The following is a 144,179-nucleotide window of genomic DNA, read 5'->3' as shown; positions in this document are numbered from 1 at the left end:
AAGGTGATAAGTGCTTGTGATTGGACTGTAGTGTTGTAGTGGCTTTGGATGTGTGTGCAGTCTGTGAACCAAGTGTAATCGGCCCGCCTTAAGCCGATTGGGTGCAAGCATACTAGTATGCGACACTGGTTCAACCACAGCACCCCTTATATCCGCCAAAGTAGCAAGTGGCTCGGTGAACGATTCCCAAAGTTTTTACAACTCTGGTGGGAGGCGAACCCTCGTCCACCAGCATGCAAAACACACACACTACCACAGAGGCTCCATATATATATGTATATATATATATATATATATATATATATATATATATATATATATATATATATATATAAATGCAGGGCACAATATGTATCCCCCTGATTGAAAAGTGGGGGGACATTTCCCTCCTTCTCCCCTTTGGATGACTCCCATGTGTCCATTATAAGAAAATACAAATACATATACTGTAATCCTTTTGCTACAGCCTAAGGACAGTATTATGATGCGACAGGTGGAATACAATTTATGTAAGCTACTGTATTGCATGGGCGAAGCCAGTGACATTTCGTTTTCCTACTTCTATATTCAATCTCTCTTACATTAAGGAAATTAATGAAGGAAATAAATAAGGAAAATTCCAATATGGTTATGATACTGTGGTACCTTACCAGACATGACAGATAGATGACTTTATAGTAATAACGGCACAGCTGCGATGTGTTATTGCCAAACTCCGAACTTTTTTGGCGCCAAAACTCAGCTGCAGTCCCGGGAGGAGTCAGGTTGGTTCTTTTCAAACTGATTTTGATTCATTTAGCAAATTTTAGTGCTTCCTTTGTCATTCAGAAATGCATTCAAAGTAAAAGTAAATAATACGATAATATTTCGTGATAAGGCTCATTATTCTCTCAGTAAGAAGAATAATTATCTCAGCCAATCAGCAACGAGTAGAGCTGGAAGTGGGAGGGGCATCAGAAGGGGGTGGGGCACAAGAGAATCAGGGTAACGCGACCGGTATAGTGACATCATAATAGCTAGCCAATCAGGACATAGTAGGACTGCCACATACTGCTATAAAGAAAATTATTATTATTCATTGCTAATAAAAGCATGAGGAATAAAACAAAAATTCCCCTTCTATATTTTAACAAAGTGTTTAGTCTACTAATAAACCTTAAAAAGTCCCTAGGAAAAGTCTATCTATCTATCTATCTATTGCCAGACGCCTCAATCCCGTTTGGGGTGGCCACAAACAAATCGCCTCCAAGTCGCCCTGTCCCCCGCCATTTCACTCCCCTGCTCCCAACTCACACCCCCCTCTCTCATATACCTCTCCACCCCATCTCTCCACCTCATCCTCGGCCTCCCCCTCCCTCTTTCCCCCTCCACCTCACTCACATACACTCTCTTCGTCAGTCTTTGACCCTCCATCCTCTCCACATGGCCAAACCACCTCAGTGTGTTCCTCATAACGCTTCCTATCACATCCACATCAACACCACAACGCTCCTTTATATCCTCTTTCGTTAGCCTGTCTCTCCATGTGACTCCACAGGCTCCTCTTAAATAACTCATTTCCACTGCTCTCACTCTTGACTTGTGTCCTTCCAACAACATCCAAGCTTCACTTCCGTACGTTAGAGTTGGTATCACAATACTGTCATGTAGTAACTTTTTCACTTCCATGCTCACTTCCCTGTTTCTTATCACTGCTTTCAAAGAACCAGCAACCTTTCTTCCCTGCTGTACCCTTTCAAGCACTTCACCCTCCAAACCTCCATCCTTACTCATCACACTACCCAAGTACTTAAACGTACTCACATTTTCCAATTCCTCACCATCCAACCTCGCTGTACATTCACTGACTTCACCTCTCTCAAAGACCATCACTTTACTCTTCCTACATTCACCTTTAGATTCCGTTTCTTACACACTCTCTCAAACTCATCCACCAAGCCTTGCAGCTCCCCTTCGTCTTCACTCAACAACACGGTATCATCTGCAAACAACAGTACAGGGAGTTTCCAAACACTATCCTCTCTCACCAGGGCCACTCCAACATCCACTACCCTACCTTGTACCTCTTTTATTACCCCATCCATGTACAGATTGAACAACCATGGAGACATGACACATCCTTGTTTCAACCCAACTTTCAAAGAGAAAAATTCACTTAGTTCACCATCCACACGCACTGCAGCCTTCGCACCATCGTACATACTCTTCACAGCATTCAACAACTTCCCATCTATTCCATATATTCTTAACACTTTCCACAATCCTAGTCTATCCACCCTGTCATATGCTTTCTCCAAATCCATGAACGCCGCATACAACTTCTTTCCCTTCTCTAGAAGCTTTTCCACTAAAGATCTGAGAATGAATATCTGATCTACACAACCTCTTCCCTTCCTAAAGCCTCCCTGTTCTTCTCCTACTAATTTCTCTGTTCTTTCTCTAACTCTGTCAATAAGTATCCTACCATACACTTTTCCTATTATACTAAGAAGACAAATGCCCCTATGATTACCACACACTTCTTTTTCCCCTTTTCCTTTGTACAAGGGAATAATTATACCTGACTTCCAATCCTCCGGGACTCTACCTTCCTCCCAGGCCAATCTGCACATCTTCCACATCCATTTTCAAAATTCGTTACTACAGAGCTCAGTGGGAATGAAGACACCTCTCCTGATACACAACTTGTCTGTGGCTACTGAAACTTCTGGGTACTGCTTAAGCGCTGCTTCAGGATGTAGAGGATGGTGGACAGCACGTTTTCCATGGGCTGGGATTGTGAAAGCAGCAAGCCTGAAGACTTTTTTCTCGTTTTTTGTGGCGACCTTGGAGATGGCAGTAGGGACACTGCCAATCCATCCTGTGGAAAGATAATGCATGCTGGGAACAGTGCACAAATCTGAGACTGTCCCCACCCTGCCTTTCCTCTGTACCAAACTTGATAGAAATGACAGGACCAAGGACTCTTATTAGAGGGTCTCCCAGTCCCGCTCAGAAACAGAGGAAAGCAGGCCAGAAAGATTGGTGGAGTAGGACCATAATTTCATAGCATATCCCCCGCGAAATACAGAGGAGGTTAGAACCTGCCAGAGAAATACCATGCATAAAAATCCAATAATCCAATACTGATTGCATCGTCTCTGTTAGGGTGTCGGTGAGGCATGCCTTCCCCAAGGGCAACTGGTTGGAGCATATCCGTTGCAGGACTCTGGTGCTAAGAGCAGATTTCTCCCAGTCAAGATGAAACTTACTAACTACATTTAAGAGAACTTTGGATGCAGGAGAGGGAAACAGGTATCCGAGTGTCCACTTCAACCAGTCCTTCTCTGTCGCATCCAGGCCACCTGTCGTCATACAGTGCATCTTCAATAGGTAGAGCAGTAACTGCATCGTGTCTCTGATGACAAAAAGGTTCACCTGCATGTGGCCCCACCTGAGAACCAATGAGTTTAATATACCCCTCCAGAAAGTCCATTCAGCTGAGGTCAACTTAAACCTGGAGTGTGCATTGGCCCTCTGGTTCTTTTCCACAGAAAATCCTGAGCCGACAGGTACCAACAGCGGTGAGTGAGCCACTGGATTTGTTTCGTTCGTGTCAGGAAAGGCTCAGACCTTGTGTGCTATATTATTTGATGCAATGCACTGCCAGTTGGTTGTGTCTTTGGACTACCCTTAGCTCCCTGACATTTATGTGCGTGACACACTCTGTCTCTTCCCAGGCCCCCAGCTGTTGATGCTCCTCCCATGACAGCTTGCCTCAGCCCAAGTCTTAACCATGGTTACGATCATTAGCTAAGGGAGTCTGGCACCATCCATCATCAAGGCAGTCTCCTAAGGCTAGCAGGGACTGGATGAAGCATGTCTTGAGTGCAGCTTCCTTTCTGCTGGGATCACATTTACCTCCCCTGCTAGGGTACAGTGGCACAACATGCCAAAGGAAGGACATCTGCTGCTAAGTACTTTGCTTACAGCAGTGATTCACCATGTCTTCCTGACTTCAGGTGTGCATGAGCTGTCCTAAACAAAATTTCCTGAAGGTAACATTCATTGTCTGGAGAAAGGCACACTCGCACTCACCTGATGTCCTACTCTAGATCTAACCAGATTACTTGTTTCACAGGGGTCAAAGAAGATTTTATATATTGATACTGAAACCAAGTTCCTCATGTGAGTTGATTACTTAGCTCGTATTTTTGGAACACTCCTTCTTGATGGCTGCTGCGAGGAGCCAGTCACTGAGATATATTAATGCAGTGATCCCCTCTGACAGCAGATGACACCCCTGCAACTTTGTTAGTTTGATGAAGACACGGTGAGCTAGGCAAAGACTGATAGGTCAGCATGTTGACTGGTAAGTAATCCCTGTGGATCAGTGCTTGTTGTGTGACACTCCTTTGCTAGTGTTAAGTTTTAAGGAGTGGGGGCCATGGTGTCATTATGTCATGCTGGATGTGTTCAGTGACGAAAGGTTGGTTCCTTGTCGTCCAGCCTGGTACACTTGGAGGGCTTGTAGTGATGAGCAGAAGGCGACTTCTGCAGCTTGTGAGAGGTTAGAGCTGAGGGCGGGAGGTGTATGGTACGTGGGAGGTGGGTACATACATCCAGGACCTGGTTTGGAGAGAAGGGAGCCTCCCAGATTATGGCTTCCCTGGCCACTTGCTCCGTCGTTATGAACGTCATGTTTCTAGCATTAATGCACTTTTTCACCGTCTGCAGAGGAGACTAGTAAATCATTTGAAGTACTGTTGAAACTGAGCTGCCAGTACCGGCACAGAACCTGAGCAGTTAGCTTGATGATGGAAGCTAAGATCCTCTAAGATCCTGAGAGATGTGCAATGATAACAGTTTCTCTGATCTTCACTGACACTGGGAATTGGATAGGCATGACCCTGTGAGGAACTATATGAGAGTCAGGCCACTCCTCCAGACATGACAGGAAGCAGGCCGGCGACAATGTGAAGGCGAACTACTCTGAGAACACTGCCACTTTCCATATGTTGTGGTAGTCGAGTTTCCACTTGGCCCAGGAGAAGGAGGGTGTCACCATCGATCCTGAGGGTGTTGTCCTTTGAAGCCATTAGTCGTAAGATGCCGTCTTCTTCAGTGGAAGGTACGGCAGTCACTGTACCGCTGTAGGCGTCTCTGACGACTGTGGCATTGGTGGTAAAGGCCCTGCTCTCGCTTGCAACTTCATGAGCAAGATAGAGGGGAACTGGACTTCCGTAAGTTCCTGCACCATTAAGACCCAGCATAGTTTGATGACCTGTCATTCTGGTAACGATTTGTCCCAATGCTCTGTGGAGGTTTTGATGGATGAGACCTATGCAGGCAGCTTCCAACCGTCCAGGGCTAACTGCCAGTTAAAATGCAAGTGGTCCTCGCTGGGTTTGGCTATCTCATCCTCCTCGTTCCCTTCCCCCTGTGAATGTAAGGGTGAGCTGTTTTTTTTAAACAGGGTTTGGGACTGTAGCTCTGCTGGAGCGGATAATCCGGTTTGGACTCCCAGTCAAGTGACTGTCGAGAATCCGGTGATAAGTAGTGAGAGGACAGTGACGAAGAGGGATTAGGGAATACCAGCATCAAGTAAGTGGAGGAATGGAGATATGGGAGTAATATGAGGTGAATCTAATGGAGACGTGGGAGTAGACTGAGGTGGATCTAATGGAGACATGAGAGTAGAGTGAGGTGGATCAATGACCTGAGAGAGACTGAATGGGGATAGCAATCGATCTCCCTTGTTGCCCTCTGCTCCAGAGATGGTTGGTGGTGGTGAATGAGGTCTGCAATGGTTCGGGAGACTGTGTAGCAGGCGGATTCAGGGTGTCGTGACCTTTCTTCTTCTATCTCAGTGCTCTGGTTGGTACAGAGGCCATGTGATGAATTTCCTGGTCAATACCCCAGGTGCTCAGGCGTCGTCAGGGGTAGTGCTGTTATGCCCCATTCTATGGCTACTGTCTTGCACTCCAATTGTGTCTTGTTAGACCAGGCAGAGGTGTTATAGGAGAGAACTGTCACTGGACAGCCTTCACTGGCAGAAACCAAATTTCATAACCATCTCACTTTCCTCTCACACCAGACTGCATCCCTCGTGGTAAGCTGCTGACTTTTGATCCCTCTTCAGTTTGGCTGCCAGTTAGGTGTATCACAGGAAGCTGTCCAGGCTGGGAGCAGTAGACGGGCATTACACCACAGACAACAGGTGCCACAACGCTGGAAAATGAAGATGTAGCCCTCTGTACATCAAGTGTGAGACTTGCAATACATATGGCCATTCCTGCCTTGCCTCCCAGAGCATCCTCTGAAGAAGCAGGCCGACCTTGGATGGGGAATGTCAGCCTGGGAAGGAGGGATACCAGAGCTAGCCACCGCAGTCCAAAATTCAACTCCACAATCGCAATTCTGCAACCTCTGACCTTTACCTTCTGCTACCGCAATTCTGCAATAAACTTGGAATGTGCAATTATGCTACCTCAGTAACGCAACCGTAGTCCAGTTTCACAACTTTCAATACAAAGTGCACAAACAGGAGGTACATCGATTGGAAATGTAGTGAATTATTGTATTTATATTCTATTTATGACATTAATTTCCCACATTGATATTCAGTCACTGTGACCCTCACTACCCACAAGTGACTCCATTCATAACTTCACTCAGACCACTTCTCAGAATCCTCACTGACTCAGAAGTTCAAGTTCAGCAGTTCACACTTGTGACACTTGCCAATTCTTCGCAGTTCCGCAAATGAAATCATGTGGTCCACTTTTGCGGAAATTGTGCATCACGGAAATGATTGTGGAGGTACCCAGCTCTGAGGGTTACACAGAATAACAGGAGTCAGAAATAAATGGCTGCCACTTCCTCCCCCCTCCCCTGTCGCTCTCCACTTGAGACTAGGTGAGGTTCTGCACATGGGAACCTCCCTAGCCACCTGCCCCAAAAGGTGAAACAAAACCCCAGGGACAAATAGGATGTGGGAGAAGGGCAGGTAGAGAGGGGAAGAGCAATAAGCAGGATAATTCCCCACAGGGATGGTACGCAAGTGACACAGCTTCCCTCTCTTAGAGGAGCCGGGGGTGGGGATCGGGAACCACGTGGTCAAGAACAAAGAACAAAAGAACATTGAATTACCCATGGGAAAAAATCATGATAGGAACCCAGGGCCGGAAACCTGGGCGAACATGATCTATGGCAAACAATCTGGGCAGGATGTAGCCTGCCAGGCACATGCAGATTGCAAGCTGCACACCATGCGGAGCAGGCAATCACCAAACTAAACCTTAAAAAGTAAAATTATGGCCTAAGCCCTGGGCTAAGGTAGTGACAACAATTCACAGTAATTGCTCAGTGTAAACACTTCATGCTACATGGGGTAGAAAGGCCAAATGAACTTGGAACTAATGCTAAATTACTCGTCAGAAGAAAACAATGAATAGAGCCTAGGGAAACAAGGGAGAGCATCGCATGACGGAAATAGCCCGTCGTCCCCATGCAGACTGAACACTGTGTGCAGCAGTGCAAGCAACACAATACATACTATACTAGACCATTTATGGCCTGGGTAAGCATAGCATGACAGAAGAATTCTGCTCAGCTAGAACCGAGTGAAGAATTTGCGAACCACATGTTCAAACAACATACTAAAAACTAAACTATGTTGTCATTATAAAGAGTAAACATCTAAAACGTGGATGATGGGAAAAAGTTTAACATAATGGAAATAGCTTATCATGCTTGCACAGACAAACAACTCCGTGGCACTTGGGGCTAATGGCATGGAAGCCAAAGAGCTAGTAACTACAAAAAGTAACAAAAACAAAACAAAACGTGTCGCAGCTTCATGCGAGCAGAGTCTAGGATGAGCATTGTGCAACAGAGGAAGCCTGCTCTGCTTGATGAAATCTGTGCTCCATGAGGAGCCAGCAGCTACAACAAAAAACGTATTTTCAGACGTCCTAGAGTAGGATGGCGCGGCGGACTAATCCCCTACAGTCTAGCCTGGCGGAAGCAGACCACTGTAGTCATCCTATACACCTGGGCTGCTTCCCCCAAGGAAAGGGAGGTAGCCGAGACAGGACGACACACTCCCAATTTACTCATCCACACACACACATTTATTCGTATCTTAGCCCTAGTCATACAGAATGAAAAACTGCGAATCCAGTGGAGCTGCAAACCAGAAATTAACACACTAAAACTAGGAAAGACAAACAACACAAAATGAAACAAGGGCACAAGATGGAGGCTTACCATGCAACTAGGAAAGTAGCAGGATGGAGTCGAGAATATGCTAGAGCACAGCTCATAGAGGACGGATGCTGACCCCAGGTGTTGCTCAATGCTCATGCACCGAATGGAGAGAAAATGACTTGCCCAGCCGACACCAACATTGACCAAAGGAAGGAGAGAGAAGGGGTAATGAGGTAAGGATGTGGGAGGATTGTGCTTGCGTTTGCCGGCGCTGCCGATGTTTTGGCAAGATTTATTTCTACGAAATTGAGGGTATAGCTCCCTGATGCATCCTGCAGAAGTGAAAGGAGCTAACTCTACAGCTAACTAAACGCATACTCGCCCACCTTGCCATACTGTAAATATTATTTTAGCAAAAGAACATGGGGAGGGGCGCATTCATATATTGACAGTAAGGATCCACAGTCCGTTTATACAAGTATCTTGCAACTCGCCCCTTTCCTCAAGAAAGGAAGATGGTGGACTACAAGAGAAGGACCCCTTCAGTCTAGAGTTCATTGGACTTACGTAAGATAAGCATCAGAGAACAAAAACACCTTTAGGCCTCTCTCTGCTTGTGTTAAGCCAGATTTTGTTTACTGATACTTGCGACTAGCAGTGCTACCCACCTTTTGCCCTAGTCATCCATGTTACGGAAAATTGATGGCAGTATTTTAGAAATCCTTAATCCATTAGCTCCAAGTGTCATAAATATAGGACGGAACTGGGCATTTTCGAAATGTGATAAAGAAGGGAACACCGGGGTATAAACCTATGAGCTTCGCGACTATGAGCCGACAGGCGGAGGGCGGTACGCCTAGCACCCTTCCAGCAAAATCCCTCGCACAGGAAATCTGGGAGCCAGTGGGTTAAAGATAGACTAATTGGTGGTTTGACGAAACACCAATCACACTTCATTGCCAAATAACACACCCACTAATTCTTCCAATGATCTTTGAGAACTTTTTTTTTTTTGGGGGGGGGGGTGAGGGATCTGGAATTTAGAATGGAAGTCAGTACCTACTTCTAATGGTCCCCATGAAGTATTTTAGTCTGTATTAATACACACAAGAGATTTCATTCCATCTATTCATCAAGTCCTTTGTTGTTCACCAGAACTGTTCAAGCCTGGGGTTGGGATACTCAGTCCAGACACTTAAGGCTAGATTCCATTCCTATTCCTTGAAAACTATTAGTCTTCTGGGGAGGGTCAAGGATGAAGCTTGTGCTTCCTCCCCAAGCCTAAAATACACTTCTTATGGTGTATAGTTCCTCATTGAGCCTGTAAGCAGATCCATCCAAAATTCCATACCTTTATCTTAAAAACAGTGCACTTTTCTAACAGGATAATTAATGTCGGAAGCTGTGCCTCTTCACTTAAATATCCAAGTGTTGTTCCATTGGTTCAAGGTAAATTCTTTTGGATTTTTTGTGGGTACACGTTTCGCTTTATATTTAAAACCATGAATAAATTTTTAGTGGGCAACTGAATCTTAGTAAACACCCCCTTTACCAAGCCTCGCACGATGTGGTGCATGTGGCCTTCTTCAGGGCCTTATCTATAACCAAACAAATATACACACAATTACGCAAACGACACCACTCAAACACCACACCTCACCACACCGCGCTTCACGGCACGGCACCGCACCACACCATACCATACCATAATGTACCACACCACACTACACGAAATCACGGCAAACCACACCACACCATGCAATACCATACGACACCACACAACACCATACCACACCACATCACACCACACCACACCATACCATACCATACCATACCATACAACACCACGCCACACCATACCACCAAATACCATACCATACCATTTTTTTTTTTTTTTTTAAATAAATAACAGAACGGAGGAAGGAAAACCAAATGAGTAAAAAATAATAATCCATACACCAGATTACTGGTGTCCTCTGTTCATAAAACTCTGTAACAGTTAGACTTGAACAGTTGTGGGTTGAAATGTGGAGAAAAACAACTTTGGGGAAGCGTGTTCCAGAGAGATGCAGTTCGGGGAATGAAAGAATTGTGGTAGGCAGAAGTTCTGCAATATGGTTGAGTGACATTCCAGTTATGAGCGCTACCAGATGCCCGTGTAGCACGAGGGAAGGCATGGAGAGGTGGCACCATGGACGCAACTTATGGGCATTTGCCACAAAAAATATCTGTAAAATAATGCAAGGGAGGCAACATTCCTTCTTACTTGCAGGGGAAGTAGTTTATATGTAATGGCAGGTTGTTAATGATTCTAACAGCTTTATTCTGAATTTTGTCTAGTTGTCTTAATGCAACCTCTCCACAACCATTCCGCAAAAGTGAGCAATATTCAAACTGAGAGCGCACATGACTCTTATAAATTACAGCTAACTGCTCATCGGCGACGAAGTTCCGGACGCTGTACAATAATCCAAGTTTCTTTGAGGCGGTTTTAGCAAGTGATCTGACGAGAGGTCCAGCTGAGGGCACTGTTAAGTGAGACACCAAGAATTTCAATACGTTTAGAGATGGGAATATTAGTAGCACTGAAGGTAATATACGAATCTGGCAATATCTGTCTATTAGTAAACTGTATATATTTAGTTTTACTAGCATTAAAAGAGACAAGGTTGTTTTGTCCCCATTCACTGATTGTAAATAGATCTTGATTTATGGAGATGGTTGTACTGAGTTGAGAGGTGGAGATATTAGACTTTGTAAATGGATGTCTGAGTGTGAATGAACTATGTAGTGTTGAGTCATCTGCAAATGAGTGAATGGGATTGTGGGTGACAGATAAGAGATCATTAATATGAACCAGAAATAGGGTTGACCGTACCATGTCATACCATACCATACAACACCACACCACACCGTGCCATACCATACAACACCACACCAAACCACGGCACACCACACCACAGCACACCACAAAACACTATCACGCACCTCACCATACCAAATCAATCCATACAACGCACAACAGGGCTCATCACACCATATCATACCATACCACACCACACCACACCACACCACACCACACCATACAGCACAAATCATACTACACAACCACACAAACGACACCACACAGCACAAATCATACTACACAACCACACAAACGACACCACACAAACAGTAAAACACAAACAACACAACACCACACCATACCATACTACACCAAACCACACCACACCACACCACACCACACCACACCACGCCACATCACGCCACACACCACACCACACCACACTGCACCACACCACACAGCACCACACCACACCGCACAACACCACATCACAACAACCACATCATACTATATCACGCCACACCAGACCATACCTCACCACCATACCACACTACACCACACCACAGCACACCACACCACACCACACACCACAACCTCACAAACGACACCAAACAATAAAACACAAACACCACACCACACCACACCGTACGGCACCACACCACATCACACCACACCACACCACACAATACCATACCACACCACACCACACCACACCACACCATACCACACCACACCATACCACACCACACCATACCACACCACACCACGCCACACACCACACCACACCACACACCACACCACACCACACACCACACAGCCACACAAAAGACACCACAGAAACAATAAAACACAAACACTACACCACACCACAACACATCGCACCACACCACACCACACCGCACCGCACCGCACCACGACACACCACACCAAATCACAGCACAACACACCACAGCACATCACACAAACCACGGCACACAGCACCACACCACACAACCACAAACGACACTACACAAACAATAAAACATAAACACCAACCCACATCACACCGCACCGCACGGTACGGCACCACACCATACCGCACGATACGGCACCATACTACTCGTACACCATACCATTCCATACCTCATCAAACCGCATCACACCACACCACACCACTTCACACCACACCACACCACATCGCAACACACCACACCATACCACATCACACCACAACACACCACACCATACAACTCCATACCACACCACAGCAAACCACACCACAAAACATTATCACGCACCTCACCATACCAAACCATTTCATACAACGCACCACAGGGCTCACTAGACAACACCACACCACACCATTACACTACACAGCCCACATCACACAAACCACATCACACAAACAGCACCACACCACACCACACACACCACACTACACAAACCATACCACACCACACCACACAGCCCACATCACACAAACCACATCACACAAACAGCACCACACCACACCACACACACCACACTACACAAACCATACCACACCACACCACACCACACCACACCACACCAACACTAACCACACTACCTCACACCGCACAAACCACACCATGCAACACCACACAAAGCACTCCACACCGCACAACACCACACCGTACCACCCCACACCGCACCAAGCCACACCGCACCACATCACATCACACAATCACGCAGCTTACCATACCAAAACGAACAGTACAACACCACACGTCTCACCACACCACACCACACCACACAGAAAACACGACAGCACACAACACAAACCACACCACACCACACTACACAAACCACACCACATCGCACCACACACCACACAAACCACATCACATCACTCACAATCACATCAAACAAAAACTATACAGAACAAAACAGAGCACATCGAAAACCACACAACACACTCCATTCCACACTAAACAAAACACGCTGTATCACACGCCTCACTTCTTCCACCCACAGCAACCCTTCACACCACACCAAACCACAGAGAAACTACACATCACAAGGCAAATACTACACATGACACACCATACACCACAGCATACACCAAGACACACACACACACACACACACACACACACACACACACACACACACACACACACACACACACACACACACACACACACACACACCAAGTCACACCACACCACAGCACGTACAACAAAAAACATCATACCAAAAATACCACACTGCTCCATACACACGACAACATAGAAATACAAGACGCCACAGTACTCCAAACGTCCTCCTCTGCCTCTCCAGGGCTCGACGCTATATTATGCCACACACACACACACACACACACACACACACACACACACACACACACACACACACACACACACACACACACACACACACACACACACCCACCCCCCCACAGACACACATACACACACAGAGTCGGACTTATATCACTGAGCTCTGCTCTGGGGATACTTAAGTTATGGGTCATGCTCGTTTAGGTTAATTTAAGTGATGATTCAACATAGTAAAACATGCAATAGCTAAAATGTGTAACCTAAAGTAAGTAAACATTGATTCATCAGTGTCAAGAAATGTGCTGAGTTTCTTTACGTTAGCTAGACAACAAGGAGAGCAGACGGCAGTGATACAACTATCTTTTCTGATGGCTTCATATTTTGGAAAAATGTCTTTAGGTGCTGAATGAAGAGACAATGATAAAAAAACAGGATGATAACTCCTGCCCAGAACTGGCTGAAAAGGGAACCTACAATAAGTTAGTTGAAAAAGTTAATAGACTAGAGAGAACTTTTCAAATAGAAATTGACGAAATCAAGAATGAGCATGAAAAAAAGAAGAAAAAATGAAGAATTAATCAAGGAAATAAACAGAAAAGCCACAACAATAGATGAACTATCAGCTGAGGTAAATTCACTGAAAACGAAGGCTAATGAAATGGGATGTACAGTTGTCAACCACAAGAGAACTATGGATGATTTCGGTAATGATATGGAGACATTCAGGCAAGAAAGCAGTCTGATAGACCAAAGTAGTATGATTGAAGAGAAAATAACACAGGTAAATAAAATGGTGAGAAATTACAAAGATGAGGTACAAACAATGTATGCTGAAATGGTGAAAGTAAAGAATTATTTAGATACAAAGGTAGAAGAAAAAAGTGTAATAAAGGAAGTGAAAGAAATAATTAAAAAACATCTCAAAACTAGTCAGAGAAGCTGTAGAGATTAACAAATCTATAGTAATCAGTGGCATAGGTGAAGAAGAAATTAAAAAAAAAACAGAATCTCAAAGGACAAAATGGAAATGGAGAATATAACGAACATATGGAAACAAGTATCGGAGGATATCTGTGATATAGATAAAGAAGAACATAAAAGGCTCGGGAAATATGAGAGAAGTAAGTGAAGGTCCTGAAAGTAACCTTCCAGAGTGAAGACACTGTAGAGGAATTGTTAAAAAATGAGAAAAAAAAAAATCATAGAAAAAGAAGAACTTAAAAAGCATGGATAAAAAGATACCTAACTCAAGAGGAATTGGGAACACTAAAAGAGAATAGGGAGAAAGCAAAAACAAAGAACGAGGAAAGATCAGAGGAAGAGAAGAATAAATTTTTTTACAGTGTAATTGGATTGCAGATACGAAAGTGGTACATAACCAGCAGAGAATAAAAAGAAGGAAGATAGTAGACTCAAACTATGGCAAGTATGTAAACAAGATGATTAAGAAGGAAGATAGTAGACTCAAGCTATGGCAAGTATGTAAACAAGATGATTTAGTTGATGTACTCAAATGTAGATGGAATGGTATCTAAATAATTAGAGATGAAGGACTATACCAAAGAAATGGAGCCACATATTATTTGCCTAACTGAAACAAAATTAACCCCAAGGTTATCAACGATACCCTAAACTTAGAGGAATACAGGATATGGAGAAGAGGCAGGAATTCAAGAAAAGGAAGGGGAGTTATAATATTAGCAAAGAAAAATAAAAGAACTAGAACTAGATATACCCTCACAAGTAGAACTAATTGCAGTAGAAATTAACACATCTGAATGGAAAGGAATTGCGGCAAATTTATACATGCCACCCAAAACAAACACTTGGGAAAGAGGTGAATATAAAAAGCTGACAGAGAGTACAATTCAGGGTTTAAGAACATTACTACATAGAATGGAAGAGAAATCTGAAAGAATTATATTAACTGGAAATTTCAATACATAAATATTTTGGAATGCTCTAGATGTAGACTCTATGAAAGCTGTTGGGACCAAATCTCCTAGATCCTCTGCAGGAGTTTTCCCTAACACAACATGTAAAGAAAACACCATAAAAAGAGGACCTGATGATCCATCAGCATTAGTTCGTATATTTACTAGCAAGAAAATGATACTGACACTAACGTATTACCCTCCATTCGGCAAAAGCGACCATGCAGTATCTCAAAAAGGGGGGTCGCAATACATACTGAGGTTTCCCTATCGGCACGAGAGATAATGGTCAGCACAGACTTTGAGGAAATGCTGTGGATTAAATTGAAAATGCAAAATGATGAGAAAAGTATTTTAGGCTGTGTGTATAGAAGTCCAAACAGTACCCTTGACAACAATAAGAACCTGAAGAAGCTACTGACCGAAACAGGGGAAAATAGGATTGCCTCTATTATGATAGCTAGGGATTTTAATTATCCTGGCGTTAATTGGACAAACTGGACAGTCAAAAGTAGCACAGATTCAGAGGAATTTAAGTTTGTGGAGGCACTACGTAATGCATACTTATACAGCATGTGGAACAAGAAACTCGCGGTAGGGGATCAGATGTACACTCGACAAGAGTTCCACCTGGACCACTTAGTTGCGGGATATGGTTAACGTGGCAAGAGCGCGTGTGTGTGTGTTCGTGTGTACATGCCCAGGAATATTTCGAATCGCCAAGCTTTATCCTCTGTGCCTCATGATATTATGTGGTCATAGTATTATGCTGTGATGTTGGCTAATAAATATTGTGTGATTGTTTGGGATAATGAGCTGTGCTGTATGTCATTTATAAAGTCTGAGTTATATAAAATGATTCCTCTCTTGTAGCATGAACCACGATACAGGTTGAGTTGTGGTTCATAAACAGTGAGCACGTTCACCTATATGAGGCGCGATGTAGGGGGAAGGGAAAGTATGGGAGTAAGCGGAAGCTTGGCAGGTGACGGGAAGGGGGATGAAGTGGGGTCACGTCGTTTACTCCAACAGTTATACATTCTTTGCCATTACAGTATATTTATTAAGGTGTCAATGATACCCTGTATCCTAAAAAATAATAAACCTATTTTTTTAATTATTCATTATTATTGACAACTGATTACACACTGTAAATTACACCCTGTCTCTCGTTAACGAACAACTTGCAGCCTGCTCCACCACCTTGACTCTCTCTCTCTCTCTCTCTCTCTCTCTCTCTCTCAACTCGTCAGCTGCCTATCAGTAGACACACACATTATCTGAGCAATGACATTGCATATAATACGTTTACCTACAATATAATACTGTCAGAATACAAGCGCAATACATTACCAGCTCACCTTACGGATTACGTTAGCCAATAAACAATACTTATGTGCATAGCCTACGTTTCATTAATAGTCATGGGGTAGCCATACACACAGTGATGTTTTTGTAAATGTTTTAGGTAATCATGTTTTCAGTGGCGGATACCAGTCAGAGGGGAGGTGGCCACTGAAACCCCAATCCCGATAGCTACTCTGGTGCATTATAGTGTCACTGTAGAGGTTCCGGGTCCTCCAGTTATGTCATTTGTTAAAATAATGAAACGTACTGATGGACAGCCATTTCTTCTGAAAAATATAAACAACCTATTATGAACTCTCAAAATATATTATGGAGCATATTGTGGGAAAAGTGTATGGTAGGATACTTATTGACAGAGTTAGAGAAAGAACAGAGAAATTAGTTGGAGAAGAACAGGGAGGCTTTAGGAAGGGAAGAGGTTGTGTAGATCAGATATTCATTCTTAGATCTTTAGTGGAAAAGTTTCTAGAGAAGGGAAAGAAGTTGTATGCGGCTTTCATGGATTTGGAGAAAACATATGACAGGGTGGATAGACAAGGATTGTGGAAAGTGTTAAGAATATATGGAGTAGATGGGAAGTTGTTGAATGCTGTGAAGAGTATGTACGATGGTGCTAAGGCTGCAGTGCGTGTGGATGGTGAACTAAGTGAATTTTTCTCTTTGAAAGTTGGGTTGAAACAGGGATGTGTCATGTCTCCATGGTTGTTCAATCTGTACATGGATGGGGTAATAAAAGAGGTACAAGGTAGGGTAGTGGATGTTGGAGTGGCCCTGGTGAGAGAGGATAGTGTTTGGAAACTCCCTGTACTGTTGTTTGCAGATGATACTGTGTTGTTGAGTGAAGACGAAGGGGAGCTGCAAGGCTTGGTGGATGAGTTTGGGAGAGTGTGTAAGAAACGGAATCTATAGATGAATGTAGGGAAGAGTAAAGTGATGGTCTTTGAGAGAGGTGAAGTCAGTGAATGTACAGTGAGGTTGGATGGTGAGGAATTGGAAAATGTGAGTACGTTTAAGTACTTGGGTAGTGTGATGAGTAAGGATGGAGGTTTGGAGGGTGAAGTGCTTGAAAGGGTACAGCAGGGAAGAAAGGTTGCTGGTTCTTTGAAAGCAGTGATAAGAAACAGGGAAGTGAGCATGGAAGTGAAAAAGTTACTACATGACAGTATTGTGATACCAACTCTAACGTACGGAAGTGAAGCTTGGACGTTGTTGGAAGGACACAAGTCAAGAGTGAGAGCAGTGGAAATGAGTTATTTAAGAGGAGCCTGTGGAGTCACATGGAGAGACAGGCTGACGAATGAGGATATAAAGGAGCGTTGTGGTGTTGATGTGGATGTGATAGGAAGCGTTATGAGGAACACACTGAGGTGGTTTGGCCATGTGGAGAGGATGGAGGGTGAAAGACTGACGAAGAGAGTGTATGTGAGTGAGGTGGAGGGGGGAAGAGGGAGGGGGAGGCCGAGGATGTGATGGAGGGATGGGATGGAGAGGTATATGAGAGAGGGGGGGGTGAGTTGGGAGCAGGGGAGTGAAATGGCGGGGGACAGGGCGACTTGGAGGCGATTTGTTTGTGGCCACCCCAAACGGGATTGAGGCGTCTGGCAATAGATAGATAGATAGATATTGTGGGAGCGTTGCAACTCTCACTCACCAGTCCTAGTTCTGGTCCGTTTGTTTCAGTATTACCAACCTGACAGTGTGGCGTTAATGAACATGATATTAATGTTACAACTCTTTATGCTGATTTTCATATGCAACAACAAATTTCATGAAAGGATTTCATTCAGTACATAGCATGTCAAATACAGTGTGTGTGTGTGTTGTGTGTGTGTGGGGGGGGGGGACAATACGCGTCGTGGGGGTGGGGGGGAGTGTAGTAAGTATGTGATGTGGTTGTGTCATAATGGTAATGTGGCTGTGTGCATACGTGGCTAAGGACGTCCACGATTGATATACGTCATTATGTCACTTTCACACTTGATGACACACACCCCAGTAGTAATTAGGTTCTATTTATAAGTTTGTAGCATACTGAATAATTATATAATATAAGTGGTAGGTGGGGGTCCCATCATCCACTCACTCAATGTAGCGTGATGCCATATGAGCTCTACACTGAGTGACAAGACAAATGGTTTCCTCTGCCCAGGAAACCATTTACTATGCTGGGTGGTAACTATATATCCGGGGTTTTTGGCAGGGTTAAGTGACCCCTAGATTCCCCTATCCAAAATCACTAAATCATGGCAGTCGTTTCAGAGAGCCTCGGAGGACCCAATACCTGCCCAGGGCGCCAACCAAATGGGGAGACTCGTGTGGCCATTTTTTTTTTTATGTGACCGACTCTGGGCATAGGCTTCACAGCCTGCTTTCATGGCCCAATAGTCCTCCTACGTACCGTACATCTCTACATGTCACCACTTCGGCGCTAACACCCACCGTCCATATTGAATACATGCTAGGGCTGTCTCATACAGGACTGGTGTATTGGTATTAGCGTGGGTATTTTTACATGTCGGCGGTTCTGGTAGATCAGTAAAGTCTGATATTTATGAAATTCAAATCCTTAAACTAATCCCTGCCCCAGCGGGATTTGAACTTGGGTCCGTTAGGACTGTAGGCCAACACTCTACTGATTGAGCCACCGCCTCCCCCAACAAATTAATCACTGGTCAGACCGAGATTCGATCTCAGGCCCTCACGCTTCATGCGCGTGCAGAGGTGTGAATGAGGAGAGCAAGAGGGTGGAAGTGGTGAATGTGTTCAAGAGCACGAGATATGCTGTGATGGCAATGTGTGAAACGAAGATGAAAGGGTGCGAAGTGGAGGAGTGGGAGGGTGTGAAATGTGTAAGATCGGAAATGAATGGGAGAGGAAGATGCAAGGAAGGAGTTGCTTTTTTGATGAATGAGGTGTAGCAGAGTGGATAGAAAGACTACAAATGTGTCAGCTCGAGGTGTATGCATGTCAAGTTCAAGTTTGAGAATGTGAAAGTGGCAATGATTGTAGCATATACACTGTGTGAGGACAGGAGTGAGAGAGAGAGAAAGACAGGTTTTGGGATGAGCTGGGTGAAGTAGTGGGAGAGACGCCCAGGGGCTATAAAGTGACTGTAATGGGGGATATGAACGGAAGAGTAGGCACTGGTCCTGAGGATGACATAATGGGTTGTTGTGGAGAACCAGGAGAAAATTATAATGGGAATCGACTAAAGGATATGTATCAGGAGAGGAGGTTGTGCATTTGTAACTCGTATTTCAAACACAAAGATGCACATAAATATACATGGTATAGAGGAAACGAGGATCGTGTTGAAAGAAGCCTGATTGAATATGTGCTCGTAGGGAGGTCGATGATGGAAATGGTTGCTGATATGAGGGCTGTGAGAGGACGATGTGGAGGTCTGTCAGATCATATATGATCGTGGTATGCAAGATCAAGCTGAGAGGAGTGAGGTGGATCAAGAGAGAGAGGAGCAGTCAGGGAGAAAGACTGAAAGTTGAGAAGCTGAAGATCAAGGAAATGGCAGATGATTACAGGACCAAAGTAGAGGACGAGTTAGAATCAGTGAACTGGAATGAATTGCATCTGGACAGCCTGTGTAATGCATATAGGGATTGCTTAGTTAGGAATGCTAAAGTGGTGTGTGGTGTGGCAGGAGTATCAACAAAAAAGAAGGGTACGGCATGGTGGGATGAGGAGGTTAAGAGAGCGGTGGAGGAAAAGAGGAGGAAGTGGCTAAAGTGGTTACAGGATAGGGGTTCAGTTGAAATAAGAACTGAGTATATCGAGAGCAAGAAGCACGTAAAGAGACTAGTGAAGAGGAAAAAGAAGGAGGTAAATGATAATCTGGGAAGGAAAATGAATGCGAACTACTCTGAAAATAGGAAGGTATTCTGGAAAGAGGTGCGGAAATGTAGATGTGAAAGTGGAAAGAAATGTGATGGTGTGAAGGATGCAGGTGGTAGGTTAATAACCCATGGACCAGATGGAAAGAATATTTTGAAAGCCTGATGAATGGGAATAGAGAAAGCAGAGTGGCTGTAAACATGATTGGTTTTGGGGGTGTGCAGAGAAGGAATGCAGTGCCAGGAGACGTGACACTAGCACAGATGAGGAGTGCTGTGAAACGGCTGAAAAATGGGAAAGCAGCTGGGGTTGATGAGGTGTATGCAGAAATGCTTAATTGTAGTGAAGAGAGTGGAATGAAGTGCTTGTTGGAGATACGTAAGAAGGCATGGATGAGTGAAACTGTGCCTGCAGAGTGGAAGAAGGCTGTGATTGTACCCCTGAACAAAGATAAAGGTGAGCGAAGTGAGTGCAAGAATTATCGTGGCATAAGTTTATTGCGTGTGGTAGGGAAGGTATATGGAAGAATTATTATAGAGAAACTAAGTGAGATATCAGATGTCCTAGTGAGTGATGAACAGCGTGGCTTTAGGAGTGGCAGAGGATGTGTGGATCAAGTATTTGCAGTGAGACAGATAGCAATGAAGGCTTGTGAGAAGGACCATAAGGTGTTTATGGCATTCATGGATCTGGAAAAAGCATACAACAAAGCAAACAGAGAGGAATCATGGAAAGTTTTCCGCATGTATGGTGTAGATGGAAAGCTGCTAGGTGCTGTCAAGAGTTTTTATGATGGTAGCAAAGCATGTGTAAGGGTTAACAGGCATCTAAGTGAATGGTTCACGATCGGTGTGGGCGTTTGACAAGGTTGTGTGATGTCCCCATGGTTGTTCAATGTATATTTGGATAGGGTGATGAGAGAAGTAAAAACGTGAGTGATGGAGAGAAGGATGGCGTTTGTAATGAATGGTGATAGATGGAATATCTCAAATTTATTGTATGCTGATGATGCAGTACTGCTTGCAAGTACCGGACAAGAACTTGGTAGGCTAGTGCAGAGTTTTGCTGATGTCTGTGAGTGTCGTGCCTTGAGAGTAAATGTAGAGAGGAGTAAAGTGATGGTTATTGAGAGAGAAGGTGACTCCCAGTGCTATGTCACAGTGAATGGAGAGAGACTGGAATTGGCGAGAGAGTTCAAATACTTAGGCACAGTGATAGAAAAGAGAGGGAAATATGCAAGAGAAGTTGAAAGTAGAGTGACACAAGGAAGAAAAGTAGCTGGTGCAATGAATGCCTTGATAAGAAACAGAGGCTTGAGTGTTACAGCTGCACGAGGCTTACATGAGGGAGTGTTGATGCCAGCTATAACATATGGGTGAGACTATGGAATGGCATGAAAATTAAAAGTCAAGAGTAAGAGCTGTGGAGATGGGACTGCAGAGGAATGTATGTGGAGTACAGAGGGTGGATAGGATACGAAATAATGTGATTCGTGAAAGGTGTGGAGTGAGGAAGTCAGTGGACACCAGAATCGAAGAGAGTGTCCTGAGATGGTATGGTCATATGGAAAGAATGGATAACAATAGAGTGATGAAAAAGGTATACCTGAGCGAATTTGAAGGTGGAAGGAGGCGAGGTAGGCCAAGGAGAAGGTGGAGAGATATGGTGGATGAGTGTTTGAGGAAGTGAGGTTTGGAAGTCGGTGAGGCTGGGGAACTGACAAGAGATCGAGCTGGCTGGAAGAATGTTGTGAGGAGAAGTGCATGGTCAGGGATTTTGGCACCCCTTTTTAACGTGGCAGCGTCCGGATTGACTCAATCGGATAAGTTTGTGTGAAGCTGCAGAATGTGGTGAATGTTTTTGACGTATCCGGTAGAGCCAGGATTCCGGGGGCTTGAATGATGAGTGAATGGAAGTGTGGCTTATTTGATTTGGGCAAGTTTGTGCTGTCTGGACGTTGCTACTCCTCACCCAGCCCTTGGGTGGGAAGGGAGGTCCGAATGATGATGATGATCATTATGATATATGACTATGTTTTCGAGGCAGAATCTGCAACATCGTATAAAGACAAACACTGAAATATTAGAAAAATGCATAATCAATGGCATAATACATGAATAACAATATTTCAGGAGGAAATATTACCGTATTATAGCATCCATTTAACAAATAACGTTGTACTGTAGGTGCAGCGTTTCTTAAGCTTAGCTTATCAGAGCTCCTTTGATCAGTATATTACGTTATACTATAGCTTTGAGTTCAGTAATACTGTGGTAGGTCTCCATATTATAATTGCAAATCATAATAGATAGATAGATAAATAGATAGATAGAGAGACAGATAGAAGCAGGAAGTCAAATGATGAGAAGGTGTTGTGTCTGCGAGAATCGAGCAGCGCTAAACATGCTTATACGGAGGAAAGCTGACGACAGCGGCCAGTAAGGAGATGATGCAGTTAGCTGTCAGCAGTCCTCTCGTGAACAAAGATCCACGAGGAACACACGTGACACACCCCTGCTACACCAGATTTTAGGAAAGAGAGCTCAGACGGAGATTAGCCACCGAACAGGCTAGAGAGAAGGAGACAAGCGACCCTAGAGAGAGGTCGAGACGGAGATTAGCCTTAGAACAGAAAGAGAGAGAGATAGCGAGACAGGGAGGTAGCTACCCGGGACTTATACTCTTATACCTGTTTAATATTTCCAAGACAAATAAAAATAGTCCCATACTATTCTTTACCTCTCCCGTCACTACATGACATCTGGTGGGGAAACTACTACAAGATATAAAAGCCGCTCGACCACAAGTCTAAAATATACGCCTCTACAAGCAAATACAAAGTCGCTGCTTTATGATACAAAGTCTTTATGACATTTGGTAGCAGCGAACGTATACGAACCTCGTCTACGAATCAACATTAAATTCCTACAAAATATCAAGATTGAAAACAACCAACAATATCAGCTCCTGACAGTATTCTCTCCATCCTGCCCCCTCCGTCTCCCAGATCATTACGCTGATGCAGAGGTCATGAGATCACTCGACGCCTTGCACGTAGCTTAACGACAAACCAGCAAATCTGCGGACATCGTCTCCGAATTAAAAGCAAATTTCTACAAAAGCAACCGAGACTACAAGATTAGCTTCAGTTCTACAAAGTCTACAGCCATCTACAATCAACTACAGCCATCTACAATCAACTACAATTAACAACTCTACGTCGTCTGTATAATCTTCTACACGCACCTACAAGTAGCGGCAGTCTTCATCCCACAACGAGTAAATCACTAGAGAAAAGGACCGAGAAAACTTCCACATATATATAAAGGGAACAAACAAACGAAGAGTGAGACACGACTCACAACTCATCTTCACTCAAGTTACTCATCGCTACTCATTCACTCACCACAGCTACCAGTGTGGGAAGCCGACGTCACCATGTGCTGAGACGACAACACGCCAATCAACCCGCGAAGGACAACGCTATCACAAATGCAACACCACTAGAATTATCAAGAGATCTTCAATCAAACCTGTATTTTCTTCCGAGATCGACTTTTGTATCGACACACCTCTACGATCTGTATCAAGTGGGTAAAATTATACTTGCTCATTTCTTCTCAGTGCTAAAATTAGCTATATTCAACTTATTTACTCATCATGCGTGCTTGCTGAACAGACGCCACGTCAGTCAACACACCACCTGCACCACCACTCACACCACGGTAAAAATTAGTGAGTTACATAGTTACTTCATTCATACAATACACAGTGATAGACAATAAGCTTCTGCACAAACATATAAAACGTGTTGTATAGTTACAACTTAAATTCATATACCTACTTCAATTATCTTCATAATTCAATCATTAAATACTTGCACCAACAATAAATATTCTACACTGTATATATTCATTCATTTATTATAACATTTATTTACTGTCAACGAGTGTTACCATTTATACCTACATAAAATACGTGTTTCATACATACAACTATACATTATTATATCTACAAAGTAATAAAAAAAAAATATACCATCACAGTTACTCAGTGAGCGATTAAAAGAACTGTATTTAACATTTATTAATTAAAGCTACCTAGTGGAAACAGACAAATTAAGTTACAAGGTAAACTAGAGAAGAAAAAAAAAATGGCCAACACAAATGCCGTTAGCAAGAGTGAACATCTTCAACACAATCGTGAAGACAATGATTTCCACACAGTGCTGACACACATATTACCCACGATAGGTACAGGTGAACAACAAGTCAGTGTGTATAGTTAATACTGTATATAGTGTATATATTTTTTATATAAAACAACAAAATATGGGACTATATAATATCATTTTATACTCTCTGTGCAATATACACTAAACTTTAAAAAAGTATCCCAAGGAAATTAACCAGTAATTATGCAACCATGAAAAAAATGGAAAAAGTGTACACAAGCAAAGAGAAACAAATACCACATAAACTACAAACGAAAAAGCAAATTGTGTCTCCACAAACAAGTGGCATGACACATCATCACTATCATCGACCGCAGCATATGTTAGGACTGCAGTTATTACAATTATGTTACTCCATATTATAATTATGTAACTTTAACTACAATTATGTAACTACAAACGATAGGTAACAATTATGTAACGACAAACGATTGCATTATGTTACACTAACTACAATTATGTACCTACAAACGATATGTAACAATTATGTAACGACAAACGATTGCATTATGTTACACTTTGCCAATTATGTAACAGTTACATTAACAAGATGTAACTTTTATGTAACTTTAAGTACAATTATGTAACTACGAACAATACTACAAACAATATGTACCATCTATGTAACAGTTACATTAACAAGATGTAACTTTTATGTAACTTTAAGTACAATTATGTAACTACAAACAATATGTACCATTATGTAAGAGTTGCATTAACAAATGTAACTACAATTATAAGGCCAACACAATTATGCATTAACACAATATTTAGTAACAATTCATAAAATGTTACAATTATGTAGTACCACAATGTTAGTACAATATTATGTCATACAATTATAGCACAATTCTATATTACCAGTATCATCATACAAGTTAGATGAAATATTAGACATTACTAAAGTGATAACTCAAATATGTAATGTATAACTTAGCAGTATTACCATTGCACAATTATATTGCATTTATTCAAATATGTATACAACTTATTTAAAATGTAATATTACTGAATAATCACTATTTACTATGAATAATATATGTATACAATATTCATACAATTATGTTACTTTACAATATTATGTATTTCACTTAATTAGCTTATAAGTTCATTATAATGTGTATGTAGTATGTATTAATATGTTATAACTATTAAATGTCGATGGTACGCCATTTTTGCGCGGCCGAGCAATGTGGTAGGTCTCCATATTATAATTGCAAATCATAATAGATAGATAGATAAATAGATAGATAGAGAGACAGATAGAAGCAGGAAGTCAAATGATGAGAAGGTGTTGTGTCTGCGAGAATCGAGCAGCGCTAAACATGCTTACACGGAGGAAAGCTGACGACAGCGGCCAGTAAGGAGATGATGCAGTTAGCTGTCAGCAGTCCTCTCGTGAACAAAGATCCACGAGGAACACACGTGACACACCCCTGCTACACCAGATTTTAGGAAAGAGAGCTCAGACGGAGATTAGCCACCAAACAGGCTAGAGAGAAGGAGACAAGCGACCCTAGAGAGAGGTCGAGACGGAGATTAGCCTTAGAACAGAAAGAGAGAGAGATAGCGAGACAGGGAGGTAGCTACCCGGGACTTATACTCTTATACCTGTTTAATATTTCCAAGACAAATAAAAATAGTCCCATACTATTCTTTACCTCTCCCGTCACTACATGACATCTGGTGGGGAAACTACTACAAGATATAAAGCCGCTCGACCACAAGTCTAAAATATACTTCTCTACAAGTAACTACAATGTCTTTATGACAATACATATGTTATATATTGTATAATAAGTGATGTCACGGTGGCTCACCCAGTGGATGTTCAGTTAAAGCTGCATCGAACAGACAGCAAGTGCAGTTGTTAGTAGTTTACCAGTAGGCCTATTTGTTATTGATCACACACTGACCAACTTATTCCTCAGCAGTTTTATTAAATCATTATCACGATTAGGAGACAGCACCTTAGGCATGTCAGCAGATGGCAAGATGTCTAGTGAGTTGCCGAGATGTCTAGAGTTATCATTGTGAAGAATCATGTTTTAATGAAAGAAAACGTGCCATTGTAACTGGAAAGTTGCGTTACAAAATCCTCATGAACGTGCCTTATTCCTGTATAAATGCCCCCAGATACAAATCATGTCAGTGAGCAAGATATATGATATATGGTTGTATCAGTTATATTCTCAGGTAAGTTATCTAAATCTATTAAGTTCATTGCTAGGTTGTTATACTGGATGAAGTAATATCCATTATAATCAGAGGATAATCAAAACACACATGAGGTTTGTATGGAACCTATTTATTAGTAGGAAGTCCACCCATCTTCCTTCTCGATCACCTCCCGCAATCTGTTTGGCATATAGGCGACATGGGTTCCGTCTGAGCTGCTGCTGGTTTGTGATGTGAGCATGGATGTGGGCCAGTAGTTCATCTGGTCTTCGTCCACTCTCAGGCTCCCAACAGTTAACTATATTTTCCCCCACATTTTCGATGGGGTTCATGTCTGCTTCCTTACTGGACGAGTCGAGCAGCTGCAGGTCCTGTCGACCTCTAAACCATTCCGAGTCTCTTCTTGCCGTGTGGATGGGGCAGCAGTCCTGAATGAAAAATTATAGGGCCGAGAGGAGACAGATAGTTCCTCTCCTGAACTAAGGTGAGGAGAAATGAATGAATTTTTCAGTAGTGAACCTCCCCTTTATCGTGGTGACGTTACCTGTGCCGTGAATGGACACCCACCCCCAGATGTTGACGGTGACGTGTCCACTTCTATCCTCCTCGTAGATGTTCCTACGGTCATATCTCTCTTTGGGAGAGAGAGAGAGAGAGAGAGAGAGAGAGAGAGAGAGAGAGAACTGACTGGAGAGTGTGGATGGACAGTAGCTAGATAAAGGCCAGAGAATAGAGCTGCGTTGATAGTATGCATGACACTTCTCTTTATGACTGTTACCAGGTATTTTGTATTCATTAAATTTAATGAAGGAGAAAAGGTTTCTGGACGCCACAATACTCAAATGCATATGTAAAAATTTACTGATGATATACTATGTATAACATAAACACACTTTTATACTCTATCACTAAACAATTGAAATATGAAACTTTTGCAGATCAGTTGATATTCATAGTAACAACATCTAGATGAACGCATACTACCAACGCTTACACCACTGTTAATTAAACCTTACAATGCCCATAAAATATACCATAGAAATAGTGCATAATCAACCAGAACATGAAAAACGGCGCCTTTTCCCGAAACGTCAAATATACTAGAAACGAAACTATCTAGGCGATGTGTTAATATTCTATTCACGTGCAGATATGACCGTAGGAACATCTACGAGGAGGATAGAAGTGGACACGTCACCGTCAGTGTCTGGGGGTGGGTGTGCATCCACGGCATGGGTGACGTCACCAGGACAGAGGAGAGGTTCACTGCTGAAAAATACATTGAAATTTTGCGGGATTTTTTCCTCACCTCAGTTCAGGAGAGGAACTATCTGTCTCCTCTCGGCCCTATAATTTTTCATTCAGGACTGCTGCCCCATTCACACAGCAAGAAGAGGCTCGGAATGGTTTAGAGGTCGACAGGACCTGCAGCTGTTCGACTCGTCCAGTAAGGAAGCAGACATGAACCCCATCGAAAATGTGGGGGAAAATATAGTTAACTGTTGGGAGCCTGAGAGTGGACGAAGACCAGATGAACTACTGGCCCACATCCATGCTCACATCACAAACCAGCAGCAGCTCAGACGGAACCCATGTCGCCTCTATGCCAAACAGATTGCGGGAGGTGATCGAGAAGGAAGATGGGTGGACTTCCTACTAATAAATACTAATAAATAAGTATTTGGGTAGTGTGATGAGTAAGGATGGAGGTTTGGAGGGTGAAGTGCTTGAAAGGGTATAGCAGGGAAACAAGGTTGCTGGTTCCTTGAAAGCAGTGATAAGAAACAGGGAAGTGAGCATGGAAGTGAAAAAGTTACTACATGACAGTATTGTGATACCAACTCTAACGTACGGAAGTGAAGCTTGGACATTGTTGGAAAGACACAAGTCAAGAGTGAGAGCAGTGGAAATGAGTTATTTAAGAGGAGCCTGTGGAGTCACGTGGAGAGACAGGCTGACGAATGAGGATATAAAGGAGCGTTGTGGTGTGGATGTTGATGTGATAGGAAGCGTTATGAGGAACACACTGAGGTGGTTTGGCCATGTGGAGAGGATGGAGGGCGAAAGACTGACGAAGAGAGTGTATGTGAGTGAGGTGGAGGGGGGAAGAGGGAGGGGGAGGCCGAGGATGAGATGGAGGGATGGGGTGGAGAGGTATATGAGAGAGGGGGGTGTGAGTTGGGAGCAGGGCAATGAAATGGCGGGGGACAGGGCGACTTGGAGGCGATTTGTTTGTGGCCACCCCAAACGGGATTGAGGCGTCTGGCAATAGATAGATAGATAGACAAACCTCATGTGTGTTTTGATTATCCTCTGATTATAATGGATATTACTTCATCCGGTATAACAACCTAGCAATGAATTTAATAGATTTAGATAACTTACCTGAGAATATAACTGATACAACCATATATCATATATCTTGCTCACTGACATGATTTGTATTTGGAGGCATTTATACAGGAATAAGGCACGTTCATGAGGATTTTGTAACGCAACTTTCCAGTTACAATGGCACGTTTTCTTTCATTAAAACATGATTCTTCACAATGATAACTCTAGACATCTCGGCAACTCACTAGACATCTTGCCATCTGCTGACATGCCTAAGGCGCTGTCTCCTAATCGTGATAAAGATTTAATAAAACTGCTGAGGAATAAGTTGGTCAGTGTGTGATCAATAACAAATAGGCCTACTGGTAAACTACTAACAACTGCACTTGCTGTCTGTTCGATGCAGCTCTAAGTGAACATCCACTGGGTGAGCCACCGTGACATCACTTATTATACAATATATAACATATGTATTACTGAACTCAAAGCTATAGTATAACGTAATATACTGATCAAAGGAGCTCTGATAAGCTAAGCTTAAGAAACGCTGCACCTACAGTACATCGTTATTTGTTAAATGGATGCTACAATACGGTAATATTTCCTCCTGAAATATTGTTATTCATGTATTATGCCATTGATTATGCATTTTTCTAATATTTCAGTGTTTGTCTTTATACGATGTACCAGGTTCCGCCTCGAAAACAATCGTATATAATATAATTATTCAGTATGCTACAAACTTATAAATAGAACCTAATTACTACTGAGGTGTGTGTCATCAAGTGTGAAAGTCACATATGACGTATATCAGTCGTGGACGTCCTTAGCCACGTATGCACACAGCCACATTACCATTATGACACAACCACATCACATACTTACTACACTCCCCCCACCCCCACAACACGTATTTCCACCCCCCCTCCCACACACTGTCAGGCTGGTAATACTGAAACAAAAGGACCAGGACTAGTACTGGTGAGTGTGAGCTGCAACACTCCCACAATATGCTCCGTAATACATTTTGAGAGTTCATAATAGGCTGTTTGTATTTTTCAGAAGAAATGGCTGTCCATCAGTATGTTAATATTAATATATGACATAACTGGAGGACTCGGAACCTCTACAGTGACACTATAATGCACCAGAGTAGCTATCGGGATTGGGGTTTCAGTGGCCACCTCCTCTCTGACTGGTATCCGCCACTGAAAACATGATTACCTAAAACATTTACAAAAACATCACTGTGTGTATGGCTACCCCATGACCATTAATGAAACGTAGGCTAGGCTATGCACATAAGTATTGTTTATTGGCTAACGTAATCCGTAAGGTGGAGCTGGTAATGTATTGCACTTGTTTTCTGACAGTACTGAATTGTAGGTAAACATATTATATGCATCGTCATTGCTCATTAGCACAAACTGATAATATGTGTGTCTGTTGTTAGTCAGCTGACGACAGAGAGAGAGAGAGAGAGAGAGAGAGAGAGAGAGAGAGAGAGAGAGAGTCGAGGTGGAGGAACAGGCTGCATGTAGTTCGTTAACGAGACTGGGTATCCTATGTTTGGTGTAAATTAAAGTGTGTAATCAGTTGTCAATAATAATATATAATAAGAAACAAATAGGTTTACTATCACTTAGGATACAGGATATCATTGACGCCTTAATGAATGTACTGTAATGGCAAGGAATGTATAACTGTTGGAGTAAACGACGTGACCCCACTTCATCCCCCTTCCCTTCACCTGCCAAGCTTCCATTCACTCCCATACTTTCCCCTTCCCCCTACATCGCGCCTCATATAGGTGAACGTGCTCACTGTTTATGAACCACAACTCAACCTGTATTGTAGGTCACGCTGCAAGAGAAGATTTATTTTATATAAATCAGATTTTATAAGTTGCACAGTGCACAGCTCATTATCCCAAACAATCACACAATATTTATTAGCCAACATCACAGCATAATACAATGACCACATAATATAATACGGCACAGAGGATAAAGCTTGGCGATTTGAAATATTCTTGGGCATGTACACACACACACACACACACACACACACACACACACACACACACACACACACACACACACACACACACACACACACACACACGCACGCACGCGTGAGCGAGCGCTAAAGCCAGGTTAACCATATCCTGCATCTAGGTGGTCCAGGTGGAACTTTTGTTGACTGTACCACACCTACTAGACTTGATAATCACTAGTGAACAGCACATGGTTTCTGATGTCGAACATGTCGCTCCGCTGGGTAACATTGATCACTGTTTGCTAATATTTAACCTACATTGCAGGGCCGAGAAAAAAAAAATAGGAGATATCTTTACGCCATAGGAAATTATGGGGAAATTCGGCCCTTATTAGACAGGGATTGGAACAAAGAATTGGCAAATCTCGATGCAGAAGCACAGTGAGAGAAAACTGAGAATCTACTGAAGGATGCACGAGAACAGTATGTGCCTAGTCGACAGGGAAATGATGGACGGTACAAGGAGAAACTGGATGAAGAAACGTATCTCAAAGTTAAGAAAAAGCATAGAGCATGGCAAAAGTATTTCGAAACTAGGGAGCAGGGAAAGCACAAGGAATATACCGAACTTAGAAATCAGGTAAGAAGTAAAACATGGGCCCAACAGAAGGGGCGTGAGAAAGAGATAGCAAGACATGTTAGGGATCGACCAAAACATCTTGGAGGTCATCAGCGAACGAATGAAGGTAACAACAGGAGTAGCAGATCTGAAAAGAACATGTCAGGATGGAGATATAACAAATTCGGATAAGGAAAAAGCTCAGGTTTTGGCTGACTATTTTGGTAGTGTCTACACAACCGAACCTGAGGGGACTATACCAGAGTTTGGAGGCAAGATGTGTTATAAATCACTTGAGTACATTAAAATCACACCAGAGGTAGTCAGGAGAAAACTGGAGAACATGCAGACGGATAAATTGCAGGGACCAGACGATGTATACCCAAGGTTGTTGAATGAATTAAGCAGAGCTAAGTGTGTCCTTGGCTATATTATTTAACAATTCACACACCAGTAGTAAGATACCGAACATTTGGCGACAGGCTAATGTAACAGGAATAAACAAAAAAGGCAGTCGACAAGACCTGGGTAATTATAGGCCTGTAATTTTAACGTCTGTCGTGTGTAAAATACCTGAATCAGTTATTAGAGATAAAGCTGTACAGCATATGGTGGAAAATGAGCTCTTTAGTATGAACCAATAGGTATTTATGAAGGGTAGGATAACCACACTGCAGCTGCTTAGAGTGATGGACATGTGGACGAAAGCCTTGGATGAGGATAAAGAGGTAGATGTGACTTACTTCGATATCAGAAAAGCATTCAATATAGTGCCACACCGCCGTTTATTGGAAAAAGTAAGAGGGTATGGAATCAGGGGGAAGATACTGAGATGGACTGAGATATTTTTAAAAGGCAGGACACAACGGGTAGTAGTAGGAGGAGAGTACTCGGACTGGGTGGAGGTAACTAGTGGGATGCCACAGGAGAGTGTACTTGTTCTGACCCTGTTTCTGATTTACATAAATGATCTCCCTGACGAAATCAGTTCTCCAAAGTTCATGTTCGCGGATGACACAAAGTGCTTTTGGGAGATAGACAGTAATCAGAAAATGCTAAAAGGGAATATAAATAAATTGTTAACGTGGTTAGACAAGTGGCATTTAAAACTTCATCCAGATAAATATTGTACAATGACAGTCTCGAGACGGGAAACTAAGGATCCAAGGATTTATACTATGCAAAGTGTGGATGCCTGTGGAAATTATTATGTAGTGAATCTGAGAAGGGTTGACTCAGAGAAAGACTTAGGGATTATATCTGATAAAAATTTAAGATTTGAAGAGCATATTCAGCAGAAGGTCAACAAAGCCAACCAAATGATGGGCTTAATTAGAAGGGCCTTTGTAAATTTGGATCATATGACCTTCAAGTACTTGTACCCTGCTCTAGTCAGAAGCCACCTAGAATATGGCAATTCAATTTGGTCACCATACAGAAAGAAAGATATTTCAGTGGAAAACGTTCAGAGGAGGGCAACCAAAATGCTACCTGGATCTTAGTTTGTCACACAAGGAATGCCTGCAAAAACTCGAGCTCCCTACCCTAGTATACAGGAGACTTGGGGAGATATGGCTGAAGTATTCAAAATCGTCAAAGGTAATTATGACCACACAGCATCACCGAAATTACATATTAGAGCGGATGGAATTGCAAGAGGACATTCATACAAGATGGAGAAAATAAGGAGTAATACCAAAATTAGACGAAATTATTTTATTGCGTGTGTGGTGACTGTATGGAATAGTCTGCCAGAACAGGTCGTAGGTGCTTCAACTCTGGGCGCATTCAAGGCTAGGCTTGATAAATACTGGGCAAGGCAGGAGGTAGTTTTTGATTTCGAGGCAGACTTGAGGTTATGCAGGCCAGACACCGAATAATGTTAGTACAGTACATTACCTGATTATTTATGGAGATCTGGACATAAAGGCCTCTGGCCTGCGTCCAGGATCTATCTGATATCTGATACCTGATGCATTATAATATTGCAACTTCAGGATTGCATAGCCATAGTTAACAGTAGTGAGAGTTACAAAAAGGGCCTAGACTACAAAAACGGCAATTACCATGACCTAAAGAAGTACTTCTCAGAAACTGATTAGGAAAAGGAGCTTAGATGAAAGATTTAAATGTTATAGATAGAAAATACTGTGAATTTTATGAAATAAGACTCCAGAATTACATCCCACAGCACAAAGAAACAGAAATGAAAATAAAGAAATGGTTAAATATAGAATCTAAGAGAGAAAATAGGAGACTTACTGTGGAATAAGTACAGAAGACACAAGAGTGGGAGGGCATATAACAACTATAAACAGGCAAGAAACGATTATAAAAGAGGGGAGAAGCTCAAAGACAGTTTCAGGAAAACATTATAAATAAAAGTAGTGATCAACCTAAGCTGATTTACAGCTATATCCAAAGCAAAACCAAAGTTAAAGATAAAAGGCAGCCCAATTCGGATGAGCGGATCGTCTATACACAAGAAAATTTTTTTTGTAAAGTAATGAATAGAAATTTCCAATAAGAGTTTACAGAAGAAAATAATTTTGAAAGAGATGATATGGAACATGCATGCCCACACATTACCAGATATACAAATGTCAGAAAAAATGTACAGGAGGAGTTAAGTAAATTAAACAAAGGAAAAGCAAATGGTCCTGACGGAATTTCAGGTTGGGTGTTACATGAATGTGCAAAAGTGTTAAGTAGACCAATATATTTCATATTCAAGGAATCCTTAAGTCAAGGTAACCTACTTGCTATTTCCAAGAAAGCAAACACTGTTCCCCTATTCAAGAAAGGGACTAGACAAAATCCACTCAACTACCGACCAGTATCACTGACCAGTAAGACCCTAGAAAAGGTGATAAAACTTTGGGTAAACCATCAAGAACACAATATGATAACAGAAAGGAAGTTTGTTTTAGAAAGGGAAAGTCATGTGTTGCTAATCTATTCAGCTACTATGATAGAGCTGCAGAAACATTACAGAAAAGAGATGGATGGGTGGACAGTATCTACCTAGATTTCAAGAAAGCATTTGAAAGAGTACTGCTACTGCACCAAAGACTTTTATGGAAACTGTATCATCAGGAGGAATCCAAGGCAACCTGTACTGTTGGATGCAAGATTTTCTCAGATAAAGGGAAATGAGGACAATACTAAGGGGTAATTACTCATCGTGGAGGGAAGTGACTAGCTGAGTTATACAGGGCTCAGTGCTAGCACCAGTTATGTTTTTAGTGTATATAAATGACATAGGTAGTAACTTTGGAAACGAAAGCTGTCTAAATATAGTATGTTTGCTGATGATACAAAAATAAAAAGGATAATTACTAACACAGACTCTTGAAGAGAGCTACAAGAAGAATTAAACTTTATGAATGGAGCAATAAATGGCAAGTGGAATTCAGTGTGGAGTGGTGTCATGTAATTAAGTTTGGTAAAAGTGGAAAAAGACCAGACTGGGATTATAAGTTAGGAAGTTCAACCCTACACATATGAGAAAGAGAGAAGGACCTAGGAGTGATTATTAGTAACAGACTATCTCCGGCTGACCACATCAGTAAGAAGGTAAGGAACAGGTTTACACCACTTGCTAATATGAGAATAGCATTCACATACATAAATGACAACATGCCGAGAAAGATAAAACATCATTCATCAGACCAACCCTGGAGTATGCATCAGTAGTTTGGAATCCTCATTTCAAAAAACACATAGATAAGATTGAATAAGGCCGCTACAAGATGGGTACCAAGCTTAAGGGATCTAAGATACGAGGAAAGACTAGAAAAACTGAATCTACCAACACCACAAGAGAGAAGGGAAAGAGGAGACATGATGATGCTACAAAAATGCATCTCAGTGAATGAGAAAATAGACATAAATGAGTGTCACGGGGTTTTTAAAATATCACTGGGTTTAAAAAAAAAAATACTTAAATATTATTTAAATTGATATTAATATTCAATAATATTGAAGACCAGAGACAATGATTGTCTTGCTACATCAAGCAACGATTACTTTACACTGGCTTGTGCGCGATTCTCTGAGAACGAGAATTTATAAACTTTCTCAACAGTACACAGCAGAGACTAATTACTCACAATTGCTGAATTAGTACTGTTAGCCTCTGGAGAAAGTTACTTCACCCCTGACAATAAATAACTAATACTAACATCAGGTTCTTGCCGATGCTTAACTCCTGGCACAACGGATTTTAAGTTAATACAACAAGACTGATCTAAGTACCAGTTATGAATAGTAAAACGTCTATGCAAGCTAGGAGCTATGTGGGAAATAAGCTTAATTTGGAGAAATGAAACAAGATTTTACTTTACATTAAGCTCAAGAAAAAGAACTGTTAAATTTATTGATTACAAAAAAATAAATTTAACGTTACATTTCAAATCAAATCAATGAGATGCACTCACTCACTCACACAAAAGCTAAATACTTACGCCTAGGAAAAAACACCTTAACTAAACTCTTAAGACTACAAAATACAAAAGGAAATACTATAGTCGATGAATGCTTTGTATCACCCGAAGCTGAACTAAGGATGGAGTACTGGATAACTGCACTCAGTGGAGTCTGGGTGCTAGAGACCTCTTCTCTCGCACTTCTGGAGCACAGGACCTCTCTCCGTCAAAGCCACAACTAGACTGAATTCAAATGATGTATAGGCAGGACGCACAAGCCACCGGAAGAAGGCGTGGCTAACGGTTGAGGCAAGCAGGGGCGAACAATAAAGAAACAATTGTATCGCTCAGTAGAGCACTTAGTGACGTGCATTAAATCGGTCACTTTTGAAAGTGACAAATGTTTTGAAAAGTATACTCCGAAATGGAGAGGGAAACGGTTAACTGAGCGATACACAGTGAGTTTTCCACTAATAGTTCGTGGCTTCTCACAAAAGGGAAATGTCGCGAATTGATCCGTGACAATGAGTATATAAGCTATGGGGAGGCATTAGCATGAGGACACTGAAAAAAAAAACTACGTACAAAGAGAGGTGGTAAAGATGTAAGGACATTTTTTTCCCCAAAAAAGCAGTTGATTAGTGGAATGCACTGCCGAATGAAATAGTGCCAAAACAATTCATATATTTAAGGATATGTATGATAAAAGTGATTTAATACACGGGACAGTACGATCTTGAACTCATTACTGTACATACAGAGTTAGGTAAGATTAATCAGGTAAGAAAACCAGAGTGAGAGTGAGTGAGTGAGTGAGGAAGGGATGGGGTGAGAGGGTGTGAGTGTGTGTGTGTAAGAGAGAGAGAGAGAGAGAGAGAGAGAGAGAGAGAGTGTGTGTGTGTGTGTGTGTGTGTATGTGTGTGTGTGTGTGTGTGTGTGTGTGTGTGTGTGTGTGTGTGTGTGTGTGTGTGTGTGTGTGTGTGTGTGTGTGTGTGTGACAGACAGACAGACAGACAGACAGACAGAGAGGGCGTGAGTGTGTGTGGTGAGGTAGGGCATGAGAATGAGTGACAGACAGGGCGTGAGGGTGAGTGAGAGAGGGTGTGAGGGTAAGTGAAGGTGTGTGAAGGTGTGAATGGGTGTTTGTGAGTGAGTGAGACACAGATCGACAGACAGACAAACAGAAATATAGATCGACAAACAGACAGACAGGGACACAGATCGACAGACAGAGACACAGATAGACAGACAGACACACAGATCGACAGACTAATTGGCTGACTGACAGAAAGGGAGACTGACTGACAGACCAACTGAAAGACAGAGGAAGGCTGACCGACAGAGACTGACAGACAGACTGACATACAGAGGCAAACTGACAGACAGACAGGCAAAGACAGAGAGAAAGACCGTTTTGTCAGATTGAGTTTCTTTATTTTCTAAATCTTTTCTCGGCCTCCATTTCATTCTCTGCAAGTAAAACATTCGTCAATTACCATCAACATCTCCCATGGGAGTCCGTTTCTGAAGTCAAGTGGGAGAGCGTTGTGCACCATGGTAAACAATAAGAGACTCAAGACTGACCCCTGATGCACGCCAAAGTTCACGGAAAAATCGTCACTCTAATCTTCATTCACTGTCACCATTGTGCGAGCACTCAGTTACATTGCCATAACCACTTTATCTAGCCACTCCTCGAGCCCAAGCTCTCTCATTGGCCACTTCACCACCTCCCTAGGGACTCTGTCAAAGGCTTTTCTGGGATCAACAAAAACGAAGGCTTCCTGTTCTTTCTTGTACATTATTCCTAAAGATTTTGGACAGCGAATATTGTTTAGTCGGTCCTTTTGCATGACATACAGTAAATCGAAACTCTATTTTATCGATATTCGTTCTATCCCTCTCCCTCTATTACCTTCATCATCTGATCAAAAAGTTTTGTGCATTTTAAAAATTGCTTTTTCCAGGGCATCACTCTTCCGCTGATATAGTTACAGTCACGCTCCTCTGCCGGTGATCTTAAATATAACAGTTATATATAACTGTTTTATCATCATTAAATAAACCAACTCCAACATCTACAGAGGTATCCAACATTTAGGTAGTCAGCCTAAACTCACCCGCCGCCCTCCATGCAGCATCATGCCAGTATGCCCTGCTCACACTAACAACATCAGTTACAGGCCAATGGGCAAGCATTGGAGCCATTAATTCAAAATCTTCCACATTCCAATCAAACCGCATTAATCAACCAGTTGTAACGTCTCCAGGCCTCCTTAATATCTTCACTATCTGCTAATACCTTTTCTTCATTGCTCGCACACTGCTCATCTATGATATCCATATTTTTTCTATTCATCCTTTTTCCCATCTTAAAAAGCACCACCTTCTCTTCAGCACTCTTATGGCCATACTGTATGTACTCCTCTGTGTGTGGGTGTGAATATATATGTAAATATTTATCTACGTACGTACGCTGCTTCCCCCAAAGAAAGGGCGGTAGCCAAGACAGGACGACACCCTCCCAATTTACTCATCCAAACACACACATTTATTAGTATCTTAGCCCCAAGGGGAGAAGGGACAGGTCCTCACTGCATCACACCACACGAGAGTCAGCTGCACAGTATCCACAGAAGGGCCCGACAGCAGAAAGAGTTAAGTTTACCCCTGCCACATCATAATGAACCCATCTCCTTACCCGCACCTGACCTGATCAGACCAAATGCGGAAGAATATCCCTTCGGGGTTGTGTCACCATTTATTCATTCAGAATTTCTCCAGTCATTCCCATCACACACAGCCACTCTTCCTTACCCAATAGACATCCGTCTCTCATTTAACTGTCTCTTCACACTGTCCATCAATCCTATTCATGGTCTTCCTCTCAGCCTTATACCTCTCACATCCGAGCCAGTGGCCTTTTTCACCAGTCGCTCTTCATCCGTTCTCTCCATACGCCCAAACCATCACAACACTCTCTGTTCAAGTCGATCAGCCATTTCCCGCATAACTCCAGTTCTCATTCCCACTTAATCATTTCTCACTTGATCCATACGTGTCACTCCACACATACTCCTCAGACACTTCATCTCCATTATATTCAAACTTTTCCTCTCTACTACACCCATATTCCATGTTTCAGCCCCATATAATGCAGTTGGTAGCACGACACCCTCATACAGCTTCGTCTTTACATCCATTATAGGCGAACGACATCTAAACACTTTTTTCATTCCTCCCAGCACCTTTCCTACATCATTCATTCTAAGCTTTACTTCTACATCTGTTCATCCATCCACAGCAACATGTGACCCTAAATACTTAAAACACACTATCTCATCAAGCAACTTACCATTCAAAACAATATTAATCCTCATAACATCTACGAACCTGGTACACTTAATCACTCGACTCTTGTTCTAATTTGCTCTCAATTTCCTTCTTTCACACACCCTTCCAAACTCCTCTACCAACTGTCTCAATCACTCCTCCCAATCAGCCACCAGTGCAGTATCATCCGCAAACAGCAGCTAATTCAGATTCCACTCTCTACCATCAGCATTTATCAGACTGAGTTCTCCACCTACCACTCTCGGATTCACCTCCCTTACAACAACACCCATATAAATATGAAACAACCAAGGCAACATCACACATCCCTGCCGCACCCCAACTTTCATGGGAAACCAATCATTCACAGTATTTCCCACTCTTACACACTCTCTACTATTTACATAAAAACCTTTCTCTCGTTTTAACAACCTACTATGTAGTCCATACAATCTCAAAACAGTCCACAAAGCCTCCCTTTCAATTCTGTCATACTCTTTCTCTAAATCCATGAACGCCCAGAATAGATCCTTACCTTTCGCTAAATACTTTTCGTACACCTGTCCCACAGCATACACCTGATCCACACAACCCCTCCATCTCCTATTACCACACTGCTCATTGCCAATCACTCCTTTTATACCCTCTCTAACTCTCTAAACACTCTACGAAACACCTTACCTACAACACTCAACAGACTTTTACCTCTAAAACTAGTACATTCATACATATCACCCTTACCTTTATACACTGGAACCACACAAGCACTTGCCCAGCTCACAAAACACACATTCAGCAATCTTACTAACCACTCAACAATAGTCACTTCACAATCTTTCAGGCATTCCACAGCACACCCATCCATACCTGCAGCTTTCCCTGCTTTCATCTCCCTTACTGCCTCCTGCACTTCCTACATCGTCATCAGAGAATCATTCAACTCTCCCAACACATTGATTCCTTGCACCCTTCCATCTGCCACAATATCAGCCTCTTTTTCCCCTCTGCATATAACAATCTTTCAAAATACTCCACCCATCTCTTCCTTAATGCATCCATCTCAGTTAACATCCTTCCATCCTCTGTTTTTACTCGCTCTTCCTTCCTAGATTCTTAGTTTTGCACCCTGTTCACCTCCTTCCAAAACATTTTTGTATTCTGTTGAAATTTCTCAGTCAACTGCCTACACCACCTCTCATCTAGTGCCACTTTAGCATCAAGAACAGACCTTCTTGCCTTATTCTTCTTTTCCTTATACCTCTCATATAACACCTCATCCTTCCTATGCAGCCAAACTTCATATGCATTTATCGTCTCAGCCAAAACCATACTTAATTCCTCGCACCATCATTCACTTCCCTTTTTTACACCACCAGCCAATCGTCTCACACCACACACATCTTTCGCATGCCCCATCACAGTGCTCGTAAACAACTGCCATTCCTCCTGCACACTGCCATTTTCCTGATCTTTCATTGCATTCCATTCACTGCATACACTGCATATATAGAATTACATGTCAATGCATAAATATGGATATATTTATAAATATCCATACATACTGTTACATGTGTAAGAATGTTTGTTAATTTTCTTGAGTATATATCGTGTGCTGTATTTTTTACGTGTGTGTATTTGCGTGCCTGTCACCAGGCGAGGTGTGTGTGGGAGGATGCTATGTACTCTAGCATCCATGCACACACACACTGGGTATCATGTTGTTGCTTGTCTGAATGCACACATTTATAAAATCTTAGTTAATTCTGTTTCCTCTCTCAATGCGAGTGTGACTAAAATTGTTTGTAGTATCAGTGACTTCCGGTGGAGCATAAACTGGCAACATAAAGTTTGTATTCAACAGCGATATTTATAACGTTTGGAGTATGGGGGAAGAGATTAATTTGCTTAACTCTATTTTGTATATGTCTTGTCTGGCCTTCAACTGCATGTTGATGTGGGCACACGGCCAGAGGATATTTAAGGAGGGGGGGATTTTGGACAGAGATAGAAATATTTTTTGTGTGGGATTGGCATCGAGAGAGGGAGTGTTTGAACTGGAGATAAGAGAGGGAGGAGAAGCAGAATTTTGTGTCTTGTATACATTTCTGAGCATCTTTTCACTTCGTACCAGCATCCAATCGCAAGTATTATTGTTATTGTATTATTATTATTATTATTATTATTATTATTATTATTATTAATTTTGGTGATTATAGTGTTCAGTTTAGTTATCTTCTCTTGTATGATTTATTACTTTTGTCAGGCAAGTTTGTTCCCAGACTTTGTGATTTTTCAGGGTATTATCAAGTGGCTTGTTTTTCTCATTCTTTTGTGTTTTATCTCATTGTAAATTATGTAAGTATTATTAGCTTGTAGTATATTAGGTATTTTTCATTGTGTTTATTTTGCCTTTACAAACATCAGCTAATTTTATTTACTTTCGGACCTGTGTTGCGAGATTGGAGTTAGTGTTTTTCTTTGTTTAATGGTTTTCATTAAATAGTCATTTGATCACTTCCCTTTTCACCTTGATTGTTTAACTTAGTTTTCTTACACAGTCAGATTCTTGTGTTGCCTACTCCCATCTCGTAACACATAAATTGACTTTACCTTGCCAGGATAATACTCTGATATTTTGATTATTATTGTGTCATTGTGGTTGTCATCATGGAGGGTAGAACTAGTGATGTTACTGTGGCGCCCCTACACATCGAGAGTCAGCAGGATATATATATATATATATATATATATATATATATATATATATATATATATATATATATATATATATATATATATATATATATATATATACAGTGAAGAGGAAAAAGAAGGAGGTAAATGAGGATCTAGGAAGGAAAATGAATGCAAACTACTCTGAAAATAGAAAGTTATTCTGGAAAGAGATGCGGAAATGTAGAAGTGAAAGCGGTAAGAAATGGGATGGTGTGAAGGATGAAGGTGGTAGATTATTAACCCATGGAGATGAAGTAAGGACCAGATGGAAAGAATATTTTGAAAGCCTGATGAATGGGGATAGGGAAAGCAGAGCAGCTGTAAACATCATTGGTTTTGGGGGTGTGCAGAGAAGGAATGCAGTGACAGGAGACGTGACACTCGCACAGGTGAAGAGTGCTGTGAAGCGGCTGAAAAATGGGAAAGCAGCTGGGGTTGATGAGGTGTATCCAGAGATGCTTAAATGTAGTGGAGAGAATGGAATGAAGTGCTTGTTGGAGATATGTAAGAAGGCATGGATGAATGAAACTGTGCCTACAGAGTGGAAAAAGGCTGTGATTGTACCCCTGTACGAAAATAAAGGTGAACGAAGTGAGTGTAAGAATTATCGTGGCATAAGTTTATTGAGTGTGGTAGGGAAGGTATATGAAAGAATTATTATAGAGAAAGTAAGAGATATATCAGAAGTCCTAGTGAGTGATGAACAGGATGGCTTTAGGAGTGGCAGAGGATGTGTGGACCAAATATTTGCAGTGAGACAAATAGTAGAGAGGGCTTATGAGAAGGACCATAAGGTGTTTATGGCATTCATGGACCTGGAAAAAGCATATGGCAAAGTGGACAGAGAAGGATTGTGGAAAGTTTTGCGCATGTACAGTGTAGAGGATAAGTTGTTAGGTATCGTCAAGAGTTTTTATGATGGTAATGAAGCATGTGTCAGGGTTAATAGGCATCTAAGTGAATGGTTCACAGTCAGTGTGGGCGTGCGGCATTTGTAATGAATGGTGATGGATGGAATATCTCAAATTTGTTGTATGCTGATGATGCAGTACTGCTTGCAAGTACCGGACAAGAACTTGGTAGGCTAGTGCAGAGTTTTGCTGATGTCTGTAAGCGTCATGCCTTGAGAGTAAATATAGAAAAGAGTAAAGTGATGGTTATTGAGAGAGAAGGTGACTCCCAGTGCAGTGTAACAGTGAATGGAGAGAAACTGGAAATGGTGAGAGAGTTCAAATACCTGGGTACAATGACAGAAAAGAGAGGAAAATGTGCAAAAGAAGTTGAAAGTAGAGTGACACAAGGAAGAAAAGTAGCTGGTGCAATGAAGGCCTTGATAAGAAACAGAGGCTAGAGTGTTGCAGCTACACGAGGCTTACGTGAAGGAGTGTAAGTGCCAACTTTAACGTATGGATGTGAGACTATGATGTGGCATGAAAATGAAAAGTCAAGAGTAAGAGCAGTGGAGATGGGACTGCTGAGGAATGTATGTGGAGTACAGAGGGTGGATAGGATACGAAATAATGTTATTCGTGAAAGATGCAGAATGGGGAAGTCGGTGGACACCAGAATTGAAGAGAATGTACTGAGATGGTATGGTCATGTGGAGAGAATGGATAACAATAGAGTGGTGAAGAAGGTATATCTGAGAGAATTTGAAGGAGGAAGGAGGCAAGGTAGGCCAAGAAGAAGGTGGAGAGATATGGTGGATGAATGTGTGAGGAAGAGAGATTTGGAAGTCGGTGAGGCTAGGGAACTGACAAGAGACCGAGCTGGCTGGATGAATTTTGTGAGGAGATATGCATGATCAGGGATTTTTGGCACCCCTTTTTAACGTGGCAGCGTCTGGATTGACTCTGTCGGATACGATATGTGAAGCTACAGAACGTGGTGAATGTTTTTGGCGTATCCGATAGAGCCAGGATTCCGGGGGCTTGAATGATGAGTGAATGGAAGCGTGGCCCATTGGGTTGGGCAATTTTGGGCTCTGGACATTGCTACTCCTCATCCTGCCCTTGGGTGGGAAAGGAGGTCCGGATGATGATGATGATGATGATGATGATTATATATATATATATATATATATATATATATATATATATATATATATATATATATATATATATATATATATATATATATATATATATATATATATATTGCCAGACGCCATAATCCCGTAAGGGATGGCCATTGACTTTGAGTTATTTGTTTTACGGGGAGGGGCATTAACCCTCCACTAACAAACGTTGACACGTAGGGAGGATGTATGGTTTGGTTATATGGTTACCACCCAGCGTTGTAAATGGTTTCTTGGCTTATAGGAAAAAAACATTTGGCTTGTCACTCAATGCAAAGCCACCTGTAAAGGAAAGAAAAGTTATAAGAAGTGACAGGAAAGATGGGAGAAATAGGAAGAGAGGAGGGCAGGCAGCCCCCCCAAAAAATCATAAAGGGTAAGGAAGAAGTAGGTAGCACTACATCAAGTGAGTGGATGATGGTCGCCACCACCTACCACTATATATATATATATATATATATATATTTATATATATATATATATATATATATATATATATATATATATATATATATATATATATATATATATATATATATATTGCCAGACATCTCCATCCCGTATGGGGTGGCCACAAACAAATCGCCTCCATGTCGCCTTGTCCCCCGCCATTTCACTGCCCTGCTCTCAGCTCGCACCCCCTCTCTCATATGCCTCTCCACTCCATCCCTCCGTCTCATCCTTGGCCTCCCCCCCCTCACCCCCAGTCCAGCCCTCTCATGTACACTCTCCTAGTCAGTTTCTCACTCTCCATCCTCTTCACATGGCCAAACCACCTCAATTTCTCCTAACGCTTCCTATCACATCCACATCCACACCACAATGCTCCTTCATTTCCTCATTTGTCAGTCTGCCTCTCCATGTGACTCCACATGCTCCTCTCAAATAACCCATCTCCACTGCTCTGACTCTTGACTTCTGTCCCTCCAACAAGATCGAAGATTCACTTCCATACATTAAAGATGGTATCACAATACTGTCATGTAACTTTTTCACTTCTTGTTTCATATCACTGCTTTCAAGGAACCAGGATCCTTTCTTCCTTGTTGTACCCTGTCAAGCACTTCACCCTCTAAACTTCCATCCTTACTCATCACACTACCCAAGTACTTAAACGCACTCACATTTTCCATTTTCTCCTCATCCAACCTCACTGTACATTCACTGACTTCACTTCTCTCGAAGACCATAACTTTACTCTTCCCAACAGTCACCTTTAGATTCCGTTTCTTGCACACTCTCCCAAAATCATCCACCAAGCCTTGCAGCTCCCATTTGTCTTCATATAACAACACAGTTTCATCTGCAGTCAAAAAAAAAAAAGTACAGGGAGTTTTTAAACACTGCCCTCGTTCATTAAGGCCGCTCCAACATCCACTGCCCTACTTTGTATTTCTTTTATAACCCCATCCATATACAGATTGAACAACCATGGAGACATGACACATCCCTGTCTCACTCCAACCTTCAAATAGAAAAATTCACTCAGTTCACTCTGCACACGCAGAGCAGCCTTAACACCCTCATGCATACTCTTCACGGCATTCAACAACTTCCCATCTACCCCATATATTATTAATACTTTCCACAATCCTTATGTATCCATGAAGGCCACATACAACTTTTTCACCTTCTCTAGAAACTTTTCCATTAAAGATCTAAGAATGAATATCTGATCTGCACAGCCTCTTCCCTTCCTAAAACGTCCTTGTTCTTCTCCAATTAATTCCTCTGTTATTTCCCTAACTCTGTCAGTAAGTATCCTATCATATACTTTTCGTATTACACAAAAAACACAAATGCCCCTATGATTACCAAATACTTTTTTGTCCTCTGTTCCTATGTACAGGGGAATAATTATACCTGACTTCCAATCCTCCGGGACTCTGCCTTCTTCCCAGGCCAATCTGCACATCTTCACATCCATTCTACTACTATCTATCCCCCATGCTTCAGCATTTTACCACACACTCCATCAATGCCTGGGGCTTTCCCCATCTTAACTTTCTTCATTGCTTCCATAACTTCCATCCTACTGATTTCTTCCTCTCTTCTCACATCCCTCCGTCTCTCAGCCATTCCTCAGCCACTTACATTCGCATTACTTTCATTCTCTGTGTTCAACAATTTTTTAAAGTGTTCTCTCCATGTGCTCACTTCTCCCTTCTGCACTAGTACTTCATCATCTATATCTTTCACTGCCCAACTAACTTCTTTGGCACCCTGTCTAACGCTCTTTACCTCTCTCTAGAACATTTTCTTACATTCCCTCCACTTTCCACCCAAATTCCTTCCAAATTCCTCATCCACTCTCTTCATACTCTCTCTTACTAATCTTTTCACCTCTCTCTTCCTCTTTATGTATAACTCTCTCTTCCGTTTTTCAAGTTCTTCCACGCCTTTATTTCTCATCCACTCACTATATGCTTTCTTCTTTTGTGCCACAGTTTGTCTCACCTCTTCATTCCACCGTGCTGCTCACTGTACCCCCTTTCGTCTTCTCTTCACCCAACACACCACCTCACATGCTGCACATATTTCCTCTGTGAATATCTTGCACACACCTTCCACGTCCCACATCTGCTCCAATCTATATATACCCTACCCCTCCTCCACTTCCCTATTATATTCAGCCTTTTTTCCATCCTCTTCTAACCTTTCCACCCTCCTTGTATGAATTACTTCCCGTCCTTCCCTTTGATATATATATATATATATATATATATATATATATATATATATATATATATATATATATATATATATATATATATATATATATATATATATATATATATATGTATATATATATATATATATATATATACTATGTGTCCTACTGCGGGCATAGGCTTCACATCCTCTTCCCAATTCCCAGTAGTCCTCCTACATACCATACACCTCTACACGTCACCACTTCGGTGCTAACACCCACCGTCCATACTGAATACATGGTAGGGGTCTCATACAGGGCTGTTGTATTGGTATTAGCTTGGGTGCTTTTACGACATGTCGGTGGGTCTTGTGGTAAATCAGTAAAGTCTGATTTAGTGAAATTCAAATCCTTAATCTGTCCCCTGCCCCAGCGGGGATTTGAACCTGGGTCCGGTAGGACTGCAGGCCACCTCTCTACCGGTTGAGCCACCGCCTCCCCCATATATATTATACTCATCAGCAGCAGCTGCAGCTATTGCTTGTTCACTTTTGAGAAAAGGCCTCCCCCATCCTTTTCCTGGAATTCCTTGACTGAACCAATTTCTGTCATTTTTTATCTGCAACCTTCTGTATCACATATCATATCTTTACCTCATGTCTGGCCCTTTTCTGGTAAGTTTACAATCTCTTGGTGTCCAGTCAGTCAGCCTCATGCTCTATTGCTTATCCCTTATTCTTGCTACATGACCTGCCCACCCCACTTTCCGTTGTTTTATAACTTCTGTAATGTTTTCGACTTCATTCTGCACTCTCATCCAAGCTGATCATTTCCTATCTCTTGAAGATATTTCGAACTCTGACCGTTCCACTGCGCTTTGAGAACAGAATAGTTCATTTTCCATCGCTACATATATATAGATAAATAAATAAATAAATAAATATATATATTATATATATATATATATATATATATATATATATATATATATATATATATATATATATATATATATATATATATATATATATATATATATATATATATATATATATATATATATATATATATATATATATATATATATATATATATATATATATATATATATATATATGTATGTGTGTGTTTGTGTGTGTGTGTGTGTGTGTGTGTTTACATGTATATACAGCGATATATACGTATATACTGTATACTGTACATACAAATTATACAAATTGTATTTCAAAAGTATTGGAAAAAAATAGGATTATGGTAAAGTCAGCAAAAGGTGTGGTAAAAGTTACTGTCTTATGTAAAGGTTAGGAGAGTTGGAGATATATGAACAAGGTGCTGAAATCAAGAGGTCAGGCAACTGAGAGGAAAGGATAAGTTAAGGAAAAGAAACCCATGAAGCGATTTTGAGGCAAAATTTTTGACGCTCAAAAGGGTGAGATATGAGTGTGAAACGAAAAAAAAAAAAAAAAGAAGTGAAGTGGATGCTGAAGGAATGACTCGTTTCAATGATGATTAGCACACAACACGAAAAGTGAATGTGTAGGCCATCAAACAGCAGGGCGTGGTTTAGACTTTTTTTTTTTTTACGATTACAGAAGACAGTAGGAGACTATCCCATTGTGGGTTGCCACTTCGTTGGAGTGGTTAACAACAAACATGTATGAAATATATATTGAATATACCAGTGCACATTAAAACAGGAAAAAAAGTTCTTAACATTCCTGGTCTTTCAGGTACCGTATGGAACGGCAACGTCTAAGTCAACGTGTCCATAGACCAATGGTGAAGGCGAACAGGCCGGCCATCATCGCCGAACATGGCATGCTCACTGGGATGAGAGATTCAGGAATATCTCCGTCAGACAATGCTGGCCTGAAGGGACTGTCTGTAAGGACGGTGAGGTGGCTTTTACGACGTAAGGACGAAGAGGGCACTATTGAAACGCGGTCAAGACGTCGACGATCCCGTATTACTACAAATGATAGTGATCAGAGAATCGTGATGGCAATTACAGATAGTCCAAAAGTGACCGCAGTTCAGTTAACAAAAGAGCTGAACCTTACATGCAATCCTGAGACTGTAAGACGCCGCCTGAATAAAAACGGGATTGGATGTCGCATTCGGGCGAAAAAGGAAAATCTGTCAGACGAAAACTAAGAAGCCAGATTTGCTTTTGCCAACATTACAGTCAGCTAAAATTTAATGATGAATGCTGGAGAACAGTTTTAGTTACGGATGAAAAATCGTTCTCCACGACGGATGCAAACATTCACACTGTATGGCGACGAAAAAAAACACGGTTTGTCCAGGCAAACATTCAAGAATTGAGAAGGAGTGGTCGAACGACTATATCATTCCATGGATGGATGTGGGCTGGAGGTTTTGGGGACTTAACAAAAATTGACGGATATCTCAGTGGTGATAAATAATCAATTTTTTAGAACTCGTGTTGCCGTGCATCTGCAGCAGTGCAAATCGTATTCGATTTGCTGACGACCGCTTTCCCATTCAACCAGCCGAGTGGTCAGACAGTGGCTTGAACAGCTTCCTGAAACAGAGGTGATTAACCGGCCAAGTAAAGGATGGGATACCTATCCATCTGAAAATGTATAGGCCATGATGGTTACGACCTGAAATGTTGGAGACGACAGGACCCCTGCAGCCACTGAAAAATCATCCAAGAGAAGAATGAAATATATGGAAAAGAAATCCCAACTATTGTCAGGGACTTGTGGGATCAATGCCTGATAGGTTAACTGCAGTTATCGCAGCAAACTGGGGCAGGGGTAGATACTAATCGTTTAGTATCTACACAGACACTCATTGGATGTATTCAGCATTGACATCACGATCTTTCGTAGCAGGTGTTTATGCATTTACCTGTCTATCAGTGCTCTAGTATGATTTCCAGTAGCTAGAGTCTTATCATTTTCCATTTATAGTCTCTAATGACATATGGTCTCTCTCTCTCTCTCTCTCTCTCTCTCTCTCTCTCTCTCTCTCTCTCTTTATCAGTCTATCTATCATCTATATCTATCTATCTACCTATCTATCTATCTATCTATTCATCTATCTATCTATATATATAAAACTGAGTGTGTGTGTGTGTGTGTGTGTGTGTGCAAATATATATATATATATATATAAAACAGCCGTGGCTCAGTTGATTAGAGCGCTCCGCTCTGACTGAAGGGTCGGAGGATCAAATCCACCAAAGGGTCATTGGTATACATGAGGAAGAGGATCCGGTCATAAAATGGTGCACGCTCCAGTCCAAAAGTCCTCTACCCAGGGTCAACGCCTTAGCCCTTAGGGGATACCTAGCGTAATATATATATATATATATATATATATATATATATATATATATATATATATATATCATCTCATCAGCCGTTTGTGTGTCCACTGCAGGACCGGCTTATCCCGACCGAAGTGGGGACGATACAGCCAGTGTATCTCTACCAAGTGGTTTAGGCTGACTGGTAGAGATTGTATGTAGGGTAAGATGTGCTTGTAAGTGTAATTGTAGTGGCTTTGGATGTGTGTGTAGTCTGTGAACCAAGTGTAATCAGCCAGCGCAAGCCAACTGAGTGCAAGCATACTTTATAGTATGCGACACCGGTTCAACCATAGCACCCCTTGTGTCCGCCAATGCAGTACGTGGCCTGAAGAACGCCTCCAAAGACTATTACCCTGGCGGGGCGCGAACCCTCGTTCTTGAGTGTACGAAAACGCACACTTTACCACTGTACCACAGAGGCTCCCTATATATATATATATATATATATATATTGTTACATAGCCTATGATTTCATCATCCTTTGTATAACTCTAACGTACAGTATGCTGCATGTTTGATCATGATTCGCCTCATGGTTTCCATAGTGCGTGTTCTACCTCACTCCCCCCCTCCTCTCTTATAGTAGAGTAAGTCGTTCTTTCTGTTGTTCAGAGCAGGATTGTCAACTCTTTGTCCCCTATGGCTTCATTTGCGCGTCCTTCTTACAAGTTGTATCAAGCTCTGCCGGCCCCTATATAATGAGCTCAGTCTCTGCATTAATTGCCACTTAGATCTATTCCTCATTTTGTTCACATCTCTGTCCTCCCCTGTACAGTTGTTATTATTTTTGTGAGTGCTCAGGAAGTCTCCAGCCATCTAGCTGCTGTGTAATTTGAGTATAGGTGTTATTACATTTTTTCTTATACTGTATAGCATAAGGTGTTAATTCGTAGGCCTGGTAAGGTTTTTGTGATTAGTGTAGAGTTTTTGCTGTCAGCCAGTAGTAATAATATTTTGTATCTGTAATAATATATCTTGCATTAACTGAGCATTAGCTGGTTTTCTCATTTTATCAGGGCTGACTTAGATAAATTTAATCTTGCTAATTTTGTGTTCATCATTCATTCATTGCCAGACGCCATGTATCCCAAAAGGGGGGGCCAAGGGCTTAGAGTTAATTGTTTTACAGGGAGGGGCACTAATACTCCACAAACCCCACTTGACACGTAGGGATGCCAACAGCACCTGGTGTTCCCAGGCGGTCACCCATCCAAGTACTAACCAGACCCAACGTTGCTTAACTTCGCTGATCGGACGGGAAGCGGTGTACTCAACATGGTATGGCATTTCGTGTTAATAGAGGCTATTGTAGTTAACCATATATTTAACCTGTTTTTGCCATTACATTATCCTTATGAGTTCTGAATGTTTAGTTGTTAGTTTGAGCATTAAACTTTAACTTGTAATTTTACCTAACTCTTTTGTTTTGAACCTTGAACTTTGCAGGACAGTTTTCTCTGTTCCGTAACATAAATTTGGTGACCACTTATCAGGATATTCAGGATATTATCATAAGGATATTGTTTGATATTTTGTGACTGTGATTTATTCATGATGTCTACTATTACTACTCTTGATGAAGCCAAAGATTTTTTGTCAAATGTGCAAACAGCGTGTGATGTAGAAAAGCGAACAAAGAATGAACTTAAGCTTGTTGCTCAACAATTGGGAATTGTTGTTCGCTCTCATCATTCTAAAGATCAAATTGTTGACATGATTAATAAAAGCTTGTTTAATGTAACTCCTCCAAATGAGCAAACGCAGATTGAATTAGCTAACTTACAGCTAGACCTGCAGGAGGCTCGTGCTAAGGAGGCTGAGGCACAAGTTGAACTTGCTAGGATTCAGGCAGACCATGAGTATCACATGAAACAATGTGGAACTGGATCATCTAGCTCTGATGATTTTGATTTGGCTAAAAATGTTAAACTTGTCCCTCCTTTTAATGAATCTGATCTAACAAAGTATTTTCAGTTGTTTGAGAGGGTAGCTACAGGTTTTAATTGGCCCAAAAAGTATTGGCCAGTACTCCTTCAAATTGTTCTCACCGGTAAAGCTCAAGTAACTTATGCATCTTTGCCTCAGGATCAATCTGATAATTATGATGCAGTTAAGAGCTTGATTCTTAAGGCCTATGAGCTTGTTCCAGAAGCCTATAGAGTAAAATTTAGGACAACTTATGAGCAAGATAAGCAATCCCATGTTGAGTATGCAAAAATCAAAGAAGATCTGTTAGAGAAGTGGTTAAATTCTAAGAATGTAAATTCTAATTTTGGTAAATTTAAGTAGATGATTTTGCTGGAGGACTTCAAAAGGTGTATTAATAATGATGTAAGCTTATATCTTGATGAGAAAAGAATAGATAATTTGTTTGATGCTGCAGTTTTAGCTGATGAATATGTTCTCATTCACAAGAGATATTCTAGAGAAAAAAGGAAAGCTGAGAGTAAGTACGTTGCCTCTACTCAGAGTACAGGTAACAGGAAAGAGAATAAAGATGATGTTTCTCAGGAAGTAAATACCAACTTCACCTCTAGATTTCAGAAAAGTAAATGTACTTATTGTAGTAAGCTTGGTCATACTACGGAGAAATGTTTCAGGAGACAGCGTGATGTGAACAAATAGGAGTCTTTAAATATTCAGTCAATTGGTCTAGTGTCCACCCTTGAGAGTTCCCAGAATTCTTTAACTGAGTTAACTGAACCTGCTTTGAGGGATAAATTAAATTCTCATGATGAAGCTCCTCTTTTGAGCAGTAACGTGGGTGACACTCTCAAGAGTTCATGTGCTAATTTCCTGTCTGATGGTTTTGTCAGTCCTCTGGACAGTAATGACAGGAAATCAGTTAAAATATATCGTGATACAGGTGCTTGCCAATCCCTTATGCTGACCAGTGTTCTAGGCTCTAATGTTAATTCCTCTGATGAAACTGTAATCTTACAAGGTGTAGGGAATAATTACTTCTCTGTCCCTCTGTGCAGAGTGAATTTAGAGTCTGGTTTTGTTAATGGTTCCGTTATGGTTGGGTTGGTTGAGACACTCCCAATGTCTTACTGGGAAATGATATTGGTGGAAGTAAAGTGTGTCCAGCTCCTCAGTTGTCTAGTGAGCCAGTGGCTGCGACCTAGGATTGTAATGTCCCTGATGTGTTCTCTGCATGTGCTGTCACTAGGGCTAAGTCTAAAGTTACTGGTGACTTAGAGGAAAATGATGATGATGCTGTTATCCTAGCGGACACTTTTCTTGCTAATTTGGACCACTCACCAGATGAGGCAGTACCCTGTAGTGTTGATAATTTGTCTCGTCAAGAGTTGGTTGAAATGCAGGTTGCTGACCCTGAGCTGAAAGGTCTAGCTAACTCTGCTTGCAGTGAGGAAGAGTCAGCTGGTGCTTCTACTTGTTATTATATAATGTCAGGAGTACTTATGAGGAAGTGGAGACCCCCAACAGCATCAGCCGACTGTGAATGGGAGGTTGTACATCAAGTTGTCATCCCTCGTGTTTGTAGGCAGGATATCATTAGAGTAGCTCATGATTGCAGTTTGGCAGGACACCTTGGAGTGAGGAAGACTGTGGCACGCATTTTGAAACACTTCTACTGGCCAGGTATCTTCAGAGATGTTTCCTGGTATTGTAAGTCTTGTCACACCTGTCAAGTTGTGGGGAAGTGTAATGAGACCGAAAAGGTTGCACCTCTACTTCCCATTCCTCCTTTTGAGGCGCCTTTCACCCGTGTGTTGGTGGATATTGTGGGCCCTCTTCCTAAGACTTCTTCAGGATTTTCTTATGTGTTGACCATGATTGATATGGCTACTCGTTATCCTGAAGCCATTCCACTTAGAAATATCTCAGCAAATAACGTGGTTAAGGAAATGCTAGGGTTCTTCACCAAGGTTGGTCTACCCAAGGATGTACAGTCAGACCGGGGAAGTAATTTCATGTGAAATGTTTTCAAGCAGTCTCTGAAAGAGTTGGGCATCACCCAGATCACGTCTTCAGCTTACCATCCCCAGACCCAAGGAGCGTTGGAGAGATATCATCAAACACTCGAATCGATGCTCAAGAAATACTGTTTGGAACATCAGAAAGACTGGGATAAAGGTCTTCCATTAGTTGTATTTACCGCAAGAGAATCTCCAAGTGAATCACTGGGCTTCTCACCCTTTGAACTACTGTTTGGCTATGAAGTAAGAGGACCCCTTAAGCTACTCAAGGAATGCTGGCTGTCGGAAGGAAGATGACGTCAACCTGCTGGAGTATGTGATGAAGTTCAAAGAACGGCTATCCACTGCTTTACAGCTGGCGAGAGAGAATTTAGGAGCTGCTCAGGAGAAGATGGAGACTTGGTATGATAAGAAGTCCAGGTTACGCCACTTTCAGCCAGGAGATCAGGTTTTGATTCTGCTACCGGTGCATGGGCAACCTCTTCAAGCCAAGTTTAGTGGTCCTTATTTCGTGGAGAAGAAACTCAGTGATGTCAACTATGTCATCGCCACACCAGATCGTAGAAAGAACAAGCAACTTTGTCACATCAACATGCTAAAGTTATATCACAGGCGGGACGAAAATAACCCAGTCTGCACTGTAGCTGTTCCACCCGAGTCTGCAAGTGAAGTTCTCCCATGCAGCATGAGCCTGAATGATAGTTTGGGGAAGAATCCTGATATCATGAATGATCTCCAGACTAAGCTTTCTCATCTAGCTCCCGAGGAAAGGCAGGAGTTTTCGGCAGTACTGCAGGAGTACCCACAAGTGTTCCGTGCCACTCCAGGAAAAACCACTGTGTTGATGCATGATGTCGATGTTGGAGACGCAAAGCCAATAAAACTGCCTCCTTACTGTGTGAACCCAGTGAAAGTTCCTCTCATCCAGAAGGAGCTTGGATACCTGTTGGACCACAAGATGATTGAATCCTGTCAGAGCAAGTGGAGTTCTCCTGTCACTCTAGTCCCTAATCCAGGTGGGTCACAGCGGCTTTGCATCGACTACAGATGTGTTAATCAGATAACCAAAACAGACACTTACCCTCTCCCTCGCGTGGAAGATTGCATAGACAAGATCGGAAAGGCTAGGTACATAAGTAAGTTTGATTTGTTAAAGGGATACTGGCAAGTACCTATGATTGAACGTGGTAGGGAGATCTCATGTTTTGTAACACTAGGAAAGACTTTTACATGTTCTGTAATGCCATATGGTATGAAGAATGCACCAGCCACATTTCAGAAGCTCATGAATGTTGTAACAGAGGGTTTGGCAGGGTGTGTTGTTTATATTGATGATGTATTAATCTTCAGTGACAACTGGAAAGATCACCTATGCCATGTCAGTAAATTTCTTGAGCGTTTGGTTCAGGCTAATCTCGTAGCTAATTTATCAAAGCGTGAGTTTGGTCAAGCTAAAGTTCAGTACCTTGGGTACGTAATTGGTGATGGACATGTTGCACCACCAGAAGCTAAGGTTCAGGTTATAAATGATCTTCCCAGACCTAAAAGTAGGAAGGAGCTACAAAGATTTTTGGGAATGGTAGGTTATTACAGGAGATTTGTTCTTAACTTTTCAATTCTTGTATCACCACTTACAGACCTACTGAAAAAGGGAGTTAAATTTGTCTGGACCGATGACTGTGAATCCTCTTTCAGGAAACTTAAAGCTATCCTATTAAGTCAGCCAGTGCTCGCTACTCCAAATTTTGCTAAACCTTTTAAGATGGCTGTTGACGCAAGTGATACAGGAGCTGGGGCTGTTTTGTTGCAAGAGGATGATCAGGGTATTGAACACCCTGTATCTTATTACAGTAAGAAGTTCACTCCACCTCAAAAGAACTACTCAACTATTGAGAAAGAGCTTTTGGCCTTGATTTTGGGTTTACAGCATTTTTCATTTTATTTGCGTTCTGGTTTTGACCCCATAGTCAGTTATACAGATCATAACCCACTGAAATTCTTTAGTAAGTTTAAAGATAAAAATCAGAGATTGACAAGATGGAGTCTACTTCTTCAGGAGTATTCATTAGACATACAACATATCAAGAGGAAAGAAAATGTTATTGCAGATTGCTTATCTAGACTTTAGACAGATTGTTTTAGAGTAATAAGAAATTTCCTTTGTAAATTTCTTTTTCTTTGTGGGGAGATGTTACATAGCCTATGATTTCATCATCCTTTGTATAATTCTAACGTACAGTATGCTGCATGTTTGATCACGATTCGCCTCGTGGCTTCCATAGTGCGTGTTCTACCTCACTCCCCCCCTCCTCCCTTATAGTAGAGTAAGTCGTTCTTTCTGTTGTTCAGAGCAGGATTGTCAACTCTTTGTCCCCTATGGCTTCATTTGCGCCTCCTTCTTACAAGTTGTATCAAGCTCTGCCGGCCCCTATATAATGAGCTCAATCTCTGCATTAATTGTCACTTAGATCTGCTCCTCATTTGGCTCACATCTCTGTCCTCCCCTGTACAGTTGTTATTATTGTGAGTGCTCAGGAAGTCTCCAACCATCTAGCTGCTGTGTAATTTGAGTATAAGTGTTATTACATTTTTTCTTGTACTGTATAGCATAAGGTGTTAATTCGTAGGCCTGGTAAGGTTTTTGTGATTAGTGTAGAGTTTTTGCTGTCAGACAGTAGTAATAATATTTTGTATCCGTAATAATATATCTTGCATTAACTGAGCATTAGCTGATTTTCTCATTTTATCAGGGCTGACTTACATAAATTTACTCTTGCTAATTTCGTGTTAATAAAGGCTATTGCAGTTAACCATATATTTAACCTGTTTTTTGCCATTACATTATCCTTATGAGTCCTGAATGTTTAGTTGTTAGTTTGAGCATTAAACTTTAACTTGTAATTTTACCTAACTCTTTTGTTTTGAACCTGGAACTTTGCGGGACAGTTTTCTCTGTTCCGTAGCAATATATATATATATATATATATATATATATATATATATATATATATATATATATATATATATATATATATATATATTACATTCACCAAAGTCAGAGATTCTTCTCATCATAATGGATGGTACCACAATATAACAATAAAGTCCAACAAAATAGCCTTCTATCATCACTTAGTCGGAATATTTTGAAAAAAAAAAAAAAAAAAAACGAGCAGTTATTATTCGTTGGATGCAAGTCTATTCAATTGGTAGATGAGAAGTTATGGGCACCACTTATGACGACCAGAAGTGTCAGTGCCTGTGGTTTTTAATACAATAATAACTATACAGAGAACAGGTCAAGGGCTCAGTACTTAAAGATAACCACATACAAGACAGTGGTTGCCCTAATCGTCATCCAACATCATACTTTTGGTATAAACGTGCCATAAGTTGTGTCCCATTCATCATAATTACGTGATAATACTTGTCTGACTGCCACCAGCCAATCTATATAAATTACAAATGACCTCAAGAGAGCAGGGGTTTATTCAGTTCTATTATCGAACACCCCAATAATAAGTCTGCCAAGGGAAATCGTGCCAATAATAAGCAAACAAAATAATTAGACGTCATCGTACTTGAGGGTGTGAAATCTTAATACATGTGAAAGGAACAAATGGGTCCAACATCCACCAATCAGAGAATGGGATTTTAGATGCAGAAAGCAACGAAAACTGAGCAGCAGTGATGAGCATCATATTACCGCCAAGAAACATATGCGTGGATATTGTGTGTGTGTGTGTGTGTGTGTGTGTGTGTGTGTGTGTGTGTGTGTGTGTGTGTGAGGGGGGAATGGGAGGCCTATGTCTGGGTGTCGGAGGTGGGGGGGATTGGATGTAGAAGGGAGTTGGTCAGAGCTGGATGCAGCACTCTGGAAGACGATGGGATGATTCGTTGGGGATTTACAAGTGTGAACTCATGATAACTGGTTTTCAAACCCTCCAATATTTATCACCAAATCCCTCTTTTCATCGAAATAATTTCATGAATACATTTGTGTAGGATAATTAACATATATTTTGCTGTCATAGTTCATTTATTATGAATATTCATTGGTCTGCCGAGAATACTGAGAATACAACCCACACGCCTCACCCTACCCAGAATCCGTGCCGTGTGTGTGTGTGTGTGTGTGTGTGTGTGTGTGTGTGTGTGTGTGTGTGTGTGTGTGTTCTTACCTAATTGTTCTTACCTAATTGTATCTTTACAGGAATGAGTCAAGCTCGTACTGTCCCGTGTCTTAAACCATATTTATCGTACATATCCTTAAATTTGTGAATTGTTTTGGCACACACTATTTCATTCGGTAGTGCATTCCATTGATCAATTGCTCTGTTTGGGAAACTGAATTTCCTTACGTCTTTATCACCTCTCTTCTTATGCAGTTTTTTGCAGTGTCCTCTTGCTGATGCTTCTCCATATGTTAAGTAATCATTTATGTCTATTTTCTCCTTCCCTGATATGCACTTATATAGCATTATCATGTCACCTCTTTTCCTTTTCTCCTGTAGTGTTGGTAGATTCAGTTTATTTAGTCTTTCTTCGTAGCTTAGGTCCCTTAAGCTTGGTATCCATCTTGTAGCGGCCCTTTGAACTTTTCAGTCTTGTCTATGTGTTTTTTGAGATGAGGACTCTAGACTACTGATGCATATTCCAGGGTTGGTCTAATTAATGATGTTATTATCCTTCTTAGTATGTCTTCATTTATGTATGTGAATGCTATTCTCATATTTGCAAGCAGTGTATACATGTTCCGTATTTTCTCGCTGATGTGGTCAGCTGGAGATAGTCTGTTATTGATAATCACACCTAGGTCCTTCTCTCTTTCTGATGTGTATGGGGTTTTATTTCCTAACTTATAATCCCAATCAGGTCTTTTTCCACTTTTACCAAACTTGATTACATGACACTTGTCCACATTGAATTCCATTTGCCATGTATTACTCCATTCATGTAGTTTATTTAATTCTTCTTGCAGCTTTTTACAAGAGTCTGTGTTAGTAGTTCTCCTTTGTATTTTTGCATCATCTGCAAACATATTCAGATAGCTCTCATTTCCAGTGTTACTGTTTATATCATTTATATACACTAAAAACATGATTGGTGCCAGCACTGAACCCTGTGGTACTCCACTAGTCACTTCTTTCCATGATGAGTAGTTTCCTCTTAGTACTGTTCTCATTTCTCTTTTTATGAGAAAATCTTGCATCCAACAAAACAGTTTGCCTCGAATTCCTCCTTGATGGTACAGTTTCCATAAAAATCTTTGGTTTGGTACTGTGTCATATGCTTTCTTGAAATCAAAATAGATACTGTTCACCCATCCTTCTCTTTCCTGTATTGTGTTTGTTACTCTGTCATAGTAGCTCAACAGATTAGTAACACATGATTTTCCTTTTCTGAAACCAAACTGTCTTTCTGTTATCATATTGTGTTCTTCTAGATGATTTACCCAAGCTTTTCTTATAAGCTTTTCCAATACCTTGCTTGCAACACTGGTCAGTGATACTGGTCGGTAGTTGAGTGGATTTTGTCTATTTCCTTTCTTGAATAAGGGGACGATATTTGCTTTCTTCCAAATATCAGGTAGTTTACCTTGACTCAAGGATTTCTTGAAAATTAAAAATAATGGTTTACTTAACTCCTTTGCACATTCTCGTAGTACCCAACATGAAATTTCATCATGACCACTTGCTTTTCCTCTGTCTAATCTACTTAACTCCTCCTGTATTACTTTTTCTGCTATTTGTATATCTGGTAGTATGTGTGGACATGCATGTTCCACATAGTCCCTCTCAAAATTTTTTTTTTCTTTAAAAACTAATTGGAAATTCTTATTTAGTGCTTCACAGATATCTTTCTCTTGTGTATAAGTGATTCCCTCGTCCGTAATGGATTGTATTATATCTTTTACTTTGGTTTTGCTTCTGATGTAGCTGTAAAACAGCTTTGGATGATCACTACTTTTATTTATTATATCCTCCTCAAACTGTTTTTGGGCTTCCCTCCTTATTCTTGTATAATCGTTTCTTGCCTGTTTGTAATTATTATACGCCCTTTCACCATTGTGTCTTCTGTATCTATTCCACAACAAATCTCTTCTTTCTTTTGCATTTTTACATTCTGTATTGAACCATTTCTGTATTTTCTTATCTGCTTCTTTGTTCTGTGGGATGTACTTCTGGACTCCTATTTCATAAAATTCACAGAATTTTTTATATGCAGCATTTAAATCTTATCCTCTAAGCTCATTTTCCCAATCAACTTCAAAGAAATACTTCTTTAGGTCTTGATAATTTCCCTTTTTATAGTTTAGGCTCTTTTTGTAACTTTCATTGCTGTTAACTATGTCATATGCTATCCTGAAGTTGTAATTTAGTACTGCATGATCGCTTTTGCCGAGTGGAGGGTGATATATTAAACTGTCAGTATCATTTTCTTGCCTAGTAAATATTAGATCTAGCAGTGAAGGTACATCGAGTCCTCTTTTTCTGGTGGTTTCCCTCACATGTTGCATTAGGAAAAACTCTTGCACGAGATCCAGGAGTTTTTTTGTCCCAACAGCTTTCTTGGCTAATTATATCTAGAGTATTCCAATTTATATTTGTATTAAAATCTCCAGTTAGTATAATTCTTTCCGATTTCTCTTCCGTTTTATGTAGTAATGATCTTAAACTCTGAATTGTACTTTCTGCCAGGTCCTCATATTCGTCTTTCCCATGTGTTTGATCTAGGTGGCATGTACTAATTGGCTACAATTACTTTCCCTTCAGATGTGTTGATCTCTACTGCAATCAGTTCTACTTGTGATGGTATATCTAGTTTTATTTCATTGACTTTTAGATTTTTCTTAGCTAATATTATAATTCCTCCTCCTTTTTTTAAATGTCTGTCTCTTCTCCATATATTGTATTCCTCTAAGATTAGTATGTCATTGGATATCCTTGGTGTTAATTTTGTTTCAGTTAGGCATATTATTTGTGGTTCATTTTCTCTGACATAATCATTCATCTCTAGTAATTTAGATTCCATTCCATCCACATTTGAGTACATCAACTTTATCATCTTGTTTATATACTTGTCATGGGATGGTTCTACTACCTTCCTCCTTTTTATTCCCTCCTGTTTGTGTACCACTTTCGTACCTGCAATCCTATTACTTTGTAATGTGTTCTTCTCCTCTTCTGATCTTCCCTCATTTTTTGTTTTTGCTTCCTCCCTCTTCTCTTTCAGTAATTCCAGTTCCTCTTGTGTTAGGCATCTTTTTATCCATATATTTTTGAACTCCTCTTTTTCCATAAGATTATTTGCAATTTTTAGTATCTCCACCACAGTGTTTACACTCTGGAAAGTCACCTTTAGAGGTCTTGTCTTGTTATTCTCGTATTTCCCTAACCTTTTGTGTTCTTCTATGTCTTTACTACAGATTTCCTTTGATACTTCTTTCAGTAAGCTCATTACATTTGCCATCTCCTTTTTGTCTCTTGTGATCTTGTTTTTTACTTCTTCCTCTTCTGTAACAGTGATTACTGTAGATTTGTTGATATCTACTGAATCTCTGACTAACTTTGGATTGTTTTGGGTTATTCTTTTCACTTCCTTTTTAATGCTTTTTTCCTCCACACTTGTTTTTAAGTCTTTCTTGACTTTCACATTTCACCATACGTGGTTTCCACATCATTTTTGTAGCTTTGCACAGCTTCATTCACCTGTGTTATCTTCTCCTCAATATCACTGCTCTGGTCTATCAGACTGCATACTTGCCAAATTGTCTCTGTATCATTTTTTAACTCTTCCATAACACTCTCATGATTGACTACTGTACTTGCCATTTCACTCATTTTCTTCCTAAGTGTACTCAATTCCACTGTTAGTTCACTGATGGTTGTGTCTTTCTTGTTGGCCTCCCTTCCTAGTTTTTCTATTTCTTCCTTTTGCAAGTGCATCTGTTTCTTTATTACATCAATTTCATTTTTGAAAGCCATTTCCAGTTTGTGTACACGTTCAGCCAGTCTATTGTGAGTCTCCACTTCAACCAGTTCTTGGTAGAAATCATCATCTTGCTTTCTACCTTTATCCCTTTTCTTTTCCAAATTTGCTTTACTAAAGTGTGTGTCCATTTTGCAATACTAAAAGCACAGAGTACATGTACTTACATTCCCCGTGCAGCTGTAGTCTAAACAAACCTCAGCTGACTGAGTGCATTCTTTTGCCTCTTGGTTCTCTTTTCTGTTTGAACAAGTCTTGTTTAAACTTCTTATTTTTTTTCTTTTAATAATGAAAAATCATTTAGTCTAACCTGGTACAGAGCTTGACTCATATAAAGATACTAATTTAGGTAATGCCACTGGCCGTGCTGACTCGGTACGGAGCGCCGACGTCGCACGTCTGCTCTCTCTGACTCCCTGTGTGTGTGTGTGTGTGTGTGTGTGTGCTTGCGTGCGTGCATGAGTGCGTGCATGTGCGCATGTATGTGTGCATGTGTTCATGCACGCGTGCATTGACGTGCAGTCACTGGCAACCTACTGGGCCTATTGCCACCACAAGTAAGACATGGGGCAAACTGAACCAGCACATAATGCCCTCCGTCCTTTTAAGCTTAAGCCTTTTGAAATTCGTATGTGCACTACTACGGTAACCGATGAACTTGTATATGACAGAGATTTGACCAGGTAAAGGAGTAATCAGGCAGGACATGCACAATCTGTGAAATTCTGGGATTGAGATGATAAAGGGAGTATTTTCATTATCATGCAACTCGGACAGTGATATGAAACCTAGCTACTGTAAAAATTCTTCTTGTACTGCATGATCATTATGGAGCCAACAGTGAAATGCTAAAAATTCGTTCAAGATATTCAGAGGATGCATTATCTAAGACTTATGGCACAAAAACGTAAAATTGATGTATTTACACATTTCAGTGTCATATTATTTTTCCGAAGAAACATGAAATACCTAACGATAAACGTAGGAAAAAATCAATAAACGAACCATCATGTAGACATTCATATTGTGTGAAATGTAACGAGGCAAGTAACACAGTATTTCTACAGAAGTGATCTGGAACTCAGCCTAATAGGAGTATATCTTTCATCTTTATTTTAGCAATAAACTGCTTTTTAAGTAATGCCAGCATCATTTCCACGGTAATATATTTTATCCAGTAATACGTCATAATTTCGGATGTACGTTAGCATATGCATCAAGGAAAATTTTTCTTCTGACTACGTTATCAAGATCACCTTTATTTTACAAACTTTGTCTAAACAATGAAACTATAATAATGTCAAAGAGGTGTCCCTATTTAACCATGGTGTTGTAGTCTACCTCGAAATTAAACATAATGAAGACATGCTACCTTCAAAAATAAACAGGCTCATGTAAAAGTTTTTTTTTTTTTTTTTTTTTTTAGCCTCGAGATGTTTATAAAGTGCGGGTCAGTACAAGATTAATTATTGGTCTTTCCGGGACGTGTACCGACATAGCAACTCTCAGTCGGTAATCTATACATATAAAAGAGCCGCTTCGTTTGTTTGTCCTTCAAGCACACCCAGACGAAGGGCCAGAGACCCCATGAATCATACGAGTATATATTTTGAATCAGGGTGACCCAAGGATGGTTTTAGGGGGGTCAAAATTCAGATGTGAGTCATTTAAGGTCATCAGTAGAGTGTTCGCCTTTTTGGCCAGGGCATCGCCGGGTACCCCTGCAGCCCAATTTTTGACATGGAGACTCACATGACCTTCGGTTCGGACATAGGCTATATGAGGTTGACCTCCGAGGTCATTTGAGGTCACCAGTCAGAGGTCACTTGAGGTCCTTGGTAGTAGTGTGCACAAATACTGTCCGTTAGTCTACGAAAGCTGAAATAGAAAGTTCCTGGACTTCTTATAATCTCTCTTCAGAACCATAAGAGGTACATGATCTTTCTGGAGCAGAAAGAAGGACTGAACTAGAACAAATAGGATTAAAGTGTTCGCCTTTTTGGCCTGGCAATGCTGGGTACCTTGCCTAGTGTGACAAAATTTTTGTATGTAACATTACAGGTTAGGCTACGAGGTGAAAGTTATAATAATCGTTTCAATGGAATGCTTTTAACTGTGTTGATAATAGTTGGAAATTATTGGCAGACACGACATCGTAAATGTTTTTGTTCATCTACACATCTTGTTGTTATGTGAATGATAGATGCTACATTAGATTACCTACTGAGGTCACACGATTTACCACTTGCACTGTGAAATCATTATTAAATATACAAAACAATATTATAAAGAGCATTTCTGCACAAGGCATAGCTACATTCATCCAACAGGAAGTGAAACCAAATTTGAATCTGGGTTCACACAGGCATAGTATCTCAAAGCCCACCTCGAATCACCTGAAGTTGTAAAGGTTACAGTGTTACCACACGAAAGGCGGAGAGGTTGGCTAGCGAGGTACCACTTCGTTTATGAGTGACTGTACAACCGAAAACACTAATTTCGCCTCCCCTCCACCCCCATCCCCCGCCTGCAGCCGGAGTCACGGCCAATGACGACTTGGCAATCGAACACCCCACACCCACCGCCCCTACCCAAACCCCAGTGTAAACGTTGTTGGATAGATTTGGAACGGACAAAACTGGTGACGTTTCAGTATGTCAGTATTGTTTATATAGACAATTAGAACCATTAGGGGTAAGTATATAAAGGAATTTTAATGTGTAAGACTGTGCTGTTATCCATAACATGGCATGAAAATGAAAGAAGACCTACAGGCAAAGACATAAGTATCTTCCCAAAGATTGATGAATACATAGCGGAAACATCAAACCATCTGAAACACACACTAGTCGGAATAGAGTTTTCATTATATTACACCAGTTGTTAATTTTCTTCAGACGGAACTGGGAAAATAGTTTTATTTGACTATACAGTGTATTATGTGTAATTGTCTATATACTTACGTTTCATATTATAATGTTAGAAATAAGTACAGTATGGTGAACAACATTTGTTGAAAGATATGATGTCTTTTCTCATCCATTCTCCTTTCCATCTCCACCACTCTTCTCTCTGGGTTCCTGTCTAAACCAAACGCCTCTCTTACCCTCTCCTCCCCCACTCCCACCCTTTGTTAATCAACATAAACTAAGATAATACTGGAACGATCCGTCAGGAACTGATCATATTTATATCATACACCTCTGTTTTAAGCACCCACAAATCAACAACATACACTACCTCGGTATACCTGCCAATTATTTCATCCTGTTGTAGCTGTTACATGACATACACATTGCAAGTTGGACCTTGTGTTACAAGGATATACGGTTGTTTATCGTTAACACAGGTTAAGTGTGATTTTGGACGTCCATTAATTCATATTCACGTGGTAGTTTAAGCCTTATTTCATAAATATGTAAGGTTTATGTTCCTGTCATTATTACATTACCCAAACGAATCGGAGATCGACTCTAACGAACCACAAACTCTCTGGTTTAACGAAAATATTCCGACCTCTTGTCACAACAGTGACACAATGTCATTATGTATAGGACTGAATGTAGATTAATCGTATACATAATGACATTGTGTCACTGTCTCAGCAAATACTTCAACAAACAAGGAATGAGAGTATGGCACACCTAATGTCTGACTTGGCTCATATCTCTGACTGGGCTAAAAGTAATCCCAGTTCTTACATCTATCAACCCGACAAAGTTTTCCACAAGAGTACCTTCTAATTTTTAACAATATCCGACTCAAGCCTGCATCATCTTCAAACATACTTGGGGTTTCATTCTCCTCGGATTTATCTTGGAAAGAACGTATTACCTCTCTTGCAAAATCTGCTTCGAAGAGATTGGGTGTGCTAAGTCTACTCTGTGCCTTCTTAACCCCTGCACAGATGTTTTATTCGCCCCTGTGTAGAGTACAACTCTAATGTGTGGGGAGACATCACACATACAGCTCTTTTCAACAAGGGGGTCATACTTTTTGGGGTGATGATCGTCAGACCTTCCTCCTCTTGCACAGATCACTTATTCTTCCTATACTTGAATATGGGTGTGAGGTCTACCCCTCTGCGACAGATGCCCGTCTGCGGACGTTAGAGTCTGTGCATCATGCTGGTGTACGACTGGCAACTGATGCATTCAGGTCATCTTCGATTTCGAGTTTGTTGGTGGATGCTGATGCCCTTCCTATGGCTTTGCATCGCAAGTCATTGATGAGGTAATGGTATCGTCTTCATTGCCTTCTGGACTCAGTTTCTTGTGCCATGGTCTCCCTTTGGTTACAGAGTCTGGTGTTACGTTAGCCTTCTCTGTTTCAGGACTGGTACTCTGTCCACATCGGATCCCGAGGGTGGATTTTTGGCTACTCCTTCGTGTGACAACCTGTAGGCCCGTTGTTGGAAAAAAAAAAAAAAGGCTTACTTCTCTCTCAGGTGTCCCCCTCTCTTTCTCTTTAGAACATGCCTTCACTCATGAGCGTTCTGTCCCTGTCTATACTGATGAATCTAAAACTGATACTGGAGTAGGCTTTGGTGTTGTCTTTCCTTCCTTCAGTATGGGGAGGGGGTGTAGCCTTCCTGGTGTAGCTTTGGTGTATACGGAGGAACTAACTGCAATTTTATATGCTTTCCAAATCATTTTTACTCTCTCTCAATCTGCTTTTGTGATTTATAGTGACTCTCCTGTAGTGGTCTCTCAGCACTGGAGTCTATAAATGCATCCTATTGACTGGTTTTATCAATTTTAGAGTGGGTTTTTCTTCTTGGCCGTCGTTGACATCGTGTGGAATTCTGTTGGGTTCCTGTGCATGTTGGTGTGGTGGACAATAAGAGGGCAGATGCTTTAACTAAAGCTGCGCTTTATCGACGGATCCCAACCGACTACCCGCTTCCTGCTTCTAATGTAACACCTTAAGTGCGGTCCGCGATTCGTAGGTGTTGACTGAGACACTGGGATGGTGTTACTCAAAATAAGCTAAATGAAATCTTTCAGTGAGTGGTGGTGCCACGGGTTCTCCCCTCCATGCCTGGGAGACTGGAGGTAGCTCTTGCTAGGTATTGCATTAGGCAATCTCGGCTGACACATGGGTCCCTAAAGAGTGGTGGGACGCAGACGTACTGTGATGATTGCCTTGTCCTTACTGTCCGTCACTTGCTGGTCGAGTGTCCAAGTCTGGGGGACCTACGTCAGTGATTCCTTCATAGGCATAAGGAGGCAGATGGTGCCTAAGGTCTGTCCTAGATGCTTGGTGGAGCCTCCAACGATTTCACTGATGTTTTTAGTTTTCTTCAGGAAGCAGGCCTCCTTCCATTTTTATAAGCAATTGATATTTTATATATTATGATTTTGTTATTTTCAATATTTTATTTCTACCAACGGGTATTAACTTTATTTTGAATATGCACTTTTATTTGCGGCGTCTTTTACATTGTTCTCCGGCAACATATGACGCTGAGAGTTGCGCCGCCAGATTTTAATTATATTCAATCAATCTATGAATTAATTCTCAACAAGGTGGAGTCAAAGGCCTTTTTTATCATTAGCTCTCCTTCTCTTAATGACTCCATTTAACCTCTGTTCCTTTGCCGCACTGTTGCATCTTTATCTCTTTTCTCTCTCCACTTCAGTGATCACTGCTCCTCTGAACTGTCTGCTTGCATCCAACCTCCACTACGGTGGGAGTACCTGTCTAGCAACAAACTCTAATCTCTTGTCTGTCCAACACTCTCATGCAAGAGTTTCCCTTACTTCATTTATGCAAGAGGTCAACCCTGGAGCTGTCTTCTATGATCTCCAGTATTTTACACGCAATGTGTCCCCGCGTCTTGAAATGGTTGGATTTTGAACTTGGCTCTCTGTTATCTTATTTTAATTACTTCCTGGAGGGAACAATTTGCAGGCTCCAGGCCTTTGGTTCCTTCTTCCTTGCATAAATGAAAATGAAAAAATGCAAGTATCCAGAGAGACACTCGGAATAATTATATAGATGAAGGAGAAATACATTGTGATACAGATGGACTCCTTTATGCAGTGTCACACATAGAACCACACGGCTCCACCGCCTGGTTATACAAACGTCCCTCAGCAACTTCCCTATCCCCCAGAACTGAAGAGGGAAGGTAATTTACGTCTACAGTCTACAGGGTTCACATTTCAGATGAACTGGGAGCTGCAGTTACTAGTACTATTATTAATACTACTTTGATCAGTGATTACACACACACACACACACACACACACACACACACACACACACACACACACACACACACACACACACACAGCTGTAACATGTGCCCGCCCCATACCCATCACACGTTATTCCAATGTGCTCGTAAGATAGTGCACTGAAACTAAATATGAGTGTAGAGTGTAGGTGTATTAATGAATGTAACTGTACAGTCGTGGCCATAAATAATCACCTATTTTCCTGTACCCCGTGCCTCAAACTGGCTCCTTTATGCGCGGCAAGTCACACTGGAGTAAGAGGGGCTGAGAGGGAGGGGCCAGAGGGAGAAGGGAAGGTGGGTGAGGGGGACGAGTGATGGTGCTGGGGTGGAGTGAGGGTGGAGAGGGAGGGTGGGTAGCGGATGTACAACGAAATGCGAGGTTGTGACCACATAATCTGTCTATTTTCTTTCATTCAGGGCATCATATAAAGGAGTTACTATTCGGTAAATAAAGCTGCATTACACCTTGTATAGCGGCGTCAGATAACAAGCTTTAAATAGGCGGTGATATCAAGGACTGGTGAGAGAAATATACTGACGTGGCAGATCAAACAATAGTGCGGAGCCAGATATTTTGTGTTTATCCGTGTAGTTTGACTTCAGAAGCAGAATGAAATCTGGATGGCTTTGACTTCTGTAATATTTGTGTAAGAAACGTCCTCTACCCTTACATGAAATTAATTTTTGGAACTAAATATTATACACAACCCTTGACATGGCTGTGTCCACAGTAAATATGATCACCCTTGCGGTATATATTCCGTCTATACAGTCACCATCATATCAGTTCAATAATTATTAATGATATCTCTATATGAAATGGGTATTTAAAGTTATTGTGCAGAAAAGGTAAATAAATTTGATGTTTGTGCTCATGGGTGGATATGCTAACGGTATCTCTCATAATCTGTTAGAGGGAAAATGAAACAAAACCACTACCCAAACTCTCAGAATATATCTATGTCAATGTTTACCGACACTGGTCAAGCCAAAGCAACCAGGAACGCCTTAGTAAGTAGTCCAGTGGCCTCATGCCTTCAAAACCTCAAGCAGGCTTCGCGGCACTGAGAAAACAATTTTGTTGATGGTTTGCTGGTTTCGTCTGAACAGCTCCCACTCGTCCTTGGTGTGCTGAAGGAGACCGGCCCGTGTCCCCGTTCTCTGGTTTCAACGCGTTGACAATCTGGGCACACACAATCTCGATGGCTCTGCATTAATATTTGATCTGTCACGCCTGTATATTTCGCTTACGAGCCAGTCCTTGATATCACCACCTATCCAAAGCTTGTTATCTGACGCCGCTATACAAGGTGTAATGCAGCTTTATCTACCAAAGAGTAACTACTTTATATGATGCCCTGAATGAAAGAAAACAGACAAATTATGTGGTCACAACTTAGCATTTCTTTCTCCCTCCATTACCTACCCTCCTTCCCCTCCCTCACTCCACCCCAACACCATTACTCGTCCCCCCACCCACTTTCCCTTCTCTTTCTGGCCCCTCCCTCTCAGCTCCTCTTACTCCCGTGTGACTTGTCGCGCATAAAGGAGCCAGCCTAAGGCACGGGATACAGGAGGATAGGTGATTATTTATGACCACGACTGTACATCTTAAGGACCTGGTAGAGACGGGTTGGTGAAGGAGAATGTATAATCATCACCAGCAGCCGTGTTGTTGATCATGACCTGCTTCATCACTCTCAGCTACTTAGACCCGCATTATCTTTGGTTGAGGAAGCATTCTAATACATTTTCCTTTTGAGATGAATTTAATTTTTTACACCTTACTGTCTTCCTCTGTCTCACATAAATCCTACCAGATTCGCCTTACTTTGCACGAATAACGTAGCCAATAATTGTAACCACCCATATCCAAAAAGATGTCCCTAGGGAAGTGGTGGTATGGAGCTTCGTCAACCAATGAGAATCCGAAACTTTGTCATCTGACCTTCAGGTACTCATTGCCGTAAAGCTGTATTGATAATTTTGTCTCATATTAACTGACCTCATTATTCTCTTCACTTATTCTTGTTCTTAGCGAGTTAAAGAACAATGGTCAGGATCCGCCTTTCCCATATAAAAAAAATGCAAATTGGGAGAACATGAAAAACATGAAGATAACGAGTATTAATTACTGCATATTTTGAAACTGACGTACATGTACTATTGCTTCAATTTTTCTTTCCTCCCCCTGCCCATCTTCAACTCAAGCATTTTATTTGTTATAATACTTATAACTAGCAACTGGGTAAGACTAAATTGTGTAAGTAACCGAAAAGATTATAGTGACGGTATGCAACCTTACTCAGACTAATATAAGATGAGTTACTGAGCGGCAGAAGGAGGAGCGGGACTTCAGAGACCGTAGTGTACTTAAGTTGGTGCCAAAATAATATTACTCTTCACTGAGTTCATCTTTTTCTTCTGACAATTTGCCATTTATGGGGAGAGGGTAGATATCCTGATCATTTCTTATCATAACTAAGAGAATATATTGCAGACATTATGCTGCTCTGTCAAGCGCTTTACATCGCTGACATATTTTATGAGTACGCCAACTCTTGATTTCTCATGACAGTTTTGTTCTGTGACGGACCGGCCCAGGGGCCAGTCTAACAGAGTCAGTGTCAATGAGAGACCGGTCAGAAATTAGTCTGCCTAGAGCCTCCTGGATGGTTACAGGTACCTTCCTAGGATCCCCCGAAATGATTCACATGGATTATTGTTATATTCACAAACATTCGTTTCAATACCTTAAAAGGCACAAAAGAAGAAAGCATACAATGAATGGATGCGAAATAGGGGCGTGGAAGAAGTTGAGAGGCGGAAGAGAGAGTTATATGTAGAAAGAGAGAGAGAGATGAAAAGATTAGTAAGAGAGTAAGAAGAGACTGGATGAGGAATTTGGAAGGAAATTGAGTGTAAAGTGGAGAGACTGTAAGAAAATGTTATGGAAAGAGGTAAAGAGAGTAAGACATGGTGGAAGTGAAGTTAGCAGGGGAGTGAAAGATAAAAATGGTAGATTACTAGTGGAGAAGGGAGAAAAAGTGAGCAGATGGAGAGAACACTTTAAGAAATTGTTGAACATAGAGGATGGAAGTAATGCGAGTATAAGTGGCTGGGGAATGGCTGGGAGAAGGAGGGAGGTGAGAAGACAGGAAGAAATCAGTAGGATGGAAGTTGTGGAAGCAATGGAGAAAGTTAAATCGGGGAAAGCCCCAGGAATTGATCGAGTGTGTGGTGAAATGCTGAAGCATGGGGGAGAGATAGTAGTAGAATGGATGTGGAAGATGTGCAGATTGGCCTGGGAGGAAGGTAGAGTCCCGCAGGATTGGAAGTCAGGTATAATTATTCCCTTGTACAAAGGAAAAGGGGAAAAAGAAGTGTGTGGTAATCATAGGGGCATTTGTCTTCTTAGTATAAGAGGAAAATTGTATGGTAGGATACTTATTGACAGAGTTAGAGAAAGAACAGAGGAATTAGTTGGAGAAGAACAGGGAGGCTTTAGGAAGGGAAGAGGTTGTGTAGATCAGATATTCATTCTTAAATCTTTAGTGGAAAAGTTTCTAGAGAAGGGAAAGAAGTTGTATGCGGCTTTCATGGATTTGGAGAAAGCATATGACAGGGTGGATAGACAAGGATTGTGGAAAGTGTTAAGAATATATGGAGTAGATGGGAAGTTGTTGAATGCTGTGAAGAGTATGTACGATGGTGCGAAGGCTGCAGTGCGTGTGGATGGTGAACTAAGTGAATTTTTCTCTTTGAAAGTTGGGTTGAAACAAGGATGTGTCATGTATCCATTGTTGTTCAATCTGTACATGGATGGGGTAATAAAAGAGGTACAAGGTAGGGTAGTGGATGTTGGAGTGGCCCTGGTGAGAAAGGATAGTGTTTGGAAACTCCCTGTACTGTTGTTTGCAGATGATACTGTGTTGTTGAGTGAAGACGAAGGGGAGCTGCAAGGCTTGGTGGATGAGTTTGAGAGAGTGTGTAAGAAACGGAATCTAAAGGTGAATATAGGGAAGAGTAAAGTGATGGTCTTTGAGACAGGTGAAGTCAGTGAATGTACAGCGAGGTTGGATGGTGAGGAATTGGAAAATGTGAGTACGTTTAAGTACTTGGGTTGTGTGATGAGTAAGGATGGAGGTTTGGAGGGTGAAGTACTTGAAAGGGTACAGCAGGGAAGAAAGGTTGCTGGTTCTTTGAAAGCAGTGATAAGAAACAGGGAAGTGAGCATGGAAGTGAAAAAGTTACTACATGACAGTATTGTGATACCAACTCTAACGTATGGAAGTGAAGCTTGGACGTTGTTGGAAGGACACAAGTTAAGAGTGAGAGCAGTGGTAATGAGTTATTTAAAAGGAGCCTGTGGAGTCACATAGGGAGACAGGCTGACGAATGAGGATATAAAGGAGCGTTGTGGTGTGGATGTGGATGTGATAGGAAGCGTTATGAGGAACACACTGAGGTGGTTTGGCCATGTGGAGAGGATGGAGGGTGAAAGACTGACGAAGAGAGTGTATGTGAGTGAGGTGGAGGGGGGAAGAAGGAGGGGGAGGCCGAGGATGAGATGGAAGGATGGGGTGGAGAGGTATATGACAGAGGGGGTGTGAGTTGGGAGCAGGGCAGTGAAATGGCGGGGGACAGGGGGACTTGGAGGCGATTTGTTTGTGGCCACCCCAAACGGGATTGAGGCGTCTGGCAATTGATAGATAGATAGACCTTAATATCCTTTATGGATATGAAAATTTGTTCTTAAAATCACTCAACAAGGACCTTTTTAAACCCCTTTGGCCTTTTTTACGCCAAGAGCCCAGAGTGTCTGGCAATAAACAGCTTGGCTGTTTTCGTCATACACCAGAGGAACGTGATGCCAAATTCTGTACTATCTGAGTACTCTGTAGCAATGAATGAAATTACATGGAAAACATGTTATGATACTGAATGAGATAGGTATGCACAGTGCTTTTAATCAATTAGACAATATATTACACAGAAAATCAGAGACCAGTTTAAGCAGTTACTAGTACAGGGTACTAATGAGTCACTTGAGATTAATTTTCATCTACTGATATACGAGTTCACATTCTGAAGATGTTGAGCAAATTATATGTTGAAAGTAAACTCTCTCACAATGCTTTCAAAGTGGAGGGGTTCAATATAACGTCATTAACCCCTTGACTATGAAATGTGTCCCCAGTTGAATGAAATAGGTTGTGGGTTGCCAGAGTAGCAAATACATCACGGTGAGTGGTCTAAGAGATATACAGTGGGATCCTGCTGCCAAACAAGGAAAGTAATCCTGCACTAATGTACACTGTACAAAACTTCTAAATAATTACATTGTGATATACTGCAGATTTTTTTTTTTTTTTTTACTTACTGACAAGAATTCCTCCTGCCGGGAAAGAGTCAGAAACATCCTCAGTTAAACTCCTTCAGTAAAATATGTAATCAGTAACAATAATCGTCAGGCGAGAGCAAAACAAATATGAAGAACATAGAGGGATTTACACTCAGGATTGTATACATAGACAGGATTTAATGTTATGTAAGGAAACTTTTGCTTTATTTTTTATTACACAGAGGCGGCGATTTCTAGATATTCCTTAAGAGTTTTTAGTGTCTTGCGCTTCAAATGTCGCCGCCAATTTACGAGTAGTCCTGTCACATCTGTAACCACAAATAAAGACTGGCTGGCAACTGATCGAGGCATGAGACTTCAAGAGATGTCCCGCCATTTTCTTATTATTTTTTGAGCTCCAGAATGATTATTTGGCAATTCCAAGAGTACTGACTTCTCAAGCATAAAAAGGAAGAGAATATGCGTCCCAAGAGACGATGTTTCAATTAGCAGATTACGCTGTGGGCAAAGAAATGAAATAACGTTGCTGGGATAGTGTTTCGTCTCTTGTCGTTATACTCGTCCTCCAGGATGTGGTTCCGAGATGACGTATTCTCTGACAAGCTTTGGCATCCACGTTTCTCTCCTGCTGCCAGCGGTGAATCCATCTGTAAACCGAGGAGACACTTGCACCAGTCTCCAGGGTAATGTCTCTCACCGATACGCCTTCCAACCACATCCTCACTATATGCAAACGATCTGCCGTCACAGTTGGGTATAGCATTAGGCTCATAAGAATTTACTTTACAATGTCATACAAAATACTCATGCAACGTTATATATGTGCTAAGGTATGATGCGAAAGTTTTGGCACAATAAATCAATAATTTCTTGTAAGATCTTGTGAAGCTGGAGTGACGGCGATGTATACTTACTCTCACACACACACACACACACACACACACACACACACACACACACACACACACACACACACACACACACACACTTAAAGCTGTCCTTCTGCCATAGAAGACAACGCCTGCCATACTCACTAGGATGGTGAGTTTCTCGTTGTCTTTGGTGGCAACGTGTGTGACTGTGCAGACTAATGCTGGATCCGCAAACTTTTCCCCACAGTCGGCAGATCAAACCCTGGTTTGATGGGAAAACTCTGTTTTGGTTGTGCCACCCATCTCTACGCTTTTCCCTGGCCAGTTTCCGAGCGTCTACAAGATGAATTGTTCCTTCGTTGCAGAGGGCTTGCCAGTGTTCTCCGCCGTTTTTTAAACATCATAGTTTCTATGCTGGTTGACTTTGCTCACTGGAGGACTTGTAACTGAGGGACTTTATCCTCCCTTGTGAATCCTAGGATGCGTTGTACGTACTGCATTTGAAATAACTCATGCTGTTTGATGTTTTTTTTTTTTTATTACGTGTCCGATTCTGGTCAAAGCTTCAGGGCCTATTCCCAAGTCCCAGTAGTCCTCCACATGTCACCACTTCGGCGCTAACACCCACCATCCATATTGACTACATGCTAGGGTTGTCTCATAGAGGACTGGTGTACTGGTATTAGCAGGGGTAGGCTACTTTTATGACATGTCGGCGGGTCATCTGGTAGATCAGAAAAATCTGCTTTTTATAAAATTCAGATCCTTAAATTGTTCCTTGCTCCAGCTGGGATTCGAACCTGGGTCCATTAGGACAGCAGACCGCCTCTCTACTGTTCCCTGCCCCAGCTGGGGTTCGAACCTGGGTCCATTGGGACAGCAAACCGCCTCTCTACCGATTCTGCCACCGCCTCCCCTAGTCCAGGATTCAGCTCCATATAAGAGGATCGAGAGGAATACAAATGTGTGAACTGTAACTTTTGTCTCAATACCCAGGATGATTTATTCAATTACACTGGGTCTGTGACGTCCTGAAAAAACTGAGACGTGGTTGATTCGTGCAAGGACTTCTGGATCAAAGTTATTTTTATCTGTGAACACACATCGAAGGTAGGTAAAATTCTCCATTCGTTTTACATTTTAGGCATTCATCTGAAGTGCATGAGGCTCTGCTAGGTTGTTCCATTGAGACATTTTTCTGTTTTACTGACATTATTCTGTGTCCCAATGCATGGTATATATTAGAAACGGTGGCAATACTCTGACGTAGGGCTTCTGCGGTATGCGTAAGGATAACACAGTTATCAGGTCTAGGAAAGAAGTTAATTCAGTCTTTGACTGTGGTTAAAGACGTCTGAGATTAAATAAGTTACCGTCTAGACGGAACTGGGTTTTTATTAAATCATCAGGGTTCATTTGTTGGTGACTTGAAAGGGTGACTGCTGTGAGATAGATATTGCAAATGACAGAACCAGGACCATCCTTGCTTTACCCCTATGTCCATTTTGAAGGGTTCGGATTTGCTCCCACCTACGGATACTGTGATACACGAACATTCATGTTGTCAACGCAGACTCCTCAGGATGGTAAAAAATTTGTTTTTAACCCCAAATTTTTAAAGAGCATTCCATAAAAGTTCTCTTTTGTCAGTGTCAAATACTTGTGCAAGATCAGTACTCATAAATGCAATATACAATTCACAGTCCTGCTCGTGACATTTCTCTTGTATCTGTCTGGCAACAAAGATCATAAGAGCATTTCATAGGAAATTCTTTCCTTACAAAATCCATTTTGTGTTTCAGGAAGTGTTGACCCAGTCAGATGTTTTGACAGGCTGGATAACATTATCTTGGCTAGTTCTTTGCAAGCGTTAACCAAGAGGAAGATACCTCTACTCTTGTCACATAAACAGTCCCATTTCTTCTTGTAGATAGTTACAATATCAGAAGTATGCCATTTAGATGGAATTCGTTCTTGATTCCAGATAGTCAGTATGAGATTATCGAGGCACTGGTGGAGTAACTGGCTACCCTTTTTGATTAATTCAGATGGTATGCTATCAGGGCATGGGCTTTTGTTGTTTTTAGAGATCGGATGATCTGAACTGTTTCTGCAAATGTAGGTGGGACATTGAGATCTGCGCTTCAGGAGCATTTGCGATGTTACCAAGGATATTGTGCTCCTCTGGCTTTCCTCGATTCAGTAAGATATTGAAGCGTAGTGCCCATCCTTCTAGGATTGCTTGCTTGACTTTCAGGAGCTCTCCTTCAGGTGATCGTCTAGTGGCTATGCAGTGTTTGGTTCGCACTTAGATAATTTTTATCGACTTGTAGAATCCATGTTGGTAATAATTATCAATTAGTCTCTGCAGCTCTTTTGCTTGCTCAGTCCACCATTTGTTATAATTATATGTCACGGTGTTTTCTTTGCGTTTCACTTATGAGATTCTGGAAATCAGTTTTTAGGGTTAGAAAGCTAGGATGAGCCAACCAGTCATGTGCTCTATTCTTCACTGAAAGAAGGTAATGTATGCTCTCAGCATGATCATCAAACCAGTCTTTATGGCAGTGAATGAAGAAATCTAAGTTTTCTTCTGCAGTGCGTTAAAGAACTGTCTTAATGTTTGGCCACTCCGTGTCTAGGATTGTTGCATTGTTCTTTGGGTCAATTGATGGGCATTGAGAGAGCTTGTCTGCAATAGTACTGCAGAAGGTGTTACACGTTGCTGCACTCTTTAAAATACTATTGTTTAGCTTCTTGGAGGATGGTCTACGACGCATTTGTGGGCATATGACTAGTTGTAGTACGGCGAGTATAAGGTTATGTTCCGTTGAGCACTCAGCACCACTCATGAATTAAGTTATAAGAACTTCTCTTTGATCTTGCTGCCTCATTCTGACATAATCAGTTAGGCGCCAATGTCTAGATCATGAATACATTCATGTGTCTCCTCCTCTAAACCTCACCTTCTCTTCCTGACAGACTCAGCTGTCTGAGGCGACTGTCAGCAAACCCTTTTCTCTTTCATCCTACTTTCTCTGTACTCATTTCAAAGCCAAAGATGGCTGTTGTGCATATGTATGCAACGACTTGTCTTGTTGTTATGTTCCTGAAGTTGATTCTTCTGAATTCTCTGCTCGCTGGCTTCGGCTTTCCTGTCATTCTCTGACAAAATATATCTGCACTGTTTACTTATCTCCTAATTCTACTGACTATGAAATATTCATTGACTATCTTACTTCTACAATGGGACACATTCTATCCATTTCTCCTTTCTCTGAAATCTCCATTCTAGGAGATTTCAATGTTCACCACCATCTTTGGCTCTCCTCTCCTTTCACTGATCCACTTGGTGAACAAGCCTACATCTTTTCTATCCTTAATGACCTAGAGCAGCTTGTACAGCACCTTACCTGTATCCCCGACCCCTTGGAGAGAGCTCCAACATACTTGATCTCTTCCTTACAACTAATCCTTGTGCTTATGCTGTTAATCTTTCCTCTCCATTGGGCTCCTTCGATCACAACTTTATTACCTTGACCTGTGCTATTGCTCTGGTATGGCCTGTGGACCCCCAAAGAAACGTCAACTGTGGCCCTTTGGAGCTGCAGATTGGGAGGCCCTCAGGCAGTACTTATTTGATTTTCCCTGGAATGATTATTGCTTCCATGGCAGGGAGCCATCTGAGTGTGCTTTGCGCATTATGGAGGTTATTCTCTCGGGCATGGAAGCATACATTCCTTTCTCATATCCTTTGACTAATGCAAGAAAGCCTTGGTTTAATCATGCCTGTTCTAATGCTGTCTGCAACAAGGAGAGGGCCTTTAAAAGGTACCAGAGCCAACCCATCCCTGAATCACATATTGTTCATGTTTCTGCCTGGAATCGTGTTAAGGTTGTTCTTCGCTCAGCTAAAAATAATTTCATCCATACTAAATGCTCTCAACTCTCCAACTCAAATTCTTTCCGCTCCTTCTGGCACCTTGCCAAAAACCTTTCTAACAACTTTGCCTCATCATCCTTCCCTCCTCTTTTCTACTCTGATGGTTCTGTAGCTATTCCTTCTACCGATAAAGCATATCTCTTTGCTCAGACTTTCTCCTCTAATTCCATCTTAGACGATTCCGGTGCTGTTCCTCCATCACTTCCCCCCTCTGAGTTCCTCATGGTTGACATTAAAATTTCTTCAGCTGATGCATTTTCTGCAATCACTGGCTTTATTACTAACAAGGCATACTGGCCTGATGGAGTCCCTCCTGTTGTCCTCAAGGACTGTGCTTCTATGCTTACACTCTTCCTAGGTAAACTCTTTCGCCTTTGTCTTTCAACTTGGACATTTCCTTCTTGCTGGAAGCTTGCTCTCATTCAACCAGTCTCAAAGAAGGGTGACCATTCCCAACCCTCTAATATTCGTCCAATTGCTTTAACATCCTGTGTCTCAAAAGTCTTCGAGTCAATTCTTAACAGAAAAATTTTGAAGCATCTTTCCTAGCACAACATTCTTTCTGATTGTCAGTATGGTTTACGTCAAGGATGCTCAACTAGCGATCTTTTCACCTACCTTTCAGACTCCTGGTCATCCTTCTGTCGGAACTTTGGCGACAGCTTTGTCGTTGTACTTGACATCTCAAAGGCTTTCGATCGAGTCTGGCATAAATCTTTAATTTCCAAACTGCTCTCTTATGCTTTCTATTCTCTCTGTGCCTTCATGTATCCTATCTGTGCCTTCATGTATATCTTCCTTTCTGGTCGTTCTGTAGCCGTTGTTGTAGACGGCCATCGTTTTTCTAGACCTATCAACAGTGGTGTTCCTCAGGGCTCTGTCCTATCACTAACTTTCTTCCTTTTATTCATCAATGACCTTCTAAGCTGTACATCTAACCCTGTCCACTTGTACGCTGATGATTCCACCCTTCACCTTTCCACTTGGGTCTCGCAATGTCCATCTCAGCAGTTACTACAACAAACAAGTGAGGAGGCTATGGCACGCCTAATGTCTGACTTGGCTTGTATCTCTGACTGGGGTAAAAATAATCTTGTTGTTTATAATGCATCAAAAACTCAATTTTTAAACGTCTTGTTAGGAAGAATACTGCCACCGTATTCCCTGCGTGTCGTAAAAGGCGACTAAAAGGGGCGGGGTGAGGGGACTAGGACACCCTCCTCTGTTTTTTAGTTCCTAAAAGAGACAGGCCAGAGAAAGGGATGGGGGATTGAGTTATCCCCGTACCCCGAAAATTGGGTCTATGAATGTGCGTGGATGTAGTACGATTGAGGCTAAATGGGAGGAGATTGGGAGAATGTTTGTGAAAAGAAAGTTGGATGTGTTAGCTTTGAGTGAAACGAAGATGAAAGGGAAGGGTGAGTCTATGTTTGGAAGTGTGAAAGGAAGATTGTCAGGTGTTGATAGAGGAAGTGCATGAGAAAGTGTGGCCTTGTTAGTGAGTCCGGAAGTACAGCAGTGTGTGATTGAATGGAAGGAGGTGTCATCGAGACTGATGTGGGTGAAAGCGAAATTTGAACGTGAGTTGTGGGTGTTTGTGAGTGCATATGGGCCTGGTAATGAAAAGGATGAAGAAGAGAGGGAGTCTTTCTGGAATGATGTTGATGAGTGTCTCCAGAGTTTTGGAGCGAATGTGAATGTGGTGATGATGGGAGATCTGAATGCTAGAGTGGGAAATGTAGCAGTTGAAGATGTAGTTGGTATGCATGGTGTACCTGGAAGAAATGAAAATGGGGAACGAATGATAGGGATGTGTGTTGAGCGAGAGATGGTGATTGGAAATACACTGTTCAAGAAGTAAGATATTTATAAGTATACATGGGTGAGACAGGAGGGTGGAATGGTTGTGGATAAAGCATTGATGGACTATGTGGTTGTGTCTAGGAATGTAATAGGAAGATTGTTGGATGTGAGAGTTCTGAGAGGGGAGGGTGGAGGTATGTCTAACCACTACCTGGTGGAGGGAAAGTTAAGAGTAGGTAAGAGATGGGTGAGAGCTAGGAGGGTTAGGTGTGGCAGGGAGGTTTTGAAAGTGAGTGAGTTGGATAAAAGAGAGAAAATGATAGAGTATCAAGAGAAACTGAAAGATGGGTGGAACGCAGTGAAAGATTAGGAAAATGGCAGTTTGGAGGAGGAATGGCAGTTGTTTAAGAGTGCTGTGGTAGGGCATGCAGAAGAGGTGTGTGGTGTGAGATGTGTGGGTGGTGGTGTAAGAAAAGGAAGTGAATGGAGGTGTGAGGAAGTAAGTATGGCTGTGGCTGAGAAGAGACGTGCATTTGAAGAGTGGCTGCAGAGGACGGATGAGGTGTCATATGAGAGGTATAAGGAAAAGAGGAAAAGGGCGGAAGGGCTGTGCATGATGCTAAAGTGGCAGCAGATGAGAGGTGGGTTAGGCGGCTGACTAAGAATTTTCAACAGAATAAGAAAATGTTCTGGAAGGAGGTTAAAAGGGTCTGGGAAGGAAGAGTGAGTAAAAAAAGAGGATGGAAGGATGTTAAATGAGATGGATGCAGTAAGGAAGAGATGGGCAGTGTATTTTGAAAGACTGTTAAATGCAGAGGAGGAAAGGGTGTCTGAGATTGCGGCGGATGGAAGGGTGCAATGAATAAATGTGTTGGGAGAGTTGAATAATTCATTGATCACGAAGGAGGAAGTGGAGAAGGCAGTAAAGGAGATGAAAACAGGGATAGTTACAGGTATGGATGGGTGTGCTGTGGAATGCCTGAAGGGTGGAGGAGTGACTATTGTTGACTGGTTAGTAAGATTGTTGAATGTGTGCTTTGTGAAAGGTATGGTGCCAACTGACTGGGCAAGTGCTTGTGTGGTCCCGTTGTATAAAGGCAAGGGTGATAAGTATGAAAGTACTAGCTTTAGGGGCATAAGTCTGTTGAGTGTTGTAGGTATGGTGTATGGTAGAGTGTTAATTATGAGAGTTAGAGAGGGTACAGAGGGAGTGATTGGTGATGAGCAGTGTGGCTGTAGGAGCGGGAGGGGATGCGTGGATCAGATGTTCGCTGTGAGACAAGTGTGTGAAAAGTAATCAGCGAAAGGCAAGGATGTGTTTTGGGCATTCATGGATGCGTATGATGGAATTGATAGGGGGGCTTTGTGGACTGTTTTAAGATTGTATGGACTTGATGGTACATTACTAAAAGGTGTGAAAAGTTTTTATGTAAATAGTATAGCGTGTGTAAGAGTGGGAAATGCTGTGAGTGATTGGTTTCCCGTGAGAGTGGGGCTGCGACAGGGATGTGTGATGTCACCTTAGTTGTTTAATATTTAAATGGATGGTGTTGTAAGGGAGGTGAATGCAAGAGTTTTAGGTGGCGGTCTGAGTCTGGTGAATGTTGATGGTGGAGAGTGGAAGCTGAAGCAGCTGCTGTTTGCAGATGATACTGCACTGGTGGCAGATTCAGAGGAGAGATTGAAACAGTTGGTAGAGGAGTTTGGAAGAGTGTGTGAAAGGAGGAAATTGAAAGTAAATGAGAATAAGAGTAAAATGATGAAGTGTACGAGGTTGGTAGATGGTAGGGGGATAAATATAGTTTTGAATTGTATGTTGCTTGAGGAGGTAAAGTGTTTTAAATAGTTAGGGTCACATGTTGCTGTGGATGGAGGAATAGATGCAGAAGTGAAGTTTAGAATAAATGAAGTAAGTTAGGTGTTGGGAAGAATGAAAAAAGTGTTTAGATGTCATTCGCTTAGAAATAATGTAAAGAGAAGGCTGTATGAGGGTGTTGTAGTACTGACTGCATTATATGGGGCTGAAACATGGAATATGGGTGTATCAGAGAGGAAGAGTTTGAATGTAATGGAGATGAGGTGTCTGAGGAGTATGTGTGGAGTGACGCGTATGGATCGAGTGTGAAATGATGACGTGCCAAGGAGAACTGGAGTTGTTTGGGAGATGGCTGGTAGAGTTGAGCAGAGGGTGTTGCAATGGTTTGGGCATATGGAGAGAATGGATAATGAGCGATTGGTGAAACAGATAACTAGATCTGATGTGAGAGGTGTAAGGCTAAAAGGGAGACCACGAATATGTGAAGAGAGCGCTTGATGCGAGAGGGATGTCTGTTGAGCAAGGAAGAGTGGCTGTGCATGACAGAAATAAATGGAGAGCAACTGTGAATGAATAAATGATGACGCAGCCCTGAGGGGATATTGTCCCGCATTTGGTCTGATCAGCTGGTCAGGTCAGGTGTGGGTAAGGGGATGGGTCTATTATGATGTAGCAGGGTTAAACCAGCTCTGCTGTCGGGCCCTGCTGCAGATGTCACTGATTCCACTGAACACTTGACCCTTGTGTGGTGTGATGCGATAAGGATCTGTCCCTTCTCCCCTTTGGGGCTTAGATGTAAATAAATGTGTTTGAATGGATGAGTAAATGGGAAGTGTGTCGTCCTGTCTCGGCTACCTCCCTTTCCTTGGGGGAAGCATCCTATATATATAGATGGATAGATCTACCCGACACAATCTTCCACAGGAGGACCCACTAATGTTTAATGATATTTAGCTTTAAACTGCATCATCCTTGAATATGCCTGGGGTTTCATTCACTCGGGACTAATCTTGGAAAGATCATATTACATCTCTTGTAAACTCTGTTTCCAAGAGATTGGGCGTGCTAAGCCGACTCCATACTTTCTTTACCCCAGCACAGTTGTTGACTTTATACACGGGTTTTATTCACCCCTGTGTAGAGTACAACTTACATGTGTGGGGAAGCTCCTCACATACAGGTCTTCTCAATAGGGTGGAGTCAAAGGCTTTTCGTCTCATAACTCTTCTCCTCTTACTAGACCCCTTCAACCTCTCTCTTCGCCACAAGGTTGCATCTTTATCTCTTTTCTGTCGCTACTTCAATGGTCACTGCTCTTCTGAACTGTCTGCTTGCATCCCTCCACCTCTGCAACAGGTGCATTGCACCCATCCAGCAGCAAACCCTCATCCCTTTTCTGTCCAACTCTCTAATGCAAGAGTTAGCCGTTACTCCCAGTCCTTCATTTATGCATCAGGTCAACTCTGGAACTGTCTTCCTCTGTCTGTATTTCCTACTTCCTATGATTTCCAGTCTTTCAAACGCAGTATGTCCATGCATCTCATAATGAATTGATCTTGAATTTGGCTCTCTTTTGGATTGTTTTATTTTTTGTTGGATTGAACGGTTTGTGGGCTCCTGGCCTTTGGTTCCTTCTTTCTTGCATTAAAAAAAAGTTGAAAAATGACGTTGGTGATGACCAGACCGTGTTCTGGGCATAATGAAAGTAGTCTAAGGCCATTGTTGTTCATGTTACCACCACAATGGCAGCCTCTTATGCCTTATCAGAGGTAATTACCTTTTCCTACTCTGGCATTAAAATTCTGAAGCAGGATGAGTTTGTCATTATGTGGTATTGGGGAAATGATAGCGTCCAGAGAGTCGTTAAAGGATTTTTTGCCAGTGTCCTCAGAGACAAGCCTTGGAGCATAGGCACTGATAAGTGTTGCATATTGACCTCTTTAGAAGGGTATGTGCTAGGACATTAGCATCTCTGATATACCCACAGGTGACTCATGGATCTCCTATAGTACGTTGTCTGGGTATCCTCTCCAGAAATACTTATACCCTTCTCCTTGTACTGGATTGCCCTCTCCTGCGAGGTGAGTCTCAGATAAGGCAGCAATGTCAATTTATTATTGTTTCAGTTCATGGACAATAAGGGCAGTCCTATGGTGAGGTCATGTGACTTGGTCAGTATCAAGCAAGGTCCATATATTCCAGGTAGCAAGCGTCAGAGGGATTCTTTTGGCTCTTCGAACGCAGTGTGGAATTCCTTGACAAACGCAGTTATTTGTCCAGGTGCAGAGCAGCAAATGTTTAGGTTACCCTTTCTAGGGCCAACCCCATCAGATTAAACAGTTGGTGTCCGTTTCTGGCTGCTTAGTTGCACTGAATGCTGCTGAAGGCATGGCATGCTCCTATGCCATCATACCAATGACCACTTGGCCAATGCCGCCAATGTGTAGGACTCGAGCTGGCGAATTCCACCCACATCCATGACCTGTCACAGTCACCGTATACAGTGTCCATAGGCCATTTAGTTTTGATGAGTGGGTGAAATTGGAGGTGATTATAGCAATGGGCTTCTACAATGTATGCATTTGGCGTGATGGTGAGATTGCTCAGTCCTTACCACCACATTGCTTGGCTTTTCTTGGTCTGTGATGGTGGCATGAAGACTCACGACTATCAGGGTTGCAGGGGTCTGCTGGGAGCTCTGTTTGTCAAGCCCTGTCCTTCAGTCTGAAGGACTTCACTCACAAATTTTACATTCGGGGTTTACTTTCGTTTTCTTAACCCATGCAAGGGTGCCTGGGCATACTTAGTCTGACCCCTCACTGATAGCTCCTGCAGCATGGGTAACTCTGCCCACCTGCTGAGGTCGGGGGGATCTTCCCCCACTGGTAGGCTATGGCCCACCAGATTTACAGTTCGCATTCACCACACCATGACAAGGTGGTTGCTGTGGGAGGTTACACACACACACACACACACACACACACACACACACACACACACACACACACACACACACACACACACGGCACAAACTTCCATCACCTACCTCTCAATCCTGCTATTGGAAGATGCAAGACTTCAGTAGAAAAACATTAGTCTACAGTCCACCGTGTTTACATTCACATGAGCCAAGAGTTGCTTTTAATACATATGTACAATATGGTATATGAGTATATTCATTTGTATATGATTATGCAGATTATCTCAAATTAGTACTCAAGTTCACAAGATTTGAGTGTGCCTTTACCCTGACTAAGTTACCCCATCACTGGACTAGTTCCAACTTACGTTACGTTAAATTAAAGGTAATTTATGTTCTGTGCATAATATGCTGGAATAAAGACATATTACTGCATTAATGTAGAGGTAGCAATACCAGTATTACCTATTCTTTGCTAAAGGTTAAGGAAATGTGAGTACACAATTTCCCTTTGCCTGTATTTCTTCCTGCAGAAACAGATCTGTGTAATGACAAACAACAAATCTTCAGCTTTTATCCTAAGTCTCTCCTCTGATCCTCGACGAAAATAGGACAAATATATTCCACACTCTTAGAAAAAATCATAATCCACTAGGGAATAACGTGTCTTTTTTATTTTTCTATGTGAACCGAGGTTCTGCACAGGGACACGTTCACGCGGCTGTGCCTTTATGACTGGGTAACTCCAATTCCTGGTTAAGCAAACGATCCTCAGCTTTCTCCCTATCACTTGAAACGAGGATGATGGACTTCAGATGAAACTCAGTTCTGCCTGGATTTCACCAGGTTCTCAATCAGATGAACCTGAGGCAACAAACACTTAGGTTATAAACTGTCAATTTTGAGGCATGTGTGAAAGTGGCTCTGTTGTATTGTTCTTAATGTTAACTCCGTATTGCCCAGGAAGGAATTCTCCTTTCTTTGAGGGTCGCTGTTAACGTGCAGATCACTGTCGTTTGAAGAAATGAGCTTATCGACTATAAGCTGGTAGGTGAAGAACGGTAGAATAAGAAATATGCCTCCCAAACACTATGTCCAGCACATTCAGACAATAAAAGATTGACAGATTTCTGTTAAACTTTAAATTACTGACTGATTGATATATTAACTGATATAAGAGCTTGTGACGCAACTGCCAGAGTTATATTCCAAAATAATATGAATACGAACTTCAAAGTGAAAAAAAAAATAATGGGCGAGATGGCAATTTTACATAAAACAATGTGCATTAAAACCGATCGGTGTGTGTGTGTATATATATATATATATATATATATATATATATATATATATATATATATATATATATATATATATATATATATATAATAACAGAACGGAGGAAGGAAAAACAAATGAATAAAAAAATATAATCCACACACCAGATTACTGGTGTCCTCTGTTCATAAAATATCTGTAACAGTTAGACTTAAACAGCTGTGGGTTGAAATTTGGAGGGAAACAACTCTGGGGAAGCGAGTTCCTGAGAGATGCAGTTCGGGGAATGAAAGAATTCTGATAGGCAGAAGTTCTGCAATATGGCTGAGTGACATTCCAGTCATGAGCGCTACCAGATGCCCGTGTAGCACGAGGGAGGGCATGGAGAGGTGGCACCATGGACGCAACTTCGTCTGAGCATTTGCCAAAAAAATATCTGTAAAATAATGCAAGGGAGGCAATATTTCTTCTTACTTGCAGGGGAGGTAGTTTATTTGTAATGGCAGGGTTGTTAATGATTCTAACAGCTTTGTTCTGAATTTTGTCTACTTGTTTTAATGCAACCTCTCCACATCCATTCCACAAGGTGAGCAATATTCAAGCTGAGAGCGCACATGACTCTTATAAATTATAGCTAACTGCTCATCAGCGAAGAAGTTACGGACTCTGTACAATAATCCAAGTTTCTTTGAGGCGGTTTTAGCAAATCATATGACATGAGAGGTCCCGCTGAGGGCATTGTTAAGTGAGACACCAAGAATGTCAATACTTTTGGAGATGGGAATATTAGTAGCACTGAAGTAATGTACGAATCTGGCAATATCTGTCTATTAGTAAATTGTATATATTTAGTTTTACTAGCATTAAAAAGAGACAAGGTTGTTTTGTTCCCATTCACTGATCGTAGATAGGTCTTGATTCATGGAGATGGCTGTACTGAGTTGAGAGGTAGAGATATTAGACATTGTAAATGGGTATCTGAGTGTGAATGAACTATGTAGTGTTGAGTCATCTGTGTATGAGTGGATAGGATTGTGGGTGACAGATAAGAGATCATTAATATGAACCAGGAATAGGGTTGGCGCTAGAACCGATCCATGCGGCACGCCAGCGTTAATTGAGTGGAAATTGGAATATTCATCATCTACTTTTACTCTTATTTTCCAGTCACTAAGAAATGGAGAAATCAAAGGAACAAAAGACGTTGGTCCATAGCAGGGGAATTTGGAGAGCAGGGAACGGTGCCATACTCTGTCGAAAGCTTTAGAAATATCAAGAGCTACTGCATGAGTTTCTCCATGTAAATCAGTTGATTGATGGATGGTATGAGTTAGGAGATTGAGTATGTCAATGGTGCATCTTTCGTGGCGAAAACCATATTGTCTATCACTAATTAAGTTGTTGGATTCAAGATGTTTAACAATGTGCTTATCAATTAAAGTTTCAAATACCTTACCAAGAGATGTGACAGCTATTGGTATGTAATCAGAGGGGTCAGACGAACTTCCTTTCTTCGGAATTGGGTGGATACTGGCTTCTTTCCATGAATTTGGGAATAAAGAAGTACGTATGCATAGTCTGAATAATTTAGCTAGAACATAGGCAAGTTCAGGGGAACACTTTTTTAAAACAATTGGCGGAATTCCATCTGGGCCTGGAGCTTTGTTGGATGTAAACTGTCTAGGATGGATTTAAGTATCTTGTCTGTATTTTATGTGTAGCAATTTCGGGAGAGTCAAGTTCTAGTACTGGCCTACTTACACTGTCTGCTGTAGTTAAATGGTGCCAGTCTTGGAGGACGACCCATTCGAATTGTTGAACTTCGAGATTCTTGAGCCATCCGGCGAGGCAAGTGTCTTATTTGAAGAGGGACGATTGTGGATGTTGGTATGTATATGAGGTGGAGTCAGGATTCCGCGATTTTGAACTGTAAGTGAATGAGTATGAGGCCATTCAACTGAGCAAACTTTGGTTAGTTAATTTCATATATATATATATATATATATATATATATATATATATATATATACACACACAGGAGAAATGAAACGAGCGACAGTGAATACTTCGTCTATTACATCTTCAGACAGGGTGGGACAGAACGTAAAGGGTACAGGTCTTTTACGCACACTCGCAGCAGGGAGTGGCCAACAGAACAAAGGATGATCTGAATTTTTACCTGTGGCTTAACTTATGGACACATGCAGCAGGGACTGGCACACAACAAAGGATGATTTGAATCTATAAATGGGCGATGCACAGAACAATAGGTACAGTCAGGGAAAGTTCCGCATTACCCACCTCCCGAAGCACTGGTGTGAGATGGTTGAGTGTGAAGCGGCAGCCAGACCTCATGTGTCAGGTAACTGAGTTTGAAGGAGGAGGAGGCGGGGGAGGGGGCAGAGGAGGGTTTGGTGATAGGTTGGGAATCACGTGTAAGTCTGCAATGTATGCCTTGGACGGTGTGTTTGAGTTATTTTAGGAAAGATAATTGACTATGATGCTAGCATTTTATTTAACAAATTACGTTGATGTCTATACAGACAGTGTTGTCAGGAAAGTTATGGAAGTTTGCTGGGTTCGGATTACGTTTTGAATGTTGTCGTTCCCTCTCGACTTTAACATGAGACGTTTCCCCAGGAGATATTCGTAATAGTATAACATATTTTTTTTTTTTTTTTTTTTGCTGACTCGAAAACAAATACACTAATATATATATATCATCTCATCAGCCGTTTGAGTGTCCACTGCAGGACCGGCCTATCCCAAGCGAAGTGAGGACGATGCAGCCAATGTATCTCTACCAAGTGGCTTAGGGTGTCTGGTAGAGATTGTATGTAGGGTGAGAAGTGCTTGTAAGTGTAACTGTAGTGTTGGAGTGGCTTTGGATGTATGTGTAATCTGTGAACCAAGTGTAATCGGCCCGCGCAAGCCAAATGGGTGCAAGCATACTTTATAGTATGCGACACTAGTTCAACCATGTGTCCGCCAATGCAGCACGTGGCCAGAAGAACGCTCCGAAAGTTTATTACCCTGGTGGGGTGCGAACCCTCGTTCTTCAGTGTACGTAAACACACACTTTACCACTGTACACAGAGGCTCTCTCTCTCTCTCTCTCTTTATCTATATACATATATATATATATATATATATATATATATATATATATATATATATATATTGTTACATAGCCTATGATTTCATCATCCTTTGTGTAATTCTAACGTACAGTGTGCTGCCTGTTTGATCACGAGCGTGTTCTACCTCACTCCCCCCTTCTACCGTTATAGTAGAGTAAGTCGTTCTTTCTGTTGTTCAGAGCAGGATTGTCAACTCTTTGTCCCCATGGCTTCATTTGCGCGTCCTTCTTACAAGTTGTATCAAGCTCTGCCGGCCCCTATATAATGAGCTCAGTCTCTACATTAATTGCCACTTAGATCTACTCCTCATTTTGTTCACATCTCTGTCCTCCCCTGTACAGTTATTACTGTGAGTGCTCAGGAAGTCTCCAACCATCTAGCAGCTGTGTAATTTGAGTATAAGTGTTATTGCATTTTGTTCTTGTACTGTATAGCATAAGTTGTTAATTTGTAGGCCTAGTGAGGTTTTTGTAATTCTTGTAAGGTTCTGATTGTCAGCCATCATTAATAATAGTTTGTATCTGTAATAATTTATCTTGCATTAACTGAGCATTACCCAGTGTATTTTCATTTTATCAGGGCTGACTTAGATAAATTTACTCTTGCTAATTTCGTGTTAATAGAGGCTATTGCAGTTAACCATATATTTAACCTGTTTTTTGCCATTACATTATCCTTATGAGTCCTGAATGTTTTGTTGTTAGTTTGAGCATTAAACTTTAACTTGTAATTTTACCTAACTCTTTTGTTTTGAACCTGGAACTTTACGGGACAGTAGTGATTTTTTAGTATTCTCACTTAAAGTGTACATTATCTTTCTCTGTTCCGTAACATAAATTTGGCGACCTCATATCAGGATATTCAGGATATTATCATAAGGATATTGCTTGATATTTTGTGACTGATTTATTCATGATGTCTAGTATTACTACGCTTGATGAAGCCAAAGATTTTTTGTCAAATGTGCAAACAGTGTGTGATGTAGAAAACAGAACAAAGAACGAACTTAAGCTTGTTGCTCAACAATTAGGATTTGCTGTTCGCTCTCATCATTCTAAAGATCAAATTGTTGACATGATTAATGAAAGCTTGTTTAATGTAACTCCTCCAAATGAGCAAACGCAGATTGAAATAGCTAAGTTACAGCTAGCCCTGCAGGAGGCTCGTGTGAAGGAAGCTGAGTTTCAAGCACGTGCTAAGGAGGCTGAGTCTCATGCTAAGGAGGCTGAATCTCAGGCTCGGATTCAGGAGGCACAGATACAGGCTCAGGCACAAATTGAACTAGCTAGGATTCAGGCAGACCATGAGTATCGCATGAAACAAGGTGGAACTGGATCATCTAGCTCTGATGATTTTGATGTGGCTAAAAATGTTAAACTTGTCCCTCCTTTTAATGAATCTGATTTAACAAAGTATTTTCAGTTGTTTGAGAGGGTAGCTACAGGTTTTAATTGGCACAAAAAGTATTGGCCAGTACTCCTTCAAACTGTTCTCACCGGTAAAGCTCAAGTAACTAATGCATCTTTGCCTCAGGATCAATGTGATAATTATGATGTAGTTAAGAGCTTGATTCTTAAGGCCTATGAGCTTGTTCCTGAAGCTTATAGAGTAAAATTTAGGACAACTTATAAGCAAGATAAACAATCCCATGTTGAGTATGCAAAAATCAAAGAAGATCTGTTAGAGCAGTGGTTAAATTCTAAGAATGTGGATTCTGATTTTGGTAAATTTAAGCAGATGATTTTGTTGGAGGACTTCAAAAGGTGTATTTATAAAGATGTAAGCCTATATCTTGATGAGAAAAGAATAGATAATTTGTTTGATGCTGCAGTTTTAGCTGATGAATACGTTCTCACTCACAAGAGATATTCTAGAGAAAAAGAGAAAGCTGAGAGTAAGTACGTTGCCTTTACTCAGAGTACAGGTAACAGGAAAGAGAATAAACATGATGTTTCTCAGGAAGTAAATGCCAGCTTCACCTCTAGATTTCAGAAAAGTATATGTACTTATTGTAGTAAGCTTGGTCATACTACGGAGAAATGTTTCAGGAGACAGCGTGATGTGAACAAAAAGGAGTCTTTAAATATTCAGTCAATTGGTCTAGTGTCCACCCTTGAGAGTTCCCATAATTCTTTAACTGAGTTAACTGAACCTGCTTTGAGGGGTAACTTAAATTCTCATGATGGAGCTCCTCTTTTGAGCAGTAACGTGGGTGACACTCAAGAGTTCATGTGCTAATTTCCTGTCTGATGGTTGTGTCAGTCCTCTGGACAGTAATGACAGGAAATCGGTAAAAATATATCGTGATACAGGTGCTTGCCAATCCCTTATGCTGACCAGTGTTCTAGGCTCTAATGTTAATTCCTCTGATGAAACTGTAATCTTACAAGGTGTAAGGATTAATTACTTCTCTGTCCCTCTGTGCAGAGTGAATTTAGAGTCTGGTTTTGTTAATGGTTCCGTTATGGTTGGATTGGTTGAGACACTCCCAATGTCAGGTGTAACTTTCTTACTTGGAAATGATATTGGTGGAAGTCAAGTGTGTACAGCTCCTCAGTTGTCTAGTCAGCCAGTGGCTGCGTCCCAGGATTGTGATGTCCCTGATGTGTTCTCTGCATGTGCTGTCACTAGGGCTAAGTCTAAAGTTACTGGTGACTTAGAGGAAAATGATGATGATGATGTTATCCAAGCTGACACTTTTCTTGCTAATTTGGGCCACTCACCAGATGAGGCAGTACCCCGTAGTGTTGATAATTTGTCTCGTCAAGAGTTGGTTGAGTTGCAGGTTGCTGACTCTGAGTTGAAAGGTCTAGGTAACTCTGCTTGCAGTGAGGAAGAGTCAGCTGGTGCTTCTACTTGTTATTATATAAAGTCAGGAGTACTTATGAGGAAGTGGAGACCCCCAACAGCATCAGCCGACTGTGAATGGGAGGTTGTACATCAAGTTGTCATCCCTCGTGGTTGTAGGCAGGATATCATTAGAGTGGCTCATGATTCCAGTTTGGCAGGAAACCTTGGAGTCAGGAAGACTGAGGCACGCATTTGGAAACACTTCTACTGGCCAGGTATCTTCAGGGATGTTTCCTGGTATTGTAAGTCTTGTCACACCTGTCAAGTTGTGGGGAAGTGTAATCAGACCGAAAAGGTTGCACCTCTAGTTCCCATTCCTCCTTTTGAGGCGCCTTTCACCCGTGTGTTGGTGGATATTGTGGGCCCTCTTCCTAAGACTTCTTCAGGATTTTCTTATGTGTTGACCCTGATTGATATGGCTACTCGTTATCCTGAAGCCATTCCGCTTAGAAATATCTCAGCAAAGAACGTGGTTAAGGAAATGCTGGGGTTCTTCACAAAGTTTGGTCTGCCCAAGGAGGTAGTCAGACCGGGGAAGTAATTTTATGTCAAATGTTTTCAAGCAGTCTCTGACAGAGTTGGGCATCACCCAGATCACGTCTTCAGCTTACCATCCCCAGACCCAGGGAGCGTTGGAGAGATATCATCAAACACTCAAATCGATGCTCAGGAAATACTGTTTGGAACATCAGAAAGACTGGGATAAAGGTCTTCCATTCATTATGTTTGCCGCAAGAGAATCTCCAAATGAATCACTGGGCTTCTCACCGTTTGAACTACTGTTTGGCCATGAAGTAAGAGGACCCCTTAAGCTACTCAGGGAATGCTGGCTGTCGGAGGAAGATGACGTCAACCTGCTGGAGTATGTGATGAAGTTCAAAGAACGGCTGTCCACTGCTTTACAGCTGGCGAGAGAGAATTTAGGAGCTGCTCAGGAGAAGATGAAGACTTGGTATGATAAGAAGTCCAGGTTACGCCACTTTCAGCCAGGAGATCAGGTTTTGATTCTGCTACCGGTTCATGGGCAACCTCTTCAAGCCAAGTTTAGTGGTCCTTATTTCGTGGAGAAGAAACTCAGTGATGTCAACTATGTCATCGCCACACCAGATCGTAGAAAGAACAAGCAACTTTGTCACATCAACATGCTAAAGTTATATCACAGGCGGGACGAAAATAATCCAGTCTGCACTGTAGCTGTTCCACCCGAGTCTGCAAGTGAAGTTCTCCCATGCAGTATGAGCCTAAGTGATAGTTTGGGGAAGAATCCTGATATCATGAATAATCTCCAGACTAAGCTTTCTCATCTACCTCCCGAGGAAAGGCAGGAGTTTTCGGCATTACTGCAGGAGTACCCGCAATTGTTCCGTGCCACTCCAGGAAGAAGTACTGTGTTGATGCATGATGTCGATGTTGGAGATGCAAAGCCAATTAAACTGCCTCCTTACCGTGTGAACCCAGTGAAAGTTCCTCTCATTCAGAAGGAGCTTGCCTACATGTTGGACCACAAGATGATTGAGCCCTGTCAGAGTGAGTGGAGTTCTCCTGTCACTTTAGTCCCTAAGCCAGGTGCGTCACCGCGGCTTTGCATTGACTACAGACGTGTTAATCAGATAACCAAAACAGACACTTACCCTCTCCCTCACGTGGAAGATTGCATAGACAAGATCGGAAAGGCTAGGTACATAAGTAAGTTTGATTTGTTAAAGGGATACTGGCAAGTACCTATGACTGAACGTGCTAGGGAGATCTCATGTTTTGTAACACTAGGAAAGACTTTTGCATGTTCTGTAATGCCATATGGTATGAAGAATGCACCAGCCACATTTCAGAAGCTCATGACTGTTGTAACAGAGGGTTTGGCAGGGTGTGTTGTTTATATTGATGATGTATTAATCTTCAGTGACAACTGGAATGATCACCTATGCCATGTCAGTAAATTTCTTGAGCGTTTGGTTCATGCTGATCTTGTAGCTAATTTATCAGAGTGTGAGTTTGGTCAAGCCAAAGTTCAGTACCTTGGGTATGTAATTGGTGATGGACATGTTGCACCACCAGGAGCTAAGGTTCAAGTTATAAGTGATCTTCCCAGACCTAAAAGTAGGAAAGAGCTACAAAGATTTTTGGGAATGGTAGGTTATTACAGGAGATTTGTTCTTAACTTTTCTATTCTTGTATCACCACTTACAGACTTACTGAAAAAGGGAGTTAAATTTGTCTGGACCGATAACTGTGAATCCTCTTTCAACAAACTTAAAGCTATCCTATTAAGTCAGCCAGTGCTCGCTACTCCAAATTTTGCTAAGCCTTGTAAGATGGCTGTTGATGCAAGTGATACAGGAGCTGGGGCTGTTTTGCTGCAAGAGGATGATCAGGGTATTGAACACCCTGTATCTTATTACAGTAAGAAGTTCACTCCACCTCAAAAGAACTACTCAACTATTGAGAAAGAGCTTTTGGCCTTGATTTTGGGTTTACAGCATTTTTCATTTTATTTGTGTTCTGGTTTTGACCCTATAGTCATTTATACAGATCATAACCCACTAAAATTCCTTAGTAAGTTTAAAGATAAAAATCAGAGATTGACAAGATGGAGTCTACTTCTTCAGGAGTATTCATTAGAGATACAACACGTCAAGGGGAAAGAAAATGTTATTGCAGATTCCTTATCTAGACTTTAGACAGATTGTTTTAGAGTAATAAGAAATTTCCTTTGTAAATTTCTTTTTTCTTTGTGGGGAGGTGTTACATAGCCTATGATTTCATCAGCCTTTGTGTAATTCTAACGTACAGTGTGCTGCCTGTTTGATCACGAGCGTGTTCTACCTCACTTCCCCCCTTCTACCGTTATAGTAGAGTAAGTCGTTCTTTCTGTTGTTCAGAGCAGGATTGTCAACTCTTTGTCCCCATGGCTTCATTTGCGCGTCCTTCTTATAAGTTGTATCAAGCTCTGCCGGCCCTTATATAATGAGCTCAGTCTTACATTAATTGCCACTTAGATCTACTCCTCATTTTGTTCACATCTCTGTCCTCCCCTGTACAGATATTATTGTGAGTGCTCAGGAAGTCTCCAACCATCTAGCAGCTGTGTAATTTGAGTATAAATGTTATTGCATTTTGTTCTTGTACTGTATAGCATAAGTTGTTAATTTGTAGGCCTAGTGAGGTTTTTGTAATTCTTGTAAGGTTCTGATTGTCAGCCATCATTAATAATAGTTTGTATCTGTAATAATTTATCTTGCATTAACTGAGCATTACCCAGTGTATTTTCATTTTATCAGGGCTGACTTAGATAAATTTACTCTTGCTAATTTCGTGTTAAGAGAGGCTATTGCAGTTAACCATATATTTAACCTGTTTTTTGCCATTACATTATCCTTATGAGTCCTGAATGTTTTGTTGTTAGTTTGAGCATTAAACTTTAACTTGTAATTTTACCTAACTTTTTTGTTTTGAACCTGGAACTTTACGGGACAGTAGTGATTTTTTAGTATTCTCACTTAAAGTGTACATTATCTTTCTCTGTTCCGTTACAATATATATATATATATATATATATATATATATATATATATATATATATATATATATATATGCAAATTTTTGTAAATTTGTTTAATTATTTATCCACTGAATCCCACTATAAACATCCACCTCCAAACATTTGAAGTGTTATTCTGGTAATTATTCATCTCGAACTGGAAGTCTAGGGTAGTGTGTAATGATAATAAAAAAAAAAAAATCTAAATGAGCGATTAACAGATATTTCTTTTTCCTTTAGAAAGAATGACATGGGAAGTTCTAATTATAAGATCAGCCTCTGTAACTATCATTCCTATCGAACATTACAAAACGAAGGCAAAGAGGCATACCTTTGACAGTAAACATGTATTATATATGCAGTAATGTAGACAGACTCAGAGAACAGTGTGACACCATGCAAACAACACAACGCTTTTGCATTTTGAGAATACGTCGGACACATTATCGTTGACAATTGATATTGTGATGCGAGCAACTCTCCAAACCCTCCCACCCCCGGCCACCCTCTTTCCAAGTCACAGTTACCAGACATGTGGGGTCTGGCTGCTGCTTCGCGAATATTCGTTGACCACCAATGCTCCGAATAATGGGTAATGCAGAATTTCCCCTGACTGTACCTTTCTTTTTTCTTCTTTAGGTATGCACTTGACGAAAGGGAGGGAGGGGATAAATTTGCAGCTTAACTTAAGACCTAGAGGATTAATCCTAGGTGTGTCGCACACAGGTGTGGCTACACTACCAGGAGACGACAGGGAACAATCAATTGTTAGTCTGGGGGATACTGCTTTAAAATTAATTCAGTTAACAATTTATCACACCCAAAATGACCATAGCTCAAGTTAACATTCTTTTCATATGTGCCAGAAATTAGGCAAATTTCTGTTACATTTCTTTCATCAAAGCTTTTTGATCTTGCTGGAATCGTAGAGCCTGTCCAGTCAATATGGTGATTACTGGATGCTTTGTGATGAAATAAACCACTACTCCGTTGGGCTGTACTTACACTGTATTTATGTTGTGAGATTCTAGTTTCCAAATTTTTTCTAGATTGTCCTATGTAAAATTTGTTACAGCTTTTTCACGGGATTTTGTAAACAACGCCTGAATTACTGAAAGGGTTGTTTTTGATGAGGGTTTTTTGAATACTACTTGTACATTACGTTTCTTCAGTATGTGAACAACATCAAGAAAATGGAAAGGGAGGACAAGGGTTCTTTGAATATTCTGATGAACCGGCCTATTACTTTTCCCTTCAAGGAATCGTTTCTTGGCTGTATTGTGGCACTGACTTAGTATACTTTGTGGTTATTTTAGCTTCTTTCCAATGCTCTGAATAATTTTTAGTTCATCATCTAAAAATTCTGGGACTGAAATTCTATATGCTCTTAAGTACATGGATATGAACATAGATCTTTTTACATTAATGTGATGGTTTAAATAATAATGCACCAATGACATAATACTTGCAGGTTTTCTGTATAGTTTAGTCTTTTCAAAACATATTGGTCCCTGATAACTTTTACATCCAAAAATGGCAGTTCATTATCCATTTCCATCTCATGAGTAAACTTAACCTATAAGACAAGCGAATTTAATTTCAGGAGAAATTCATCAATAGGAAGCCTGTTAGGCCTGAAGCACAGGATTATCATCAATGTATCGGAGCCAAACTATGTTTTGCTCCTTTACGGAGGTCGGTAAATGTTTCTCAAAGTATTTCATGTAGATATTTGCCAGAACTGGGGAGAGGGCATTACCCATGGCCATACCAAATTTCTATGTGTAAAATTTGCCTTCAAAGGTAAAAGATGGGTTCACAATACACAATTTAATTAGCTTGATAATGTTTTCCGAGGGAATACCCTCAATGTTACTACTCAGAATGCTTTTGTGTGTAAAATTTACCTTCAAAGGTAAAAGATGATTTCACAATGCACAATTTAATTTGCTTGATAATGTTTTCCGAGGGAATACTCTCACTGTTACTACTCAGAATCCTGCCTAGGATTCTGAGTAATAACATTGAGAGTACTCCCTCAGAAAACATTATCAAGCTTTATTATTCAAACCATCACATTAATGTAAAAAGATCTGTGTTCATATCCATGTGCTTAACCCGAGGCATCCCGTCGACATATGGGTACGTCGCAACATTTTGTAACAGCTAGACCCCTCGATGTACCGGTACGTTGTGCAATTGCAAGGTTCATAATTTGCACAATTTTCAAATCTCACGCTTGATTTTTGGTACGTTGGGTCGGGAGACCTTCCCCTACCTGCCACCAGGCGGAGACACTCGGCGACCCCACATGACCCACACTCACCCTGGCCTCGGTCACTCACCAGTTAGCAGTGACCCAGGTCAGACATAGCGTGCAGAAGTCTCTCAGAAGAGCAAATTCAAGCTGCCCTGGTTGCCTTCACAGGTGACACCATTGATTCGTTCCTCGATGACGAGCTGGCAGACAAGGATTATGTACAATTAGAGGAGGAGGAAAGTAGCAACAGTGATGAGGAGGTCCTGTCCCCGAGGAAGCGGCGCTACGTCACATATCGTGCCACTAGAGAGGGCTAGCCTGCACCAAAACATCGTGCAATCACCTCTCTGCAGCCCTTACATGATATGGAGACCGAAACCGAGGACAAGGACGAAGACGAGGACGGAGCCGTGGGATGTGCTGCCTCGTGATACGGCCGCGAGATCATCACTCATCGCGGCCATGAGCAGACAGCATGTCATTCTATCAGGTGTGGGCCTAGTGTTTTATTTGGGGAGGACGGAAGTGGCGTGGAGGGAGTGGTGAGTGAAATCAAAAGGGAGAGTGGCGGGAGTGAGTCATCACTCTCATATGGTGGTGTGAGGGAGTGGAGCATATCATGTGGGGCGTTGAGGTTTGTGGTGAATCACGTGGTGTGGTGATGGAGTGGGGAGGTGAGGAGGAGCCCCTCCTCATGTGTGTGGTAATTCCTGTGTGAGACCCACCACTCAGAGAAAAGACACCCGCTATGAGTGCGCTGAGTGTAACATGGGTCTCTGGATTCACCTTTGTTTCAGGGAATATCACACCTTGATGCACTACTAATGTGGTGTGAACGTGATATGATGCTTATACTCAGGAAAATATGCAACATACAGATGCTCAGTGTAATTATAAGGCCCGTAAATATGTAAATAGTAGTATCAAGTGGAAACGGGTGTAATGTAGGTGGAAAATTATTATGTAAATGCATAAATATATTCTAAGTCGAAACATTCCTAACGAGTGTATAGAGATGCGATATTCTGACGCTCAGTGTAATAAATAAGTCCCGTAGAGAGCCTGACACATCAGTGACAGAATACAATACTCACCTGTTCTGACTACTTATGGACCCCGGTAAGCCCTTTCTTGGCGATTTTTCTTTGTTTCTCAACAAAAGCGGAGGTTTTAGCCAAATTTTTTGTTTTGTTCAAAAATAGCTCGGGATTGGGGGTTATCGGAGGGGGGAAATCAGTCGGGATGTCACAGGTTAAGAGCATATAGAATTTTAGACCCAGAATTTTTAGATGATGTACTAAAAATGATTCAGAGCATCGGAAAGAAGCTAAAATATCCACAAAGTATGAAACGATTCCTTGAAGGGAAAAGTAAAAGGTTGGATCGCCAGAATATTCAAAGAACCCTTGTCCTCCCCTTCCATGAATTTTTTTTTTGATGTGGTTCACATACTGAAGGAACGTAATGTAGAAGTGGTATTCAGATATGAGAACACCATCAAAAAACCCTTATCAAGAACAGCCTATTCAGTAATTCAGGCGTTGTTTACAAAAGCTCGTGTAAAAGCTGTAACAAATTTTACATAGGACAATCTAGAAAAGATTTGGAAACTAGAATCTCACAACATAAATACACTGTAAGGACAGCCCAACGGAGTAGTGGTTTATTTCATCACAAAGCATCCAGTAATCACCATATTGACTGGGCAGGCTCTAGGATTCCAGCAAGATCAAAAAGCTTTGATGAAAGAAATGTAACAGAATCTTGCCTAATTTCTGGCACATGTGAAAAAAATGTTAACATGAGATATGGCCATTTAATTTTAAAGCAGACTAACAGTTGATTGTTCCCTGTCATCTCCTGGCAGTGTAGCCACACCTGTGTGGGACACACCTAGCATTAATCCTCTAGATCTTAAGTTAAGCCGCAGATTTATCTCCCCCCTTCCCCTCCTTTTGTCAAGTGCATCCCTAAGGAAGGAAAAAGAAAGGTACCTATTATTCTGTTCATCGCCCATTTTTTTTATTCAGGTCATCCTTTGTTGTGTGCCACTCCCTGCTGCAGGTGTCCATAAGTTAAGCCGCAGGTAAAATTCAGGTCATCCATTGTTCTGTGGGCCACTCCCTGCTGCGGATGTGCATAAAAGACCTCTACCCTTTACGTTCTGTCTCACTCTGTCTGAAGATGTAATATACGAAAGTACTTACTGTCGCTCCTTTCATTTCTCCTGTGGTTAATTTGCGTATATATCTTCACAGTGAAGTGAACGTTCTGCATATATATATATATATATATATATATATATATATATATATATATATATATATATATATATATATATATATATATATATATATTAGTCTCTGGATCCTAACCACACCCCATCGTATGGAGGGAAAAGAGCAATAGATGATGATAATAATGATGATGATGACGATGATAAAAAATTTTGTGCGTCGAAAATGCTGGCTGACTTGCCGTAAAATACTGTATTGATCTTCTGCCCAATGAAGCCCGTTCAGTGTATTTGTGTTCCATACAAATAATTTAGTTTCAGCTTAGAAAGGATTTCAAATTTTGATGGATTCCTTTTACTGGTATATCCAGTCAAGGTAGTTTGGGAAATCACTCCTAAAACTGAACATAGTCGTCTGGTACTTTTAGGACTGAATGATAGATTGATGACCCTTAGTAAAACATGGCGGCACAACTGCCTCTTGTGTCACCGGAAAGCAGTGAAACAGACGATACGATAAAGTAAAAAAGGTAAAATTGAAAACACTAATAGCACTAAACACTAGAACTTACAAAAGAGTCTGGGTGCCTGCACAAAGGAGAGAATTCCCCCATCCCTCCCCATACCACAAGCATCCTCTCCAAGCACCGGGCTATGTTAGTAATAACGTAAAGAAAACTTAACATGAGGGACAGGGTTAACCTAAATCCGATGACGTCTTTTTCAAGTGAATCAGGCAGTCACTAAACAGTTTTACTGAAAGTACGAAAGACACTTGTTGAAGAGTTTAATGAAGGTCATATCTAGTCTCTTACAAGCTGCAAAAAACTGCCTAGACTATTAGTCTGGTCAGTACGATGATGTCATAAGATTATTGTTGCCTTCAGAAAATAATATTAAGCTCAATAAGAATTTCTCATATTCAAAGAGTTCATGGAAGATTCATCTGACTGCCCAAGTTCAGGCTCAGATTTTTTTTTTCTCCCAACCTCAGTAAAGCCGCCTGGGGATTTTAAGATCATATTATGAAAGATATCTATTATAATATCTGGAAAACCAGACTTCCTATGTTTACCTGTTAACTACCATTATTTTTTATTTTCGCACCTCCAGATAATTCTTTTCGAGATAGAATAATCTTTTCCGATTGGTGACTGTATTCTCGTCGGTTAAGGAAGCCCACTAACAGTTCTTCCTGGGCTATTTATTTTGCTTATCAGGATGGTCCTTACTGCCCCCCTCTGTTCATTAAAATTATTAAAATACTATCATTGGCAGCAAAATTACATACAAATTTATATCAAACAGCCGTGTCCAAAACTAAATCGCTAAGGAACAGGTGCTAGGGTCCTTACTATGACGAGAACGTGACCCTGGGAGAGTGATTAATATAGTCTTCATTAACTTCACCTCTACTAGTGATCTCTCCCAAAACAATATTAACTGCCAACAGGAAAACTAATTTAAGACGGCATCGTGACGAAATGCTTAAACGACTTAGGCCCGCATCTCATCGGTTGAGGCAGCTCCTTAACATCTTTCCCTAGGCGATTTATTCCATTTGTTACACCTTACTGTGCTCTTCTGTTACATGAATACTTCCAGTATCGCCATAATCCGCATAAATAAAGGAAAAAATATTAACCACTAATATCCGTAACTAAATCGAAAAGGTGTTAGGAAGCTTCCAGAACACGAGCTTTAGATCTTTTAACATCTCGAGGACGGCTAAGGCAGACAACTTTTATCCCCGTCTCAATTATCCCACAGGATATGACCCGCAGTATCAGATTACATCCAGGCCCCTAATGCAATGTTAAAAAATAAAGGTTCTCCCAATTACGAACTGAATGTGCTAACAAATGCACCACCAGCTGGTATTAAAAAAAGAAAAAAAAAAAAAAGTTTTATCACTGAGTCACTAACTTAATTATGGTGTTAGAAATTACAAGGCCGAATTAACCACTACATTATATATATATATATATATATATATATATATTTATATACATAATCATCAGCCGTTTGAGTATCCACTGCAGGACCGGCCTATCCTGACCGAAGTCGGGACGATACAGCCAATGTATCTCTACCAAGTGGCTTAGGCTGACTGGTAGAGATTGTATGTACTGTAGAGTGAGAAGTGCTTGTAAGTGTAACAGTAGTGTTGTAGTGGCTTTGGATGTGTATGTAGTCTGTGAACCAAGTGTAATCGGCCCGCATAAGCCGACTGGGTGCAAGCATACTTTATAGTAAGCGACACTAGTTCAACCACAGCACCCCTTGTGTCCACCAGTGCAGTACGTGGCCGGGTGAACACTCACAAAGTTTATTACCATAGCGGGGAGCGAACCCTGATTCACCAGAGTACGAAACGCATACCCTACCACTGTACCACAGAAGCTCCATATATATATATATATATATATATATATATATATATATATATATATTGTTACAGAACAGGGAGAGATAATGAACTCTTCAAGTGAGAATACTAAAATCACTACTGTCCCGCAAAGTTCCAGGTTCAGAACAAAAGAGTTAGGTAAAATTATAAGTTAAAGTTTAATGCTCAAACTAACAACTAAACATTCAGGACTCATAAGGGTAATGTAATGGCAAAAAACAGGTTAAATATATGGTTAACTGCAATAGCCTCTATTAACACGAAATTAGCAAGAGTAAATTTATCTAAGTCAGCCCTGATAAAATGAGAAAACCGGATAATGCTCAGTTAAAGCAAGATATATTATTACAGATACAAAATATTATTACTACTGGCTGACAGTAAAACTTTACATTAATCACAAAAACCTCACCAGGCCCACGAACCAACACCTTATGCTATACAGTACAAGAAAAAATGTAATAACACTTATACTCAAATTACACAGCAGCTAGATGCCACTCCTGGGTTTTTAAACCCAGATATGGGTTTTTCATCGACCGTGTGGGTTAATGAGTTTTTTACTTAAAAATCTGTTTTTTCATCAAGGTTAGTCAGATTTTTTTTTGTGTATGTGAAAAAAATATACACTTGCGGAGATTCCGGATAAAGGCTATTTGGTAACTCTAGATTTGTCAACGGGACCGGGTTGTCAGTTGTCACACGATGTAGGCTCACATGCCCAGTTGCTGTGTGGACTGTGGAGTGTAGATATTGATTGTGCACAAGGGTCGGAGCCGGAGGACTCGGAGACAGTAGAAGCAAGCGTATTGTTTGTTTTTTTGTTTTTTTTCTGGTGGTTAATCTCATTATTTTATCATGGCTAGTTCTTCAACCCCTCCAAAGAAAAAAGTGAAACGCTGGTACACTCAGACTTTCAGAGAGGAATGGTTAAAGGATCCTGAGTTAAAAGACTGGCTAAGAGAAGACCGTGTTGAGAAAGGAGTTTGCTACTGCGTGTGTTGTGATGTGAAGTTGAGAAATGCCAATAAATCCTTGCTACTAACACAAAGGTACGGCTAAGCATCAAAAGTCTGCAAAATGTGCTAAGGGAAGCACAAAAATTGCTTATTTCTTGTCAATATCTGTGCCAACAATGAAAGAAGAGGTAGCTAAGGCTGAATTAACAATTGCAGCTTGCATAGCTGAAGCTAATCTGCCATATGCTCAATGTGATCGCATAGTAAAGGGGTTCAAAAAAGCATTTCACGACAGTGAGATTGGGAAGAAAGTTTCATTGAAGAAAACAAAACTCTCGTACATCATACAAGATGGCATAGCATACTATGAAAGAGATGAAATCTCTAACGTATGTAGGAATCAGAAATTTTCCTTGCTAATTGATGAAAGTACAGACATATCTGTAACTCAAATATTGGCTGTTATGATTCGATTTTTTTAAACAAAAAAACTTGATGTTGTTGACGTTCTGCTTGACACTGTCACAGTGGAAAATGGGAGTGCTCAAGGTTTATATCAAGCAATCACAGCTCTATTGCAGGAAAAGAGTATTCCCATTAGGAACATACTTGGCTTTGGTAGTGATAACTGTTCAGCAATGATGGATACAAAGAGCGGTTTTCAAGCACTGTTGAGAAAAGACGTGCCTGATATTTTTGTTATGGGCTGTGTGTGTCACTCTTTTGCTCTGTGTTCTAGCCACGCTGTTAAAGTTCTACCACGATATTTTGAAACACTTCTGAAGAATGTATCTTCATACTTTTCACGGAGCAGCAAAAGAGTAAATGATTTCAATTCAATTCAAGATGTCGTAAAAGTAGCTCATCATAAGATTCCTAAGCTTGCACAAACAAGGTGGCTGTCCCGTGGAAATGTTATTAAGGTCATTCTGGAACAATGGGATGCTTTATTGCTTTATTTTCAAACTGAATCCAAAGTTGACCGGGTTGATGGAGCAAATTGGATTTATAAAACATTGCACTACCGAGGCACCAAACACATGCTTGTTTTTTTGGAATATGTATTGCAGAAAGTAAATGCTCTGAACACAGACTTTCAGTCTGAGCATTTTAGATTGCATCTGCTTCATAGAATGGTGTCACTGGAATATAGCAACATTCTGAGTTGCTTCATTAAATAAGAAGTGATGGCATCTTTCAAACTGTCTGAAATTGATATCAGAAATGAAAAAATGTATAAAAACCTTGAGGATCTATACTTGGGTGGAAGAGCCATGGCCCTTTTAAGTAAGGAGCCACTTGGTGATCAAGAAGAGAAAAACTTCAAAACAGACTGTCTAAAATTTCTTGTTGAACTGGCCAAACAAATTAAGCAAAGATTCCCTCTTGACGAAGATGGAGTTATTGCCAATTTAAATATTTTGGACTCAGTTTTGGCTCAAGATCCTGCAAAGTCATCAACATCTCTTATCAAGTTAGCAGTAAATTTCCCATCATTTGTACCTGAAAATGAATTGAATGAACTAGATGATGAATAGAGATCATTTCGAGATTCAAAAGAGATAGTCCCTGATTATGACACAATACTTGAATTCTGGTACAAATTAAGAAATATCAAAGATGGCCTGGATAATCCAAAATTTGAAAAGCTGTCACTTTTTATGACAAATCTGACAATACTGCCACATTCTTCTGCCTCTGTAGAAAGAGTTTTTTCTCAAGTAAATTTAGTCAAATCAAGAAATACAAATTCTCTCAAGCCAGATTCAGTACGAGACAAATTGCTTCCCAGACCAGAGGTGGTCATAATAGTGACACTTGGGAACCAAATCAGAACTCATAAAAGATATAATGGAGGGATCTTGCCACAGAAGATAGCAGAAACTTCTGAAAGATCTGCAAGAGTCGAATAAGGTGACCCTACAAGAAGTATCTAAATTTGAGACAGATCCAGATCCGGAAGTACAGCAGTAATCCCCTTCAGTCCTTTGCCCTCAGTCTCCGGATGCACTAGATTCTACAAATAATTTTTATTTTCAGGTACCGTATGTAATCCTCCTGGTACCTTAATCTTAGTTAATTCTTACTTTATATACAGTTTTGTTGAAGTTGGGTTTTTCATTCAACGATCTGGGTTTTTTTCCAACTGAATCTGGGGTTTTCTAAGAAGTAAGAGTGGCAGCCCTGGCTAGATGGTTGGAGACTTCCTGAGCACTCACAAAAATAATAACAACTGTATAGGGGAGGACAGAGATGTGAACAAAATGAGGAATAGATCTAAGTGGCAATTAAAGCAGAGACTGAGCTCATTATATACAGGCCGGCAGAGCTTGATACAACTTGTAAGAAGGACGCCCAAATGAAGCCATAGGGGACAAAGAGTTGACACTCCTGCTCTGAACAACAGAAAGAACGACTTACTCTACTATAAGGGAGCAGAAGGGGTGAGTGAGGTAGAACACGCAAGCTTGGTGACTATGGAAGCCACGAGGCGAATCGTGATCAAACATGCAGCATACTGTACGTTAGAACTATACAAAGGATGATGAAATCATAGGCTATGTAACACCTCCCCACAAAAAAAAAGAAATTTACAAAGGAAATTTCTTATTACTCTAAAACAATCTGTCTAAAGTGTAGATAAGCAATCTGCAATAACATTTTCTTTCCCCTTGACATGTTGTATGTCTAATGAATACTCCTGAAGAAGTAGACTCCATCTTGTCAATCTCTGATTTTTATCTTTAAACTTACTAAGGAATTTCAGTGGGTTATGATCGGTATAAATGACTATGGGGTCAAAACCAGAACACAAATAAAATGAAAAAATGTTGTAAACCCAAAATCAGGGACAAAAGCTCTTTCTCAATAGTTGAGTAGTTCTTTTGAGGTGGAGTGAACTTCTTACTGTAATAAGATACAGGGTGTTCAATACCCTGATCATCCTCTTGCAGCAAAACAGCCCCAGCTCCTGTATCATTTGCGTCAACAGCCATCTTAAAAGGCTTAGCAAAATTTGGAGTAGCGAGCACTGGCTGACTTAATAGGATAGCTTTAAGTTTGCTGAAAGAGGATTCACAGTTATCGGTCCAGACAGATTTAACTCCCTTTTTCAGTAGGTCTGTAAGTGGTGATACAAGAATTGAAAAGTTGAGAACAAATCTCCTGTAATAACCTACCATTCCCAAAAATCTTTGTAGCTCTTTCCTACTTTTAGGTCTGGGAAGATCATTTATAACCTGAACCTTAGCTGCTGGTGGTGCAACGTGTCCATCACCAATTACGTACCCAAGGTACTGAACTTTAGCTTGACCAAACTCACACTTTGATAAATTAGCTACAAGATTAGCCTGAACCAAACGCTGAAGAAATTTACTGACATGGCATAGGTGATCATTCCAGTTGTCACTGAAGATTAATACATCATCAATATAAACAACACACCCTGCCAAACCCTCTGTTACAACATTCATGAGCTTTAGAAATGTGGCTGGTGCATTCTTCATACCATATGGCATTACAGAACATGCAAAAGTCTTTCCTAGTGTTACAAAACATGAGATCTCCCTAGCACGTTCAGTCATAGGTACTTGCCAGTATCCCTTTAACAAATCAAACTTACTTATGTACCTAGCCTTTCCGATCTTGTCTATGCAATCTTCCACGCGAGGGAGAGGGTAAGTGTCTGTTTTGGTTATCTGATTAACACGTCTGTAGTCGATGCAAAGTCGCTGTGACCCACCTGGCTTAGGGACTAGAGTGACAGGAGAACTCCACTCGCTCTGACAGGGCTCAATCATCTTGTGGTCCAACAGGTAGCCAAGCTCCTTCTGGATGAGAGGAACTTTCACTGGGTTCACACGGTAAGGAGGCAGTTTAATTGGCTTTGCGTCTCCAACATCGACATCATGCATCAACACAGTGGTTCCTTCCAGAGTGGCACAGAACACCTGCGGGCACCCCCGCAGCAATGCCGAAAACTCCTGCCTTTCCTCGGGAGGTAGATGAGAAAGCTTAGTCTGGAGATCATTCATGATATCAGGATTCTTCCCCAAACTATCACTCAGGCTCATGCTGCATGGAAGAACTTCACTTGCAGACTCGGGTGGAACAGCTACAGTGCAGACTGGGTTATTTTCGTCCCGCCTGTGATATAACTTTAGCATGTTGATGTGACAAAGTTGCTTGTTCTTTCTACGATCTGGTGTGGCGATGACATAGTTGACATCACTGAGTTTCTTCTCCACGAAATAAGGACCACTAAACTTGGCTTGAAGAGGTTGCCCATGCACCGGTAGCAGAATCAAAACCTGATCTCCTGGCTGAAAGTGGCGTAACCTGAACTTCTTATCATACCAAGTCTTCATCTTCTCCTGAGCAGCTCCTAAATTCTCTCTCGCCAGCTGTAAAGCAGTGGACAGCCGATCTTTGACCTTCATCACATACTCCAGCAGGTTGACATCATCTTCCTTCGACAGCCAGCATTCCTTGAGTAGCTTAAGGGGTCCTCTTCATGGCCAAACAGTAGTTCAAGCGGTGAGAAGCCCAGTGATTCATTTGGAGATTCTCTTGCGGCAAATACAACGAATGGAAGACCTTTATCCCAGTCTTTCTGATGTTCCAAACAGTATTTCCTGAGCATCGATTTGAGTGTTTGATGATATCTCTCCAACGCTCCTTGGGTCTGGGGATGGTAAGCTGAAGACGTGATCTGGGTGATGCCCAACTCTTTCAGAGACTGCTTGAAAACATTTTGCATGAAATTACTTCCCCGGTCTGACTGTACCTCTTTGGGCAGACCAAACTTTTTGAAGAACCCTAGCATTTCCTTAACCACGTTCTTTGCTGAGATATTTCTAAGTGGAATGGCTTCAGGATAACGAGTAGCCATATCAATCAGGGTCAACACATAAGAAAATCCTGAAGAAGTCTTAGGAAGAGGGCCCACAATATCCACCAACACACAGGTGAATGGCGCCTCAAAAGGAGGAATGGGAACTAGAGGTGCAACCTTTTCGGTCTGATTACACTTCCCCACAACTTGACAGGTGTGACAAGACTTACAATACCAGGAAACATCTCTGAAGATACCTGGCCAGTAGAAGTGTTTCAAAATGCGTGCCACAGTCTTCCTCACTCCAAGGTGTCCTGCCAAACTGGAATCATGAGCCACTCTAATGATATCCTGCCTACAAACACGAGGGATGACAACTTGATGTACAACCTCCCATTCACAGTCTGCTGATGCTCTTGGGGGTCTCCACTTCTTCATAAGTACTCCTGACTTTATATAATAACGAGTAGAAGCACCTGCTGACTCTTCCTCACTGCAAGCAGAGTTAGCTAGACCTTTCAACTCAGGGTCAGCAACCTGCAACTCAACCAACTCTTGACGAGACAAATTATCAACACTACAGGGTACTGCCTCATCTGGTGAGTGGTCCAAATTAGCAAGAAAAGTGTCAGCTAGGATAACAGCATCATCATCATTATCCTCTAAGTCACCAGTAACTTTAGACTTAGCCCTAGTGACAGCACATGCAGAGAACACATCAGGGACATCAGAATCCTGGGTCGCAGTCACTGGTTCACTAGACAACTGAGGAGCTGGACACACTTGACTTCCACCAATATCATTTCCAAGTAAGAAAGTTACACCTGACATTGGGAGTGTCTCAACCAACCCAACCATAACGGAACCATTAACAAAACCAGACTCTAAATTCACTGCACAGAGGGACAGAGAAGTAATTAATCCTTACACCTTGTAAGATTACAGTTTCATCAGAGGAATTAACATTAGAGCCTAGAACACTGGTCAGCATAAGGGATTGGCAAGCACCTGTATCACGATATATTTTAACTGATTTCCTGTCATTACTGTCCAGAGGACTGACAAAACCATCAGACAGGATATTAGCACATGAACTCTTGAGAGTGTCACCCACGTTACTGCTCAAAAGAGGAGCTTCATCATGAGAATTTAATTTACCCCTCAAAGCAGGTTCAGTTAACTCAGTTAAAGAATTCTGGGAACTCTCAAGGGTGGAAACTAGACCAATTGACTGAATATTTAAAGACTCCTTTTTGTTCACATCACGCTGTCTCCTGAAACATTTCTCCGTAGTATGACCAAGCTTACTACAATAAGTACATTTACTTTTCTGAAATCTAGAGGTGAAGCTGGTATTTACTTTCTAAGAAACATCATGTTTATTCTCTTTCCTGTTACCTGTACTCTGAGTAGAGGCAACGTACTTACTCTCAGCTTTCCTTTTTTCTTTAGAATATCTCTTGTGAGTGAGAAAATATTCATCAGCTAAAACTGCAGCATCAGACAAATTATCTATTCTTTTCTCATCAAGATATAGGCTTACATCTTTATTAATACACCTTTTGAAGTCCTCCAGCAAAATCATCTGCTTAAATTATCAAAATCAGAATTTACATTCTTAGAATTTAACCACTGCTCTAACAGATCTTCTTTGATTTTTGCATACTCAACATGGGATTGCTTATCTTGCTTATAAGTTGTCCTAAATTTTACTCTATAGGCTTCAGGAACAAGCTCATAGGCCTTAAGAATCAAGCTTTTAACTACATCATAATTATCAGATTGATCCTGAGGCAAAGATGCATAAGTTACTTGAGCTTTACCGATGAGAACAGTTTGAAGGAGTACTGGCCAATACTTTTTGGGCCAATTAAAACCTGTAGCTACCCTCTCAAACAACTGAAAATACTTTGTTAGATCAGATTCATTAAAAGGAGGGACAAGTTTAACATTTTTAGCCACATCGAAATCATAAGAGCTAGATGATCCAGTTCCACCTTGTTTCATGCGATACTCATGGTCTGCCTGAATCCTAGCAAGTTCAACTTGTGCCTGAAACTCAGCCTCCTTAGCACGAGCCTGAAACTCAGCCTCCTTAGCACGAGCCTCCAGCAGGGCTAGCTGTAACTTAGCTATTTCAATCTGCGTTTGCTCATCTGGAGGAGTTACATTAAACAAGCTTTTATTAATCATGTCAACAATTTGATCTTTAGAATGATGAGGGTGAACAGCAATTCCCAATTGTTGAGCAACAAGCTTAAGTTCATTCTTTGTTCTGTTTTCTACATCACACTGTTTGCACATTTGACAAAAAATCTTTGGCTTCATCAAGCGTATTAGTAATAGACATCATGAATAGATCAGTCACAAAATATCAAGCAATATCCTTATGATAATATCCTGATAAGAGGTCGCCAAATTTATGTTACGGAACAGAGAGAGATAATGAACACTTCAAGTGAGAATACTAAAATTGCTACTGTCCCGCAAAGTTCCAGGTTCAGAACAAAAGAGTTAGGTAAAATTACAAGTTAAAGTTTAATGCTCAAACTAACAACTAAACATTCAGGACTCATAAGGATAATGTAATGGCAAAAAACAAGTTAAATATATGGTTAACTGCAATAGCCTCTATTAACACGAAATTAGCAAGAGTAAATTTATCTAAGTCAGCCCTGATAAAATAAGAAAACCGGATAATGCTCAGTTAAAGCAAGATATATTATTACAGATACAAAATATTATTACTACTGGCTGATAGTAAAACTTTACATTAATCACAAAAACCTCACCAGGCCCACGAACCAACACCTTATGCTATACAATACAAGAAAAAATGTAATAACACTTATACTCAAATTACACAGCAGCTAGATGGTTGGAGACTTCCTGAGCACTCACAAAAATAATAACAACTGTACAGGGGAGGACAGAGATGTGAACAAAATGAGGAGTATCTAAGTGGCAATTAATGCAGAGACTGAGCTCATTATATAGGGGCCGTCAGAGCTTGATACAACTTGTAAGAAGAACGCGCAAATGAAGCCATAGGGGACAAAGAGTTGACACTCCTGCTCTGAACAACAGAAAGAACGACTTACTCTACTATAAGGGAGCAGAAGGGGGGAGTGAGGTAGAACAAGCAAGCTTGGTGACTATGGAAGCCACGAGGCGAATCGTGATCAAACATGCAGCATACTGTACGTTAGAATTATACAAAGGATGATGAAATCATAGGCTATGTAACAATATATATATATATATATATATATATATATATATATATATATATATATATATATATATATATATTTATATATATATATATATATATATATATATATATATATATATATATATATATATATGAGACGTTGGCTTGATGATATACTGAATATTTTGCAGCTCAGTTTCCCATCATCTGAGTCCTAAGCAGCAGGCAGTCAGAAAATATGTGTGGTCACTGAAAGATAGGTAAATAGAGAGAAAAAAGAAATAGCAATCTCATCAGTTCCTCTTGGTTTTTTCTTCCATCTTTTTCTGCTTGTGGGCTGGAGCCACACCGTCGGCTGCCAAGTTCAGTAAGGGTTCTATCGACTTGATAACCTGGCAGTCGACGGCATCGCTTTATTTCACAGGCATTTTGAAGTCCAGTTTTGTGTGGATCGTTTGGCCTGTGAAATGAAAAACAGAATATCGATATCTGAGATGTGTTCACTGGTCGTTGCTTCATGGTTATTATACAATTCTGTTCCTGTTTCTTGTAACTTCCCACTTTATTTATTAATGATATGATGATGATGATGATGATGATGATGATGACGACATTTTTATAACGATTCCAAAGACCTCATATTTGTGGAGAGTGAATTAAGTGCAACTTGTGAGAGGTAACGAAGTCTGGTCGGCATGTCGCATCAAATAAGTGATAAAACTTCATAAAGGGGGTTATGGAACGGAAAATAAAAGTCAGGTAATGAACTGTAAAAAAAAAAAAAAAAAAAAATTGAAGATTAATTATAGTATGAGAGAGGAGTGGATTCCTGATGGTAAGATCGTGAGATGAGTCCCAGCTGGATCCCGGAATAAGTTAAGGAGATGCATTTCTTTATGACTGTTTACTAAACTTTCACAGGACTAACCGGCACGACATGTAATATACCCCCGTTAATTCCATCACATGCATACTTGCATTTTTGCGTATAGATGATTCAGTAGTAATATCCAAGATGTGTCGTATGGACTGCCGAGTCCATGTCTAAAGTCACATAAATGACTATCCCCTTACCTTCAATGGGTTCGTTAGGATGTGAATCATCTCACTCTCCTTATTTTATTAATTAATCATGGTAAGTGTTCTCAGTGTTGTGCTGTCTCTAAGAAAGGTAACATTACTGCTCTTGCAAACTGGATTTTAAAGAGACTGTGGGTAATGGGAGTGTGGATGCTTGGTATTCCTTTAGATCCTTCACTATGACCGACTCTATACAGGATCACTATTGTCCCTTGTGTTGTGTACAGATGTCGTGAATGGGTAATATCTGCTTTATAAAACATGTTGTACTCTAAGGCTTTTCCTTTCATTCCAGCCCTTGGACTCAGTTCTCTGCAACAATACATCACGATTGTTTTTGCTAATATGGAGGACACCGTTCTTCTGACCCTTTTCCTTTAGTTACTGCTTGCTTTCAAATTCGATTCTTCAGTAATAAGGTGTTTTCTGTACTTGTATTCCATGTACCTTCAGGCGGCGTTATTCATGATAATCAAAACCTTGGTAGTGATTGTGTTAGAAAGACTTCATCAAAGTCGAGTTAATAACACTAATCAATCTATACATTCACCTCTTTTTCTTCTGCCCACATTTTTAATATATTTAGTAATGGTTAGTTTCATTCCTTCATGCATATTAGTACAGTTGAATAGAGATGGAATAGTCAACATTCATGGTGCTACTCCTTTCTCCGTAACACTATAGCCCGTTTTCCTGTCGGGTTGGGAAGCTCCCTAACACCTCATCTAAGCTATTTATTTTGGATATTGCTGCCTATTATCATCTTGTAAGTCATTTAAATCACTGGAATAACACCATAATCATCATAAATAACATAGGAATGGATATTAACTGGCCTTATCCAAAAATACATTGCTGAGACAGAGATGTTTCGGAGCTTCCTTAATCGACAAGAATACAGGCCTATGGCTGACAGGGGCCTTTTGAGATGAGTGATGAGAGACTACCAAACAGATAAGAAAAACTAGAGGTAGCAGGAAGACGTAACAGGGATACCAAAGATGAGATGGAATGATGGTGTGAAAGAGGCAGGGGTTTCGAAATACCGCATATCTAGGAGGAGGTGAGGCGGGTATGGAGCAAAACGGAGTGGAATGGACTGATATCTGGGAAGGAGAGAGAGTTGAGAGTCGCGGTCAACAGTCTGTAGCCAGAGAGAGAGGTGAAGTAACAAGAGTAAACGATATAACAATCAACGGTGTCTAACTAGAAATTTGATGTATCGCAGACATAATTACTCATTGCAGACCGGAGTATTATGTATACAGTATATTTGGGAATATGTTAACGATAAACTAACTAGGTTCGCTTTTAACTTACTAGGTTCTCTTCCAGTCTGTTATATTAATACTCATTGCATATACAGCCAGGTAAACGGCGCATAAAGAATACATTAATAATTTCACTACGATCAAATGATAATAACATCACGTTTAAACTAAGTAATAATATTTTGGCGACGTCGTGTAAAATTAATAATGCAACCAACCGTCATTATTTTCAGTGAGAGAGAGAGAGAGAGAGAGAGAGAGAGAGAGAGAGATGTTGGAACTGTAAAAAATCACAACACGAAGTATTAACACACCTCTTTAAGGGCATGGCAGGGCCTACCTTGTCCTCGAAAGGTTTCCAAACAGCAGAAACTTCCATCACTCGGATACCTTCCCTACTGAGTGTCTTCTCGATCATCTCACTTTTATACATCAGCGCCAGGCACAGAGCGACGACGCAGAACATGCTCTGCTCTGCCGCATTTTGCTTGAGTTGACATTTTGTTTTCCGGGATGAATAAACAATGTGACGAGAAGAAAAACAGCAAACTTACCTTAGAAATAACAGTAAACGCCTCCCAAGAGAACTGGCTATCGAATTCTGAAAATAAATAGTATGGTGTTTGAAGGAATAGTTTAGGCCACATATCCATAGTTCTTCTCACCTTCTCACGCATGATGTCATACAAATGTATATGAATAAAGTCTCTTTTGTGTGTCTAGTTACGCTTGCCCCCAAATTATATGTATGACAGATATTAATAGATTATCCTTTTGGTTAATTTGTGCAAAATATTTATCTAAAACACAAAACGGGACATGTCATTTACAATTCACGTTAATTCGGAGAAAGGAATACAGAGGGTGTACCAACAGGTAGCGATGCCCTCACGCAGCTTGTATTTGTGTGTGTGTGTGTGTGTGTGTGTGTGTGTGTGTGTGTGTGTGTGTGTGTGTGTGTGTGTGTGTGTGTGTGTGTTCTTACCTAATTGTTCTTACCTAATTGTATCTTTACAGGAATGAGTCAAGCTCGTACTGTCCCGTGTCTTAAACCATATTAATCGTACATATCCTTAAATTTGTGAATTGTTTTGGCACACACTATTTCATTCGGTGGTGCATTCCATTGATCAATTGCTCTGTTTGGGAAACTGAATTTCCTTACGTCTTTATCACCCCTCTTCTTTTGCAGTTTTTTGCAGTGTCCTCTTGCTGATGCTTCTCCATATGTTAAGTAATCATTTATGTCTATTTTCTCCTTCCCTGATATGCACTTATATAGCATTATCATGTCACCTCTTTTCCTTCTCTCCTGTAGTGTTGGTAGATTCAGTTTATTTAGTCTTTCTTCGTAGCTTAGGTCCCTTAAGCTTGGTAGCCATCTTGTAGCGTCCCTTTGAACTTTTTCAATCTTGTCTATGTGCTTTTTGAGATGAGGACTCCAGACTACTGATGCATATTCCAGGGTTGGTCTAATGAATGCTGTTATTATCCTTCTTAGCATGTCTTCATTTATGCATGTGAATGCTATTCTCATATTTGCAAGCAGTGTATACATGTTCCGTACCTTCTCGCTGATGTGGTCAGCCGGAGATAGTCTGTTATTGATAATCACACCTAGGTCTTTCTCTCTTTCTGATGTGTATAGGGTTTTATTTCCTAACTTATAATCCCAATCAGGTCTTTTTCCACTTTTACCAAACTTGATTACATGACACTTGTCCACATTGAGTTCCATTTGCCATGTACTACTCCATTCATGAAGTTTATTTAATTCTTCTTGTAGCTCTTTACAAGAGTCTGTGTTAGTAATTCTCCTTTGTATTTTTGCATCATCTGCAAACATATTCAGATCGCTCTCATTTCCAGTGTTACTGTTTATATCATTTATATACACTAAAAACATGATTGGTGCCAGCACTGAACCCTGTGGTACTCCACTAGTCACTTCTTTCCATGATGAGTAGTTTCCTCTTAGTACTGTTCTCATTTCTCTTTTTATGAGAAAGTCTTGCATCCAACAAAACAGTTTGCCTCGAATTCCTCCTTGATGGTACAGTTTCCATAAAAGTCTTTGGTGTGTGTGTGTTTTCGACAGGTAAGGGTTAATTTCTTACTATATATTCAAGACTTAAAGTATTTCGTAACAAATCAAGATCATGTAAAGAAATACTCTCCTAACATGTCAGTCTGACACTAAGAATCGGTAATAGTTTGGGTGGTAATAACATCAAAGTTTTTGTGCAAAAACAAATAATTTGCAAACCCAATGTCAAGTCATCCACTTTGACCCAATGTCATATTGGCTGAATGCCAGTGAATTTGTGAATAATGAATACACTCCAAGCGGAGAAAAACAGTACAGAAGGCTGCACTTGTTTTCTTTTTTCCAAGAACAAATTTCAATACTTTTACTGAAAATATGCCACATAAAATAACGGTAGTGGAATGTTGGAACGTAATTATAAACGATGATCTTCCAGCCCAAAAATACCTGTTTGTTATGCCACGAACTAATTTTGGCTACCTCTTTCCACAGAGAGTAGAAATCGTTCAAGTACACTTACTACACACATTTACATGCAGCAAGCAGAAAGGTACTGCCCTGGACTATATAGTATACTGGTTTTAACATGGGTATTTTTACATGTGGGCGTGACTTATAGCAGATCAGTACAATTTAAAAGAAATTCAAATCCTTATACTGTTTCCTGCCCTAGCCAGGATTCAAACCTGGTCCACTAGGACTACAAGCCGTTTCTTTATCGTCTCGGCCACCGCCAGCCTTCAAATCCCCAAGTTTCCTCGATTGCCTTACAGGCCACATCCGATCGTACTACTTTCACCAGTAGACCGCCAGGCATTTATGCGGTTGTTTGGATCACACGAAATCATTTGGGTTGTCAGTCAGTGTTGTGGCACCTGAAGGCAGCATTACACACATTGTGTAGATGGTGGCTGATCTAATTTAACAGAGGTGCAAAAAACATCTAATAGGGCAGTTTTGAAGGATACAATGGACATGCAAGAGTAGGTAGAACTGACCAAAATGGTAGCAGGGCAGTGGGAGAGAGTACAATAATTCTTCTCAATGCGACTCTTTAAAGCAAAAATTTCCCCTAGAAGAAGAACGCGAAAGTATATTACGCTCCTGTATGGAGATCGCCCGAGCAAGTATTCAATACAGACGGTGGGTGTTACCGCAAATGGGTGGCATGTGGAGGTGCATAGTACACATAAGAAATGTTGGGCCTCAGGCAGTGCCGGATTTGGAATGTGGGGGGCCTGGGACCCGTTTTGGTGGGGGGCTCATCCCAAGCATCAAATTAGCATGGTGCTAAATGAAGATACATTTTTAACCCTCGCCCTGTTGCAACGATATTCTCACTTGCACGATACAACTCGCTCCCGACGACCTATGATACTGTATTCAGAAATTGATGTCATTAAAGTTCAGGTAAAAACGATACTTTCTGAAAAATCTCCACATTAATTAGCCCTGAATGAAAAAAACAGAGCAACCTTGAAATGCACTGAACACTTCCTAGCATATCACACAAAACAGAATAATCATGAAGTGAGAGAAAAAAAAAACTCACGCGTGCACTCACCACTCAACACTAGTGTAGACTCTTCATTGAACGAACAGTTTCTAGAAATCTGGCCTAGTCCAGATGCTTTCCGCAATTTTCTAATGGAAAATTCTCTTATTAAATCATCAAAATCCAATGAGCGTAGGATGTCCGACTCAGTGCTCATGACTGTCAAATTCACAAGTCTTTTCTGTGTCCTGCTTGTTCGTAGGCGATTCTCAATCAGTTTCAGCTAAAAAAAAAAAAAAAAATGCTCAGCACTGCAGTTGCTCACCATTACAGCTTGGTACATTCTCAAGGCTACCTCAGCATTTGGGGAAAATATCAAGCACATGCTTATCATGGATAAGTTTGTAGAGAAATAGCTCAGTGCTAACGTCGTTTGGCTCTTCGTCAGCGTAATATTTGCAAAAGCAGCAAAGTGGATGAGCTCTTCAGGAAATGAAGTCTCCAGATCGTTGGAAGAGACATCCAGTAATTTCTTAGCTGCTCTTGACAGCTCTTCAGAGGCTAGCTTTGTCAGTCGTCCGAAGCGGCCAAAGCGACCTGACATCAGTTCATACGCATGCAGCCGTTGATTAAGAGAAGCTATGAACTGATCGATGACAGGAATGAAATCCTCTGACAGTGACAACAAGTGATCAAATATGAACAGTTGTTGGCGGCTGGCACCGGCTCCAGGGCTGCCAGATTTGAACATGGGTATATAACCAAATTTTTCAATTTTCATTCCCAGATTCAGTTTTTCATTAACCTGCCCCATCTGTCGATGTATGGGTACATTGCAATGATTTGCATTTGCCAGTCCCGGCGACGTACCGGTACGTCATGCAATTGCAAAGTGTATAATTTCGACAATTTTCAAATTTCGCACTTGATTTGCGGTACGTATCCTCGCATGACCTTCCCCTACCTGCCACCAGGCGGGGACACTCGGCGACCCGGCGGGACCCATGCTAACCCGCCACTCGTCCACTCACCTGGTAGCAACGGTCCTGCTCAGACATGGCTAAGAGAGGTCTCTCAGATGGCGAAATTCAAGCCGCCCTGGACACCTTTACAGGCGACAGTGATTCCCCACTGGACGATGAGGTTGTTGATAAAGATCATGTGCAGCCAGAGGAGGAAGAAACAACCAGCAGTGACGAGGAAGTTCCGTCTCCCAGGAAGCGGCAGTACGTGACTTACCGTGCTGCTTGAGAGGGGCAGCAGGCAAAGAAGCCACGTGCAACATCCTATGCCTATCCCCAACGTGATTTGGAACCAGAATTCGAGGACGAGGATGAGGACGATGACGATGACGGAGCCGTGGGACGAGCTGCCACATGGTATGGACGTGAGGTCATCACTCATCGTGGCCCAGAGTGCACACCACGTCGGATGAGCAGGTATGGGCCTAGCATTTTGTTTGGGGAGTTAGGAAGTGCTGTGGAGGGAGTGGGGAGTGAAAGGGAAAGTACAGAGAGGATTAGGGAAAGTGAGAGTGACGTGAGTGAGTCATTGCTCTTCCTACGTAGTGTGAGGCGGCGTAGTGTATCACGTGGTCGAGTGCGGGTGCAGTCATTATCACGTGGGGTTGTGAGGGAGGGGGAAGGTGGGGAGGAACCACTCCCAAGCACGTCTTATGCTCTCCAATATCCCCTAACACGTGGTCGAGCTAGGGTGCGTGAGAAAGCACGTGGTGTTGTCGTGGAGGGGGAAGGTGGGGAGGAACCACTCCCCAGCACATCTTCTGCTCCCCAATATTCCCCTACTTCATCCTCACAGCCCCCTAATGTTCCTCAAGGCCGTAAGGGTAAGGGAAAGGGAAAGGGTAAAGGCAGAGAGAAGAGGAGTGACAGTGGGGAAGCCCTCTGCACTCCTTCTCCCCCACCTCCCCAACCAGGATCTCCTCCCCACCCAGACGAAGGCGGTGATGGGGATGATGGGGACGAGGGATTTGTGGCGTGGAATTGGGAGGATGGGAGTGATTTTTCTCCCCTCATTCACCCCTTCACTGAGCAGGGGCGCTCTGGCTGCATTGCTCCAGGAATTCACCGTAATTCCACCAGGTTGGATTTTTTCCACCTGTTTTTAGTGAGGCATTTGTGGAGCAGATTGTATACCAAACCAACCTTTTTGCAAGCACCCAGCGCCTTGAGAGTGAAAGATTGGGAACAAGGAGTAGGCATTCTATCATATATGATTACCTTGTCTCCCTTTCAGAAATGTTCTTATTTTTTGCCCTGATCCTTTTGATGGGTATTATAAGAAAGAACAGAATTCCTGCTTACTGGACTAGGGACCCTGTTATGTTTACCCCAATATTTGGTCAGGTGATGAGCCGTAATCAGTTTCAACAAATTCTAAGTCGCCTCCATTTCTATGATGCTCATGGTCCTGCAAATGCAAACAACACTGATAAAATGAGGCGAATTAGGTTGATCTTTGATCACCTGAGGCATTTCTTTCGTTCCTCATTCAATCCCTATAGAGACCTCATCATAGACGAGTGTCTCGTGTTGTGGAGAGGCAAATTTCATTTAGGCAGTATATACCCAGCAAAAGGCACCGTTTTGGGTTCAAGATCTTTGTTATGTGCGACTGTATGACTGGATACGTGCAAGACGTAGTCTTGTACACCGATGCAAAGAGAGACATAATAGAAGATCGAAGTATTGGACTGTCGGGAGCAGTGGTAAAGACGATGATAGAAGACTACTTTCATCGTGGTCACGTCCTCTACCTGGACAATTGGTACACTAGCCCTCTTCTCGCTCGTTATCTTCACACACATGAAGCGGGAGTCTGTGGAACCGTGAAGGTGAACCGGTGTCACATGGCCAAGGTAGGGCGGAAACTTGACAGGAATGAGGTTGTCTTCTTCAAAGCCAACAACATCCTTGCAACTGTGTGGAATCACAATAGAGAGGTAAGCCTATTGTCAACGGTTCACCGCCCCTTGATGCACCGTACTGATTCAGTTGATTACCGTAGCGAGAACAGGCGTCGTATTTGGAAACCTGAGTGTGTCATGGACTATAATATAAACATGCGCCTCGTAGACCAGTCAGACTCCATGATATCGACGGTAGAGTGTGACAGGACCACGATGAAGTGGTATAAGAAACTGTTCTTTCACTTGCTAGACATCACTGCTCTGAATTGCCACCACCTTCACGCCATGACAACAGGACTTCAGAAAACCTTTGAAGGGTTTGTGAGGGAGCTCACAAGAGAGATGTTTGCACGGTATGCTGTAGAAAGGCCCCAACATCGAACCCGCACTGCCCCTATTGCACAAACTCCCCTGAGAATATCCGGCCGCCATTTCCCCACTCCTATCCCTCCCCAGCCAAACAAACCCAGGCCCCAACGCAGGTGTCACGTGTGTAGCAATTCCCGGGTGAGACTCACGACACAGAGGAAGGACACCCGCTATGAGTGCGTGGAGTGTGACGTGGGTCTCTGTATTCACCCATGTTTCAGCGAATATCACACGTTGATGCAATTCTGATATGGTGTGAATGCGACAGGACGCTGAAACTATGAAATAAATGCGACAGACAGACGCTCAGTGAAATTATCAGTCATGTTGATCTCCAAATATTAGTATAAAGTACATACGGGTATAACATAAGTGCAAAAATTGTAAGTGTATAAATATGCTGTAAGTGGAAACATACATAGCGAGGGTTTTATGATGGGATATTCTGTAGCTCAGTGCAATAAATACGGCCCGTAATTATATAATTATTATTATTGGAAATGCTTACGGGTATAATATAAGTTCAAATTATTGTAAGTGCTGAAATATATTCTAAGTCAAATATTCATAGCGTGTGTATAGAGATGCGATATCCTTACGCTCAGTTGAATGAATAAGGCACGTACTGTAATAGTGAAAATAGAAGTGAACATGTGGTAACGTGTGTAATATATGTGAAGAATTAGTATATAAGTGTGTGAGTATTATGTTGGTCGAAACATTCATTGCGAGGGTATTTTCATGCGATATTCTCACGCTCACTTGAATAAATAATGCCAGTAAGTATGTACAGTGCAGTATAGGGGTGTAAAAGTGTGTAATGTAAGTGGGAAATTATAATTGGAGTGAATAAATAAAGTAGAAGATGAAACACGAGTGTTTGAGATCGTGGTTGCTACGTGAATATGCGCTAGCATATCGCTAAATGCCCTCGTAATGAATGAAAATAATTGAAAACATTTACAGTGGTGGAGGAAAGGTTCTATGTAAAGGGAAAAATAATAGGAAAGTGATAAAACAATTGGGTATGTTGAAATACGAGTCATAGCGAGTGCGGTTACTAAGCTGATGTGCGCTATACTTATGCTGCATGTCATCATAATGAATGAAAACATCTGAAAACACTTACAAACAGTTGTAATTGGTAAAATGTCATTGAAACAGAAGTATACAAGTAGAAAAAATGATATGTTGACTGATACAAGAAACTTAGCATATAGCATGTTACAACTCGGACCAAACTCGCTATGCTCGCACGATGGTACAATGCTTATTTTTCATATATATGTGTCTGAAATCCATTATATTGTTACTGTTATTGTTTATTAGTTCAAATTCAATAAATATAGAGGTGTTGTGTGTTGTTTCTCCCAGTATTTCTTACCATAGAAAACGTGAGCGCCTGGCACGTCCATTACAGAATACGCTACCTGGCTCGGGGGACCTCACCTGTTCTGACCACTTATAGACCACGGTAAGCCCTTTCTTGGTGATTTTCCTTCGTTTCTCAACCTAAGCGGAAGTTTGAGCCAAAAAAATTTTTTTCCAAAAAGGCTCGGGACAGGGGGATGTCGGAGGGGCAGAAAACCTCGCGACGTGACGGGTTAATAATAATAATAATAATAATAATAATGTTTTTTTTTTTGTTTCACAAAGCGCCAGTTCTTCCATAGGGAAGACAGACATACCGGTTTACATTATTTTTACAGTTACAAGAATTGTGACATCTCTCACGTACAATACGTACTTCATCAGTAAATATACTATATATATATATATATATATATATATATATATATATATATATATATATTGTTACATAGCCTATGATTTCATCATCCTTTGTGTAATTTTAACGCACAGTATGCTGCATGTTTCATCATGAGCGTGTTCTGCCTCAGTCCCCCCCTTCTACCGTTATAGTAGAGTAAGTCGTCCTTTCTGTTGTTCAGTGCGGGATTTTCAGCTCTTTGTCCCCATGGCTTCATTTGCGCGTCCTTCGTACAAGTTGTATCAAGCTCTGCTGGCCCCTATATAATGAGCTCAGTCTCTGCATCATTGCCACTTAGATCTGCTCCTCATTTTGTTCACATCTCTGTCCTCCCCTGTACAGTTATTTTTGTGAGTGCTCAGGAAGTCTCCAACCATCTAGCAGCTGTGTGTAATTTGAGTATAACTGTTGTTGCATTTTTTTCTTGTACTGTGTAGCATAAGGTTGATTCTTGGGCCTAGTGGGGTTTTTGTGATTTATGTGAGGTTCTTGTTGTCAGTCATCATTAATAATATTTTGTATCTGTAACAATATATCTGGCATTCACTGAGTAGTATCTGGTATCTCATTTTAACAGGGCTGACTTAGATAAATTTACTCATGCTAATTTCATGTTAATAGAGGCTGTTGCAGTTAACCATATATTTAACCTGTTTTTTGCCATTACATTATCCTTATGAGTCCTGAATGTTTTGTTGTTAGTTTGAGCATTAAACTTTAACTTGTAATTTTGCCTAACTCTTTTGTATTCAACCTGGAACTTTACGGGACAGTAGTGACTCTTAGTATTCTCACTTAAAGTGTACATTATCTTTCTCTGTTCCGTAACATAAATTTGGCGACCTCTTATCAGGATATTCAGGATATTATCATAAGGATATTGATTGATATTTTGTGACTGTTACTTGTTCATGATGTCTACTATTACTACACTTGATGAAGCCAAGGATTTTTTGTCAAATGTGCAAACAGTGTTGGATGTAGAAAACAGAACAAAGAATGAACTTAAGCTTGTTGCTCAACAATTGGGAATTGCTGTTCGCTCTCATCATTCTAAAGATCAAATTGTTGATATGATTAATGAAAGCTTGTTTAATGTAACTCCTCCAAATGAGCAAACGCAGATTGAATTAGCTAAGTTACAGCTAGCCCTGCAGGAGGCTCGTGTTAATGAGGCAAATGCTCGTATTCAAGAGGCACAGGTACAGGCTCAGGCACAAATTGAACTTGCCAGGATTCAGGCAGACCATGAGTATCGCATGAAACAAGGTGGAACTGGATCATCTAGCTCTGATGATTTTGATGTGGCTAAAAATGTTAAACTTGTCCCTCCTTTTAATGAATCTGATTTAACAAAGTATTTTCAGTTGTTTGAGAGGGTAGCTACAGGTTTTAGTTGGCCCAAGGAGTATTGGCCAGTACTCCTTCAAACTGTTCTCACCGGTAAAGCTCAAGTAACTTATGCATCTTTGCTTCAGGATCAATCTGATAATTATGATGTAGTTAAGAGCTTGATTCTTAAGGCCTATGAGCTTGTTCCTGAAGCCTATAGAGTAAAATTTAGGACAACTTACAAGCAAGATAAGCAATCCCATGTTGAGTATGCAAAAATCAAAGAAGATCTGTTAGAGCAGTGGTTAAATTCTAAGAATGTGGATTCTGATTTTGGTAAATTTAAGCAGATGATTTTGCTGGAGGATTTCAAGAGGTGTATTTATAAAGATGTAAGCCTATATCTTGATGAGAAAAGAATAGATAATTTGTCTGATGCTGCAGTTTTAGCTGATGAATATGTTCTCACTCACAAGAGATATTCTAAAGAAAAGGGAAAGCTGAGAGTAAGTACGTTGCCTCTACTCAGAGTACAGGTAACAGGAAAGAGAATAAAGATGATGTTTCTCAGGAAGTAAATACCAGCTTCACCTCTAGATTTCAGAAAAGTAAATGTACTTATTGTAGTAAGCTTGGTCATACTACGGAGAGATGTTTCAGGAGACAGCGTGATGTGAACAAAAAGGAGTCTTTAAATATTCAGTCAATTGGTCTAGTGTCCACTCTGGAGAGTTCCCAGAATTCTTTAACTGAGTTAACTGAACCTGCTTTGAGGGGTAACTTAAATTCTCATGATGGAGCTCCTCTTTTGAGCAGTAACGTGGGTGACACTCTCAAGAGTTCATGTGCTAATTTCCTGTCTGATGGTTTTGTCAGTCCTCTGGACAGTAATGACAGGAAATCAGTTAAAATATATCGTGACACAGGTGCTTGCCAATCCCTTATGCTGACCAGTGTTCTAGGCTCTAATGTTAATTCCTCTGATGAAACTGTAATCTTACAAGGTGTAGGGAATAATTACTTCTCTGTCCCTCTGTGCAGAGTGAATTTAGAGTATGGTTTTGTTAATGGTTCCGTTATGGTTGGGTTGGTTGAGACACTCCCAATGTCAGGTGTAACTTTCTTACTTGGAAATTATATTGGTGGAAGTCAAGTGTGTCCAGCTCCTCAGTTGTCTAGTGAGCCAGTGGCTGCGTCCCAGGATTGTGATGTCCCTGATGTGTTCCCTGCATGTGCTGTCACTAGGGCTAACTCTAAAGTTACTGGTGATTTAGAGGATAATGATGATGATGATGTTATCCTAGCTGACACTTTTCTTGCTAATTTGGACCACTCACCAGATGAGGCAGTACCCCGTAGTGTTGATAATTTGTCCCATCAAGAGTTGGTTGAGTTGCAGGTTGCTGACCCTGAGTTGAAAGGTCTAGCTAACTCTGCTTACAGTGAAGAAGAGTCAGCCGGTGCTTCCACTTGTTATTATGTAAAGTCAGGAGTACTTATGAGGAAGTGGAGACCCCCAACAGCATCAGCCGACTGTGAATGGGAGGTTGTACATCAAGTTGTCATCCCTCGTGTTTGTAGGCAGGATATCATTAGAGTGGCTCATGATTCCAGTTTGGAGGACACCTTGGAGTGAGGAAGACTGTGGCACGCATTTTGAAACACTTCTACTGGCCAGGTATCTTCAGAGATGTTTCCTGGTATTGTAAGTCTTGTCACACCTGTCAAGTTGTGAGGAAGTGTAATCAGACCGAAAAGGTTGCACCTCTAGTTCCCATTCCTCCTTTTGAGGCGCCATTCACCCGTGTGTTGGTGGATATTGTGGGCCCTCTTCCTAAGACTTCTTCAGGATTTTCTTATGTGTTGACCCTGATTGATATGGCTACTCGTTATCCTGAAGCCATTCCACTTAGAAATATCTCAGCAAAGAACGTGGTTAAGGAAATGCTAGGGTTCTTCAAAAAAAATTTGGTCTGCCCAAGGAGGTACAGTCAGACCAGGGAAGTAATTTCATGTCGAATGTTTTCAAGCAGTCTCTGAAAGAGTTGGGCATCACCCAGATCACGTCTTCAGCTTACCATCCCCAGACCCAAGGAGCGTTGGAGAGATATCATCAAACACTCAAATCGATGCTCAAGAAATACTGTTTGGAACATCAGAAAGACTGGGATAAAGGTCTTCCATTCGTTGTGTTTGCCGCAAGAGAATCTCCAAATGAATCACTGGGCTTCTCACCTTTTGAACTACTGTTTGGCCATGAAGTAAGAGGACCCCTTAAGCTACTCAAGGAATGCTGGCTGTCAGAGGAAGATGACGTCAACCTGCTGGAGTATGTGATGAAGTTCAAAGAACGGCTGTCCACTGCTTTACAGCTGGCGAGAGAGATTTAGGAGCTGCTCAGGGAGAAGATGAAGACTTGGTATGATAAGAAGTCCAGGTTACGCCACTTTCAGCCAGGAGATCAGGTTTTGATTCTGCTACCAGTTCATGGGCAACCTCTTCAAGCCAAGTTTAGTGGTCCTTATTTCGTGGAGAAGAAACTCAGTGATGTCAACTATGTCATCGCCACACCAGATCATAGAAAGAACAAGCAACTTTGTCACATCAACATGCTAAAGTTATATCACAGGCGGGACGAAAATAATCCAGTCTGCACTGTAGCTGTTCCACCCGAGTCTGCAAGTGAAGCTCTCCCATGCAGCATGAGCCTGAGTGATAGTTTGGGGATGAATCCTGATATCATGAATGATCTCCAGACTAAGCTTTCTCATCTACCTCCCGAGGAAAGGCAGGAGTTTTCGGTATTACTGCAGGAGTACCCGCAAGTGTTCCGTGCCACTCCAGGAAGAACTACTGTGTTGATGCATGATGTCGATGTTGGAGACGCAAAGCCAATTAAATTGCCTCCTTACCGTGTGAACCCAGTGAAAGTTCCTCTCATCCAGAAGGAGCTTGGCTACCTGTTGGACCACAAGATGATTGAGCCCTGTCAGAGCGAGTGAAGTTCTCCTGTCACTCTAGTCCCTAAGCCAGGTGGGTCACAGTGGCTTTGCATTGACTACAGACGTGTTAATCAGATAACCAAAACAGACACTTACCCTCTCCCTCGTGTGGAAGATTGCATAGACAAGATCGGAAAGGCTAGGTACATAAGTAAGTTTGATTTGTTAAAGGGATACTGGCAAGTACCTATGACTGAACATGCTAGGGAGATCTCATGTTTTGTAACATTAGGAAAGACTTTTGCATGTTTTTTAATGCCATATACAGATTGTTTTAGAGTAATAAGAAATTTCCTTTGTAAATTTCTTTTTCTTTGTGGGGAGGTGTTACATAGCCTATGATTTCATCATCCTTTGTGTAATTTTAACGCACAGTATGCTGCATGTTTGATCATGAGTGTGTTCTGCCTCAGTCCCCCCCTTCTACCGTTATAGTAGAGTAAGTCGTCCTTTCTGTTGTTCAGTGCGGGATTTTCAGCTCTTTGTCCCCATGGTTTCATTTGCGCGTCCTTCGTACAAGTTGTATCAAGCTCTGCTGGCCCCTATATAATGAGCTCAGTCTCTGCATCATTGCCACTTAGATCTGCTCCTCATTTTGTTCACATCTCTGTCCTCCCCTGTACAGTTATTTTTGTGAGTGCTCAGGAAGTCTCCAACCATCTAGCAGCTGTGTGTAATTTGAGTATAACTGTTGTTGCATTTTTTTTCTTGTACTGTGTAGCATAAGGTTGATTCTTGGGCCTAGTGGGGTTTTTGTGATTTATGTGAGGTTCTTGTTGTCAGTCATCATTAATAATATTTTGTATCTGTAATAATATATCTGGCATTCACTGAGTAGTATCTGGTATCTCATTTTAACAGGGCTGACTTAGATAAATTTACTCATGCTAATTTCGTGTTAATAGAGGCTGTTGCAGTTAACCATATATTTAACCTGTTTTTTGCCATTACATTATCCTTATGAGTCCTGAATGTTTTGTTGTTAGTTTGAGCATTAAACTTTAACTTGTAATTTTGCCTAACTCTTTTGTATTGAACCTGGAACTTTACGGGACAGTAGTGACTCTTAGTATTCTCACTTAAAGTATACATTATCTTTCTCTGTTCCGTAACAATATATATATATATATATATATATATATATATATATATATATATATATATATATATATATATATATATATATATGAAAGTGGCAATAATTAAATTAAACCCTATAATCATTGGTCATAGTACCTCTTTCCGGGTCATAGCATTTTGAAAAAAGAAAGGCTTTCAGTTGTCTCTTAAAGGATTCAGCAGTAGAGAGTTGTCTCATGGATAATTGGAATCTATTATATAATCTAGGGGCTCTGTACACAAAAGAATGATCAGAGAAAGATAACTGGTGAATGGCTCCAGGCTCGTCAAGACACAAGGAATCATCTTTACTACGTAACATCACACCTGGGCGTGCCGATGGGAGTAGTAGCAATTCAGCAAGATACTTCGGCTTACCAAACTTAAAAACCTTGAATGTAATAGGAAACAGTTTAATTTCAATTCTAGCCTTTGCTGGTAACCAATGCAGATCAATTAGGAACGGTGTAGTCGAGGTTCTTGGGGGGAGACCAAAGACAGGCCGTGCTGCCCTGTTCAACACAGACTGAACTTTTGTTAGAATATTATTTGGAAGGCCAATCCACAGTGAATTACAATAATCAACACGAGACAAGGCCACTGCACGGATCAATGTTACGAGGCAACGTCTATTCAGGAATTTTCTCACAGGGTACTGATTTCTGATATGCAAGTTGCACCCTCTGACAACCTGATTAATATGTTCCTTGTATTTTAACTTTGAATTAAAATAAACACCCAGATTTCGAGCAGAACAGACTGGATGAAACTGTGACACATCAGTGTTCAGAGCCAGGGCATTATCAGTGTCATTACCAAATTTCTTAAAGAAAGATTATTCATATTTTTACCCCTCGCCAATATAGGTACAAGCATAAGGGAAAAAATTATTCATTTGAAAATTAATGGCATATGTTTTGTATTTTCATGTTCTAAAAGCTAACAAAATACTTGAGTACATCATCTAATCAAGTTCATTACCATCTCCAGATCCAATATCAAATCATGCTTATTCATAATTTATCTGACGGATTTTTCATTACCAAATCGGCCCTGTTTTGGTAATGAAAAATACCAAATGTCAAGTTGCCCAGCGTTTGGTGGGAGGTCCCTTCTGGTGGGAGGCCCGGGGCCCAGGCCCAGTGGGCCCACCCCTGAGTCCGGCCCTGGCCTCAGGAAATGAACTGTGAAGCCTACGCCCAGACTCGGCCAAAAAAAAAAAAAAAAAATCACAAAAACGCTCAGGGGCGAGCAAATGATGACTCACGTTAAATGTCTGAACTAAGCAGGATAAACCCGGTTCGCTAAGTCCTGCTGTGCCAAATATGATCGCATGATGTAACTACTTGTGAAGATACTGAATGCGCAGGAGATATATGTCTTAGAGAATGGTCTTACTTTAAGAGAGAAGTTTGCCCAAGCTTTAATGTATTACGGTGTTAGTTTTTTTTTTTTTTTTTTTAAATAATGGTATCGATTCTGATACAGTTTTCCCATTGTTTCTACATTCAGAGCCCTAGAAGTATTTTACATTTTTTTTTCGTTTAATTTTATAACATACTGCAGGACCATATTATAAATTGCATTCTTATTAAGTTTATTAATTCCGGACACCTTTTGTTTACTAAAACCCTTAGCATAATATTCATGTTATGATGCTGTGGTCAATAAGCTATCTGTCGATCGATCTACCCATCATACCAGTACAGAAAAAAGGCAGATCGGCTGATCTAAGACGTAAGAGGTCTAGTCACGTCATGTACCTGAGTTTGCTTTTGTGGAATGGTAACAAATTTTACCCCGGTGTAATGGGTTAATCATCACCTTCTGATTCACTAGGAAAGGAAGTCATAAATCTCTACACTTGCATAGCTGAACTCACTCTACATGAGCCATTTTACCGATAAACCGGACATGTATCAAGTCTATTAAATGTCGTTATCAATGCACGCAGGCATACTAATATTTCAGTGGTGAACATAAAGTGCCCTATAGTTAAGAATTATTATCCTTTTATGTATATACAAAAAATTGAAAATGTTACTTGTACGAAGTTACCTCGATGGTTTGTACTCTACCCTGACTTAATGTTTTCCATTGAGTGAAAACTAACATAGTATTACTGAATAGTCTCTGGAACCACAGATCTCCTGGTTCAACAAAGAAGGTTGTTCACTATGATAACTTGACCCTGGTTGTAATCTATTGCAATTTAACTGGCCCTGGCTCAGTGTAATTTGCACAGCCTGGTTTATATTAAACTACAGCTTATCTTGTATAAAACTAAAAATCTAGGAATTGTTTCTTGTGATGACACGCAGGGAATCAGAACAGACAAGAATGTAACATAAGTTACTGTTTTCATTGTCTACATCCGCGTACACTCAGTATCAAAGCACAACAGTTTTGATTTACCTTTTTTTTTCTGACTGAAAAAAGTAAATCATTTACTCAGATAAATGAGAAATCAACTCTCCCCTTCAGCAAGATGATGCTCTTGAAAATTTGTTTGTTGAATCGACAATCGATTGTGTTTTCGGCTTCGTAGATAGTCTTTAAGTGTATTCTTCATTATTTCTGTCGCCACAAAGGAGGGGAGGACTTTCAAGTTGAAAGAAATAACCTGATCAGTTAGAGCAAAATGTTTTTTCTAGATGTGAAGATATTAAGAAAAAAAATAATCAGAAAAATGTTTTGTATAGATTGTGTGAAAAAGATATTTTAACTCAAGTCAAATGTGGTCTGCATTATCCGGAAGTTATTCCATTCATCCTATTGATGTCTTTCGCATTATATTTTTGCCATCCAAACGACTTTATTCAATTTAGGTAAGTATTATACTTCTGGGTAGGGTTGAATATAGCTTTTATTAATCCATCCATTATCAAACAACCATTATAAGATGAGTAAATCTTTTTGTGGTTCCAAGAATAAACCATAAAAGGTGACCTTGAGCTGAAGACGTGAGCTGTCAAGGTAGGAAAATGTTCAATAATGTCAATCACTGGGTGGTTTTGTATTATCATCCATGTCTGGAATATATAATTTGCTATGCTTATCTCTTTCAGTATGAGTTCCGTCTTTCTGTTGTTTATTTTCCCTTTCACTGGAAGCCTTTATTTACCTTACGGAAGCTCCCTGCTAGCAAAGGAGTTGATGAAGGCTGTTAATTAACCCATCCAATTCAAATACATATCCGTAAGATGCAAAAAATCGTCTAGTGGTAGTAAGAATAAAAACCCGTAATAAAATTCAGTGGGGTAAGTGTCAGTTTGACGGAGACATCAACCTTTCCAGCACGAAGTCCAAAGCCCCAAGAGTGAGACCAAAAAGGAGAACCAACAGAGGTCCCTGCGTATTAGTTAAGGTTAGACTCCTTAACCTGGATGAGGAACTGTCTGATGCCCTTTGCTTCGGCTCTTGCTTCAGTTCTTCCTGTTGCTTCATTCGTCATTCTTGGGCAGCTGCTTCCAAAGTTTCCTTCTTCCACCGTTTGTACAGTTACCTCCACTTCTAACGAGTACAGCGGGTGGTGAGTTTGGTGAAATGTGGCACCACTGTGTTTGTTTACATCGTAGTTATGTGAATGGGCAGACCCGGCAGAGCTTCCCCTCCGCTACAGTATCTAGTGCCCACAGAAACAATGTTCTATCAAGTCATACTCTATAAATACAAGTGTTTGTCACATATGTATAGTGGAAGATAAAGAAAAAAACTAATAGTAATGCCATTGGATCCCGTTGTTTCTCTGACAGGAGATGACTGTGAGGCGAGGTGGAACGGAGGGGAACGGGGACAGGTGGTGGGGGAGCATGTATCGAAAGTTTGTCGTGTTTCGTTTGGAAAGATGAAGGGTGTGATTATGCAAATGTTCTGAGGTGATCTGTAACTATGTATACAATAACGTGTATTGGATGAATGTTGGAGTCTTAATGTTCGCCATACAAGGTGGTGAACTACTGTGGTTGGACATAAATGGTAGAAGGTGTGATGTTCGATGTCTCAAAAGGTGGTTCACCTGACTCTAGTGAATGTGAAACTCAACTGCTGTAACATTTTTGTGGCTCAGCCAGGGTGGCCATAAATGATTCATGATTATGCATGTGACACAGTCTTGCCATGATGTGCATCATCCAGTCTGTTATATTGTGAGGAAAAACAGTCATTATATTCGCAAACCATGGTATAAGTAGATGTCCTGTTGCATAAGATTATAGCTACTTTGAGTGTTGGACAGCTATTGGCTTATTGTGCGATAATGTTGTGCAGTCATCATACTGATGGATCACGCGGAGGTTATGAGATACTGCATTTGCATAATGAATGCATATCTTTTATTATAATTGAAATAACGGTGTTACGTGTGTCCAGTCCACAAATGATGCTATTTCATTAGATAGGATAACTGTGACACAACATCCACAAACACTGATCATCGTATATTATACTCTCTTTAAAACATTCATACATTAGTTTTCATACAAGTATTACACATTCAGGCCCTCCTTAGCTCCAGAAGCATTATACTATTTAATCGTGTGTCCACACACACACACCGTTCATCCAGAGGGAGCACTATTTCCATTACCATGTATATCTGTCAGTTTTCTGCCATTATAACACAAGCTTTTAGGATGTGGCCACGGCTACACAAAATATGTTGGTGGCTTGGTGCTGCCGGGAGAGAGTAAAATTGCCTGTAGTCTACTTGTGTTCGCGAAGAGAGTCTGGTAATAAACTTCAACGACCCATTTCACAATCATGCCTGTCACGGGGTTTTTATGAATATGAATTATTAAAGAATATTATTCAATAATACTGAGAACAGGACAATGAATTGTCTTGTGAAAATCAAGCAATGATTACTTTATGCCGGTTTACTTCGCCGATTCTCTAAGGACGAGAATTTAAAAACTTTCTCAACAGTACACAGCAGAGACTAATTACTCACACATGCTGTTTATTAGTACTGTTGGCCTCTGGAGAAAGTGACTCCACCCCTGACAATATATAATGCTATTAATGATAAACAAGTTCTTGCTGGTGCAATTAACTCCTAGATGGCACAACAGATTTGAGTTAATAAAAAGACTGGCCTAAGTACCAGTTATAAATAATACAAAGCGTTTTTGCAAGCTAGGAGCTGCAACTAGAATAAGCGTATGGAGAAATAAAACACGAATTTACATTACATTAAGCTCAAGAAAAGGAACTGTTAAATTTATTGATTACAATAAAAAAGTAAATTTATGTTACATTTCAAAATGAATTCAAATAAGGAGATCGCACTCACTCGCTCACTCAAAAGCTAACTCTTAAACCTAGGAAAAACGAAAAGAAATACCGGTCAGAAAAGTGGACCAAGTGGATGACTGGGCGTCGTTGCTGAGGAAGGACGCTGCACACGCTGAGTCTTTCGCCAAATCACGCTTGGTGGAAATTCAGGAACTGGACAACAGCGGCACTGCTACACACTGGGCCCAACCTGCTTTCATGGTGCTCAAATCCTGACTGATTCAAATTGTGGGAGAGAGGCGAGTGTCGTGGCTGCACTTGCTAACGGCCAACGAGTGTGAGCGATACACACCCGCAATATCACTCAGGTGGAGGTTAATGATGCGCACAAAGACGATCACTTATGAAATAGTGAAAAATGTCCTGAAAAACACTCCCGATTGGGTGAATACGTGGCGGTTAAACTGAGTGATAAATGCGCAGACAGACTGGTACATTCATGGTGTCATAACATGTTGATACAATAGGACATAATAGACCCAGGGAAAGATAGGGCGGTCCTTGTCTCACTGGATGTCCTTCTACAGTGATGGTAACCTCATACCACCCATCTGTGATTGTGTGAGCATAACAAGACTCCTTGTTTACAGGAATATTTGAGAAAGAGAGAGATAGAGGGGCTCTCTCTTTCCATACATATAGCCTCTCTCTCTCTCTCTCTCTCTCTCTCTCTCTCTCTCGCACAATTCCGGCCCTTCCTTGTAGAATGGGTAACGAGACCTGATACTGACTTCCTTTTCATATCACATCACTATGACGAAATTGCAGCCTTAATTGTAACCTTGTGTAAATTTACTGGATGACGTGGGGCAACTTCAGAACCCCGGGGTATTTTTCCTATAGCGCCGTGGTTGGGTTTTACCATCCAGGTGCTGGCGCACCAATATTGCTTACATTTACTAGGACCATCCAGCATCACTCAGCCTTTATCCTGCCGTAGGTCCAGCTTATCCTTGGCTGTGTTGTACTATATAAGCCTGCATGATGTCACGGTGCCTAAAACACTCCATACTTTACATATAAAAGTGTATTGTTCACTGTATTACTTAATGTTTCTGTTGACTGAAAACAGGAACTCATTCAGACTGCTGGGAGATGAAAATGTGTTCAATGGTCAGTCAGTATAAACACCAAAACCCTGGCCTTGGCTGCTATATTGGCATGATTGTGAAATGGGTCATTGAAGTTTATTACCAGACTCCCTTCACAAACACAAGTAGACTACACGCAATTTTACTCTCTCCCGGCAGCACCAAGAGACCAATATATTTTGTGTAGCCGTGGCTACATCCTAAAACCTTGTGTTATAATGGCAGAAAACGGACAGATATACATGGTAATGGAAATAGTGCTCCCTCTGGATGAACGGTGTGTGTGTGTGGACACACGATTAAATAGTATAATGCTTCTGGAACTAAGGAGGGCCTGAATGTGTAATACTTGTATGAAAACTAATGTATGAATGTTTTAGAGTATAATATATGATGATCAGTGTTTATGGATGTTGTCACAATTATCCTGACTAATGAAATAGCACCACGAAGAAAACATCATTTGTGGACTGGACACGTAACACCGTTATTTCAACTATCATAAAACGAGATATGCATTCATTATGCAAATGCAGTATCTCATAACCTCCGCGTGATCCATCAGTATGATGCTTGCACAACATTATCGCACAATAAGCCAATAGCTGTCCAACACTCAAAGTAGCTATAATCTTATGCAACAGGACATCTACTTATACCATGGTTTGCGAATATAATGACTGTTTTTACTCACAATATAACAGACTGGATGATGCACATCATGGCAAGACTGTGTCACATGCATAATCATGAATCATTTATGGTCACCCTTGCTGAGCCACAAAAATGTTACAGCAGTTGAGTTTCACATTCACTAGAGTCAGGTGAACCACTTTTTGAGACATCGAACATCACACCTTCTACCATTTATGTCCAACCACAGTAGTTCACCACCTTGTATGGCGAACATTAAGACTCCAACATTCATCCAATACACGTTATTGTATACTTAGTTACAGATCACCTCAGAACATTTGCATAATCACACCCTTCATCTTTCCAAACGAAACACGACAAACTTTCGATACATGCTCCCCCACCACCTGTCCCCGTTCCCCTCCGTTCCACCTCGCCTCACAGTCATCTCCTGTCAGAGAAACAACGGGATCCAATGGCATTACTATTAGTTTTTTTCTTTATCTTCCACTATACATATGTGACAAACACTTGTATTTATAGAGTATGACTTGATAGAACATTGTTTCTGTGGGCACTAGATACTGTAGCGGAGGGGAAGCTCTGCCGGGTCTGCTCATTCACATAATTACGATGTAAACAAACACAGTGGTGCCACATTTCATCAAACTCATCACCCGCTGTACTCGTTAGAAGTGGAAGTAACTGTACATGCCAACCTGAAAGCGACACGAGAGACAATCTATCTATCAATCTATATACCTAGGTTGTCTATCTATCTACCTATTGCCAGACGCCTCAATCCCGTTTGGGGTGGCCACAAACAAATCGCCTCCAAGTCGCCCTGTCCCCCGCCATTTCACTGCCCTGCTCCCAGCTCACACCCCCCTCTCTCATATACCTCTCCACCCCATCCCTCCATCTCATCCTCGGCCTCCCCCTCCCTCTTCCCCCCTCCACCTCACTCACATACACTCTCTTCGTCAGTCTTTCACCCTCCATCCTCTCCACATGGCCAAACCACCACAGTGTGTTCCTCATAACGCTTCCTATCACATCCACATCAACACCACAACCCTCCTTTATATCCGCATTCGTCAGCCTGTCTCTCCATGTGACTCCACAGGCTCCTCTTAAATAACTCATTTCCACTGCTCTCACTCTTGACTTGTGTCCTTCCAACAACGTCCAAACTTCACTTCCGTACGTTAGAGTTGGTATCACAATACTATCATGTAGTAACTTTTTCACTTCCATGCTCACTTCCCTGTTTCTTATCACTGCTTTCAAAGAACCAGCAACCTTTCTTCCCTGCTGTACCCTTTCAAGCACTTCACCCTCCAAACCTCCATCCTTACTCATCACACTACCCAAGTACTTAAACGTACTCACATTTTCCAATTCCTCACCATCCAACCTCGCTATACATTCACTGACTTCACCTCTCTCAAAGACCATCACTTTACTCTTCCCTACATTCACCTTTAGATTCCGTTTCTTACACACTCTCCCAAACTCATCCACCAAGCCTTGCAGCTCCCCTTCGTCTTCACTCAACAACACAGTATCATCTGCAAACAACAGTACAGGGAGTTTCCAAACACTATCCTCTCTCACCAGGGCCACTCCAACATCCACTACCCTACCTTGTACCTCTTTTATTACCCCATCCATGTACAGATTGAACAACCATGGAGACATGACACATCCCTGTTTCAACCAACTTTCAAAGAGAAAAATTCATTTAGTTCACCATCCACACGCACTGCAGCCTTCGCACCATCGTACATACTCTTCACCGCATTCAACAACTTCCCATCTACTCCATATATTCTTAACATTTTCCACAATCCTTGTCTGTCCACCCTGTCATATGCTTTCTGCAAATCCATGAAAGCCGCATACAACTTCTTTCCCTTCTCTAGAAACTTTTCCACTAAAGATCTAAGAATGAATATCTGATCTACACAACCTCTTCCCTTCCTAAAGCCTCCTTATTCTTCTCCAACTAATTTCTCTGTTCTTTCTCTAACTCTGTCAATAAGTATCCTACCATACACTTTTCCTATTATACTAAGAAGACAAATGCCCCTATGATTACCACACACTTCTTTTTCCTCTTTTCCTTTGTACAAGGGAATAATTATACCTGACTTCCAATCCTGCGGGACTCTACCTTCCTCCCAGGCCAATCTGCACATCTTCCACATCCATTCTACTACTATCTCTCCCCCATGCTTCAGCATTTCACCACACACTCCATCAATTCCTGGGGCTTTCCCCGATTTAACTTTCTTCATTGCTTCCACAATCTAGGTTGTATCCTCTCCAAAAGGGGGGTAGCCGAGACAGGACGACACACTCTCAATTTACTCATTCACACATACACATATCCTCTTATCTTAGGCCCATAGGGAGAAGGGACAGATCCTCACCGCACTACACCGTACGAGGGTTAACTGTGCAGTGTAATCATCGACATCCGCAGTAGGGCCCGACAGAAGAGCTGGTTTACCCCTGCCACATCATAATGGACCCATCCCCTTACTCGCGCCTGACCTGATCAGTTTATCAGACCAAATGCGGAAGAATATCCCTCGGAGTTGCGTCACCATTTATTTATGCACGTTTTCTCTCAAGTCATCCTTATCACGCTCAGCCGCTCTCCCTTGCTTTACAGACATCCCTCACGCATCTAACACTCTCTTCACACTGTCCATCCATCCCATTCGTGGTCTCCCTCTCAGCCTTACATTTCTCACATCCGATCCAGTTATTTTTTTCACCAATCACTCTTCATCCATTCTCTAGATATGCCCAGACCATCGCAACACTCTCTGTTCAACTAGTTCAGCCACCACCCGCATAACTCCAGTTCTCCTTCGTACTTCATTTCTCACTCGATCCATATGTGTAACTCCACACACATTCCTAAGACACCTCATCTCCATTACATTCAAACTCTTCCAAGTTCCATATTTTAGCCCCATGTAATACAGTCGGTACCACTACACCATCATACAGCCTTCTCTTTACATCATTTCTTAGCGAACGACATCTAAATACGTTTTTCCTTTCTCCCAGCACCTTTCCTACTCCATTCATTTTAAACTTCACTTCTATATCTATTCTTCCATCCACAGCAACATGTGACCCTAAATACTTAAAACACTCAACCTCCTCAAGCAACACACCCTTCAAAACTACATTCATCCTTCTATCATCTACCAATCTCCTTCACTTCATCACTTTACTCTTATTCTCATTTACTCTCAATTTCCTCCTTTCACACACCCAGCTATACTCATCTACCAACTCTCAATCTCTCCTCCAAATCAACTACCAGTGCAGTATCATCCGCAAACAGCAGCTGATTCAGTTTCCACTCTCTACCATCAGCATTCACCAGACTCAAACCTCCACCTAACACTCGCATTCACCTCCCTTACAGTACCATCCGTATAAATATTAAACAACCAAGGTGATATCACACATCCCAGCCGCAACCCCACTTTCGCAGGACACCAATCACTCAGAGCATTTCCCACTCTTTGTCACGCTGTACTATTTACATAAAAACTTTTCACTCTTTTTAACAACCCACCATGTAGTCCATATAATCTCAAAACAATCCACAAGGCCTCCCCATCAGTTCTGTCATACGCATTCTCTAAATCCATGAACGCCCAAAACACATCCTTACCTTTCGCCAAATACTATTTACACACCTGTCTCACGGCAAACACCTGATCCAAGCATCCTATCCCTCTCCTAAAGCCACATTGCTCATCACGAATCACTCCCTCTGTACCCTCTCTAACTCTCTTAATCAACACTTTATTATACACCTTACCTACAACACTCAAGAGACTTATACCTCTAAAACTAGTACACTCATACTTATCACTGTTATCTTTATGCAACGGAACCACACACGCACTTGCCCAGTCAATTGGCACCATACCGCTCACAAAACACACATTTAGTAATCTTACTAACCACTCCACAATAGTCGCTCCGCCACCTTTCACACATTCCACAGCACACTCAACCATACCTGCAGCTTTCCCTGTTTTCATCTCCTTTACTGCCTCCTGCACTTCCTCCATCGTGATCAAAGAATCATTCAACTCTCCTAACACATTTATTCCTTGCACCTTCCATCTGCCACAGTTTCAGTCTCCCTTTCCTCCTCTACATTAAACAATCTTTCAAAATACTCTGCCTATCTCTTCCATACTGCATCCATCTCAGTTAAATTTCGGGATGAATGACATTGTGATGCTCCATGTGCATGAGGAGGACATAATTATACTCCTGATGAAGCAGGAGCTGGCGCTCGTGCTGGAGCTTGTGCTGTTGCTGATGGTAAGACTTCCACAGGATCACAACACGGAACTGATGCTGTGGCTGGAGGTAGTGTTCTTGCTGGTGTAATTGCACCCACAGGACCGCCATCCCCATATCCCCTCACAGGCTTCACACACAGCAGCAAACTTTGTCAGGACTGGGAGACCGAACAGCAAGATTCCACCATCACTGGTTCCACCCATGGCCCCAGTCATTGCATTAGTCATAAATAACGGGAGTCACAAAGACAAGGTGGACATCCTTTTGGATAAAATGATAAAAAATTACCATGCACAAACACTTGCATGGCAGGCTTTCTACGAATTCTATAAAAAATAAAGGCCATTATCATTCATCATCCAGGGCTGAACTTCTTGGAAAGGGGGGGTGGGAGGGGGTTGTGATTTCTAGGAAATTTAATGAAAAGTAAAGTTAGATACATAATTACCAAGTAATATACTATACCCGAGAATTATCAAAGCCCTCACTGCTGTTGTTCTATGATATCAGCTTCTTTGTTGTTTGTGCACTATTTCCACAGGGGCTCCTGGACCAGATCCATAGGGCCTTCCACATCAGATCCACCGGATCTGCCACATTTGATCCACTAGGCCTACTGCACTGGCTCTTCAGGGCCTCTGGCATCAGATCCACAGGGCCTCCCGCACCGGATCCAAAGTGCCTTCTGCACCCTATCCACAGGACATCCTGCATCGGTTTCACTGGGCCTCTCGCACCACATCCACAGGGTGTCCCGCACATATGCAAGGATGTGCAGGACCAAAAGATATGCATTTAGGGGTGTCTACGGCACAAGTACTGGCACACTCCTTGCCAAACTCCAACACAGCACTGCCAGAGTAAACATAAGAATGGGCACATTCTTCTATGATACTGTGCAACATCCAAGACAGGGTTCAACACCAAAGCATTCGAAAAATACATGATGCAGATATAGTGCCTGAACCCACAAGCAAGGTCACCACAGCGACCTTTAATCACTGGCAGCATAGTAGGGAATGGTGGTTAGAATACCCTACATCTGACTAAAGACCTCTGGAGTCTGGAGACGCACAACTGTAACTAAGGATAATACACAAAGAAAATATTAGTAGGTTATACTACAAAAAATAAGCAAGGGCAGATTTTTCAATTAGTTCAGGTAATAAGCAGTCAATATCAACCATAGCAATAAAAGCATGCCATAAACTAGACTTGTGCTTCTGACTGAGCTTTCATTTCAGGCTTCCACATTCCTAAGAACTAAAATACTATAACATTATACCAACTAAAATATACATAAGACAATACTAAAAAGGATAAGTAGCCTACTCACAACCGAGGAGATGGTTGCGTTGTGTGCCGTGGTCGTGATTTTTTTTTTTTTTTTTTTGGGGGGGAAAGGAGGACTATCGACCTCCAGTGTGCTTATACTAATGGGTGAAATACCTCGACCAACAGAAGACCATTGACTGCAAACATATATTTTCTCTCGACAATACACAACTGCATTTATCACCTGCTGACTGACAGGCAAGGCATACGAGTATGTTTTCATATAGTGGACATTAAAGGAACTGACAGGTTTCCCAGTGCTTAACCCATAAACACCCAAGGGATTTTATTTAAAGGGTACTGATTGTACTGCTCTCCTCCTATCGGTTCATAGTCGCGAAGCTCATTGGTCCCTATCCCTGGATTCTGTTCTTTATTAACTTTTGAAAATTCCAAGTTTCGTCCTATGTTGAGGACACCAGGCACGAATGGATTAATATATGAAAGAGAACCAGATGAGTCAGGAACTATTCCATATACATCACCTGTCGACCTTAATTAAGAAAAAAGCTGCAAAACATTAATATCTATACAAAAAATGCAGTACCTAGTCCAACACATCACCATCAACTGGAAGTGCCCAATACCTCTCTATATTGCACACTTTCGCTCATCAGTTGGTGACTAAATATAGGGGACATCAGTATAAGAAACAGAACTGTCAGAAGCAGGAGCTATTCCAAATACGTCAACAGTAAACCCTAATTAAATCATACAAAATATACGGATATACCATCGATAAAATCCATAACCTGCTTCATAAAAAAACATCTCTCTGATCAAGCCAGACTTCCTTAACCAAGCCATCATTATATCGTTGATAACAAGATTCCTATCACCCAAGATGGTGGAAAGGGTGAATGAGACGTCTACTGTGCTGCTGTAATTTATAAGTGAAGTGGGTTCACGAAAAATCAAAAGTGAAGGATGATATGACTGACTGGTAACACTGTATCACAGATGTCAGTGCAGTGGAAACCGTCACTCGGTATACGGCAACATGTGATTGATAAACGTGGATTTCATTCTTAATTTCGTCATTATTATTGTTTTTTATTACATGGAGCCTGGTATGCTTTACTGTATCCCAATCGCCAAGGAGTGGTTTCCACACTGGAACATTCTGTCTGGTTCCCAGTCCTTGCCACGTAAGATTTACTGGTTTGTTTCCGAGGGAGAGATTCAACCGTAGATCACGAGGAACATCAAAAGTCTCCTACAGTTCCGCAGCCGACTTTGCAAGTATGCCAGCCTGCTCTTTGCCGTAAATATGACAATGACCAGCCACCCAGATCAGCTTGAAAGACTTGTTGCACGAATGCAATTTATTAACGATGCGGCCTTGGGTCTCATGTGAAAAAGTAATGCAAGAAGTAATTGCATGAAGGACTGACTTGGAATAGGAAATATGACAAATGAGTCATGCCGGGAATTTAGAGCATAGTCTACGGCTTTATCAATGACCAAAAGTACACAGGTATACAGAGAAGTGTAAGTCGACAACTGAAACCTGAGGTCACATTCAGGTGACCACAGCTAACACCCACACAATCACTTGACTGGAGCCGTATATGTACAATTGGTGGGACCCCAAATGACTTATGATGTTATCAAACAAATGGTGGATTTCCCCCTCCGGCGCCTTGGTCTTCGGTGCAGGGAACCATGAAAAATCAATAGCATAATTGGATGGTTCCCAAGGCTCTATATTTTTAAACATCAAACTGTCACAGTCACTGAGATATACACCAAGTTACTGAGTCAGCGAATGGAGACGAACGGCAAGCGGATGACGATCCCCCCACATAAGATGGTGGTGTTGACGCAGAGGGGGGATAGAGGCTACATTGCCGATATCAGATTTACGTATAGTCCGCATGCTGTATGACAAAATAAGGTGGTCCCGAGGGATATGAAGGCGAGGTACAGTCGGGTTTTCTTCCGACAAATACATATGTGGCAAAAATATTGAGTTATATGTGTGGCACTACGTGTTTCCTTACATTGGAAATCCAAGAACGGGTATGAAACAGCCTCTTTCACTGGTGGTCAGAGGTGAATGCCATGTGTATAATGGTGTTATTCTCAAATCCTAGACGGTCTTTATTGTTATGAATGTTAGGTGATATCAGGTACGAACAGAAATCTGTAAGTGCAAAAGTAATCAGTACTAATTCAAAATAATGAATATTATTGTTTTGCAGTCGACTAAGAGGGAAACTGTCTCATGTCAAAATAATAATGAACTGGGACCTCTAAACTCCTAGCCCAGACGTAAGGTGCACACAGAGGACTGGGATCAGAAGGAATATTATGAAGCAGTATGATGGTATTAAATACTTACCAATATCAAGGCTCGGTAAAGCCTTGGAAATTCCTGCTTCGATTACTCATTACATAGACCACTGATGTCTTTTAAACACAGTAGAACTCCAACATGAGACTATTTCAGAAGTCACTAATCTCCCGAATCTAGCATGATGATGTATTTCGTTCAGAACCATTTACCTGCATTACGTGACAGCTGGCATGAACTGCATGACAAAGGAGATATAATGAGCTCTGGAGGGAAGGGTAAAACACTTTCTTAAAATGTGTAGGATAAGTATACATAATTATTATAGCATGTACGAGTATATGCAATTATTCAACAAAAAATATTTTCTCGTCGTTTTAGTGGAGAGATTATTGTCGATGTAACGTAGAAACGTAAAAAAAAAAAAAAAAAAGATTTATTTTGTACCAGACAAATCACTGACTAGAACTATGTATCCCAGAACATTTTGTTTACTGTGCATTAAGGAATGAAAACACTTAAGGCTGATAAGCATTATACTCTTATAGTCACACACACACACACACACACACACACACACACACACACACACACACACACATGCACAAAGATTTACACACACACACACACACACACACACACACACACACACACACACACAATAGTGAGAGCAAAACAACTACAAGCAGGCAAAAAATGATTACAGAAGGATAAGGACTGAAGCTGAAAGACAGTTTCGGGAAGACATT

The 144,179-nt window shown here is 41.1% G+C and overlaps 1 pseudogene; it reads right to left on the bottom strand.

Moving 5' to 3' along the window:
* Positions 1 to 51,567: 51,567 nt before the first annotated feature.
* Positions 51,568 to 51,686, bottom strand: LOC145395997 (5S ribosomal RNA; annotated as a pseudogene).
* Positions 51,687 to 144,179: the final 92,493 nt, after the last annotated feature.

Source organism: Coenobita brevimanus, chromosome 33, assembly GCF_032717465.1.
Source record: "Coenobita brevimanus isolate Jiangsu-jjx chromosome 33, ASM3271746v2, whole genome shotgun sequence".
Taxonomy (NCBI): Eukaryota; Metazoa; Arthropoda; class Malacostraca; order Decapoda; family Coenobitidae; genus Coenobita; species Coenobita brevimanus.
This window is presented reverse-complemented; position numbering and strand designations above follow the sequence as displayed.